Source organism: Spermophilus citellus (genome assembly GCF_964194105.1).
Source record: "Spermophilus citellus genome assembly, chromosome: 11".
Classification (NCBI taxonomy): domain Eukaryota; kingdom Metazoa; phylum Chordata; class Mammalia; order Rodentia; family Sciuridae; genus Spermophilus; species Spermophilus citellus.
In genome coordinates, this window is record NC_138192.1 from 122,548,490 (window position 1) to 122,692,668 (window position 144,179).

A 144,179-nucleotide genomic window follows, 5' to 3' on the forward strand; every position below is an offset into this window, starting at 1 on the left:
TTTTAAGCCTCAATATCTATCATCTGAATAGATAAATATAAGAAGGACTGACCAGTTTACCCTCATATAAGAGAGTCCCTATCTGTCCAAAATTCCCTCCAGAAAGGAACAACCTGTGAAACTGGAGTTAAGAATTTTTTTTTTAACAAGGGATTGAACCCAGAAACACTTAACCACCAAGCCACCACATCCCTAGCCCTTTTAAATATTTTATTAGAGAAAGGATCTTGCTGAGTTGCTTAGGGCCTTGCTAAGTTGCTGAGGCTGAGTTTGAACTCGCAATCCTCCTGCCGGTTGCAATGGTAAAAGGTGCAGTGGAGGGGGAGAAATAAAGAATAAAGCTTCTGTCTTTTTCAATACTTTACTCACTCACATCACTAAATACAATTTCACTCTATAGGTTCTTAACCAAGAAAGTGAAAATCCTTAATGCTAAGCAGTGCAATAGACATTATCAAGACACAGCAAACAATTCTAGATTAATTCTAAGCACTGCAAACACACCTAATCATGACAGGCTAATGACAGACATTCCCTCTGCATGCTAAGTTCAAGTGTCAGAGCAGAAGTCTTAAGCCTTAGGCTTGAAGTCCAGCAGATGCACGCTTAGAGCACAGTGATCAGGCTTCTCCTGGGATGGAGCTGACGGCTGGTCATAGGGAGAAGTGCAGTTCTCACCAAGGTCAAGATGATCAGACAAAGGATGATAAAGGATGGAATCTCAGTCAGATCTTCATCAGGCCCTCCAGCTTGGGTGCATCATTGTTGGCTGGTTGAATATGTGTTCATTTGCTCTATTATTTATACTAAATCTGGGAGCTTTTAACCCCCCTTTCAATCCTTATCAGCTACCACTGGATTTCTCAGTGACATCATTTACCCTGGGGTTAAAACATCTATCTGAGGGTCCCCACCCTGATCTTTTTGCCTTTCCCTCTTACCAGATGAGGACAGCCTGCCAGAGGCTTCACCCTGCCTTAGCCTCCCGAGTCGCTGGGATTACAGACATGTGCCACTGTGCCCTGTGAGAATAAATTTGAACATAAAAAAGTTTCCATTTGAATTTAACTGGAGAAACTTCTCCACAGTGCAGCTGGCCTGACTCTAAATCCCTGCCCCTGCACCTCAATGGCACTCTGGCTGCACTCCTCCAGTGACTTCCTTGCCTTGCTAAAGGACTGTCCTGCCCCTCCTCTTCTTTCCTCCCTCTCCACTGTTCACTGAGTAAACAGAAGCCATCCAAAGAGAACTTCCTCCTCCCTAAAACACCATGCCATCTCTCACCTCTCCATTTCTCCTCCCTCCTGTCCCTACGATGAATGGTCGGTCCAGGCCCTTGCTCCCAAGGGGCACAAGGTCACCCTCTTCCACACAGTCTAAGCTCTTACTTGACAGCGGTATCTCTGTCCCTGGGGTCAGTCCCTGCGATGCTGAACACGCAGTGGTGTTCTCCATCTTTTAAAAACAAAGCAAAACCTTCCTGGCTCCATACTCCCTTCTAACAGCCACGCCCCTTCTCTGCTCCCATCAACGTGTGTCTCACGTGGTCACCCAGGCCTCCCTCTTTGCAGGCTCTCATCCCACATCCTTTTGAACCCACTCCCACGAGGCTCTGCCCCCACCACTCTACTGAGCTGCTCACAGGATCACCAGGGAGCCCTCGCTGCCCACTCCAGTGGCAGCTGTCTGGGTTTCCCCTCCGTCCATCAGAATTTGACCAGACTGCTCCCAGCCCCCTCCAGGAAACACCACTCTCCCCTTCTCCTCTACTTCCTGGTTCTTGCCTCTTGTTTGATGACTCCCACTCCTTCCCCCCTCCACCCCCATCTTCCAAACCTCTAAGCATATCATACTCAGGCTCAGTCTTTGGACTAAGTTAGGATAGTGGGGATTTCAAAGTTGCTAGTGCAAGTTTGGACCAATCTTTAAAGACACTTATGCCATTCCAGTAATTGAGACAATCTACTTAAAGGTTTCAAGTCCAGATTTGGGTTGGGGGAGGGAGGGACTGGAGGGGGGGTTAGTGTGCAGCTGGAACAAAGCTGTACTTGAAGGAAGTTGATTTGAAAGAGATTTGGCTGCAGGGCACAGGGACATAATGCTAGAAGGAACTGTTTGAACAACTGTGTACCCAATTGGGCGGAACTTTAAATGTGAAATTATTAGAGAATGACTCAAAGATCTCTACGGATATTTTTGAAATTTGAAATCAATCATCTGGCAATGAGATTCAGAACAGTATGTGTGCGCTTAATTCCTAGAGACACACGTACACATGAGTGCACACACACCAACACACACACACACACACACACACTCAGATCACCCTGTCTGTAAAGATTCAGTTCAATTAGGTTATGACTTGCACACATACTGAAATCAGCAAAGGCGGAATACAAACTCTTGAACTGTTTCCATTTCTACAACAGAGTGTTTACAATGTGCTTTTCATGCTGTCTGGATGTGTAGATGGAAGGGTGCAAGCCTCAGAGCCATGTGGTAGGACCTTGACAGACCCTGGAGGAAGGTGAGAAAGCCAGAAAGTTGCATGCCCAGTTGGCGGTCACCTGGCAGGTTCTTCCAGTGGCTCCACCTAGTGGGGCTGTCCTCTGCAGAGAAAGGGCTGCTAAGCCCTGATGGTTCCTCCATAAGTTAATTTTCTCCATTATCTCTTAAGACCACAAATTTGCTTTTAAAAATGCAGCCACCTGCGTACCACTGAGAATGGTGTGTTCTACCATCCCTTCTTGACATCCTGAGGGATGCATGCAGACCGCAGACCAGTGACAATGTGAAGTCATGAAAGAATGAGGTGGCTGTCACTGCAGCTACCTTCATCTCTGCCCAGAGGCTTAATATTGTCTTAATCCTATTGCCCTAGATAGGTTAATTAATACCACCCAAACGTTATTTTATTCTATTACAAATGCTAGATTGTGTTTAGAAAGGAGAAAGGTTACATGGTTAAAGGTAGAGAGGGCATTCTTTCTGTGAAATTATGTGGAGCCCTTCCTGACGCCTATTGAAGTCTTACCAATAGTCACTGGAATCTGCAAACAGACATGACTGACTTGGTATTATCCAATGAGGTCCGTCAGGAAGGGAACAAGGCCTTTCCTTCAGAACAGTGCCCAGGCTAATGGCAATCTGGTTAAAGGCTAACTACACTGAGATAAGGGGCCTGGGATAAGGAGCAGTGCCTGAGTTAGTCTTGTTGGGTACAAGGTCCTTCAACAAACATGCTGATGGTTATCAGGGTTACGCCAGCCAGGGAGAAGAAATGGCATGCAGAGACCTTAGACAGGGCTGGAAATCACAGCCACAGTGGAGAACGCAGTGCCTGTCGGGCCCGGGCCAGGGCCAGGTGTACCGAGCATGACTTGAAGCCCGAGAAGCCTCGGAACACACCCCCTGCAAGCGCTGGCTGTCCTTTGGATGCTGTGGTCAGTATGGGGACCTGCCGTCACCACGCCGGGTCCTGGTTTGTGAGGATCAGCATCATTCCTGCTTTGGCACCCCATTCTGGTCTTTTGCTCCTGTTTCCTCCCTCCCACATCCATCCTACTTTAGAATCCAAATGCTGAAACACGTACCACTCTCCAGAAAGTTCTCATGGTGGCTGGGCAGATTGGTGGCATACACTCCAGGAGGAGTCATAGTGACAGTGACAAATCTCCCAAGATGCAGCAGTGACATTGGGCCAGGGCTAGAGCTGGGGAGGAGAAGAGAGCCTTGTACAGGAAAGGCCTTCAGCTTGGTCTGTGCCTTGATGCCATGTGAGGGTCTAGTATCGGCAGCCTCTTGTTGAATGCACCCAACTCCTTGGTTTTTACTTAATTCAACATCAACCAGAGAATTGTTGGCCCTGATGCTCCAGATAATTAGCAGGATAAGAAGCAGTTTTTAGTTCTGTAGCGTTTAGATGAACTCTGCTTGGCATCCTGGGGCTGGGTGAAGCCTAAGCATTGAGAGCAGAGACCATGGGGGAATGCAGATGGTGGGCAATGAACTTCAGGCCAGTACTTCAAAATCCAGAGCTTGGAGTGGGAAGGAGGACAGAAAACAATCAGAGTCACCTATCCCTCATGAGAGTTAGGACAGGGAGAGTACTGAGAGCCAACCCCTGCCCAGGGTACTGTGGCCTTGTAGAGCTGTGCTGATAACTGTCCTAGACTGTCTTCCTGCAGGAGAAGGAGATGTGCAGCCAGATGCTCTGAGTGCCAGCCCAGCCTCTTCTACATGGGGTGACTTTGGGCAAATTGCTTAACCTTGCTATTTCCACTTCTTCATCTGTAAAATGGTAATAATAATTCCTGTGCCTTCTAAAGATGCTGACAGAGTGAAATTGTCAGTATTCAATAATTACAGTTGTTATCCCTACCAGAAATAAGTTTCTGTTAGTCCTAACTTTATGGAGAAGCTACCTTGTCTAGTGACAAAATGCTTCCTGAAGTGGTGCCTGCTTTGAATGCTTAGACACAGTGGCCAGGAATTGAGCAGGGTGGTGTGGGATGTCACTGGCTCTGCAAGCCACACTGGAATTTCACATGACATTCACCAATAAGCAGGATAGTAGTGTGCACACACAGCCAGGATCTAGAGGTCATGTGGTCTAAGACTCTTCAGAGTAAGTGACAGGATGCAGTTTGGTGAATCTGCAAAGGCAGCTTGTTACCTGAGAAAGCATCGGCAGGCTGCTGACTCCCAGATTCCGAAACGTGAGAAAATACATTCCCTCCCATAGAAAGTGATCAGGTACTTTGCTTTCTGACGCTGTTCTTACAATATCATGTCATCCTAAGTATCTAGTTACAGGTTGGCTTTTTCTAGCAGGTATCTAAAAGCAGTGTTAGCAGGTAGGAAGGACTGGCTGTTCATCTTGCCTTTAAAACAAACATGCTGTCCTTTGGAGCTAGCCTGTTAAGACTGGGGTGAAGTAAAAGGCTGCCAGGAATTCATGGAGCAGTGGGGTGTTCTCTGCAGACCCTTCCCCTTCATCTGTTTCCTCAAACCTCACTATTTTCCTGCACCCTCCTTCCCTCTCAGCTACGCGTTTTAGAAAGTGCTGGGATTGCTTTACACGTTCTGGGTATGTTACTAACCCTCTTCTAGAATGGAGGAGGCAGACTCAGAATGGTCACACAAAGTGCCAAGATGGTCTCACTAAGAAAAGGCAGATAGTGCTAGGATTCACCCATGGGATCTCCTGGCTCCAAAGCCCATGATCTTTCCACTGTTGTTACCTTGCAGCCTCCAGCATGGTTGTTTTATTTGAACCTTGAGTTTTCCTTTATCCTTGTTCTCTTCACTCCCTGCTTTTTTGGCTGCATTTATTCTGATCAACCTGTACTAGTCAGTTATCTCACTGTAACAAAACGCCTGAGGCAATTAACTTATAAAGATAAGAGAGTTGTTTTTGCTTACTACTTTGGAGATTCCAGTCCTTGATCCAGTGATCCCATTGCTTTCAGCCTCTGCTGAGGCAGCACATTATGGTGGCAGAGCAACTCACCTTGGGTCCCAGGGGGAAAAAAAGGAAAGAGGAAGAGACTAGGATTCCCAAAATCATCTTCAAGGGTGCACCTGCCACGCCCCCAGGCCCACTACCTAAAGGTCTCACCACTTCCCAGTAGTGCCACCAGGGGGAAGAACTTTTAAGTCAACACCCAAATTACAGCACAGATCCTTGGAGTTTGTGGGGAACGTTCCTCGGTGCCTATTTTGAACACAATGTTCAGTCCTCTTCCTTCATCATGAAGTTGGGAGTTGCCACCTTGAACATGGGCCAGGGTCCCTCTGATCAGAAGAGAGAACTTGAACACCTCTGGGGAAAGTCCTGCTGAAGCTTTGGGGGAGCCAGGAGGTCTCAGTCCCCTCCCACCAGAGCCGGTGGACCCCGAGCTTGGCTGTGTGCAGAATCACTGGGGGGACATGCTGCAGCTTTGCTGCCCCTCCCTACCTGCCCAGAGGAATGCCCAGAGGATTTAGGTCTGCCCAAAGGCTTCCAGGGAGGTGCTTGTGAGCTCAGACTCCACTGCAAGGCTGCCTTAGTTCTGCCTCACCCCTTATTAGCTGTGCAACTGTTGCCTAACAGAGAACTGGGGCCAAGCTTCCTCATCTGTAAATGGAGATGCTGTTAGCATCGAACCCATAGTTTTGTTGTGAGAATTAACCACAGTAACACCTGAAAAGGGTTTAGCAGGGTGTCTGGAATCTAGCACGCACTTAGGAAAAGTTAACTGTTCTCACTGATACCAAATTTGGTGAACAACCAGGGGGAATGTAAGATCTCACTTGGGCCAGGTCTGCCTGGGACCACTGAAGGTTGCTGACCCTCCCTCTCTGCCGGTGACAGCCATGTTCAACTGGCTCCAAAGCAAGTGATTCTTCAGTTCATCTCAACTACTCCATGACTTGCTTCACATTCAGTTCTGTAAGAAGTGGAGCCCTGAAGACCGGCAGGGACAAAGCCCAAGGTCTAAGGCAGAGGATGCGCCTCCCTTTTTCTAAATGACTAGAAAACTTGCATTAACTATTGTTAATAATCAGTGAGTGATCAGAGCCTCCTGGAGCTGCTCTCCTTCTCCCACCATTTTTTAATTCCCTATTAAGCCCAAGGCAGCACTTCCATATGATGGTCCTCTGTGCTGGCCCTGTGCCAGGTATGAAGTACCAGTGCAGGAGACAGTTGACACTGCTGTCCTATGTACAGGGACAGGCAGTAAAGCAGTATGCAAACAAAAACAGTTTAATGAAACTGTGCTACGTTCTATGGTGGATAAAACCAGGGATAGTGAGAGGGAACGTACTAGGTTGGGGAACTCAGGAAGAGACTCTCCAAGGAAGGGACATTTTTCCTAAGGCCTGAAGGGACCTGCCAGGTGAAGGGGACAAGAGGGAGACAGGTGAGGACTGAAGGAAGGCAGGAGGGGCTGGAGCACAGGAGGATGCAGGTGGCAGGAGATCTGTTTCCCAGGAGAGGCAGGCCTTGGTAAAGCTGGGATTTAAATAGAAAAAGAATCTCTTTCTTTAAGTTTTTTGTGCAAAATGGAATCCAGATCTCATTAGTCCACACCATAAACGAATTCAGGAAGGGAACCCTGCTCTACCCTCTCCTACCGCTTTCTCTTTGGATTTCTTTTTAGATGATGTGGGCCTTCCCAGCCCTGGGCAGCGGGGACTTCGCTTCCTAAGCCTCCCTTTGCAACACAGGAAATCATTTCTCTGGGAAGTTGATTGCTCTTGGGTGTTTCCCATATTTTTTATATCTCCCACTTAGTAGCCACTGAATATTAACCTAGATGGTCTTCTCGTATCAAATTTGCATTTCCAGACAAAGTGGAAGTCTGAACATTAGCTCAGAGTGGAACATGTGGTAAAATGAGGCTCCCAGGGCAGTGAAGGAACATTTTCTATTTTTGTCCTGGGCTTTAAAGACTAGACGCTGCCGGTCTGTGAGGGTTAGATGCAGACAGCTTTCAAGGAAGACCAAGGTCATTTGCCAAGACGTGGCAGTGGAGACCTCCTGTGTTCATAGTGAGTAACAGCTACCAGTGAGAACCTTTTTAGGTTCCCCTCTCTGCTAAAGAAAATGAGTCGTTACCTGGGAAAATTCCTTCCTGCTCCAGGGCCACTCTTAGGAGCTTTGTTCATTCATTAACTCAGTGAGTATATTTTGCTGATTGCTGCTGTGGTGGGGACCTGAAACATTCCCCCAAAGCTCATGTGTTGAACACTTGGTCCCCAGGGCTCTGGGTTCATTAATGAATCAATCTATTGATGGTTTCATAGCTGTGGCACTGTGGGGAGGTGATGACATAGTGGAACATAGTTGGAACAAGAGGTCACTTGGAGGAGAGGGTGGAGGATTGTGCCCTGAGGGTCTGTCTCCTCTCGAGCTCTGTTTCTGGGCCACCATGAAGTGAGTGGGTTTCTCCACTGCATTCCCTCTGTCATGAGTTCTGCCTTACCCTAGGCCCAAAACAATAGAGTTGGCCATCCTTGCACTGAAACCCCTGAAATGGTAAGCCAAAATAAATATTTACTTCTTAAAGTTATTTTTCTCAGGCACTTTGTCACGGCCACAAAAATCTCACACCACACCTTTCCATATACAACTTAGGAACCAAGAAAGTCAGCATTATCACTTGTAAAATCAGTAAATTTTGGACCATGGAATATGCAGAGGTGTTTTGATTCTAGAATCCCAGGAGAGCTCCACTCTAGTCCTATCTTCGCCTTGACTGGGACCCAGATGGTCAAGTCACAGGCCCTTAACATGCCTCAGGGTCCTCAGATAGAAGTAGGGCTTGAGTGTTCTCTTGGATAATTTTGCTGTGACTCAAAATTTGTAACCTTCAAAATTTCCCCCCAACTTCATAGGCTTGAAAGAGTCACCACTGGGATGTGTCCAAGTCCATGGCACTGCAGAAGCTGGACCCTCAGACCTGGGTCACTCCCATTGTACTGTGGACTCTGTCCCCAAAAGGAGGGGCCTAAGAACAAGTGCCAAGAAGGAACCAGAGAAGACAGAGCCCTACAAGACAGGAGTGGGAACCAGGTCTGGGATCCACTCGAGGATCCACCCTCGACAGGATCCCGCCAGCCATGGAGACAGGGCCTCCGACATCTTGCAGTGACACTCATCAGATGTTAAAGTCTGATCTTCTGGTCCCTCTGGCACATAAAAATTGCTAACCTGCACCAAGCACTGTGAGCATGGCGGGCTGTGAGAACACCTGTAGGCCTCAACTCTGAACCTCACAACTCTAAATCACTTAACTCTGAAGGTGATTCTTCTCCCCGCCAGACAGACAAAGAGATCAGAGGACAAAGGTCAAACACTGGCCCAGGAGCTCACTGTGCTGCTCCTAAGGGGGATCCCACTGGAGGGAGTCAACCCGCAGCCCAATACCTTGGCACCTTCCACCCCTTCCTCCCAGGCCCATGCCTCGGACTGTGCGCTCAGTGGATGAGTACCTGTTGCATAAGCTAAACTGGAAATCACTCAAGGCCCCGCTGAGGAAAATGCCTGGGCTCCATGCCCCCCCAGCACCTCCCCTTCCTTTCTGGGCCCTGACAGTTCTCAACCCTACACCTCTATTTCCTGTCCTCGGAGGGTTTCTCCCTCGGCCTCACCAACACCCCAGCCCCACTTAGTTCCTAATAGGTTCCCTCTTTCAAAAAGCTAGGTAACAAGCACCCCAGGGGCTGGGAGAGGAGCTCTTGAGAAGCACTGCCCAGGACGGGCCTTATGGAAAAGTACCTTAATGTGTTCTTTCTAGGTCATTAACCAGGAACTCAGGATGGGACCAGGCCTCACATTTCAACCCTCCCCCACAGAGGGTTTCCCCCAGTGCTCTCTTCTCCATCTCCCTCCCCAAATCAGGCTCCAGCTCCATGTCACCCCCATCACCCCAAGTGAAGGAAGGGAGAGGAAAGGAACAGATATTTATTATCTGCTGTGGAGTCTAGACTGGCTTCTTTATATGCCTTAATCTTCAATGCATATTGCTCTACACATTTTGCAGGTAATGAAACCAGCCAGTGCACCCAGTACTTGCATAACATGCAGATGTTAACACAGCCAGTGAGAAGCAGCACTGGAATTCAAAATGTAAATTAAAATTGAAAGAATTATCCCCAGTGAAGTCTGGGGCCCAAGTCCACCTCCTCTTGTTCTCCTCTGGGATACCAGAAACTGGGCAGAGCAAGAGGATGAATTTTGCAACAAGAAAGAGTGGAATCTGATGACCACTTCTTCATCTGTAAAATGGGAATAAAAACAATTTCTACTACAGAGTGTTCTTAAAAGTATTAGATTAAATAATCTAGGTCAAAGGTGTGTGAGTCTGTGTCATCCAGACAGGCTAAAAGTATAAGCTGATAGCAAATATTTTTTGAATAGAGATTTGTTCAGCTCTCAGATTTTTAAATGAAGTGCCTAAAATCAAACAGAGAAATTGCACAGCAAAGGAGAAGCAGTAAATAGCCAGAGTATAGAGCACTAAAGACGCATGAGCCCAAGTGAAGGGCCTAACTCTTCTCAGGCCGAAATGCCGCATTAGATCAAAAGGCAAAATGCAGTAAGATATTTATTCTCTGCCTTTTTCTTCTTCTGTGCCTTTTCTCGGGATGCAGTAGTCTATTTTATGAAGGTAGACATTTTCAAGTTTACTTTTATAAAAATATGGTAAATTGGAAAGGAACATTCTTATTGAGGTTTTTGGAACATGACAGAGGGAACCAATGTGGGGGAGTTACAAATCAAAGATAAAGAGATGAAATATCATGTGCCTAGCTTCCTGCTCACAGTGTTCTATCTGTACATCTTTAATAAAGTGGTTCACACATCTGCTTCTGTGTAAATGCAGATGAATGTATATGTATGAAAATGTAAAGAACTGGAGTCTCCCAGCTGAATACAATGTAATAATCACTCATTTTCCTTCTCTTACTCCTTGGAAATTCTTCTAAAATTACAGAAGGGGGATTTAAAAAAAAATAATTAGATTTGCTGGATCGGTCGGTGGCACAGCCCTATAATTCCAGCTGCTCAGGAGGCTGAGGCAGGAGGATCACAATTTCAAAGCCAGCCTCAGCAACTTAGCGAGGCCTTAAGCAACTTCACAAGACACTGTCTCAAAATAAAATATAAAAAGGGTTGGGGATGTGGTTCAGCGGTTAAGTGCCCCTGGGTTTAATCCCCAGTACCAAAAATATATAAATAGGCTTCAATCTAAAAGTATGAAAAGGATAGTCAATTACCTCAGAAAAATTTGTTAGCCCTGGAATATCTGACTCTGTGGACCAGGGAAGGCGGAAACCTAAGCTGTTAGTGGGGGAAGACAAAGCCCACTCCATCAGCACCACAGAACCCCTCAAGGACCCGGGAATTCAAGGCATGGGTAACCCTCAAGGGAAGGTGGGGCACCGGTGAGACAAACTACAATGGCATTGATCAGGAGTATAGACAAGAAGCAGTTGGCCCCTTCCAACTCCCTCCCCTGCCTCAGGATCCTGGAAATAGTGTCATTCTACATCTTAAAAGGTGAGATGTCATCCTCCCTAACTCAGCACCCAGAAAGCTGGGTCTTATACCTCCGAGAGGGACAGGGAAACCCGAGAGTAATGACCCACCGATCATGACCACTGTGTCCCCCAGGGAGACAGCCCACTGGTATTTCCAGAGAGGCCACCTGTGCTCTCAGCCAGTGACATCATCTTTTGGTGCTTTGTTTTTAAATATGAGCAGCCTGCCAGGGATCCCCAGATAATCCAGGAAAGCTTCTGCCATGAGGGAGAGACGGAAGCAAACTGGAATAATGAATTGTAATGCATTCCACTGTCATATATAAATTTAAAAAATTAATAATTAAAAAAAACTGGAACAGGAGGCATTTCAAAAATTCAGAGAACAACACAGTGCTCTCGGAAATCATGCATCTAAGAGAAGAAAGGAAATGTAAGTTAAAATTGAAAGAATTATCCAGAAAGTAGGGGCGATGATGAAGAGATGGAAAACAGGAAAGGGTAGAAAAACTAGAGGTTTTTGCCAAAAACATCCTACATCCAAATGTCAGAAGAGCCAGGAAGAACAGAGAAGAGTTCCGGAAGTGGTTATGAAGGAAATGCTGCAGGAAAAATTCCCAGAATAGAAAGACACATGCTGTCAGATCAAAGGGGCCACTGAGCGTTCTGCCTAATGAGTACAGGACCCACGTGAGGCAGTGCATTTGGAAGCTTCGGAACACTGAGGATAAAGAGGAGATTCTGAACTCTGAGGATAAAACAAGTCAATATGTGTGTATGGGAATGGATTAAATTTCCTGTCACATGAGAACCTAGGAAGCAATGTAGAAATCCCTTCAGCATTTTGAAAAAGAAATATCCATTCTAAAATTATATACTCAACCAATCATTCAAATATCAGGAAAGAACAAAAGACACTTGAAGGGAGGCCCCTCCCAGCCTGGTTGCAGCTGAGGACTGGGGTGACTCAATCTGACCAATGTGCCCTCTTGGCAGACAGCTATTCTGACAGGGAAGGAAGAAAGGAGATGTAAAAAAAGAGGGAGGGAGGGAGGGAGGGATGGAGGGTACCCAGGAAACAGACAACCCAACCCCTGTGAGTTGGTCTCAGTATCCTTCTCCACCATGACTACTTGAGAGAGTTCCCTCCCCTTCTCTCCAGACATCTTAACCTCCTGCATAAACCACGGGGACCCTACCTCAACAGCAGCTCATTCCACCATTTTTTCGCTTGAATAACCCTTAGAACTGTGGACACAGTCCCTAGGGCCTCCTTGCCAGTCCACCTGGTTTCCACTGTCTTCACATCCTATCCAGTATTCAGGGCTCCCACGCCACCTGACGTGTGGTCATATCCGGTTAACTGAAGCTTCCCAGGAAGATGGACTTTTCCTTCCTATGGAACCCTGTGAATTGCTCAAAAGACCCCAGTATTTTTATTGAAGTCCAGATAACTGACAGTCACCAAAACTTCAGCTAATCATTTCTGTTTCATCCCTTCCCAGCATAATGCAAAAGTTCAGGAGGAACAAGGATTCATCTCTTCACTGCCATATCGCTAGCATTTTATTTAAACTAATGCCAACACCAAAGAATGCAAAAATATATATATATTTAAGTGAACAATTGAATCAGCAGTTACCCTCTTTGATACTCTATATCTTCAATGCCCTTTTGCTTTGACTTTGTTGAAATCACCAATTGGCTTTTAATAATCTATTTTCCTTCACCAGTGATGCCTATGAAGAATATGTTGAGATATATTTTATTTACTTTTTCATTCAGTTGACTCTAAACAAGGCCCCAGTGCCAGAATTAAAAAAAAAAAAAAAGAAGGAGCCAGGCTTCAAGGTTTACGTGGAGTAGGCACACTTCCGGTTATGTCCTTCAGGTTTTGATTTCTAGACATTAAATACAAACAGCAGATAAGTTTTGCAATAGTATTTTACTTTCTGGGATGTAACTTCTCCCTTGGATCATGCTTGGCTTTGAGATTTAGGCAGTAGGTGTTAATAATTCCAGAGCTCTACCCTTAATTAGAAGCCCCCACAGCATTCATTAGGATGCAGACAAAGAGATTAAAGAGCCATTGAAATGATTATCAGAGTGCAGAAACATCTTCACAACTAGGGAGGATTTTCCTAAATGTGCAATTGCATTCTCAACACAATTAGGTGCTTAATTGTTTGCTATCCTTAGTTAATGCATTTAAGCATATAAAGCGTTAGACTTTAAAGAAGAAAAAAAAATACTGCCTTTTGGAAATCTAAAAAATATATGAAATATCTTCTTATCCTCTACCCATTATGTTAGTAAAGTTTTAAATCATTCAAACTCACTTAAGTAGTAAGTAGTATAATCTGATTAATATTATTTTTATAAAAAATTATAAGTATCTACAAATTATACTTGAAATGTAGCAGAAAAAGACTTCACATAATTTAATTACAACCCTGCCACCCAGTCTGGGTTTAACGAAGACAATCTTATTTCCACTGTGGGGTTGGGACAGGCTTGTTTAAAGTCCCTCAATACTCAGATAATGGAATTCAGTCAAGAAGCAGGGCTCATTATCAATAGATAAAATCATTAATAACCTTCATAGACATGATTACCAGTAGGAAGCAAGAGCAATAGAGAAACCCCCATTTATCAACAAAGATGACAAAAAGCACTTGAGAATTCAGGAGAGGAAATTTACCATGAAATGTATAAAACTTCATTTGAGAAAAGGCATTCTACAAATTGAAGTAGATTTGAACACATGGAAACATTGTTTTTACACAGAATTGCTCAATAAGTACAAGCAAAGTTCACAAGGAAAAACAAATACATGAGAGCAGTCAGGAAACGTTTAAAAAGATAAGCTACTATAGGACTAGCCCTGCTAGAGGTTAAGACACCACAAAGGCTTCATAACTAAACAGGGCAGCACATTATGTGAGTACAAGAACCAGCAGAATGGCACACAGAGTCCAGAAATGGACCCAACACTTTTAGAACTTTATTACAAAGGTAACATCTCAAATCACTGAGGTAGAGATGTCTGTGTAATGAATGGTACTGAGGCCCTGATTTGCCCTTTGGGAAAATGCACGATTTGATCATACCTCACACCACATATGAGAATCAACTCCATATACATCTACATGTAAAAAGAAAAAAAAAAAAACAGAAGTACTAGAAGAAAACATCTAAAGCTCTCTTTAACCTGGACATTGGGGAGGTTTTCTAATAAGAGCTAGAATCAGTAAAAAGAAAACATTGACAAATTTGATCACCTAGGAACAATAGATTTCATGGCAGACAAGAAAAAAAAGGAAATTTTTTTTCAAATGAAAAACTATACAACCAGAGAAATGAAAAGTTATATTCTATTTGTGTACAATGAATCCAAGTGCCTTCTGATGTCATGTTCAACTAGTTAGAGCAAATTTTAAAAAAAGAAAAAAAATGACAGACTAAAAAAGATATTTGCAAAATATAATAATAAATGCTATATCCCTAATGTATAAAGAAAGACCTCCTCAAAGTCAAATGTTTTCTTTCCTGTGTGGAAGCAAGAGAGAGAAAGAGCAAATGGGAATTGGAAAAAAAAAAAAAAAACAGATCTCATGAAAATAGAAGGAAGACCATTAGAGTGGTGGGAGGGGATGGATGGAGAGGGAGGGAGGAAAGGATGACCTGGGAAGTACTGGGGAGTGAAATCTATCAAATCTGTGCTATGACCATATGTGACCATAGCACAATGGATTCCACTTGCATATGTAATTATAAGACACTAATTAAATACAGTAACAGAAGAGATCAATAGAGTAGAGCAAGCGGATCAAGGGAAGGAGGGGGGCAAAGCAAAGGCACTGAGAAAGGAGACTGATCAAATTATGTTATGTACATGTACAAATATGGCCTATTAATCCCACTTTATGTAGAATTATAATGCACAAATACATTTTTTAAAAAGCTTCTTTAAAATTGATGGGGAAAGAATCAAAACACCTGATAGACAAATGGGCAAAAAGGCATAGCAATCAAATTTACACATGCCTGAATGCAAGTTGGTTCAATGCTTTGCGATTTGGCAACACCTAACAAACCTACATATGCATTTACTTTTGACACAGAAATTCCATTTTTAAGAACTTACATGAAGATATACCTCTGACAATACAAAAATACACATTCAGAAGTAGAGGCCTAATCATCACAAGATTGTTGATAATTTAAAAATATTGGAAACCAGTTATATACTCTTAGCTAGGAGGCAGTTTCATTTAATATGGTGTAGGCTTCCTGTGCAGCAGTACAAACCGTCAGCAAGATCTCTGGGAACTGATGTGCAGCGATTTCCAGGATACACTGTCCAGTGAAAAATGCAAAGTGCAAAAGGGTATTTACAGTATGCTACTTGTGTGTAAGACAAAAGGGGAAACAATGCACATACATTGCTCTCTGCACAAAAAGTGCACTGTTAACCAGGAGCTGTACAATGATATAACTCTAGACAAGAGGTAGAAAAGAAGTGGAAAGGATGGAAAGAATAAGGTCGTGGCAGGTCGCTTCTCCAAGTAGAGCTTTTGGTAGTTTCAGCATTTGAATTTGAGTTGTTTCACACCTATATTAAAGTTTTCCAGGGAAACAGAACCAATAAAATGTGTGTGAGAGAGAAAACACAAAATTTTTTGGAATTGGCCATTGCAATTATAAAGACCAGCAAGGACAGAATCTGCAGGTTTGCCACCAGGCTAGAGACGCAGGCAAGAGCCATGTTACACATCTGTCTTCTGGCAGAGTTCCTTCTTACTTAGGGGAGATGAAGCTGCGTTGAGGCCTTCAAATGACTGGATGAGGCCCCCCATGCCATGGAGAGCAATTTGCTTGACTACTGTCTACTGTTTTAAATATAATTTTATTCAAAAAACACCTTCACAGAAACATCCAGAAAAATATCTGATTAACTATCTAAGCACCATGGCTCAGCCAAATTGACACAAAATTAACCATCACAATAACCTTTTAAAAAAAGGAAAAGTAAGGCTGGGGAGGTTCCTAACTTGTGATACAAATAAAGCCAACTCTATTTCACATGAATAACAAGAATCACTGAACAAGGGTTGAGGAGAGGACTAATTCTAAGCAACTGGGGACAGTGTGTGGACTACATCCTCTCAGGCTTAAATCTAAAGAACTTTTAATTAGGAAACAACTTCCTCCCTCTTCCCTACCCCTTCCTGCCCCCCCTCCTGCCCCCGCCCCCGGCACCAGTTCCTTTTTTCCATCTCCTCCTCCTTCATGTGGGTCAGTAATTCTTGAACTATGTTCTGCATGGTCTAGGATTCAACAAGTAAATAAATAAGTAACTACAGTAGGGATGCTGAACGATAAGCTTCCCACTGTTGCAGAAGGACGTGGAAATCTGGGTAAGACACTGATAGAATGGCCCCTGTGGTACTGACCTGGAATTGGAGTCATGAAGAAGACAATTAGAGGTTTAGATAGAGGTGACAGTGTGGGTAAGAATGTGGGCTTCCATGTGTGCTACGAGTGTCTACATGTGTGTGTGTGTGTGTGGGGGGGGATGTATGTCTGTTTCCAAGGCCCTCTCCCTTGAGGAGACCTAGAAGACCTTGAGCAGTGCCAAAGCAAAGCACAGCCAGCGCCCAGATCCAGTTTCCCAGTACTGTAAAAAGAATCACAGCTTTTCAAAGAAATGGCAGGTACCAGGACTGATGTAGGGCAAGTACAAGAAAAGCAGAGAAGGTCTCCTTATGCCAAGAAGTAAGGAAGTGCTCAAGGAATGAGTACAGCATATGAACAGCTCAAAGGGTTCCCACTGGCAAAAACTGGAATAATGTGAGCAACAAAATAAAAGCAATAGCAACAGAGTATAACCTAGTGAATGCAATGTAACCCCAGGAGGCTACACAGATTGATTCATTTATAAAGAGGAAGCACACAAGCAAGGAAATAGATGGAGAGAGACAAAGGTTGTTTTTTTTTTTTCCACATTTGTATTGATACATTATAATCCTACAGAATGGTGGGATTTGTTGTTACATATTCCTCCATTCACACAATGTAACAATATAATTTGGCCAATATCATTCCCGGCATTTCCTCCCTCCCTCCCTCCCTCCCCCACCTTGGTCCCTTTCCTCTATTGACCTCCCTTTGACTTTTAGGAGATTCACTCCCACCTTTCTTTTCCTTTTTCTTCCCTAGCTTCCTCAGATGAGAGAAAACATAACTACATTCTGGGTTTGACTTATTTTGCTTAATATAATAGACTCTAGTTCCATCCATTTTTCCTGAAAGACATAATTTCATTTTTTTATGGCTGAATAAAACTCCATTGTGTATGTACGTCTCATTTTCTTCTCATTCATTCATGGATGCTTGGTGGTTTCATAGTTTGGCTATTGTGAACTGTGCTGCCATAAATATAGGTATGCATATCACTATAGGATGATGACTTTAATTCTTCAGGGTAAATACCAAGAGTGGTATACTGGGTCATATGGTGGTTCCATTCCTAGCCTTCTGGGGAACCTCCATACTGATTTCCATAGTGGTTATACTAATTCACAGTCCCAGAAACAGTTAAAAAATATTCTCCACATCCTCTCCAGCATGTATTGTTTTCTTGAGGACTGCCATTCTGAATGGTGTGAGATGAAATTTCAGTGTAGTTTTGATTTGCATTTCTCTAATTGCTAATGATATTGAATTTTTTTTCATGTGTTTCTTGGCCATTTGTGTTTCTTCTTTTGAGAAGTGTCTGTTTAATTCATTTGCCCATTTATTAATTGGGTTATTTGATCTTTCTGTGTAAAGTTTTTTGAGTTCTTTATATATTCTAGTTATTAATCCTCTGCCAGAAGAATAGCTAGCAAAGAGTTTTCCCCATCTGTAGGTTTTTCACATTTCTAATTATTTCCTTTGCTGTTCTTTTTAATTTGATGGCAGCCAGATACATTCTTCTATATATGGATATCCAGTTTTTCAGCATCATTTGTCAAAAAGCTTGCTTTTTGTCCGTTGTATATTTTCTGCACCTTGAGATAAAGCTATACTTTTATTGGCGAGGGGGTGGGTACCAGGGATTGAACTCAGGGGCACTCAACCACTGAACCATATCCCCAGCCCTATTTTCTATTTTATTTAAAGACACGTTCTCACTGGGTTGCTTAGGGCCTTGCTTTTGCTGAGGCTGGCTTTGAACTCGACATCCTCCTGCCTCAGTCTCCTGAGCCACTGGGATTACAGGTGTGTGCCACCACGTCTGGCTGAGACAAAGCTTACAGCAGAAAGCAGTCAGTTAATGTTGAAGGAATCTGGAATAAGAAAATCTTTAGCTATCTTGGAGAGTACCAAGAAAACTGTCAAGCAAAAATTATCAATGGATACCAAATTAGTGGTGAAGATTTGAAGAGTAATTTACAAAGTCTCAAAGTATCAATTACATACATAAACCATAAAGGATTAATATATGGAGAATTTGGGAGGGCATGTAGGGTTTTTTGTATTATTCTTACAACTTTTTCTGAAAGTTAAGAAAAGAAACAGCTCTGTAAGTGATCATAATTGTGGACCAACAGCCATCTGCATGTCATAGATAACAGAAATTTCTAAAATGTATATTGAAAAGTTGACAAACACATTAAGAACATTTACCTTGAAAGATTTATTTCTGTGATAGATTTTGCAGTTTAAAAAATATATCTTAGTTACTTTAAAGAACCCTATTGAAATAGTTTTCATCTGGGGTGAAATCATTATCAAATTAACAAAAACTGCAACATTAGTTGATTCTTCTCTAATAATTAGCAATACTGTGTCAAACCACAAAGTTTTGTTGTTGTTGTTGTTGTTGTTGCTGGGGGTAGGGTGAAGGATAAGGAGTCAGCTTTCATATTTTGGGAAAAAGTATGTTCTTTAAAATTTTTTTAAAATTGTAGTTGGACACAATACTTTTATTTATTTATTTATTTATTTATTTATTTTTATGTGGTGCTGAGGATCGAACCCAGCCCCTCGAACGTGCTAGGTGAGCAACTTACCCCTGAGCCACAACCCAAGACCAAGTATGTTGTTTTTCTTGGAAATAAAAATAGAAGTTTGAGGCTGGGGATTTAGCTCAGTTGATAGAGTGCTTGCCTTGCATGCACAAGGCCCTGGGTTCAATCTCCAGCACAACACACACACACACACACCAAAAAAAAAAAAAAAAAAAAAAAAAAAAAAAGAAAAAGAAAGAAAAAGAAAAGAAAGAAAAAGAAAAGGCTTTAAATATTTCAGTTTAAAATTATGTTCAGGGACTGGGGATGTGGCTCAAGCAGTAGCGTGCTCGTCTGGCATGCGTGCGGCCCGGGTTCGATCCTCAGCACCACATACAAACAAAGATGTTGTGTCCGCCAAATACTAAAAAATAAATATTAAAATTCTCTCTCTCTCTCTCCCTCTCTCTCACTGTCTTTCACTCTCTCTTTAAAAAAAATAAAAATAAAATTATGTTCATATAGAAAATGATGTCATAAGAGTTGCAGGTCTTGGAGCTAAATTAAAAACCTAATTAAAATCAATATATATCCGTTCATAGTTACGACTTTGAACCATGCAAAAATATAAGATTAAAATATAAATTTAAAATGAAAAATACATCAAATATAAATTACTATTACTCATTATTATTACAAAACAATTCAAAATATGTTCTTTGAATTTCAACTTTAATGAGACCAGATCCAACTTTAAGAGTCTCTATCAGTATCTGACAGAAACTTTGAGTTTACCTAATCTTTGAAAATTCAACAAACAGGAAGAATTTAAGGATGATGATGTCTATATCTTATGAGAACTTAAAAATGGTGTTGGTGGCTGGGCAGGGTGATGCATGCCTAAGGAGGCTGAGGCAGGAGAATCACAAGTTCAAGGCCAGCCTCAGCAACTTAATGAGGCCCTGCCTCAAAATTAAAAAAAACAAAAAAATTAAAAAGGCTGGGGACATAGCTTAGTGGTAAAGCACCCCTGAGTTCAATTCCCAGTACCCTTTCCTAATGGTGTTGAAATTGAATAACCGAAATTTTACTTCCCTGAGGAGTATGCAGCCTGTCAGTTTCTAGACAGAAGAGAATGTCATTTACCAAGACTTGACAAGCTGAGTTCTGAATCTACACAGTCTATACTAGCTGAGCACACGTGCTGTGCAGGCGATACTCTAAGCACTTGTACATGAATTAACTGAGCTGTAACTCTCTCCCAATGAAGAGGCAACATCATAACCTTCTCTTTAAAGATAAGGAAACTAAGACTCAGAAAGGTTAAGGGACGAACCCAAGATCACACAGCCAAAAAGTGATGAAAATGGGTTCCAAGCCCATGCATGGCACCATCAGGGGCTGCACTCTTACCAACTATATCACCCCCTCTCCTTCCCCAAACTCAGATGATACTTTTAAAAAGGGCCTGCACCTGTCACAAAAAAAAAAAGAACTAAATTTTTAAATGTATCAATTCTGTTTATCACCACTTCCCAGGAACAAATCATGAGAATTTACTCTAGGTACGTTCGTACTTCAGCAGGGTGTTCAGGAGTTCATCAAGAACTATCTGCTTCTGCTCCTGCAGAGTGTGAATAAAGGGTTTCAACTACAGCTCAGGGAACTTGCACCGACAAGGATGACAGTAGGCCACTTTTAGGTAGACAAAAGGCTGGCAGAGAGAGTTAAAGAACTGAGTATCTTTACCCAAAGCAGAAAAAAAAAAAAAAATGGGCTCCCAATTCTTCAAAATGTTGGGCTGGTCTTTAAGGATGTCTCATGATCCTTGCAGTCTTTGTGACTCCCGCACACAGGTGATTCTACAAAGTCCAGAGGAATGTGGGGTGGATTAGAGAATCGCTGGGCATTTCTTTCATTGTGGACTCAAGCTTAGAATTAGAAGCAATGATTATTAGAAATGAAAAACTGCTTGCCTGACATCTGCTGTGCTCAACTCCAAATCTCCACTTGGGTTGGCTGTTCTTTCACTGGCTCATTCATGGGACAGTAGTTCCCTGGCACACACCATGCACCAGGCAGGTTTCCAGGCTTAGGACCAGGGCTGTGTTGTGACTTCCAGGGGTCTCAGGCCACTTTTGCCTCTTGGACACTTTTCTCTACAGCCACATTAAAACTGGATTTTATAACTAGATTGACATAAAAACAACTGAGTCCAGGCTGGATTACTATATAGTCATTCTTTCCCCTGCTGCTTCTAAGAGAAATGAAAGTTAAGCCATTTTTGAGGGCCATTTGAAGTATCATGATGTTTATGGTTTACTGGGAAAAACAAATACTAACTCAGGCATTTGTACAGAAGTGAAGGACATAGTTCGGGATGTGATAAATATTAAGCAGATCAGGGTGATACGGCGCAGGGTCAGGATTAGGAGGAGGCAACTGAGGTTCCTGGGATGGAAAATTGGGGGCGTTGAGGCCGTAGAATACTCTGTTCTATGGACTCGGCCCTTGCAAGACACAAGAGTGAGAGCCTCCTTACCTTCTGCACCATCCGATGAAGCCACAGCAGGGTTGATGGTGAGCAAGATTCCATTTAAATTAGAACTGAAATGAGGAATTCAAGATGAAAAAGGCTTCAGGCAGCCCACACACCACTTAGTGTGCTACTGACTTCCAGGACAGTAAAGGTACCAGTGGAAACCCTCTGCCTTCTAAAATGGCGTAGTTAGAATCTTACACACTGGGAGAACGAGATGTCTGCAGTCCTCTTTTTTTCTATCAGAATTATAATCATTCAGCAGAGTATTCTGGAACAGTGTCCTCCCCCTGCACACCACATTCCCACAGCTGAACACGCTGGGAGGCACAGGCATTGATAAAGTCGTAAGTAACCTGCTAGCATTTCCACATTTCATCGGTATCTTCCTTTTATTAAATGAAAGTCTATTAAATAGAATTCTAGCAAGTCCTAAAATGTAGTTTATTAGGCATTTTTATTAATAGATCATCTAGCATCCTACAAATTCAGATACCAAAAAGAAATGAAATTATTTGGCACAGCAAAAAGAAACTACAAGGCACTCATGCACAAAACTTGGAAACTATAGATATTTAAACAGCTAAAGTTTGAAATTATGTATCCACAATCAGAAAACTACACTTAGAACCAAAAGCAGTCCAGCTTCAATAATTTTGAGCAACCATGTGTTCAAGCTGTGCCAGATGATCAATGGTAAGAACAGACTATTCAACCTGAATAGATGAGGTAAACAAAATTCATTGGCACAGGAGAGGGGAAATTTAGAAGGTGGTGACATCCTTTTATCAATCATTAAGTTTGTTTAATACAATGAGCAGTTAGGTAACATTATGGGAAAGAAGCAAATAATAAGAATGCCCACTGAGAATCGAGCTTTGGGTTGAGGGGCGTGGCTAGATGTTGTATAAGACAGGATAAGTGGCTGCCAACAAGGGCTGGAGTGAAGTCCTGGCTCTTCACTAGGCCCAAGCATGCTCCTGACCTTGGTTTCCTTGTCTTTAAAATAGGGACACGTCCTCAATATATCCAGGACAGGACTCCCACCCACTCATCCCTTCTGCCACCACTACCCTTGACCACACTGCTATCATTTCTCACTTGGGTTACTCCATAGCCTCTTCAGTGGCCTCCCTGCTCTCAGACTTACTTCTAAGACTATGGACAGCAGAGCTTCCTGAGTGACCTACTGATATGCAAGTCTGATCATATCTCTCCTGTACCAAGGGCTATCAGTGGAGCCCCCTCCACATTTAGAAAGGCCAGCATCTTTGCAATGTCTCACCATTTAAATTAGAACTGAAATGAGGAATTCATGATGCAGCCCCCACTGAACTTCCACCTTTTCTGCTAAAAACACTCCCTATCATTCAGTCCACTGTGCCACTCTGGGTGTCCTTGCTCTTCCCAGAGACATCAAGCTCTCTGTGATCTCGGGAGTCCTTGTTCTAGGACATCCTTCCTTGATTTCAATATGGCTCTCTCCCCAGCCTCCTTTAAATGCTCTGTACATGTACCACTCTGATTATCAGTTTCATTTGGCAAGTTACTCTCTGGCCACTCCAACACTGGCACTTTCTTTCTCCAGAAATCAGCTCTTTTTCTCTTCTCATAGCATGTATTAATTTCTAGCATACTATATGATTCACCTATTTATTGAGTTCATTTATTGTCTGTCTCCATCTGCAAGAATATAAGCTCCACAAGAGCAGAGATTCTTTGCTTTGTTCATTGATGTTTCTTCAAGAATCTAGAATAGTACTTAAATATAGCAGGCACTATTTTTTTTAGTAAATTAATTATTTTGGGTCAATAAAATCACAATATGTAGGATGTAATACACATAATTTATAGGAAACAGTTGTTTTCATGTATGTTCTTAGAAAACTAAATTATTAATTCAGAACTGTCCTGAATTTTCCAATCATGGCACTTAATTTGCATTTGCATAATGGGCAAAAATGTATTAAAATTCAGTACCCTTAAATTTGGCCAATACAAAAATGTAAATGTGCTTATTCCATACTGGGTTAGCTCAAAACTGGATTCAATGTGGTAAAAAGGAAAACGTCAGTATCTTGAAGAAGAGCAGGCAGACATTTTGGTAGAGGGGAACATGGAAGGAATAGGAAGAAAAAATTAATGAAGACCATGATGACCCAGAAGCCTCCAGAGTGCCCTATGGAAATCCACCTCGTTTCTTAAGGAAGCTCCTCATCTGTACTTACATCACCTTGTGTCCAAATCAATTCCTTTGCTTGGAAGAGTGCTCTGCACTCTGGTCCCCAGAGGAGGACTTAGGAGAGCACTGTTCAGAATACTATTGCTGTATAACAAATCACTCCAAAACTCAATGATTTAAGACAATCACTTTATTGTATTCACAATTTGGCTGGCGAGGAATTTAGCAGAAGCTCACCTGGGTGGTCCATGTTCGGGGCATCTCAAGCCATTGCAGTCAGTTGTCGGCTGGATGTGCAACCACCTGAAAGCTCAGCTGGGCTATGTCTTCGATGGTACACTCACAAGTCTGGTTCTCCGCTGGGAATTCAACTCAGCTGTTGACCAGATACCTGGTGGTCTCAGGTGTCAACTGCATGGCATCTTCTGATCTAACCTTAGACACTGCAGTCACTTCTGCCATGTTCTATTAGTGAATCACTGATGTTCCAGTGGGGTCACTGAGTTCACTATGGTTGGCCCAGATTCAAGAGGAGGGAACACAGATCCTACTACTTAGGAGGAAGGTCTGCAATTTGCAGAAGCATTTTAAAACCATCAACGGCACTCGTGTGAACATGAAGCAATAAAGCAGAGCTCTTAAAGTCTCAGGATGATCAGACCTCCTTCGAGTTTGATGTTTTGAGGAGGACCAGAAACACTTTATGGTGCCTACCCCCAACCCTGTGTACTCATCATTTATAATCTACTGCCCTCAACCTTTGGAAAGTGTATCAACAGTTTGACACATGAGGCGAGATGGACAGGAGTGATGGTTGCAAACTGTTCCGTTACCAGCTTGTTTCCTAAGAAAATTCACAGATTTCTATTTAATTTATACACAGAGTAAACAAATGGTACAGACAGAAGCATCATTATTTGTTAGATACTTTGTGCCTGGCACTGGCTCATGATGTCATATGCTCAAATTCCCTGTGTTACTAAAGTTGGGAGGGCAGAACAAGGAGTGTGATGTAGTGAGAGAGGAGCAATCCAGAGACCACAGTAGATGTTTGGGGGGATGATAAGGAGCCATTTCAGAACCTGAACTTCTGTGACTGGGACGGGAGTTGTGCGGGGTTTGTGGAATGGCATGATTCGAGGCACACCCAAACAGTCTTGTGGAGAGTGAGCTGATGGGACAGTGGCGGGACCAGGACCAGGGAGACTGGCTGGGGGGCTAATGGAATCACTGAGAGGGAGTGGACTGGACTGCGGAAGCAGTAGCTGAATCACGTGAAGTGGCCATGACGGGGATGTGTAGCGAAGGGGTGCTTGTGCTGAGGCTTGTGTCTACAAGCTTGCCTATGCTTTCAGCACACACTTGCAACTTGTGTTCATTTGGTAGACGGCCAGCTGATAGGACTCCTGCAGCAAAAGATATTAAGATGCTCCATCTGACCATGAAATGAGATATGAAAACTTACAAGCCCCCAAATCACCTGAGTAACAAACTGTTTTTACACAAGTAGATGAAGAAACAAACACATTTCTCCTTGACCATATTTCTTCCTTTTCCCTTTCTCCCTCTTGGGTCAATGCAAGCAGATGTCCCAACTTATTAGAAGGTGCTCTCCAACTTCTCTAATTCCAATAACTTGAGGGAAAGTGCACAGCAGAACTTTCTACATGCTCAGCCTAAGGTGGCATTTTCAAAGAATGGGAAGAATATAGACACTTAGTTTTATAGACACTTAGTTTTGTTCTCCATCTGTTGAGTAATGAATGATACACACACAAAAAAAAAATCAAAAAACTTAAGGATTAGAAAATCAAAGGGTCAAAGGCTTTAAGGATGCAGTAGATCTTTTTGCTGGGCACCGAGGATCCAAAGACTGGGCCCTCCTTTCTGGAGGACATGCACACAAGCATGCACACAGCCTTACTTTAGTGGACTAAAGCAATGAAGATGCATTTCTTGCTTATGCTAATTCCATCACAGGTTCAGGGCAGCTGTGTTCCATGGGACGGCTCGGTATCACACTTCTGTCCACAAATGTCCCCATGACTTCCATGAAAGAACAGTCATGAAGAGAGCCTCTTGCCCACACTGAAAAGCTTCATCCCAGCTACTACTGCACTTGCTAAGCAGATCACAAGGCCTGACCCAACCTCAGAGAGATGAGACATCTGATCCCAGCAAGAGCCCAGAGGGCGCACAGCCAATGTACTACAGCTATGTGGCAATTAAAAATAACAGCATGTAGAACAATTTTTAAACATGGGTAAACCATCTACAATGTATCAAGTGGAAAAATAAGTATATTCCCATTAAAAATAGATCTGTGTGTATTTATTTAACATATAGCATAAGTTTAATAGTGTTTTTTCTGTGTGGTAAGATTAGAGCATTTTTAAAAACTGTTTCATATTATTTGTTACTTTACTTTTCTTATATTTTAGAGAATATTTTAATGCAGAGAAGAAACAAAGCTATATCTGTTCTTGAAAAATACAGTAACCTGACTGGCTAGGACAACTGCTCATTGCCTTAGCTAGGATTCATTCTTCCTGGGCCTGAGCTACCATGACTTAACTGCAAAACTGAGCTGCTGAGAGGCAGAGCTCACATGGAGGTGCTGTGCAGACAGCTATGTCCTGAGCCTTGATGACTCAAGCAGGCCTTCCCAAACTTCAGCAGAGATCCAGCCCACCTGCCTTACATGAAAGCTCATGACGTGCAGGCACAGTAAGGTGGGGCATCTGCAAAGGCACATGCTTTCCAGTCAGACGGATGGACAGATGGAATCTTCTTGGTTTTCTCATCTTCAAATGTAAATGGTGAGGGAAGATGATGCCTTGCATAAGGGTTACCAGGATTCAATAACATAGTGCAGGTAAAGCACCCAGAAGAGAGGGTGCTAAATAAATCACTGATACTACCATGATACTATGTCAAGAGCAAACACAACAAAAGCTAAATTAAGCAGCGTAGTAACAAGCAAGGAATATTTTATTGTATGTATATTCTCAAAAAAAAAAAAAAACAACAACACAAAAACAGAATCCACAATAGGAGCAGAGAACAAAGTTTTCTAGCCTCTCTGGGATATGCAGGGCACCATGTCTTCTAGAAACGCTAGTACAAGAACAAAGAGTACTAATTAATATCACCCTCTGCTTCCCCAGTCAAAAAAGGTTATACAGGAAAACACTTTAAATTGTACCTAATATAAATTTGCTGCACAATTAAACTTCAACTTATTCAAAGTTATTATAAACTACATAAAATAGAGGAGGCATTCGATAATCTGCTCACAATTAACAATTAAGCAATAGACACTTGAATAAACATAGCATGTATTACTTATTTGTTAAACCTCATATATCTAATGAGCAGATGTCATTAATAACTGGTTTCTTATTTTTCAGGAGAACACCAGATTCAGTAACAGAAGTAGAAAGAACTTTAATGGAAATTGATTTTAGAAAATATCTCCTGGAGTCTGAGCTGCTATAGTTTGTATTACATATTTGGGTCAATGTCAACAGTTTTAAAAAATATAGATACTAACAAACTGAATCCTTAAAAGGGAGAACAAAGTGGTATGTTCTAGAGTAATTTTTTTTGTTTATATCCTCTAGGTAGCAAGACAGAAGAAGGACATAGTAAACAGAGATTTACAAAGTAGTGAATAATAACATGTTTCTACCTAATGCTATAGAGGTATTGCTATCACTTAGACTTATTTAAAAACAGGGACAATTTCAAAATATGCTGATAACGAAGAATTGGCATTTCTTTATCACATACATTCTAGATCTAAACATAAGGATCTTGTCTAATTTTTTGTACTTCTTAGTCCCTATTTGTACAAATTAGCTTGAAGATTCAGGAATGGAAAGAACAGTAAACTGCTACATGAAGAACTATCTTAAGCGACCCGTTTAAGAGAAACACAGTCAAAATAAGGCAGTAACTATCAGCTATCTATACCTTCCCTGTGCACCTAATCAGTAACACTGAGAAAATAATCTTCTCCCCTCTATCAAAAATATTACTGCATTTGCAACCTCACAAGTGACAGAGACAAGATCAGTCTGGCAAACACATTTTTTTAATGAAAAGAGATCACAGGCTCAGGCAAAGAGTAAACCATACCTAAACACTCTAGAATTTTCTAAGGTATCTCACACTGATTCCTCCTTAAATATAATTTTCCTCCTTGATTCATATTAATGCCTTAGAAGGCCTAAAATAACTCTGTGCTATCTATGGAGCACAGGGTTGTTCATTAAGACTTTTTTAAAATAAAAAGTTGGAAAGCTATGGTGTATTCTCAGCAGCTATGATATTCTCTTCTATCTGCCACAGACATCAAAAGGTCATATTTTACAGAAGTTAAAGAAAAACACAGCCAAAGGGCAGCACTGCTCCACAGGGTAAGAGCTCCAACATGTTCGACTCTCCTTTCAGGACTTAGTACCCAGAGAAAAGCACTTCTGTTTGGGGTGAACCACTGACTGACTGAAGTTAATACATGAAGTTGAACATTCAACCTTGTGGTTAAAAAGTTACCATTGTTCAATTTGTCTTCCACAGTATGTTAGTAATATACATTTTGCAGAGTCTAAGAAGTGTTTTTCAAAGAAATACCTTTTTCAGGTGATGTAACAAAAAAATTATAAGGAGCAACAAGATCATTCTTATTTCTCAAGACAATTCAGCTTCCAATGCAGATCATTCCAGAACATGGTGCACTGCTGCCTTCACTTTCCAAAGTTATTTTTTTGTGTCACACAGCCATTAAAAAAACTTTGCTTCATTGCCTGTCTTAATTTTTTTGCCCCCATGAACCATGTTTATAAAGCAGATTTAGTCCTTTAGTTATCAAACAGAATGATGACATTGTCTGATATGATCCCATTGCAGTGATGCAGAAGTTTTTTTAATCCATATCCATTGGTAAGACTACCAGAGATATCGTTGCTCTCTATTTTTACATCAGTCTTTTCAAAAAGTAAGTCTTTCTCCACTCACTTCCATAACCCAAAACCAAAGATACACGTGCTGTTAAGGCAACACACAGAGAACTATCTGACTATTAAAAGACGGGTTCCCATTCCCTGCCTCTTCCTCATTCTAGTACTCTTGGTCAAAAGCTTTAAAAATGCATTTTAAACAATAGCTTTTGGCAGTTGTGAAAATGATCTAAAAGTTAGGGATTACTGAACAGGACCTGATGGTCACCCATTACAGCTGTGGGCCACCAACTCCCTCCTATGACAAGGATAATACCAGTTACAACTAAAAGTCAGCATCACTTACAAGCCCTGGAGTGCTTTTCTGAGGAGCATATTAAATTCCCACAATCTCGCAGGGGCTCCTCTTGGGACTACAGGTCTGAAGGAGGACTGGGCTCCATGAAGCAGACTGCTCTTTCCCATCACCACCATATGGCAGCTGGGTCTTCATTAGTCACTACTAGCTGAAATGAGAACGTGTCGGGTGTTTGTGTGACTCTCGTTAACAGCACCATAAAAAAGCTATGCCCTCAGCACATTTGAGGGAAAGGGAAAAATGTGGACTGTCTTGGTTACTAGAGAAATTTCACAACTTAATAACAACTGCAAAAGTCACCCATGGCTACTGGCTGGAAGAGAAACAACTGAAGCGAGCTAGATGCTAAGCACAGAGTACGGTGCTACCTGCAGAGAACAGACATCTGTAAGTTAATCAGCAACCGTGGACAGAGAATATTCATGTGTTGCCAGCCACAGGGAGCGACCTCTGGTTTCCTAAGTTCCTGCTGCACACCTGGAGAAAGGGAATACAGGTTGTCCTGACCCCAACACCTGCTCCAACAATAGGCTCAAGGGCCTTTGAAGGCCCGCTAGTCTGAGTGGACATGTATTTGAACTTGGGACTGCTTTCAGGAAGATTTAAGCATTAACTTTTTGTTCTATTTTTTTTTTCCCTCTAAAACTCTCATTTACAAGATTACTGTTTCCTTACCTATGAGGTCACTGTTCATGAGGAATTTCTGTTGAAGTAATTTCATTCCTCAGGGAACCACTACAGACAGAGCTTTTCCACATTAGTTCCCACAGGCAAGTTCCACAAGTGCCCAAAAACACACCTTTACATTTTTTTCTTTTAAAAAATGTTGATTTGTTTTTAGGTGGCTACTGCCCATGCTTGTGACAGTGGCTGTGGAGCTACATGGGAAGGATTTCACTTGGTGGAGGCCACTGTTCGTAAAGTGTTGATGTCACCCAGCTCCTGGATCAGTGTGGAGAAAACCCAGTTGCCAGGCTGCAGCCCACCACAGGCGTCATGTCCCATATCTACAAGGGAAATAAGACACATGGAGAAGGCAGCACTGACCATGAGGCTAGTATCAAGTCTATGCTGACAAACAAATTGCTGCTAACCTAAAAAAGTTGTCAAATAGTCAATTATCCCATTCTCCTCTCTCATTACAAAACCTCTTAAGATCTACAGAGAGATAAAACATGCAGTTTACTATGACCTGCAAGAATCTTATTTGCAGTATGAGAAAATAACATTATGGTAATGTTTTGCTATACATTTAAATTTTTTAAAAATCCCATTGGGAGTATAAAATATTTCACGGTTTCACAACTCAAGAGGGACACTAAGTACAAAACATTTGTGTTAGTGACCCAGAAATTTAATGAAGAAACATGTGGCTGTCCCTTACAATTAGGCTGCCCTCGGTCCACAGGTAAAGGAGCATTCAAAGGCCTGGAAGGCATAGGCACAGGCACCAGCAAAGGTCCAGGCCCACTGGGAGGAAGAGACCTGGGGACAGCCCAGGACCCCAGGATCTAAGGGCAGCCAGGCCTGGCTAACTCACTTTGCCGTCCTCCCACAGCAAAGGGAAACCCCAGAGATTCCCTGCCACCAGGGAAGCAATTTGTCACAAGCATGCAATTTGTCACTTGGGGTCTCAAGTGGGCAGTAGGTTGCTTATGAAAAGGGAAGGCACAATCACCAGTTGAAACAGCAACTGTCTGGAAATGTCTGAAGCTCATTCGCAGTGTGACAATGGAACAGCCCAAACTGAGAAGCTGAGACAACGCGCCAGCTTACCTTTACAACACGGTCGGTCCCACAGGTCACCATCAGTCCCCTAGCAATGTCCATGGACATGTGGGAGATGTTATGTTTGCCTTCATGAAAGGTTGCTAGAGAGGTCCGACTGACAAAGAGAAAAGAAGTCATTGAATCACCTTACCTCCAGGAGTGAGGAATAAGGGGTCTTGTCAGCAGTATAAACATTTAAAATAATACTGCTAAAATTAGATTCTAAAAATGTGACTAATTTAAATGAAGACTAATTTAGCATTAAAGGATGACAGAGAGCAAAATAAATTATAAGACTGTTTTACCAAAGGTTTTATAAGACCCTCAAAATAGCTTATTACTTTCAATTGGAAAGGCTGATGCATAAAATGCAAGCCTTTAACTTAGACTAGGAACTGTTAAGATCATATGGCACAGGCAAGGCATCCATCCGAAAGCTGTGGGATTCTCTGAAACCCGTTTGCCTTCCATAGGTGCAGTGCTTGCTTTCACAGTGAAGGCACCCACTGTGATCTACAGCCCAGCAGCCATTACTCCCACCACTAGCTCATTTTACAACACTAGCCACGACACATTGGCTTTCCAATTTGAGCCTCTGCCCAGGTTTGCCCATCTACTGCTTTAACAGTGATTGAAAGGGGGAAAAAAAGGCAATCGTGGTTTTGTCCCGGCAGAATCAGGTATGTAGACAGATGTACACTTACAACAAATAGTTACTTAAGAATAGAATGCTGGTCTTCAACAAATGGTGTTGGGAAAACTGGAAATCCATATGCAACAAAATGAAACTGAATCCCCTACTCTCGCCATGCACAAAAGTCAACTCAAAGTGGATAAAGGAGCTAGATATCAAATCAGAGACTCTCCGTCTGATAGAAGAAAAAGTTGGCTCCGATCTACAGAGGGTGGGGACGGGCTCAAAATTCCTTAACAGGACACCCATAGCACAAGAGTTAATAACAAGAATCAACAAATGGGACTTTCTTAAACTGAAAAGTTTTTTCTCAGCAAGAGAAACAATAAGAGAGGTAAATAGGGAGCCCACATCATGGGAACAAATTTTTACTCCTCACACTTCAGATAGAGCCCTAATATCCAGAGTATACAAAGAACTCAAAAAATTAGACAATAAGAAAACAAACAACCCAATCAACAAATGGGCCAAGGACATGAACAAACACTTCACAGAGGAGGACATACAATCAATCAACAAGTACATGAAAAAATGCTCACCATCTCTAGCAGTCAAGGAAATGCAAATCAAAACCACCCTAAGATACCACCTCACCCCAGTAAGATTGGCAGCCATGACGAAGTCAAACAACAACGAGTGCTGGCAAGGATGTGGGGAAAAGGGTACTCTTGTACACTGCTGGTGGGACTGCAAACGGGTGCGGCCAATTTGGAAAGCAGTTTGGAGATTCCTGGGAAAGATGGGAATGGAACCACCATTTGACCCTGCTATTGCCCTTCTCGGACTATTTCCTGAAAACCTTAAAAGAGCACACTACAGGGATACTGCCACATCGATGTTCATAGCAGCACAATTCACAATTGCTAGACTGTGGAATCAACCCAGATGCCCTTCAATAGATGAATGGATAAAAAAAAATGTGGCATTTATACACCATGGAGTATTACGCAGCACTAAAAAATGACAAAATCACGGAATTTGCAGGGAAATGGATGGCACTAGAGCAGATTATGCTTAGTGAAGCTAGCCAATCCCTAAAAAACAAATACCAAATGTCTTCTTTGATATAATGAGAGCAACTAAGAACAGAACAGGGAGGAAGAGCAGGAAGAAAAGTTTAACATTAAACAGAGACATGAGGCGGGAGGGAAAGGGAGAAAAAAAGGGAAATCACATGGAAATGGAGGGAGACCCTCATTGTTATACAAAATTATATATAAGAGGTTATGAGGGGAATGGGATAACAAACATGGAGGGAAATGAATTACAGTAGATGGGGTAGAGAGAGAAGATGGGAGGCGAGGCGAGGGGAGGGGGGATAGTAGAGGATAGGAAAGGTAGCAGAATACAACAGTCACTAATATGGCAGTATGTAAAAATGTGATGTGTAACCAATGTGATTCTGCAATCTGTATTTGGGGTAAAAATGGGAGTTCATAACCCACTTGATTCTAATGTATGAAATATGATTTGTCAAGAGCTTTGTAATGTTGTGAACAACCAATAAAAAAAAAAGTTAAAAAAAAACACAATAAAGTGTTTTAGGTAAGGACATTTTAGAGATATTCAGGGTTATAAACACAAGACTGTAAAACTGAATAAAATTTGGATTTTTAAAGAAAAAAAAAAGAATAGAATGCTGGGACTTCACAGAAGAAATTCGAATGGTCAACACATATAAGAAAAAAAGTTCAACGTCTCTAGCAATTAGAGAAATGGAAATTAAAACTACACTGAGATTCTATCTTCCTTCAGTCAGAATAGCAATTATCAAGAATACAAGTAACAATAAATGTTGGTGAGGATGTGGGGGAAGAAGGCACACTCAAACACTGCTGGTAGGACTGCTGGTACAACCACTCTAGAAAGCAGTAAGGAGATTCCTCAGAAAACCTGGAAGGGAACCACCATTTGACCCAGTTATCCCATTCCTCAGTTTATACCCAAAGGACTTAAAATCAGCACACTATAGTGACACAGCCACATCAATGTTTACAGTAGCTCAATTCACAATAGCTAAACTGTGGAACCAATTAAGGTGCCCTTCAACAGATGAATGGATAAAGAAAATGTGGTACAGACAAACAATGGATTACTCAGCCATAAAAAAGAATAAAGTTATGGCATTTGCTGGTAAATTAATCTGTAGACTATCATGCTAAGTGGAAATAAGCCAATTCCCCCAAAAGAAGGGTCAAATGTTCTCTCTGATATGCAGATATTAACACACCATAAGGAAGAGAGAATAGAAATTCATTGGATTAGACAAAGGGGAATAAAGGGAAGGGAGGGGGGATAGGAACAGGAAAGATAATAGAATGAATCAGACATAAATAAATACATGACCAGTATAATTCCACATCATGTACAACCAAAAGAATGGGAAATTATACACCATGTATGTATAATATGTCAAAATACATTGTATTGCCATGTATATCTAAAAAGAATAAATTAAAAAAATAAATTTTAAAAAAGAATAGAATATAAATATTCAGTTATTTATAGAAGAAAGTGTACTGGTCTGTAGAGTTTTCCTAGTAATTAAGTTTGTACACATATGTACACAAAGGTCCGGGTGCTGAATGTTTTTGTAGACAGCTAGATCAACTGCTGCCATCCACATGCTCTTGGACTTGTCCCTGCATGCTACCCTACATGATGCTGAGACTCAGGATTGTCCAGTTGGCTATTGGGCTGGTCCCAGCATTCCTCATGAGAAATCTGTACCACTAATGGGGCATCTTGAGATGAACAGTGGTAGTCATAAGTCATAATACTAGGCCAGAGTTTCCTCTTTAAGAAATGGTTTATGAAATTCAGAAGAGACAAATACTTGGCAGAAGAGCCTGTTCATATTTCAGGTATCCATTAGACAGAAGCAGTAAGATGCAGTAAGACAAAACATGTGAGCACTCACTCTTCATCTTTGATGGAATCATAACAGGAATCACAAACACGGACTTGGAACTCGAAACCCATGACCGGGTAGCTGGAGCGCTTGCTGCTGCACTTCCCACAGACGGCCTGCCCACACTTCCTGCAGTGATGCTGCCAGGGTCACCAGAGGAGGAGAACAGCAGTTAGCCTTGGCTATAATGCATATGGGAAGCTATGCTTTGAATTATAATCACCCAATTCAATATATCAATCAATAACTTCAACATCAGTCAAGGGTTTCCAGAGAACCTTGCTCCACTGCTCATAAACTGTTTTCTATTTCTTCATATCATTTGTTCATATTACGTTATTATTAAAACTGAGTTCAAGTTCATTTAGGAACCCAATCACTGCAGAGTCTGTGAAGGATAATCTATTCCTCCATCAAAGAAAAATTTTAAGGTTAAAATGTATTATGTCCTCATTAGGACAAAAAAAATCTTTGTTTGTTTATTTGTTTGTACCGAGGATGAAACCCCTCTGGGGTTTAACCACTGCTACCCCCCCCACCCCCACCCCCCGGCCCCTTTAACTTTTTATTTTGAGACAGGGTCTAAGTTGCTTAGAGTATTGCTATGTTGCTGAGGCTGGCCTTGAACTTGCAATCCTCTTGTCTCTCCCAAATTGCTGGGATTATAGGAGTGTGCCATCATGCCAGTGAAAAAAAATCATAATCTCTCAAATTGTGATTCAGGAAATAAGCTTAGAGAACATTCCAAAACAGTCCTAATTATTATTGCTGATTTTGTCACATTCTTTTTTTTTATTATTTGTTTTAGTTACACATGACAGTACAATGACCTTGACATATCATACATTTGAAGCACATGGGAGTCACATTCTTTTACCACTAAAATTTCATGACCAGCATCTTTTTCTGTTCTATTAGTTGTTAATGAGTAAAATTCATTCCTTCATGTTTCCTTTAGAAGTGAGGAATACTTCTCCCAACAATTACAATGCACTATCTACTGCTAGACATGCATTGCAAGAACTCTACTAATGACAGAATTCAGGGGCTATTCCAGAGCATTAGAATGTTAATGAGCACTAAGATAACTCCTGCACTGGCTGTCCATCTCAGATTAGATCTTATGGTAGGGTAGCTTTGTGAGTGAACTCAAAGGAAGTTTATTAACACATACAAACTTTAGGCTGATCCCTCACAGAGATGCAACAAGAACAAAAGGAATAAAATCATCATTCTCTTTTACATACCTGCAAAAATGCATATTCCCCCTGAGTGAGGAGCTACCTTCAAGGCTGCTGTAGAAATATATTTTCTTGTAGAACTTTATTATTATATGAATAGAAAGTGTTATTTGTACCTTGGAAATCTATAGGCTATTTGGGACATGTTTCTTTGATATAAAAAATAAAAATCAATCCTCAAGCCATATTTAACAAAAATGTTCCAGGTATGTTTGCACTGGAACAATTTAGAATAAGCTAAATTTCATAGGTCAGAGTATGCCAGTGAGGATTAAACTGCTACTTCTCACCTGACTGCAGCAGCATAAAGCATATAAGTGTGTGCTCTAATTTGTTCTAATTTATACGTGGCTGGATGAAATACTGACTTCACTAACACTCATAAACTGAAGGAGTATCAATTAAAAAAACCTCACTGTTTCTACATAGGACAACACCGAATAGTTGCGTATCAAGTCTCACTGGCCCCAGGAAAAGTGGTGCTCATCATGAGCCACATGATAGTGATATAAAAAATGTAGGAATTCACAGAATTTCCAACAAAGTGTGATTTCCCTCAAAGATCAACAGATTCATCAAACATGGAAATAACACCCACCCCCTGATGTGTCAGCATTGCCCACTCACCTGTCTCAACCCCAGCGTTTTCGTGTCCCACATCTGCTTTATGTTCCAGAAAAAGGGCTGCTCACATTTTTGACAGGAATCACTTTCCAACCACTGAGGAGCCTGGGGAGCAGAAAGTCAGAGTCAAGGTCAACACATCTGTATGTTTGCATTGCTGTTTCAGAAATTAATGCAGGAGTAACAGAATTTGCTGGTGCCAGTATTTCTTTTTCAGTTCCACAATATGTTGGAGCTGGTTGCCACAGTCAATACTGTGCTTACATTCTGAGTCACCACCATGATTTCAGCAATGTTACAGGACTGCATTTCCCCCTCAGCTTCTCATTATGACACTATTGGCCTGTTTTGATCTTCACATTCTAAAAACTGTTTCTTGCTAGAGAGAGAAGATGTGAGGGAAGGGGAGGGGGGATAGTAGGGGATAGGAAAGGTAGCAGAATACAACAATTTCTAATAGGGCATTATGTAAAATTGTGGATGTGTAACCGACGTGATTCTGCAATCTGCATTTGGGGTAAAACTGGGAGTTCATAACCCACTTCAATCTAATGTATGAAATATGATATGTTAAGAGCTTTGTAATGTTGTGAACAACCAATAAAAAAAATAAAAATAAAAAAATAAAATAAAAACTGTTTCTTGGTTCACAGCAGATTTAAGCCTGTCCTAAGAAGAACCAAAGTAGGTAGAATTGGAGGCAAGAATACAGTTACAGGAAAAACTGTTAGTCCTATAGGAAAGGGAAAGAAACTTAAAACAACAGACACAAATTTTATTACCATACAACACACAATGACTGTGGTCAGAAAGGTAAAACTGCATCATCAAGAAATGAGGAAAATATATCAAATTTATACATTTTCATCAAAAACAGAATCTCCATAATGGGTTGGCATTTGAAGAATCATGCTTCAATGACCCAGAACACTCCTTTAACATTAAAGGTCCCTCTCTCCAGCAGTGTCAGTTAAGCAACACATTCATGGATTTTCTTTCTTTTTTTTTTTAAGTTGTAAATATTCTTTTTTTTAAAATTTTTTTTATTGGTTGTTCACAACATTACAAAGCTCTTGACATATCATATTTCATACATTAGATTGAAGTGCGTTATGAACCCCCAATTTTACCCCAAATGCAGATTGCAGAATCATGTCGCTTACACATCCACAATTTTACATAATGCCCTATTAGTAACTGTTGTATTCTGCTACCTTTCCTATCCCCTACTATCCCCCCTCCGCTCCCCTCCCATCTTCTCTCTCTACCCCATCTACTGTAATTCATTTCTCTCCTTGTTTATTTTCCCATTCCCCTCACAACCTCTTATGTGTAATTTTGTATAGCAATGAGGGTCTCCCTTCATTTCCATGCAATTTCCCTTTTCTCTCCCTTTCCCTCCCATCTCATGTCTCTGTTTAATGTTAATCTTTTCTTCCTGCTCTTCCTCCCTGCTCTGTTCATAGTTGCTCTCATTATATCAAAGAAGACATTTGGTATTTGTTTTTTAGGGATTGGCTAGCTTCACTAAGCATAATCTGCTCTAGTACCATCCATTTCCCTGCAAATTCTATGATTTTGACATTTTTTATTGCTGCATAGTACTCCATTGTGTATAGATGCCACATTTTTTTTTTATCCATTCATCTATTGAAGGGCATCTGGGTTGATTCCACAGTCTAGCTATTGTGAATTTTGCTGTTATGAACATCGATGTGGCAGTATCCCTGTAGCATGCTTTTTTAAGGTCTTCAGGGAATAGTCCGAGAAGGGCAATAGCTGGGTCAAATGGTGGTTCCATTCCCATCTTTCCCAGGAATCTCCAAACTGCTTTCCAAATTGGCCGCACCAATTTGCAGTCCCACCAGCAATGTACAAGTGTACCCTTTTCCCCACATCCTCATCTTACCAAGTTTCTAAGTGACTCAATTTCAAGCAAGGGCATTTTTTAAATATATAAATAAGACACCTTTTAAATCCTCAATTCCTTTGTAATAGTCCTAGCAGGTGGTTATAATAGCTCAGACTCAGGCTCAGATTTCTTGCACTAAAATCCTGACTCTGTCATTTCCTAGCTCTGTCCTCAGGGGTATTATGTATCTTCTTTGTGCCTCAGTTTCCTCATCTCTAACATCAGAAAACAGTAGTATGTACCTCACAAGGCTGTGAGGGTTAAATGAGGTCATATCTGTTAAGTGTTCTGAATAGTGCCTAGTATGCAGTAAATGCCACCTAAGTCCAGGCAGCAGGCAAGTTTTTTATATGCTTTATGTCACTGAATTTTCATCACATGCCTAGGAAATACAGAGCAACATTATTCCCATTTTATAGACAAAGAAACTGGCTCTGAGACTGAAGCAGCTGTCCATGGCCTAGGAGACCCAGGACACCTGCCTGGGTCACTCTGCTTGTCCACCAAGCTCTTTGCTCTTTCACATGGGGTCTCCAAACATGGTTCTGGGATATGTCAAACAATAGAACTGAGGTCTTGCTTCAGGGAGCATAATTCCTTCATACTCAAAATTCGCTGTTAAATTCTGCTGTTTATTATCCAAGGAGAAACAAGCTTTGTTTTGTGTGAAGAAGAGCAAGAGAGAATATTAATCAAGCATTATGACTGCTTCACTCTCTTTCCACATCTTGTTCCATCTGCCTAATCTAAATCCATTTTACTACTACCACTAACTTCTGCATTCGTTAATACTGCATTTAATGTATGAAACATTATACTAGTTGATCTACAAGTTTGAAAATGTTCTCTTTTCAAGGGGATTCACTGCCTATAAATACTGTTCCTTGTTCACTGAGAGTTTGTACATGCTTCCAAAAAGGAACCCCTCTAATTATAACCTAGCAGGTAGGCAAATTTGCTTCAGGCCTGATGGTGCAGGGGTGGCTGGCAGCTATGATGAACTGGAAATGCTCCAGGCAGTTGTCACAGGTGACTTGGAAAGAAATTCCAGGCAAGCATGGTAGAGCTGGAGAATGTGGGTTCAAGCCTCTGTGTGCTTAGCTAAGGAAATTCTACAAAATTATATGAAGTCCTAACCAGGGTCATAACCTCAGAAATCACAGGCTATTTACCTTTCTATTACATTTATTTGGCCAGGGACAAAGACTGCTAAAAATAATGCATCTTTTTGACAGTTTGCTTTCTCACCTCTTCCATAGATGACTATAAGGAAGTAAACTTCCCACACAGGAAGCACCTTGACTGGTGGAATTATTTTTCAGTTCCGGAGATGTGCAAATACAGTCAGTCCACAATTATGTAAGCTTGAATAAAGGGTCTGCTTCTATTTTCTAAATGTTTGGTTTTTTTTTTTTTTCTAAAAGTCCTTCCTGAGGATCAGAACACTGGAAGAAATCCAATGGTGAGCCCTTAGAGAGCCACTAGTAGCACTAGTTCCATGGTCTTCTCTTAATACCTGTCTCTGAGCTTTCTGTTCTCTAAGAATAAGATTAAGAAATGATGGGGAGAATCACAGCCTTTGGGACAGCAGTCCCCTGTGTTTCTCCTTTGCCAACAAAGCAATAAACCTTCTTTTTCCTTTTTTCTCAAAAAGCGTGTCCTTATTATTGGATTGGCATCGAGGACAAGGATGAAATGTCTTACAAGGTTACTAAGAAACCAAAGAATAACGATGTCTCTGTATTATGGAGTGTATTCTATTATTTATAGGGGAGACTATTTCTTTCATTAGATTACAAGCCTCTTGTGGGGAAGAATCTTTGTGTACAGAACTTAGTAGCCATAAAGTGTAGAAATGAGTCATGCTACTTTAAAAAAATAAAAAAACAGATTGAACCCCCTTGATTATTTCTTCTGGGACATGCTGAAAATGGTTTATTCAGTGAGAACTAGACTCACAAATACCTGCAGCAACACAGAGCAGGCAGAGGTGCAGGGGTTGGTGAGAATTCTGCATTAGGCGTGGTGTCCTCTTTGAGTGTGCGCCGTACACTGAACTCTAAACTGATCAAGGGCAACCCTGGAGTGTGGATCTTCACCTAAGCTCCCAGACAGTATGGCTACCCTGTAGCAGCTTGATAAATGCTTCTGAAGTTAAACTATAATCATTAGCCTCACTTAGACTTTAAGATCTTCTCTGGAATCAGCTCTTTGGCAATTGTCATCAGAGGCTCTAATGCCACAGAAAAAAGACAGATAGTCCCAGTGCTGGCAGAGATGAGAATGGAAATCCTGCCTGGAAACCATCTGATGAAATCTGTAAAAAGGCTTTAGAGCGTACCTACTCTTGCAACAGAAGGTCTATTTTCGGAAACTTGCTTGAAATAAATTATTGAATAATCACATAATGACAAGGTCAAGCATATTCACTGCAGGTATAACTCAAAAAAAAAAAGATTGTGTAGCTCTTTAGAGTATCTATTTAAGGAAACGGAAGAAGACTTAGAAATCAACTCATTCAATGATTTCACTTTTTGGGAACAGGAATAGACACTCAAAGAAAAGAAATTAAGGTCTCAACTAGTTAGTGGCTCAACCAAGTTAAAAATCATGTTGCCCGAAAAGAACATTATGTCAATATGGACTCAGTGGAGTGGAGCTCAATGGAAAATAAGAGAAATAAGCAGAGAAACAGAAACATTTTCCCAGAAAGACAACAAGTACATAGCTACTCACTGATGATGGTCTCTGACACACCTCAGGGCTTCTGTACAGGAATGCTTCAAAGCCCTAGGGTACTTTGGAGGGTCCCCATGTAGCCCACATCGCTGGATGTGCTGAAAGGCTGGCTGTCTCGAATCCTCCCAATGGATTTATTTCTCAAGGCTAACATTAGCCTAAATGCTATGTGACTGTACACACTACTCGTCATTAGTGGAAACCCCCACATGGAGAGAAGATGCAGTGCAAATGACAAGCAGGACCCTCAAACAAAAATCCATGGGTGGAACAGGGGGCAGCCAGCATTTACACTGCAGGGAGAAAACCGAGAAGCAGGGTCCTCAGGGATCTCCGTCAGCATTGCTTCCCCTTTGCCTGTTATTACCTCTTCTCTGCTAACGTCCATGTTCCACACTGCAATCCCACCATCCGAGGAACAGGAGACAAGCTGCCTGGTTAGTTGCAGGTAACACAGCGACTGCACCCTGTCACTGCAAATACACATGACAGATCACATGTCTCAACATGGAAAACACAGAAACGTCTTCATTTAAGCTCAAATTTCTCCCCTAAGTTAGGAAGCAGCATTTTATCGCTACTGGTATATCATGGGTTGCACCATAAATTTCACTTGGCATTCTAGTACTGATTACATGGAATCACAGTTTTCTACAGAATAAACTCTACAGCTTTCAAATCTGTTGTTTACAACTGAAAGTCAGAGATGGGATAAAGACCATGATTTTCTGCACCAATTGTCATGACTTCTCCTTCTGGTACACAAAACTTAACAAAGAACAGAGGTGTATCTGTCTTATTGAAATACAGTTCATGTGAATAAGAGATCACTAGTAGCATGCACGCACACACACACACACACACACACACACACACAGAAAGGTACATGCATGCACAGATGGGTAGAAAAAATCTGGTCCCTTCTAGCAGTCCTATCAAACCACTTCTCTGGATGCCCAGGCAATCAATCTCCTGTTCTGTTAACTTTTGTACCCAATCTTTCCTTGGCTAAATTGCAACTTGATTATGACTATAGTAAACAACTATCACCTGACCAGCAATGAGAAACAAAAGGAAAAGTGGGTAAGAAGAGTGCTCCTTTTCCTTTCAAGACTAAACTGTAGGACAGCATTACAATGTCGAGCTCAGGTGAGTCTGACTATATCAGCAAGCATTGATTCTTAATGAAATATATTTTAGAAATTAAGGAAAAAAAAACAGGCACCAACTTCAAGAATAGCTTAGTACTACATCTCATGAGATGGTCAAGTCCTCATTTCCAGTCTCTAACCCATGCCTGCCCTAGGCAGACATTTCAACAGGGCCACTCCTTGGGAGAGAAAAGTGGCAAGTGCTCTTTAACTAAGAAGGAAATAAATCCTATACTCTTTTTACATTTTACTGTTTAATACCTGATGTTCCAATTGACACGCAGTTAAAAGTAGACTCAGCCCTATGAACTTGCTGTTTGGAGAAAGTCTGGATATAATGATAATGCTCCCCCAGTTCCCCATACACTCAGCCCCTTTCCCCACCCCCCACAACCAGTCACGCACTGATGGCCCTGCAGCAAGAGCGTCCGGCCTTTCCTGCCTCCAATGTCCCACATGATGATGCTGTTGTCAGATGCTCCTGAGAACAGTAACCGCTGAATAGGATCCCACCAGAGGCAAGCAACACTCCCTAGGGATTTAAGAGAGAGAGGAGGGGTTAAACATAACTCTACATCAGGATGTGCACATTTGACAGCTAGAGATGAAAGCCTCTAAGCAAAAATCTATCTTCACCATACAAAGGGTCATTCAATCACGTTCTCATGAATCACAGCAAGGACACAGCAGATCCATTATTCAAAGTTGTAAGATTAGCATTTTCAATTATGCATCACACAGCTATACACCTTTTTTTTTTGGCAGTACTGGGGATGGAACCCAAGGCCTTGCACCTGCTAAGCAAGTGACCAACCACTGAGCCACATCCCAGTCCAAAAATTTTTCAAGAAGTTTTTCTTTGTTCTATACCAATAAATTATAAAGTATCTATACATAAAATGTTAGTATAAAAGAAGCTTTGGGAGAAAAATAAATCTAATATTTATGAAAAAGACTAGTAGGGCTTATAGTGGCCATTTTCTAGAAGATAAAAATGTAGGTTATTTCAGCTCTCTGGGACCTCAGAGGCATTTTACCCTAAGATGTTTATGTTTTAAAAAAATTAAATTAAGCGCCTTAGGGGAAAAGTCTCCAGGTGTGCCAAACTATGATGTCAAGGAAATCAGGTAAAACATCTACATCTTATACTTCACATCCTGAATTGACCACCTGATCAAATTTGATAGCACTACAAATTTCTCTTTCAAGGAATCTCTTCATTTTTGATTTGTTGCTGCTTGCCTTAAAAAAATTAATCAACAGTAAAATTGAAACAATTACACAAACTGATAATAAATTTTATAGGTGTACAGAAAACTAATGAAGCCATATTTACAAACAAACAGAAACTAGTTTCTCCCCTAAACTTTTCCAAAACAAAAGTAAAGGAAAAAAGGGAACTCTGCAAAACTATCTCCAGGTCAGTTGTAACAGAATTCTGACACTCTCTACTCCTATGCCTCATATACTGGCTAGAGGCCTAAGAGGAGATACACAGTATGAAAACTATAAGTTATTACAGAATACATTCTGCCTCTTAGAAGCCTGAAGGTCACAACAGGATTAATCATAAATGGAATATGGTTTCTTCAGGGACCTATGCTTTTCTGCCCAGATCTTTTAAAACCTGCTGTTCTCTTTGCTTCCTTTTCCCCCATGAAGTCCTGGTTCTGATAGAGTCTATCTTTCCTACATGAGTTAGCTAGAAAGCAAAGGATATGATTAGCTTGTTACATTTAAAACACTGTTGTTATAAATAAAACCATCATTAATTATTTCATCAAATCTCCAATTCTTCAATTTGACCTCAAAGAAGGCCTCAAAGTTCTTAACTCTGAGACTCATATCACTCCTTGCATTATAGCTTAGCATTCAATGAAAACAATTTATTATACACATGCACATGGCAATTTACCCATTGCAGTCAAACAGTTTTAAAACCCTCCACAGAACCTTGTCAACTTACTGTTCTATAGAAAAAAGGAAAATTTACCCAGGAATTCATCTCTCCCAGTCCCTACCCAGGGTATGTGGCCAAGCCAGCCCAAACATTTCTTCTAATTGTATTAATCTAACAGTTCTTGCTGAATGTCTTAGAAACTAAGAAATTAAATAAATAATAATAATAATAATAACAATTCTTACATAGAAATAGTTCTTAATATTTATTATAAAATTTCAAGATCTAATGAAAACAAGTTAATTTAAAAAGATAAACAATGCAAAGTATTATCCGTTCAAGCAATTCAAAGGGTTCTTTGAAAATAAGAAACTGATCCTGACACCCTACCTTCCCTTAGTTTTCGGCCTAAATCCCACTGAATTGAAATCTGACAGATCATGAGGAATTGACCATGCATGAATCACAAAGCTGAGAACTGAATTCCAATACCCATATTAGGTGAAAGACCTTTGGGGGCCAGGCAGCCTACCTTCATGCCCTTTGAGGGTTGTGATAACTGAACACGTGTTCTGTTCAAGCTTCAGCAGGGTGATCTGTCCAGAGTAATCGCCAACAAAAGCGTACTGAGTATCAAAATCATATCTGAAGAGATGCAGTCAAGGACATGTAACAGAACCTGTCTCAAAATCCTCCCATAAAAGAAACATCAGCTTTAGTCAGAATTTTAAAACAACTTTGCATTTTAAAGAGATTAAGTACAAACCTAAAACTATAACAAGAAAGGAAATACTCAAGCAAAAATCACACAATATCTAAATACTGAAAGAAAAATTTAAAACAGCTAGAATTAAGAGGAGAGTTAATATTCAAACAGCCAACAAGAATTTATTGAGTTCCTATTAATCTATCAAGTAATATCCTAGGAACTGGCAACAAAAAAGATAAAACACCCTCACTAGAGCAGAATGGCTCTTATGCAATATTTCTGAAAGTAACGTCAAACTGAGTAAACACAGGACAAGAGCTTATCTTTCTTTTGGGTTAGATGATTTCCTTTAAACTACTGTGAACAGTTACTTATGATAATAGTAAATTTCAATTTAAAATGTATTCACTATTGGAAACAATTCATTACTTTCTCAGTTTGTGGCCACAGATGATTTGTGGATATACACAATAAAATATCTGCTATTTACAATAGGATAACTACTACTACTCCAAAACACCAGGTCAAAAGGAGCACCACAAGCCAAGCCATGATTGTGATTGTGTGCCATTAAGAGAGGCCTTGAACATGACAGAAATTCTAAGTTAGAACATAATATATCTGAATAATTTTACCTTGTTTGATCCTAAAGTGGATGGTAGTATTTTAAATGCTTATTTTAAATATCCCATGCTGTGCATTCATTTGTAGCAAAAATTTTTAATAAAAGCTTTCAATGGAAAGAGAGAACTTTATTATGCCACTTAACTCTGAAAGAGAAACTACCAAGGGTATTTGCCTACTGTTGATAGTCTTGATCTTGCCAGCATTTGGATACCAGCAACCACAAGTGGCCTTAAGAAGGGCAAGTTCTACAGGAAACAAATTCCACAGAGTGGAATTCTTTTTTTTTTTGGGGGGGGGGGCGGTCCTGGGGAATGAACCGAAGGGCACTCAACCACTGAGCTATATCCCCAGTCCTTTTCTGAATTTTTATTTAGAGACAGGGTTTCACAGAGTTGCTTAAGGCCTCACTAAATTGCTGAGGCTGGCTTTGAACTCACAATCCTCCTGCCTCTGCCTCCAGAGCTGCTGGTATTACAGGCATGTGCCACCGCACCAGGCCCACACTAGGAAATTTTTAAGGCAGTAATTGTTAATATTTTGGTCATTCTGAGAGTGTCATAAAGATTTGGGTCCTCTCCAGACACACACACAAAGTATTAGACACAAGTTTTGTATAAAACTCCTTGTAACCTGTTTTTGAACCTCAGAGATATGTACACATCCCTATTATCTACTATACTTCCTAGTAAAGTCTGCAAATAACTAATTACTACAAGATTAATTTTTTTTCTTCTTCATAGAATAAAAAGTCTTTCAATTTGTATTGCAAAGGAATGAAGGGAGGAGCTTATATTAATGAGGGCTTAGGGGTTCCATAATTTTGTACTAAAAACATTAGCACTTCCCAGTAGAGAACAGAAAATCCATTTAACTATTATATTAATAAACCCATTTTATATCAAAGAAAAGCAGATACAGAAATTCTTGGGTTTTAGGTGAAATGTGTAAGAATCATTCAGTCTTTGGATCTCAACTGACAATGATGATCAGATTCAAAACTAAATCCTGAGACGAAGTCCTAGGAGGGAGAGATCCAGCGCTGTGGAGGATACTGTAAACACGAAGCCCAGGAAGTGAAGAAGTGTCGCCCCAGCATGTTCCCACTCCGGGTGCACATCCAGCTGACACACTTGTCGTGGCCAGTGCTGATGACCCACTCGGCGGCCAAGCTGAAGATGATGGCAGACACCCGGTTCTGATGAGCTGCAGGAACACAAAGGGAGTCTGTGTCCTTCAGGAAGGTGGGACCTTCAGAAGCAGCTCCCCATGGGGTAAGAACTGAGGCTTTCCTTCTCTCCCTGGTGGGCCAGCATGCTCCTGTGTGTGTCTAAACAGCCACCGGGGAGCTGCCTACCCCCTGAGCAGACAAGCCGCTCCACTGCAGTGTACCAGCACCGCTCCTTCCAAGGCCCCGTCCTCTGCAGCCCCATATGAAAGGATATCAAAAGCCAGGAATTACTGAAGACAAGAGGGATTTGAATAATAGAGTTTTTCTTTTTCTTTCTTTCTTTCTTTTTTTTTTTTTTTTTTTTTGCTATGATCAAAAGAACATTTTTACTTTGTTCTAAAAAGTCTTAAATATCAGTGAGTTCCATATGGAAAACAGCAGTCTTAACACAGCAATGTTTTTTGTTTATTTGCTTGTTTTTATTGTTCATTACTTCAATGTTTTGACCCTTTAGAAAACACTGGCATTGTAAATAAGAGCAGCTACAATTTTCTGAAATTAAATGTGTTGGAACACCTGTAATCCTAGCAGCTCAGGAGGCTCAGGTAGGAGGGCAAGTTCAAAGCCAGCCTCAGCAAGTTAGTGAGACTCTAAGCAACTCTGTGAAACCCTGTCTCAAAATAGAAAATAAAAAAAAGGACTGGGGATGTAGCTCAGTGGTTAAGCGCCCTCTCCCCCAGTTCAATTCCTGGCACCAAATAAATAAATAAATAAATAACATTTTATTTCTGAAATAATTTCTTTGTGTATAACTTTTTATGTTTTATAAATACCAAGTATTTGTAAAGATCTTTATTCTAAAATAATAGTTGAGGATGAGAAAAATATTCTATTATGTAACTTTAAAAATATTTTCAGTTCAATTATAAGGCATACTAGGGCAGTGACCTGAGTTCTACTTCATGAGGTACAGGAGCTACATGAGCAGGTGTTTTATAAACGTCCAGTCTGATGAAAGAAGTCAGAGGGTAGTCAGAGGAGCCACTTTGCTCTCAGCTGTACAGACTGCTCTCGAAGAACTGAGGGACTTTCTCCAAAAGTCTGTGAGAAGGTCAGGTCCAAGAAGATTATGCTGAGCCATTAAATACTCATGAGGGCCCCTGAAACTTACAGGAGTACTCCCATAGTAATAATCTTAAATTCAACTAAACTAAGCCCCAGCTAATGAATGACTCAGTAACTGATGTGTTTTTTAATTTTTTTTTCTGTTTTAATGAAATCCCCAATTTCCCTAAACCTAATATTTTATGCCCATTTTCAGATCGAAACATTGAGAAGCAAACATGAAGCTCATTAAACACATGCCCAGTCTTATAAGTAATGGATTAACTTGCTTAGTTGACCCAAAACACATTTTCCACTTAATCTACAGTTGTCTAACTCAGGACAATAGTGGCAAGGTTTATATTTGCTTATTGCAAAGGTATTGGAGTGAATAATCATTTATCTTTTCTCAGAAAGGACTGTCCTATTTCTGAATTATATACTTTCTGCTATTTTATTTTTTAGATGCCCTTTCTTTTATGAATGATAAAATTATATGGAAATGCTTATTTTGCCTCATTTTAAAACTCCCTCACTTAACCAAAAAAAAAAAAAAAAAAAAAAGAATCTCTGATTAGTCCTCCTTGTATTTTTTAAAATGTTATTAGTCAATGAAATGTGAAGGTCCTAAAGCAGTACAAAACTATGCAGCTTTATAACTCATAAAGAACTTTGACAAACAAGATATAGATAAAATGAGATCAGTAAATAAATAATTGGATAAAGAACTTAATGGCAAATTAAATAATTTAAAAAGGAATTTGCTTTAGAGCAACAACATTGATCAGGTACAAAATATGTGGCCTCCAAACGTCTAGGCATATATTTCATAAAAAGAATTATAGATTCTTGATTTTTCTAAAGATAAATCTACCAGTGACAGCTAAAAATTCAGAGTTGTTTCTGTCACTGTAACAAAACTACAATGCTGTGCATTATTCAACATCGAAAGACTGTCCTTCATTGTCACAAAAGGCTCTACGCTGAAATGCCAAGTTCAAGAGTGCGGTCATTATTGCCTCAATTTTCTGCTATCTTAAACTTGGAACAGATGGACCAATACTCAAGAAAAAGCAATTTGGCCTTCTTAGTAAAGTTCAAAAATTTCCTTCCTGTACCCTGCTATTAAATCAAAATTCACCAAGATAGAACATATACCTAAAACATCCAGACTCCAATTTCACCTTGATCCATTAGTATGAAATTTAAAATTTGGGTTGTTATGCCTCCAGGCAAAGTCTCCAGGAACCTTTACTTGGACTGATAGTGTTATGGTTTAGATAGGAGTTGTTCCCCAAAAGCTTGTGTATGAGACAATGCAAGACAGTTAAGAGGTGCAATGATTGGTATATGAGAGTTTTAACCTAATTAGGGCATTAATCTGCTGATGGGGATTAACTAGGTGGTTAACGGTAGGCAGGTAGGGTGTGTCTGGAGGAGGGGCCGTTGGGGTATATATTTTGTCTTTGATGAGAGGAGAAGTTTCTCTCTGTTTCCTGGTTCTGGGTCCTTGGTTGCTTTCCTCTACCACACTCTTCGGTCATGATGTTATGTCACACTTTAGCCCCAGAGCAAGGGAGTCTGCTATCTATGAACTGAGACCTCTGAAACTGTGAGCCCCAAATAAAGTTTTCCTCCTTTAAAACTGTTCTTGACTGGTTTTTTGGTCACAGCAACAAAAGAGCTGACTAAAACAGATAGGAATCCACAACTTCATCAAATTGTTTTGGCTTTGCAAATTCCATCCAAAGTTGAGAATGCTGAGAACTTGCTTTTGATAAATGTAATAATGTCTAAATGTACAAGACTGAGAAAAACTGAGGAAAATGTATATGCCACATATTTTTTTAAAGTAAAGGTGCTTATAATTCAATTAGAAAATAGTACAACTCCCTGGAAATATGAGAAAAATCATGTTAAGACATTCCTGAAAGATGACATAGTCAAAACAAAATAAAGCTTAAATAATTTTCAAATTGAGAAACTTTGACTATCAAATGCAAAAAATGCTGGACACACTTAATGAGCAGACAGTCTCAGTCACTATTTATAAGATTGTAAAAATTGACACAATTGCTGGGAAGCAGTTTGCAAAACAGACCTAAACCATTACAAGACTTTCTAACGTTTGATCCTGTTATTCCACTTAAATAGATGTAGTCTGATCAGAATCTCTCTCTCTCTCTCTCTCTCTCTCTCTCTCACACACTCACACACACATAGAGTACATAGTATGTGTTATCAAAACATGAAAACAGTGCACATGTCCTTTTAGAGAAGATGGTTAAATTAAATCTCATACACACGCCCAATATATAAAATTTTACATATTAATAAGCAGAAAAAAATGGTAAATAACTGTGTCTCTCACATAATTGGAGTAAAAAACTGAAAAGTTCATGTGAAAACCTAACTTTGATCATAAGAGGTGACTGCCAGTTTTGTGTGTGTATAACATAATTACCTGGGTAGGTCTTGATAAAGTTCATTTTATTAAAATCTTCAGAAACATGAAATTCCTAAAAGTAAACATATGGAATAAGAAAACAGTTATGTTTTAAAAACAATAGGAACTTAACTTTCAAAACAAAGTAAAGTCTACTACCAGTTGTCATAAGACCTGGGACTTAAGATGAGCAATTTAGGGATGATAGGAACTGTTCCTTGGCCCACTGCCTCTCCAGGGCCTCAATGAAATGAATAAATCAAGGGCTGCCGACACACCTCGCACTTGTGTCCACTTGCTCCTCCACAGATGAGTGCCATACATAACTTCTCCCTCTAACTGCAAAATTCTCTTAATTTGCTCTCTTGGCTATACCAAAACAAAACAAAACAAAACAAAAAAAATCCCTTAGGACAATGTATAGGGAGCAAAACTACAAAACTCAGAGTTCACAATTACAGGTAAAATAAGGAAGGCACTGGGGATTCCAGCAGTTTAATGTACAAACATATCCCCCCCAAAAGTAAAAGTTAGAGATTGTGGATGATTTTCTTTGTATACTCCTGCATTTTCCAGATTTCCTATGAACTATATAACTTGGAAAAACTAAAAAATACATAACTTTTTAAATGAAAAAATAAGCTTCAACATAAAATTGAGATAATACAAAACTCTAAAGAGAATCGCTAATTAAGAAATCTATTGATCGATGCTAAATTGTAAGTTCTTAAAGGTTTAGGTAACATGGACATTATGCATTGTTGACTGAACAGGCCATGATAAAAAACCACCCAAGTCATAAAGACTTCCTGGTCTCCACCTTACTTTGCAAAGTACAAAGATGGATCAGCATTGTAGGTATTAATTGATATTGGATGAAAAACCAACAGATCAATTGCTAACTAAAGCTAAGTTGGGTTTAAATCATCCTTTCCACTGAAGAGCCTTGGAATCTCAGGTGCTGTCCTGTACATGCAGAGTCGACTCTCCAACCAAAAGCCACCAGAAGAGTTTCTGGAGAAAGAAATGCGTGGCCACTGCCACCTCTGGAAAAACTACGTGAAAGCTTGCACTTAACAGCCTCTTGTGTTACCTGTGTATGCACGTCACCATGATATGCCTATAAAATGTCCAGCAGATCTCTGCATCCACGACCACATCACGTGCTTATGGGAGCCCCTGCCACCTGCCTGCTGCAGTGTGAAATTCTTTGGAGGGAGCCCGACCTTTCTCCTGCCTCTTTCTTCTTTGCTCTTAAGTGCAATCAACGCTTCTTTTATACTTTAAAAAACAAAATGAACACAACCAACAATGAAACTCCTTTAACTATACCATACTTGTCCCAACCTTCTGAGCCAAATGCTTCTCTAAAGACCATCCTGCATTAACCACTCTCGGGCTTTCCCTCCTGGTCACTCCTCACTCCACTCTTCCCTCCTGGTCACTCCTCACTCCACTCTTCTCCAACATGGAAACACCTCTCCCTGCTATCGCCAGCTGCCTTCTGGTTTATGTCCTGATCTCAGCCTTTCTCTGCTGCCCTTGCTACTAACCTCAAATGACTGCCTATCCCTTCCACCCGGCTTCCATGGCCGGATTGTTCTGGGCCTTTTGTCCGCTTTGCCTGTTTCTGCCCCGGTCTTTCTTAAGGGCTTTTTAGTCCTCTGACTTTCCCTGATCCTTTTCCAGGATGAGACCCTCTGCTCTTCTTCATGTACCTGCTACCCCTAGTTTATGTCAGTGACTTGTGGCACACTGGGCCAACAGACATCAAAACCCAGAGCATTATCATGCCCCTGCTTAATGGATCCCTGGCTCCCCGAGGTGCTGTATTTCCCCAGCACGTTCAGTCCTTGGACTCACCTAGGGCACTTGCTAAAACACAGATGCCCAGGCCCCTCGTAATTGATTCTGAAGCTGTGGACCTAGCATAGAGCCAGGGAACAGGTATTTTTAAGGTTTCCTAAATGATTTGTGATGACTATGCAAGTTTGAAATGCTTGGTCTGTAAGATGTAGTCTAAGCTCCTTAATACCATACTCAAGGACCACCATTTCTCCTCATCCCTGGGCTCCAGGTTTGTATATCCAGTGCCAACTCTGCACTGCCATTTGGAAGAGACAACATAGGTATCTCAAACACATGGGTGACTCCTCACTCTTCCTTCTGTCTCCAACTATCCTACCCCTTCAAGCCATTCCCTTCACAGTACTGCTCAAACTAAAATTCTGATGTCACCTGACTTCTTCCTCTTCCTCCCCCAAAACCCAACTTATTACAGATGCATTTAGGATGTATCTCAAATCCATCTGCTCTGTCTGCCTTCACCACCACCATCCTCTCTCAGACTGCTGCATCAGACTGACTCCCTCTTCTATTTTGTTGACCTTCAATCTACTCTTGCCCAATAATTACAGGGACCTTTTAAAAATGTAATTACATCTTATCATTCATCTACTGAAAATCCTTTAATGGCTTCTCACTGAATTTATAAAGAAATTTAAAACTATCCAGATATATAAAGTTCTGCATGAGCTGGCCTCTGCCTACTTCTTCAATGGCGTCTGGGGTTCCTCCCTGTACCAGGACCCCCCAGCCATGGTGAACTACACAAATCTCCAGGCACACAGAGATCACTTCTACCTCAAGTCTTCACAAACCATTCACTTCTGGAAACTCTTCCCTGGTTCTCCACAGGCTTGCTGTGTGACAAGGATGTCAAGACAATTCAATGGGAAAAGAACAGTCTTTTCAACAAATGGCATTGGAATAATTGGATAATCACAAGCAAAAGAACGGATATGGAATTCTTCTGTTAACGTTTAGATATAAAGGGTTCCCCAAAAGCTCATGTGTGAAACAATGCCAAGAGGGTTTAGAGGAGAAATGATTTGGGTTATAAAGCCTTAACCTCATCAATGTATTAATCTGCTTATGTGGATTAACTGGGTGATAACTGTAGGCAGGCAGGGTGTGACTACAGGAGGGGGGTCACTGGTGGTGTGCCTTTAGGGTATATATTTTATCCCTGGTGAGCAGAGCTTAGTCTCTCTGCTTCCTGGTGCCATGTCCTGAGCTACTTTCCTCCTCTACACCCTCTATCAGGATGTTCTGCCTCATCTCGGCCCCATTGCAGTGAAGTCAATCATCTATGGACATCTGAAACTGTGAAACCCAAATAAACTTTTATTTCTCTAAAACTGTTCTTCTCAGGTCTTTTGGTCACAGAGGTTAAAAAAAAAAAAGTTGCCTAAAACACTTTCCTTACACCATATGTTAAAAAGTTAACTCACAATAAAGTAAAGATCTAAATGTAGAAACTACACTATGAAACTTTTAGGAGAAAACACAAGACTACAACATTATTCCTATGAAAATATAATGTAAATAACCTTGTATCAGGTAATGATTTCTTAGGTATTGTATCTAAAACACACAACCAATAAAGGAGAAAATAGAAAAATTGGACTTCATCAAACTTAAAAATTGAAGGAAATCCTCACTATGGGCAAAAATATTTGCAAATCATGTATCTAATAAGAATTTAGTATCTAGCACATGGGAAGAATTCTTACAATTCAATAATTTTTTTTTTAATGGGCAAAGGGCTTAAATAGATACTGCTCCAAAGAAGATACACAATGACCAACAGACATGTGAGAAGATGTTCAACATCACTAGTCAGTAGGGAAATACAAATCAAAACTACCATGACATGCCAATCTGCACCCAATACAATGACCGTAATATAAACAAAATAAAGCAAAACAAAACAAAAAACAGAAAATAATAAGTATTCACAATGATGTAAAGAAACTGGAATCCTCGTGTTTTGCTGGTGGGATGTAAAATGGTGCAGTCACTTTGGAGGAAACTTTGGTGGCTTCTTGAATGTTAAATATAGTTCCCAGCAATTCCATTCTCATATCTACCCAAAAAAAGCTGAAAAAATGTGTTCATATAGAAATTTATATACTATGTTTACAGCAGCATTATTCATATTAGCCAAAAAGTGGAAAATAACCCAAATTTCCAGTAACTAGTGAATAGATAAGCAAAACTATCTATGTAATAGAATACTGTTCCAGCACACAAAAAGGAATGAGGTAACGAATTCAAGCTCCAACATGGATGAACTTTGGAAATACCAAGTGAAGAAGACAGGCATAAAAGGTCACACATACTGTATAACTCTATTTACACAAAATATCTAGAACAGACAAATCCCTGTACTCAGAAAGTAGGTTATTGATTGCCAGGAGCTGAAGGAAAGGGAAATGATTGCTAATGAATATGGGGTTTCTTTGGGGGATATAAATAATCTATAATCAGAGTGTAATGGGTGCATAGTCTCATGAATATACTATAAAAGCATTGAACTATGCATTTTAAAGTGGTGCAATTATGGTATATGACTTATCTTTAAATTATAGAAAAAATAAACACACACAATTGGACCCATAAAAAACACCAGTCTATATAGACTGAAAATTTACACATCTGGTCCTTCATCAGGGGTAGCTTGGAAATCACTGCCTTACAGAGTTGAGTTGCTGGAGGAATAGCTGGTAGTTGGACTTGTTCCCCATCCCTTCTCTCACAGACACATGGAGACACGTAGGCTATCCACCATCATGGCCAAAAGATGGGAGATGCTACAGATCTCATGTTCACTGTATGAATACAATGCATGTTTATGGGCATCCTGAGCACCAAACCATCAATTATGACAAGCCATCTGAGCTTTGTAGAAATAGCTTAAAATTAAACATCAATTAAAATTAATGTTTTTAGACTTCACATCCATGGAAACTGATGGAAATATTTTTGTACCAAATAATCAGACATTCACTGTTGACTTTACTTAAAATATCCCACATACGTAAACACAGAAATCAATTAAAGAATGTAATGAATACTTCCTGGAAGTTACGTACCATTACAGCTCCGTTATCCTGGCCCACGAATATCCGTCTGCTATCGTGATGGTAAGCCATAGCAGAGCAAGGGGCTGCCAGAAAGACAAACACCACATTATCAGCAAAGCTAAGCCTTTTGAGTCATTGCTCAAAGTACATTATTATTAAGAAGAGCTATATGATTTAGGTTTTTAGAAAAAGAGCAAAATGTTTTATGAAAAATAATCATATAAGTTGAAAACATAAAGTTCTCTTTGTTGCTTCAGTTTTAAATTCTAATTCTGTAAATCTTCTCAATTATTCTCACAATATTGGGCAAAGTGAGCCAGCACAAAGTTCCATCTGATGGAAACTCCTATTTATAGCCTGGGAAAAGTCTGGCAACCAGTGCTTACAGTTCGTGATCTGATACATAAACGCTTCATCCCATTACCCTTCCCAAAAAAGGGTAAAAAGTTGCTGGAATCTGCAGAAAAAGGGGTTGCCAGCCCTAGAATTCTCATCCCAGAGCATATGTGAGCATGCTAGGAAAGCCATTCCGGGATAATTATTTTCTCAATGGTCAAAATGTTCCCTTTTGCAATGACACACATGACATGGTTTGCAGGAACTGTAGTTGTGAGGTATAGATAGGTTCTTTGGCCCCAGCAGTTACCCACCCGGGATAACATCAGCCTATTTTCCTGTACACCTCCTTCCCAGTGGCTATCTCTCTCTCTCCCAGAAATCATGGGCAAGAGAATGAGTTTCAGAAAGGAAAAGCTTCAAATAGTCTTATGTTAAAAATCAGAAGTGAAGTGATTTAGAAAATGGGAAATTTGGAAAAAGAAATGTTTGGGTTCATTTCTTTTCATTTCTTTGTTCAAAACAAAGAGAACTTTATGTTATCAACTTATATGATTATTTTTCATAAAACATTTTGCTCTTTTTTAAAAAAACCTAAATCATATAGCTCTTCTTAATCATTCTAGCCTAAAGAATTATAATCCCAATGGAAGAACTAAAATATAAAAAAAAAAAACTGCATGCCAGGAACAAGACAAAACAAATGAACTTGACTTTATTTTGCAATAAGACTTCTCATAAAAAAAGTAAAAGAAAAAAAATCGTCCAAATGAAGCCAACCATCTGAAATAGTTTAAGTTCTCTTGCTGCAATGACTGACAATCTACACCAAAGAAAGAAAGTAATCTATAATACGGGTCTGTACCTAAAAGCAAAGACATAGCCCTCGACATGATCAGATCATAGAAAGAGGCTGTTTTAGTTGCATTCAAGAACTATGTAGTTGAATGGTAGAAGAGCTATGTAGTTGAAAAGGTACACAGAAAACATGACCAACTTGAAGCCCTCACACCCTAATCCACCATAATGATGCTGAAGATAACAAAGAACGGTCATGTTTAAGAAGTATAACCATGAAGATACATGTGAATTCATATGATCAAAATGTTCTTCAATTACCATTTGCAAAAATCACTATGGCAAATCAAATCATGCTTTAATGATTTCAAAAGTTCATTATCATCGTTTTTACTTGCTCTTCTGTTGGTACTAGGTCTGGATGCATTAGTTTTAAGCTTCTTTTCAATGATTTTGATGCTCACCCCCACAACAAACTACATAAATATTGAAAAACATTTCTTTTGTGTAAAACTTTAATGTGCTGAGTAATTTTATGAGATTAGAGAATTTTTGTTTAAAAAAGAAAATAAAAAGCTCCCCAGTTTATTTTTCATATAATGATATCCTGGCTTTTTTCCTAGAAAGGAGTTTTCTACTGAGATAAGCAATAAATACTTTAGAAAGAAAGGAAAGGTTGGATATTCCTATAGTTTTGGAAACAAGAAAAACACAGGTCATCTTTCAAATCAGTGGACTTTAAAGAAGATATCACCGTAGTTCAAAATCAGATGCTTAAAACTCAGACATGAGCACCAGGTGCAGCCTGCTCTATGTTTTGTTAATTAGGTCTTTGGTGTTTTGGGAATAGAGCCAGGCTTTTTCATTTATGTACTGGTTATGACTGCTTTCATGCTACAATGGCAGAGCTAAGTAGCTGTCACAGACTGCTGCACAGAATCTAAATATTTACTGTCTGGCTCTTTGCATAAAAAATGTGTGGACCTACTCCATAACTGTGGTGGGCAGCATAGTCTGGGAGTAGTAAACTCACATGGATTGGAATTCTAACCACAAGTCATTGGTTTAATCTCTCTGTCCTGTTTCCTCATCTAGAAAATATAAAAAATAACATCTATCTTGCATAGCTGTGTGATGATTTCATAAAATTACATTACCAGAAAAAAAAGGCATGAGGCACATAGTAATACTGAAACTGGGAGTTACCATTTTTCCTTCAGCTATACCAGGTTCTGAAAGTGATTTGTGTTCGGTGAATGACATTATGGAACATAGTTGTACTAATGCAATGATGTACGAAGGCCTGGCTTACTGCAGGCTCCATTGGAGCACAGGCAAAAGTTTAAACTGGTGTACAACCACTAAAACATACTAAACTGCAATCAGCAGATAGTTCTTAGAACCCAAAACAGCAATGTTCTTGTATGATAAATGTAATTTTGAAATATGACAGCAGTTATTTCTCATAATTCATCCACTATGTTTTCTTCTGGTCGTGTTCTGGCAGTTTGGCCATCTCTCCTTCCAGAGCTGGAAACTACTTTGAGAAGGAATAGTCTCACCAAGTTGGGGAGGGACGGGACCAGAATGAGTCACAGCCATGTGCCCAAGGTCTAACAGACAAGAGAGAGGAGAAAGCACACACTTCTACTGCTGGGGTTTTCTAGGAGAAAATAGCTGAGGAATTAAAAACTAAACACAGAATACAATCCATGTCAATCTCTGTCTCTATTCTAATGAGCAGGAACTTCAAGGGTGAAGACTCAAGGAGATTAAGCTTTGACCAAATATGAGCTATGGAGGGATGGGAGGAGTACAGCAGCAGCTCTAACAAGACTTTCCAAGTGATGACAAGATAAGCCCCGCACTGGAATGAGTTCTTCCAGCTGCTGCTCTCTCCAGCTATCAAGTCTATGGCTGGGCCACTGGGAAGTAAGGAGTTACCTGCTAAGAGCCACAGCCAAGTAATATGATGCATGGCATTTTTGGTTGAAAGGTGACGCCAGCAAGCCATTGAGATGATATGATTATGTTAAGATCTGCATTCATATGAATATTGGACTCCTGCTGTCCACCTCGGGCCTGCTACGGGACTCCTGGAGAGTTCCCATTGGTTGGGGAGGTGCGGTAGGAGGGAATTCCGGAGGAGGGACTTCCTGTGGCCGTCCGGGAGAACACCGCGAGGGTCGGTTGGCAATCTTCCAGGGAGCGTACGGGGCATTGGCGGCAGTTTCAAAAATAAAGTTTGTTCCTGCTTGAGTGGCTCGTGATTTTGTGCCCAGCCAGACTGCGGCAGTTACCAGCTCTGTTGTTGTTGGGAACTTGGGGGCCTGAATATCGTACCACATCTCCTGTTTACTTTATCAAACAGGCTCCATATGCACCTGTATTGAACATCAGCCACTCTGTATTTCAAGGTAAGAAATCAGAGTGAGAAGCAAAGGTTAAGCACTCCAGAGGATGAGTGGACGTGGTGACAGGAGGAAGGATGGCCTGGCGCAGTAAATTCTGGTCAATTTTCAAGTAGTCTATATATTATGAGGTTTTCTCATTCCTTTAATGGCAGTTACCTTCATAAAGTATTCTAAAAAGTCTATTTCACTTTCACTTAACGATTAGAGAAGTTATCAAGCCATCCAAACTATTGGTAGAAGGTAGAACAAATGAAAATTTTGATTAATTATTAACTTTTTGTGAAAATTAACACAGGACCCAAACACTGCATACTCAATTGAATACATGTACAAATGAGAATGTGCTAACTAGGGAGGTGCTTAGATGATTAAAACTAAATATATGTAATGTGCTGAATAACTGGCTGCTCTGTGTTCCAACAAACTCCACTTCATCAGTAGCAAGCCATCGAGCTCACACCAAATCCTTTTTTTCTTTTCCTGGGAAGTCGGCTGAATATAGAAACCCTTCACAGAGGAAAAGCCTTCACTAAGCACCATAGCCTCAAAGAAACCTGAAGCTACAGATGTCTTCTGAACAGCGGGTTTCAACCCACATTTGGCCTTGGGTGACATCCAGGCATTCTCTAATGGGCTTTGTTTTCAAGAAAGTCTGAAGAAAAGAAGTGGGAGAAAAGGATGTTGCTTAGATTTGCTGTGACTTTGTGAAACAACTCTGTCTTTACAATCATTCAATGGAAATGAAACAGACATTCTGGAAGACTGTATACAGATTAACTATTGTCAAAGGATGATGAAACCTTACAATGCCTAACACACTGGAAAACCACTTGAAACCTGACCGTAATTCATCACGCCAGGCTCTCGGGCCTACGGGGCCTCTGAGTACATCACCTCGGCGTCTCACTCTGAATTCCAGGCGGTTTTAAAGTGTCCATGCAAAGTTTTATCTTCTAGATGCATTTTTAGAACATACCTGACTACTGAGAAAATTCTCTGTTTAGAAAGTGCAGCATCTTAGAGCACTTCTCTCTGTGGTATCAGAGGTGGTCAAAGGTCAGACACAGGCTGTCATAATCATGGGAGCAAGCAGACTGCTCTTTGGTGCCAGCATCAGGTACTACTGAGGACAAGCTTAACGAATGAAGTTTGGCTGAATTAAGACAAAGGAAACCGGGAAACGGGCCTTTCCCTCCACCTTATTTTCAGTTTTGCTCACGTCTCCTTTATTAGGCCAGTGGACCTTTACAAAATACAAGTTTTCCTGTAGCTCATTACAGCCTGTCAGAGGTCTTAGGCAACTAAGAAACTCATTCTGAAATCTAGTAGCCATTTTTAGTCAGACATTTTGAAAGTTAAAACATCAAGGACATTAGAGGCAATGTCCTGAAGAGGAACTGGTCTGTGACTTACAGGCCATTGTGTGGTAAATGCTGGGCCAGTACTGGCCGCTGTCTCTTTTCAGCCATACTCGGATGGTTCTGTGGAGAAAGAAAAGAGTGGTCTTTAGAAATACTGTCTTCTTTTGTATTCCATGAAAACTTATTTTTTTAAATAATGTTCAATACCATCTCCTAACTGACCTTACAAAGCTAATCAAGTAGACAACCTGGACAAATATACATATATAAACATACACCTCTACAGTAGATAGTATGTTACATATAGTACATATACTATATATACACAGTTACATATATGTGACCATGTATGTTGAGTTAACAAGAGCCTAGGAGTCAGGATTTCAAGTGACTTTAATAATGTGGAAATGTTCTTCACATAATGATATACAAAGAAAGCTGAGAACTACTAATTGTTTTTCTTGGTAAAACCAATTGTGTGAACATAGTAACTGACTGAGTAGCAGTCACCAAGGAAAGCAGCGGATCTGAAGGGGACGAAAATGTGTGTGGAGAGGTGGGAGTTGGACAGGCCGTGAAGGGCCACGCTGATTCACCAACGGTTCTCCACCTACCCATCACCCCCGCCGGGAGGAAATCATCCCACACCACACCTCTTTCATCAGAACATGCACAGACCTGAGGAAATCCTGCTTGAGTGCAGGAAGATGACAGTGACCAACACAGGCAAAGCTTAACATCCGAGTCTCCTGCAAAAGGAGAGAACACAGGGACAGTCCCGCTGCTCTGTGCTCCAGAACTTCTAAGCTCAGGCACTGGCTTGTCACCTTTTTGGGGGCTCTCATTCTGCTGGTACTTGCCAGCTCTGCCTTTGCAACCACTCACAACCTTCTCATCATCCATGGTCAACTCTGCCACAGTCACATTTATACGTATAATAGCAACAGAGACTCGCTCACAGTAGGTGCTGAATAAATGCTTCTAACTTTAAACTGAAATATATCAACACTAAGTACTGATATACATACACACACACGCACACACACACACACACAGTGTGTGTGTGTGTGTGCGTGTGTGTGTGTATTCCCTTCCCTTTTCTTTCCCTTTTTTTATGTTCAAGACAAGTAAACTTGGTTTTAGAGATGAAAACATCAGAACAGTGGTGGTTGCTTCTGGGGAGGAGGCAGATGGCAGAGATGTGAGGAAACTTTCAAGAGGAACAGCCAGGCTCCAGAGATGGGGACCATGGGTGTACACATGTGCTGGAACTTGCTCCACTATGCTTAAGATGTACGTAGACTACTGTATATGATTAAAAGGAAACTGAAACTAGAGGGTGACTTTCATTGATCCAAATAAGTAAGGTGGCGTGGCAGCACAGTGAGCTAATGCTATTTTGCATGTGAACTGGATAAAAGCCTTGTGGCAACTGTGAGCTGATCAAGGCTTTAGCTCCAGCTACCAGTTCATAAGACACGAAGAGGACAGAGGAACATGTTGAACACCACAACAGGGCTGCGTTCACCAAAGCAAGACTGCACAAAAGTCTACAGACAAATGTCACTGTTCTGTTCTAAACAAATAATAGTTCCTCAATATCACCTTGGCCTGACTCCACGGCAGCTTACTCTCATCTTCCCTCCTGGGCTCTGTCCCTGCTCTGCTCTGGTCCACTGGTATTATATCAAATGCCAGCTGCATATCTCCAGCAGCCACGATGTCACACTGCTCCTGTGTTAAGCATCCACCGGTGTTTTTTGCAAATCCAGGGTTCAACTGACAAACTTAGTTCATGTGACTTCAATCCAGGCCCTGAGTTCCAGTGAGCAGTCATCCCTGAGCTCTTCCGAAATGTCCACTCAGGCTAAGCACTCAGTCCACCTCCCTCACCACCCAACGGAGAACCTTTCTCTCCAGACTGTGCTTTTCTAGGCAGATGGCAGGATGGGTGCCAGTTCAGCACAACTCTTTCATCTAAAGAACCAATGGGAGCTTATAATGTGATCCTTAGGACTGAGCTTCCAACATGACCTTACTTATGTTGACTACACTCTGTGTTACTTCAAGCAGAATGCATATGATACATTTCAACACAGCAGATGAAGCCAAAAGAGGTGTACAGAGAGGCCAACTCCCAGCAGAGCACTAAGTCTATTCAAGGATTCCCCTCCATGTCCAAGTACATGGTAACACAGGCCAATGCACGTCAAGGTCAAGGCTTCATGCCAAACCATTTCCAGTTCACCAACTTCACTTACCAATTTGTACAAGGATCACCAAGGGTTAGACCTGACAGCTACTTGACACATTCTAAACCTCTGAATCCCAAAGGTCTTAGGTCATGAATGTGTAGGTAACCCAGATGACTGAGTAGTGCATGCTCTTCCCTCTTCCCTTGGAAAGGACAATATTCAGGTATCAGAGAACCCTGCTGTCAGAAGAAATCTTAGAGGTCACCTCTCCATCCAATCACTGAACCCTGAAAAGTCAAGTTTCATACACCTTTGGAATAATAAATAAATCAGCCCAAGGTCAAAATGGGACTTACTAGACCCCAGCATTTGGAGATAGTCTTATTTTCTTTGTAGGACAAACATCAGCATACAACTTGGTCTGCATAATCTGGATCCAGCCTAGGACCTGACTAGCAAACTGAGAAATTAGCCTTTATACACATTTCTTCAAATGTTTCTTCTGAAAACTGCTTACCACATCTAGGCTGAGAGAAGGCCACCCTAGTCTGGGAATCAGATTCCAAGTTTAGGCCTTGACTCTGGCAGCTGGCTCTACCTCTGTATCTACACCTTCCATCCCATGTTCCCTTCCAGCCTCTTCAAATCAGACTCTTCCCCCTTAGGTACTGCTAAATCTTCCACTTAAAAGATCAAATCAAATTAATGTTAAGTTTAAGCCCTAACACCCTAGTATTCTTAAGACTCTACCTATTAAACAGCGTTGCCTAATTTCTGTGAGTGATATAACAATTTGTTTTATATATGGTCAGAACATTTCTCACTGACTTAACAAATAGCTGTAAAAATAGGCTTATGTCAGGCTACTTATTAGAAAAAATTGATAAGTTCCAGACCAAAAAAATTACTGTTTAGTAAACTCAAAACAAAATCTACCATTCAATAATTTGAAAGCAACACATTAATATAGTTTAGTCACATTTTACTAAATGCAAACTTATTTCAAATTCTACAATGATATTAATAAACCATCTAATTACCAAAGTGTCAAGATCATATGGTTTTATTTTTACATAAGCCACAATATTTTGTGCCAGATGAATGTCTAAGCCACTCTCTCCACAAAGATAAAATCAAACAGCTGAATTTTTCCTTCAGTATTTTGACAACTTTACTCCCACACACCTAAACTCATTTTACATTTTTCCTGTCACTTATTCTACCCATTTTTATAGTGGCTGGATCTTCTTTGATATTCCAAGATCATGTCAATCTGAAAAGCAAATCATTCCTTAAAACCACAACTTTAGAAACATGTTCATTCTTTTCCAAGTTCTATTTTCAAGTTGTTTGAAAACAATAGCATGATGTTTTTTCCAAAAGGTACTTGGAAAGGAAATGTGCCCTTTTTTCCCCCTGAGGCTGTATAAGTGGTTTCCGAATCCCCCCATGCTGCTCTCCCTGTGGAGGGCTTCCACTGTCAGGTCCTCTGGCCTTCAGTATAACACAGGGATCTCACAGTGCTGAAGTACCTTCCTTCTACACAAGAGTTGATAACGCTGTATGCAACGTAACTGCAGTGTACGCAATGCTACCTTCCCTTCATTTGCTAACTGCAGAACTGTTCAGGTTTCACATGTTTTCCAGATAAATGAAATGACAAAGTTAGACCATATTTTGTTATTTTAAATATGTCAGACTAAAATGCTTTTATAATATATTGCTATGCAGGGATAAGTAAAAAGCAACTCAAAACAGCAATGAAATGCCACTTCTAGGGACCTCAATTTTTTGTCACTGTTAATTAACTCTTAGGCAAGAATTTTGCTCCATATGGTGAGAAAATTCATACTTTCCTGATAATAATAATGACACAAAAATAATGACAAACTTTGATTCAGGAATTTCAGGCTTAGAATTGGTTCTAAAGAAATTATTTAATAGGGAAAAAAAGAACCACACATTTAAAAAGTTCCTATATGCATTACTAAGGAGTAAAAATTAGGAGAAAAAGGTTAAATAATGAAATGGGTTAATAATATAGTCATTCATTAGTAAATATAAGATACTATATTATCCACTAATAATTTATATTATAATAATTCATAATGCCTATAGCTTAGTTATTAAAATAGGAAGACCTAGAGGCACAGGAAAAAGTTTATGAAGTGTTTGGCTTTTCTTAAAAAGAGCATATCATAATAAAATTATACAACTAAATTGTGTGTCCACACCGTGTCTACTCCGCAGGCCATGGGGATCCTGATCAAGAGCAGGAGGTAAAGAAAGGGAATGTGGTGAGACAGACAGTGGCTCTGGCTCTCATGAAGAGGCAGAAGATAGGAGAACAGCAGGGTCCTCCTGACCTCCCCAGCAGGCCAACAATCATACACTTCACAATGAGCCCAGGAGCACTGAGTGACTCCGTTCTGTCTGCTGTTCGAGTGTGGCCATTTGATTCTAGATGTAAAAAAGGTCCACTCTCTGAGTGTCTATGTCAACAATGAGAGCAATGAGGCTGAGGAAAACAGCTGGGGTCAGTCTCAAGCTCCTGTGTAGCCAGAGGCTCGGAATCAGGGGTGATTTCAAGTACACTGTAGCCACTTTCCTTCTTTAATGAGCTTCAGCAGGGCCGCTGAGGACTCTCGCTCTGTAGTCTGCGCTGGCCTTCAACGTCAACTCGTGCCCGGGCAGGCTTCGGAGTCTGGAGCACATTCTGCCAACAGTGAGTCCACCAGGAGTTCAGCCCTTTCCATAGGGGACAGGGCAGAGGGGTGAGGGAGCCCTGACCCCAACCGGGAGACATGGACCTGACACAGCTAGCGGTACGTGGGTAGGCTGCGGTTTGACAGGTTCATTCCCAAAGGAGCGAGAGCAGAGAGAGGGCCAGCAAGGCTGGGCAATGAGGTCAGATATAAAAATGCAGGGAAAGAGAAGACTACCAAAAGGCATGGGGCTCCCTGGCCTGGAAGACAGGGATAAACAAGTGTCCCTGCCGAACTTCAGAGATTCACTGCAGTGAACTGCCCTGGCACAGACAGCCTACCTCCTGCACAGACTGCATCAGGATTCAAGCAAAGTTTGTTGAGAACAAGATGCCTCATCCCCGAAGATGAGCAACACTTCTGCCTCCACTGTATATGTAAGGAGGCAGGAGCAAGGAGAGGTACAATCCTAACATCATACAAAGCAATATCAGCCCTACACTGGACTGTCCGACTCCATTTAGTAGTTCTGTCTGATTAAATACTAAATAATAAGTCCAATAATTTTTATGAACAACTTTTCAGAAAATTTCACATTTTATCCTCCTAAAAAGGCACTCCTAAACAAGAAACCTGAAATGTTCAATTATGTTTTCCTGAAATAAATCCAGAGTGTGGAAAAGTCTACTCCTAACTTCAAAATTCAAAGAAATCCTGACTTTGGTGCTAAACAGGAATGGTGATGCCAACACAATCTCTCACTAACTCGAGTTCTGGATTCAGCTCCAGCATACAATACAATACATATATGCTTGTGGCATATAAAGTGCAAAGTATGGGCTCAATGCTTTACCCTTCTCTGTACCAGTCCCTGTGTAATGTACTTTGCTGTTCTTCCCATCGTGAGGTAGAACCTATTTCCCTGACCCTTGACCATGAACTGGCTGGTGACACTTTGGCCAAGAGAGTGTGGCTAAAGTGACAGAGGCCAGTTAGTGAGCAAAGGCTTTGCCTGCTCTCCCTCCCTCTCCTGGAAGCCTGCCACCTTAGATGAGCCAGAAGGGGCAGCCTGCGGCAGGAGGAGTCATGACATGGAAGAGAGCCCCATGTCCCAGCTGAATCATCCTCAACCAGTCTGTAATCAGCTAACTTCCAAACAAGTGAAAGAGACCCAGCTGGTCACAAGCATGAGTGGGCCTTGGCTGGGTCACAAGGACTGGAGACCCAAAGGCTCATGACAGTAACATACACCTGCTTCTTTACTAACTCCATATTGGTCTGTTACATAGCAAGAGCTAACTTATACAATGTTATCTGTTTCAAAGAAATAGTAGTGTACCTTTAAGAACATTTAAGACTGACCTCAAAAAAAAAGCATTCAGCATTTACTAATGCCCAAGATTTCAAAGTGCGTAGTAAACAAATAACTGTAATTTAACTCTTCATGGAAATTTAGACTATCCATTTTGCACTGATTCTAATTTGAATCCTTGGATAGAAAAAAAGTTACAAAAAAAGCATAGATGAAGTCACTACTCTTAAATGCCGCATTATAATATTTATCATCCTGTCTACAAAGGTTTATAATTCTGTATGCTGTTTTACCTTCCTACAGATGTATAAAAAATAGACTTAGGACCACAGTTATGATTAAGCATTTCTTCCATGGAGATGCATCTTTGATCAGCTAGAAGACACACCTCATGCTCAGAATAGGAGCAGGGACTCCTTTTCATTTTTTCCAGTCCCTTTGTCAGATGCTCTCAAAGAGTTCACTAAAAGCAAGGTTACTTTAAGAAATTATCAAGCCTTTAAAGTCTCATCTATTTAAGTTATAATAAAGTAGAAACAAAACTAGATTCAAAGAATGATATTTCTTCTGAAAAGCACTGGCTCTCAAACCAGAAGGCATCTTGTAGGATTAATGATTAATATTTTAAAATCTGAAATTCCACATACATTTGGATTCAATACATATTTTTCAGTAGTCTCTGGCTGAAACCTCAAAAATCATGCCCACACTTAAGTGGTCTCAAATAGCACGCAGGTATTTTTATAAAATCACAAGGCCAAGTTCACCTCATCTAAAGCATCAGCTTTTCTAAACCTAAATATCTTTAATTTTTTTCTTTAAAACACCTTAATTACCCCAAAGTAGAAAAATTAAAGCACTGGTTATCTTTAAATTTTACACTGCCATAATACAGACACTTTTCAACTAATTAAAAACAGAATTTCAGCAAATACTATATGTTACAAATTAAGACGAAGGTCCTGATTTCTTTCAAATGCTGACTGACCAAATATTAATTCTGAGGAAAGCTGACTGGCCACTCATAAGGATGCTAACACTGTTTCACATCTTGGTATATCTCCAAACATTGCTGTCACTTACAGCATAGAACATATTTTTCCTAGTCTGACAGTACCTCCAATGGAAATAGAACAAAATGTGTAATTCTGGTACTCTCGATGGTTGCTAGAACATTAAGATGTTAGCCTGAAAGAAGAGGAAATGATATGGTCATCAGTGCGATCCACTTTTATCAAATAAATAGCAATTTCCTTCCAACCAAGTTTCCGGAACTCTGACCTCTTCATTTCTGCAGCCAGTCTCATTTGGTGACAGAGGAAAAACATAGTTACAGAGTTAATTCTCTAAACTAAAAGGCAGAGAAAACGGTCTCTTTCTGCAGAGCAGAATTAGACTAAGAAAAATTAAAATGTTCACCCTCTCCTACAATGTAGAGAAGAATACCAGACAGCCAGGGCCCGTGAGGACCAGGCAGGCCTGCTGACTCCATCTCAGGCAGAATGTTATCCTGGGAGGAGTGTCCCTGCCTGTACCCAGCATCTGCATTAGCCCACTCCACACCCACCCCAGAAGTCAGGGGGATGACTTTCCCATCTGCAGATGTTTTCGTTTTGACTAAGAAACCATTCCTGCTATAATCTTTCACTGTTAGAATCAAAGCACTGGTGGATTCCTATGCCACCAAAAAGACTAACAAATCATCCCTAGCACTGAAGAAAAGGAATAATCTAGACAGGTTGGAGTCAATAAGGTTCATGTAACACTCAGAAGACAAAAAACAAATTAAAAAGTCTCAAATTCTGACAGCCTAGAAGTTGTAAAATGTGAGGCTAAACTAACCCTGGGAAGCACAGTTTGGGGTAGTGAGAACCCGTAGCCCGTTTTAAATTCTGTCGCATGCTTCCTATTCCTAACAGGTATGTTTACTGTCTCCAACTAACACCGGAGACACTACTGTGAGCTTTACACTGTTTTAGGTACTGGAAATTTTTTTAAAGCCACCATTTAATTAGTAAACACAAACACATTAACTGGATACAGGCTATGCAGACAGACAAGATAAATAAATCCAAAGCAACAATAATAATATCTGATTAAAATTAATGAAGCATAACCAGTAAGACACTACAAGTGCTGAAGAAAGCCCAGAAAGGACAGAGGATGATGGCTGGTGGCTGGGGAACATTACTCAATGGTGGAAGTGGAACTTGAAGTGGACCAAGAAGGTGAAGTGGGGCCTGAATACCAGAGAAGGGAGGGGAGGTGCCTGGTGGGGGAGCCATGTGAGTCAAGGCATCCAGGTAGGGAAAAGTACAGATGTTACTGGGACAGAGCACATGTTGGCTTTGCAGGACATGAAAGAACCACTGAGAAAGCAAAGATAAGCGTGGAAATCAAGTTGGGCAGGGACCAGTTCTAAGCCCCCAAAGTTCTTTTGCAGGCATGATGAAATAAGGAGCTCATGAAGGTAAACAGGGAAAAGACGTGATAAACGCCACGTTAAAGACATGAGCTTGGCAGGACAGATTCAAATGGAGCCTCCCAGAAGCTAAAGAAGCCACATAAATGCTACTGTAGTGCTGGAGGTTTAAAAAGAGGGTCAAGAGGGGATGAGGACAAGCCCTTGGGGAAAGACAGCAGGTGTGCAGAAAAGGGTTCCGGGCAGCAGGCTGCTTGCAAGGTTAGCCCACAGCTTGTGTCTGGGTCCTTGGATCTCCAGAGAGTTCTCAACATTCCTCAACTAAGAAGAGTGGCTCACTGTGCTTAATGTTTGTATAAAACATATGGCTTATGCCAAACCCTGCTTTCTATGAGGAGTCTGAAGTTTTGGTAGAGGCCAGGAGGAGGGCACCTACATAACTGACCTCCAGTAAAAGCTTTGCACATCAAGTCTCTGATGAGCTATCCTGATAAACAATATTTCACATGTGTCATCATAATTTGATGCTGGAGGAGTTCAGCACATCCTGTGGGACACCAAAGGGAAAGGACACTTGGAAAGGACACTTGGAAACCTGTGCGTGTTGCCTCTTGTCTCTAGCCATGTGCTGGGTTGATTTCATGTCCCTGGACTATCATAAATCACAGGTGTGAGTACATGGTCTGAATCCTGTCAATCAATGAGCCAGCTCTTGGGGATCCCTAATAGCAGGGGAAGAAATTGATTTCTAAGGGAAATTATATGGCTGACATAACCAAAAAATTAAAATAAAGAAAAGGCATGTCAAGAATTTAGATTTATAAGTGACTCCCAAATGACACTGCCCTATTCAGGCAGGAAATTTTTTATTTTACTCACACACAGAAATACAGAGGAAGAAGAAACATCCTGAGTTTCAGATGATATCAAAGTAATAAAATGGAAAATCAATGGGAATAAAATAATGATAGTTAACATTTGAGCTAAGCACTATTTTATGCCCTTTATTCTATTAATTCGTCGACTCTTTACAAAACCCTATAAAGTAGGTACTCTTACTATTTCTATTTTGCAGATGAGAATACTATGGCACAAAGAGGTTAAGCACCTTGTCCAAGGTCACATGGCTGGGATGCAAACCCAGGCTCTGGGGCTTCAGAGTCGATGCTCTTATCTCTGCTATAAAAAGAAAATGACTGTAGCAGTGAAGGGTCACTTAACAATAGGGGAATAAATGCACTTCCACCCAGGCTTCCTGTCTTCTCACTTCAGCTTATTTTATAACACAAATTGAAGGATTTACTTTTAGGCATTACATGACAACTAAAATACAGCATTTAACACCTGATTTTCTGTATAAACTAACAACTTCCACCTATGCCAGGATTCCTCCTAAGCATAATGCTTAAAAATCAAGCTGCTTATTTAGGATTATGCCGCATTAACCATTAGTAAATGTACTGTTTTTTTCCAAAACTAACTTAATATGCTTAGAAGAGGAAACAATTACATTAAATATCTGATGTATTAAAAAAAAATAGAAAGATGCTACAAAAATATTTGAAAAGTTGGATTTTTGTAACCTTTATCATTTACCAACCTGTGTGCAACCTCATAAAACATTTGAAAACACATGAGATCTATCTTTGTTTGACTTAGGCCAAACAAAATTGAGTCTCCTGCAGAAACCAATCTTGGCCTCCAGTCCCCGAAGCAGTAGTATAAGCAGGATCATCTCCAAACTATTTTTCAAAAATGAAGAGAGCCAGCCCATAACCTTAACATGTTTATAATGATTTACAATAGAGCTTGTCCCTTTTAAAAACTCTATCATTCAACCAACTGACTGTTTAAATGTTTGTGCAGTTCCAGCAAAGAAGTCCAAGAAAGCAATCTGCCTAGGAAATTAGCTCCTGCTGCCTGGCACACGTCAGTCCTGTTCTGAAAGCACAGTCTCACTCTCTGTTTCCCCTGTCAGAATGCAACTGCTGCAGTTCAAATTCTTAAACTTACTACTGAAGCTATCTTGGTGGTGGGGGGGGGGGGGGTGTTGATTTTGTTTCTGAAGTTTCCTGAAGAGAAAGACAGTAAAGACAATAACACTTCTTTCTTGATTCAAGAGATACAACAAAATGTTGTGAATTTATCATTCTTACACTTTGCTCAAATTCAAAAGCTCAAATTTTTCTTTCCCAAGCGCAGGCAATTTAAACTACAGTTAATATATATATATAAACTGTAAAATATATGAATTTAGGTTTAAGAGAAGAGTGAAGTTTAAGCAAAAGGGCTTAAGGTATTTATCACTCTGAAAAAAAACCAAATGAATTTATGCAAGAAATTAACACCATTTTGTTAATTTTGTTCATAACATGTTACACTCAAGCCAATTTCTAACCAGCGCCCTAAATTCATTGCCCCATCCACTAATTACCTGTCCAGGTGTGATGTAATTAGCCTTAATAGTCCACACTGGCTGATACTGTTTGGAGGGTTGACTGCATTTAACTGTCATTCATAGTTTGGTTTTGGAAATAGGTGGGTATGTGAATGACCCTAGGCAAATACATCCCAGAAGCATAATTTTAAAAAGGGAAGGGGAGGGAGAGGAAAGGGACAAAATGTAAAAGAGTATTCTCCCCCAAAGCAAGTACTTGACAAATAACTCTCCTTCCTTGTGGAATAGTGGTTCTCAAAGTGTGATCCCTGGACCAATGGCATGACCATCAAAACAACATGGGAGCTAGGCACAGTGATGTACGCCTGTAATCCCAGCAGCTCAGGAGGCTGAGGCAGGAGGATCACAGGTTCAAAGCCAGCCTCCACAATTTAGCAATACCCTGTCTCAAAATATACAAAGATTTGGGGGTGTGGCTCAGTGGTTGAGCACCCCTGGTATTAAAAAATCAAACCAAAACAAAACCACATGTGAAATTGGCAGAAATACCAACTCTCAAGCCCCATCTGAGTTTCCCACTCAGAAACTCTGGGATGTGGCACAGTAACTCTATTAAGATCTCCAGGTGATTCTGACACATGCTTGAGTTTGAGAATCATCATTCCAAAGAGACCAGAAAATGCACACATTAGGCCTAGACCAATCTCAGTCTCAGCATTATTGCCATTTGGGGGCTGAATAGCCCTTGACTGGAGAACCATCCTCTGCATTCCAGGCTGTTAGGCAGCATCCCTGACCTCTCCCTACATTCTAGTAATATTCTCTCCCCAGTCATGACAACAGGAAGTATCTCCAGACATTGCCAAAGTTCCCGGGGGCCAAAATCATCCTTGGTTGTGAACCACTGACCTAGACTTTAGAAAAGTGGGCACTTATTTCAGGAAGACCATTAGATCTTTCACTTTTCTAATCAGAATACTCTTAGCTCTCATTGATGATAGCTTTTATAAAATGAACTCACTCAGCTGCACCCTAAATCTGTTAACAGCTACATTTCTAAGGATTAAAGCACAAGTTGTATATAAAGGGTACAAGTCAATTTTCCTTTAAACTCTGAAAACTAGTAGAAAAGATCATTAAATCATGGCAAAAAGCAGATGCACACATTTTACACTTGATGCTAGAGCAGTCATTGGCTGATACCACCTGAACTCAGTTTCTCCAAAAGTAGAGAAAAAATGAGTGCACGGCAAAGAGAACTGAGTTCAAATCTCAATCATGTCACTTTAGAGCTATGTGATTTAGGGCAGTGACTTCATTGTCCTTTGTGCCTTAGTTGTCTGACTTATCAAATAATCATTACACTATGTCCCACAATGCTCCCAGCAAAGCCTGGGACAGTACCCTTAGCTAAATGTGTTGCTATTTCCACAGTAAAAGAGATGAATGTTCACAGTGCAAGGGATAAAGTTCAGAGACGGTCTCATCTGTTCAGGTCAGGTTTTTGTATTAAATGAGTATTCAGGTCCAACTTACACGCACACACTTTTGACTTTTACCATGTACTGAACTTTGGAACTGCTAATATGACTTCCTAGTGGAGGGGCATGCACACTGGATACAGTAATACACATAAGGCCCAATTCTGTACTTGTGGAGAGAAGGGACACTCAAAAGACTAGCCATTGTTATTTATAAAGTACAAATTCAATCATATTATCTGATTGTTTTGAGCACTTTGATGGCTCTTTACTACCTACAAAATAAAGTCCAAATTCCTAAAAGTGGCACACAAAAAGGCCCTTCCAAAACTGGACACTGGCCTTTTCTGTTCTCTGTCCTCTCTCCTGTCCTTTCTCATGCCATGGCCACCCACACACCTCTTGTTCTGGCCACCTAGAAATAGCTATGGTCTTTTCCCCCTGCCTGGTACAGGACATGCAGACCTTTTCCACAGACACTCTTGGGAAGGAGGAAGACCACTTCTGAGGATGTCTTCTAGGAGATGCTCCTTGAACCCTGGACCCAGAACAAGGAGCCCCCTCTTCCTCTGTGTCTTCCCATCACCCTGGGAGATAGTCCACAGAACTATCTCTTCACTCCACTGTCTAGCCCTTGGGAAACAGAGATTTCTGTGGTAGCTGTCTTTCTACATCACACGTGTACCAAGGGCCCAGCACTTGGTGTGTGTCTGACACATATCTGGATGAGTCAAAGTCAGTGTTCTACTTCCTCAGGCATACATGCTAGCTTCCTCAAGTCAAGTGCCATAAATATCCATGAATCAGAGGTTACATGAGGGCAAGTACTGTGGCTTTTGATCCCTGTTGTTACCCCAAGGGCCTGGTACTCAATAAATACATTATCCCTAGATACATGAATGAATAAATGAAGAGTATATCACATATTTAAAATAATGTGAAAAACTCATCAGTGGCACCAACAACAACAACAAAAAGTTCATAACCAGGTACTTTCATTAACTCTCTTACATATTAGATGTGGCACCTTCTGAAAAGGCTTTCCTACTTCCAAGGAAGTTCCATGGGCCTGAAACACACATTAGAAACTTGAGGCACAAACCGTCACCCGGTCCAGCCATCAACCAGAGCCCTGCAGGAACAGTGGTGCCCCAGGGGAAAAAAGGAGCTGATCAGAGCAGCTTAGTGATCACTTTCTATAAAACATTTATTAGCATCGCTCCTCCCCAACAGTCTCAAATATTCAGCACTTTACCTAACATGAAGGAGTCATGAATAAACATTCTACTAAATAAAGACTGCTAACTTTTATAGTGTATCTGCATCTATGTTCATATCACGCAAATACCCTTATTCTGTCCTTTGTCTTTTCTACATTCCCATCTTCTCCTTATTTCTCATGCACCCCTTTGTGCTTACTCCCTTCCTGCTTCACACACCCACACCCAGGTCCTACTAATGGGTCCCTACCTTGTTTGTGGTCAGTTAACACATAAGCTGCAGGAAGAGGCCCCTGCCTGCAATAAACTCACTACCTAATTGAGAAAAGGGTCCTAAGCTTATCCAGAATTGAAATACAAAGGCCAAACAAGAGCTCAGGGTTTTAGGGTTTCTCTTCCCATTCAGGACAGGCCCTCCATGTCACTCATTTCAAAAGGTATAACTACAAAAAGCAGGACTCAATCTTCAACAGCAGTACCTTCCATCTTCCACAGAATCTTTTGGCTTTTGGCACATCACTACCTAAGACTGCTTATTGTATCAACAAAAAAACAGTTCACTCAATAAACACTTCCACATTCCCATGTGAAAGCCACTTACACATTTAAGGTTTTAAAGATGCTCAAGTTTTAAAACAAGTAACATTGTTTCAGTAACAGTTACGTGCCCTGAAGATCAGTGAGCAGAGGGAAGTCTTGGGTCATCTGACTTCACAGAATGTCTGTGACTCAAAGTAACTAGTTTCACCTTCTTGGCCTTAGTTTCCTCTTGGATAAAATGGGAAAAAAAAAATGGACCAAATCAATGTTTCCCAAAGTGTGGAGGGAGTCCAAACCAGGATATCTCAGTAGTACAAGACAGGTCTCTGTGTGCACACAGCTAACACGTCTTGGTTTATTCTTCATAGTGTTAATAGTTTTCCTAATGGTAGAAGTGTAAATAAATTTCCTTTGCAAATAAATGAATCTGTTCTTCTTTAAAAGGAGTCACTTTTATTTTAAAAGACTACTTAAAAACTACTTAGTAAATTAACAGTTCAAGTGGTTCTAGCAGCTGATCTTGAGGCCTGGCATGAAGCAGGGAAGTGTAAACCCCAGTTCCAGAAGGAAAAGGTGAATACCCTGGAGGTTCTTTGCTGGGAGGAATTACCAGGCACCAGAACAGCTGTACCCAACAGCCAGTCCTCCAAGCTCCCAGAGAAGGAGACTTGGAACTGACCTGGGAGGGCTAAGAAATTCCTGAGTTGAGTGCCAGGTGAAAGGAGACAGAGGAAGCTCAAAGGCCCTGGGCAGAAGTACCAGGTCCCAGCCTGGAGAGGATGGGGGTCCAGGGCCAGAGGGCGCGGCGGGGACTGGGATACCTGGGTCCCAAGATAGAAGGGAGCCTTGAGGACTAGCTCCCTGGTCGGAGGGGTGATTTGAAGACAAGAGTGCAGGGGTCCCGAAGTGGAGAGGCGCGATGGGGACTGGGGTCCCCTGGTCCAGAGCTGGAGAGGCGGGGTGGGGACCGGGTCCGGAGCTGTAGGGGCGCTGTGGGGACCAGCTCCCTGGTCAAAGGGGTGCATTAGAGACCAGAGTGCCGGGGTCCCGAAATGGAGAGGCGGGGTGGGGACCGGGGTCCGGAGATGGAGGGGTGCGGTGGGACGAACTCCCCGCCGGAAGGGCGCGGTAGGGACAGGGGTCCCAGGCCCGAAGGGCGCGGTGGGGTGGAGGCTGGAGCACCGATGGGAGTCCACTCTAATCTCAGTGGACGCGAGGTGTCCTGCCGCGCGCCAGTCCCGGGAGGGCCGGCGCCGCGGACCCCACCGCCCCACACCCCGTCGCGCCCCGCCCGCCCCACCTGTCCTCGCTGGCGGTGATCACGCCGTCCTCCTTGGGGATGAGCAGCGCGGCCGTGACGGCGTCCTGGTGGCCCTCGATCTTGCTCAGCAGCACCGGGCGGCTGCTCTGCGGCCTGGAGTGGATCTCGGCCGCCATGTTGGCGCGGCCGCGGCGTCCCGGCGGCCCAGCAGCTGACGGCGGGCGGGCGGCGGGCGGGGACGCGCCGGTTCCCTCGGCAACGCCGCCGCGTGGGCGCCGCGCCGCCGTAGCGCCGCGAGTACCGCCGCCGCGCGCCCGTAGTGCCTGGAGAAGCGGCGCGGCCGAAAAGTCCGAGGCCGGCGGGGACCGCAGAGGGCTTCGGCGGAGAAGCGGGGACAGCAGTGAAGACTCAGAAGAGCCATCACCCAGGGATGACTGAGCGGCCGGAGACCCGAGGCGCTGTCTCTCAAACCAGGGCCCTCGGAAAATAATGGGACTGCACTGCATCCGCCGTAAGAAGCCATGGTCGGAAAGACACACCTTAATTAAAATGTGAAAAAATATAGGGCATCTTAGAATCTACTGCAGACGATACTCAGATTATCTCACCTAATACCGATCACCGTGGGAGGTGGATAGATGGGCGTTCCCATGTTCCTTATTTATTTATTTATTTATTTATTTATTTTAGAGCTGAGAAAGCTGAGCCACAGAAAAGTTCATTTACCTGCTTAATGGTGCACACCTATGAGAGAGAGAAGAGCATTTCCTAACCTCCCAGAGCTGACCAGATACTGCCTGACCCGCTTTGGTGTGACTACAAGGTGGCAGGGCTCCTGTCTGTGGAACATAAATGTCGCACAGACCACTCTCTAACTGTGTTTAAATGTAGCCATATATGAACATCGCACAGACCACCAAAGTGATCAAATGATCCAACATGCTCCTGTTCTGGCTACTATGAGTGATTCCTATTTCTTTACCAATTACACCTTTAGCTTCTATCTTGCTCCAACTAGGTAAGATTTGTTAAAATGTCTAATCTTCGAATTACACCCACTTCCTGTCATCACCCAATCCAGAGGGAAACCCTCTTTTCTTAAACACCCCTCCCCCCCAATCATCTAGCCTGAACTCAAATTCGGATAGCCTCTTACCCAGATGCCCCTCATTTCCTGGTGATGCGCCTTCTTCCAGCAAGTAATCAACCTCACTTGTTCCACTGTGGCTGTACTCCTGCTGGTTTTAGCTGGAGGACCTTGACAGTGAGTTAAAGGTCATGATTGGGACCCAGGAAGTCAATGACTCCAGCCCCTCCCTGTGAGCCCCTCACCCCCTCCACTGTATTATTCTGGCACCTGAACTGAAGGATTGCTCTAGAACTGGGCTGTACATTATCCACATAACTACTGACCATTTGAAATGTGATGAATCCCAAATGAGATGTGCTATAAAGTGTAAAATTCATACCTGATTAAAAAAATATTTTTGGTTATAGGTGAACACAATGGCTTCATTTTTAATGTGGTTTGAGAATTGAAGCTGGTGCCTCACATGGGCTAGGCAAGCACTCTACCACTGAGCCACAACTCCAGCCCCACATAGCTGATTTTAAACACTCCATGTAAAACAAAAAGGATGTAAGATACTTCATGAATAATTTTCATATGGATTGTGGAAATGACACTACTTTGGATATATTGAATTGAATAAGATAGTATTAAGATTAATATGATTGAGTTTTTTCTTTTTTTTTTTTTAGTTGTTGATGGACCTTTATTTTATTTATTTATATGTGGTACTGAGAATTGAACACAGTGCCTCACACATGTGAGGCAAGCACTCTACCACTGAGCCACGACCCCAGCCCAGGTTTTTCTTTTTTTTTTTTTAACGTAAGTAATAAAAGGTTTGGACTACAGATGTGGTTCCATGGCATTTCTATTGGACAAGGATGCACCGATACTTTCCTATGTTGAAGTTAATAACCAAACATTCATAGACTCATTTATTCATCAATTCACAAGCTTGTATCACACACTTACCATGTACCTACCATATGTTGACAAGAGGCTTAAGACATGGCTTAATGCAAAGCTTACACAAGATAATGTCTAGACAGTTGACTGAAAACTTTGGCCAACAAATAACAAGTATTTCAAGTACCTATTATGAGGCAGGTGCCTTTCCAAATGCAGCAGTGGCCAAAAGAGATAGGAAAAAAAATTACCATTAGAACTTACACTCCAATGAAGGAACCATATAGTAAACTAGATAACTAAATTATATGGTATATTAGAATATGTTAAATGCAATAGAGAAAATAAAGCAAGGAAGGGTGGTAGGAAGTATAGAGGTGGTGTAGTTTTTACGTAGGATGGAGGGGTGGCTACAGAGATAAAAGGAGGGGTCAGCAGGCAGTCTCTGGTCTCAGCTCCTTCAGGGACTGCCTCAGCTGCTGAGAGGCACGGTGCCTTCACAGTGCAGCTTGCTTTCTTTAACTTAACAAGATGAGAACATGCAGGCCTGACCCTCAGGACACACTACTGGGCAGTGCTTGCTCCAGAACTTTCCTCTGGACCAGATGAGAATTTGTCAGTCTCACAGCTGATGACTCCTGCCTAATCCTGTTACCTCCCTGGGCCTTCACAGGTAGTGGCCCTTAATAAATAACCTGGTGTTTTTTTTTGTTTGTTTGTTTTTTTGTTTTTTGTTTTTTTTTTTTTTTTTTTAGAGAGAGTGAGAAAGAGGGAGAGAGAGAGAGAGAACTTTTTAATATTTATTTTTCAGTATTTGGCGGACACAGCATCTTTGTCTGTATGTGGTGCTGAGGATCGAACCCGGGCCGCACGCATGCCAGGCGAGCGCGCTACCCCTTGAGCCACATCCCCAGCCCTAACCTGGTGTGTTAACTTCTCAATTTATGCTTCTAGAAAATATAAATTGAGACAAGTGGCAGTGGAAGCCTCACTGAGAAGTGACATTCTGTGCACAAAGTGCTATCCTGGAAAAGGAAACCACATGTGCTAAGGCCCTGAGGCTGAAGCATACCCAGGGGTTTATAGGAACAGCAAGGCAGCCAGTGAGGCGGGAGCAGAGTGGGTGATGTGAAGAGAGAAGAGAGATGAGGACAGAAAAGTCACTGGACAGATCTGGTTCAACCTAAAGGACATGGTGAGGATTTTGTGTTTTACTTTTAACGTGATGGGAGGCCAGTGGAGGGTTTTGAACAGAAGACTGGCTTAATCTACCTCCAGTTTTAAAAGGCAGTAGTGGCAGCCAAGGTGTTGGTCAGATAGTCAATGATATAAGGCACTGGAGAGATGATGGTGGTGTTCTGATTGTCCTTGTGATGAGAAGAAGTCAGGTTCTAGACGCGTCTTGAAGGTGGAGCCTGGGAGATTCACTGGATATGCAATATGAAAGAGAGAGAGGAGTTGGGAATGACTCCAAGATTTGTGGACTGAGCAACTGGAAGGATTGAGCTGCCATTTACGAAGCTGGGGAAGATGTGGAAGGAGCAGATTTGAGAGAGAAGAAGAGAATAGGAAGCTTCTGACTTTTGACGGATCTCCAACAGATTATCTCCCAATACATAAAATATTGCAAAATGACACCTTCATGTGCTTCCTTCAAATCCACTTATCTGACTGATGTCCCATGAAGTTTCAATACTTTATATACATACAATGGCCTGTCATGGTAGCCTTTCACTCCTCCTCAGAGAATCTGCTTCTGCCAGAAATATATTGCCTTGTTTTGGGATAGGTGTGGAACTCCTCTTTTGTTCTTTTCCTTCCCCAGTGTGAACCTTGTATAGGCTGAGATGAAGCAATCAGATTCTCTGCCCTGAAGGGTTGAGTTAAGAAACTCAAATGAGCTGTGTGTTCTTGGCTTTGAAGATTCCTGAGTTAAGCACTAACATGCTTTGGTCTGTTTCAGGGAGATGAGTGCAGGGGACTCTGTCTATTACAGGAAGAGAGGACAAGGCCTACTTGGAGGCTATTACAATAACCAGGGCAAGAGGTAAGAGGAGCTCTCAGGTGCCTGCTGTAGAAATAAGTTGATGACTGCACAAAAGAGGGCATTTGTGAAAACAGGAACAATTAATGACAGGAATCCAATCTGCAGGGGCAGTCCAGACCACAGAAAAAGGTACCCCTTTGAGGGTCTAGATGTTCAACAGGCAAAAACAAAAAGGAATTCTGATAAGCTCTCTCGGTGACTTCATATACGGTTATTTAAAAATTCATATTGTTTGACAGAAAAGTAATAAAATGATGTAACGAAAGAGTGAAAAATGAAGAAAAAAAGTCATAATTCCACTGTGACTATTTTATTTTCCCAATGCTTATATTTTTTAAAAAATCTACTGTTACATTGTTTTTAAATACAAATCATCATTTGGGGGCAAGACTTGCCGAGTAAACAGAATATTTGCTCAATGGTGGCTGGATAGATGGTCTGCAACTTTAAAACTAAAAATGAATATAAATGTTTTCTGATAAAATCTAAGTGTTTTGTTTAAGCTGAAAGTGAAACAGTTTTTTGTCTTGGGTTAACTACCAAAGAAGTAACAAGAGAGCAACTGACTGGGTGAAGTAACTTCTCCCAACAATCTTTGGACCCAAAGTCCTCTCAAGCCACCTTGGTAGGAAAGTAACCCATCACAGGCAGAACCAGCACATGCGCACGCGCACTAAAATGCTTCGGCTGCGCATCGCCCCCTGGTGGTGTTCCCGCCTTCCGCCTCTTTCCGTCCGCCAGTTCTTGGGGATCTGTGTTCCTGTGACACTGCTCCGACTGTTTTCCTTCCGGCTCCCATTGCTTTCTGCCTTGTACCATGGCTTCTGGACTGGTGAGGCTGTTCCAGCTTGGGCCTCGGTGCCTCCTGGCGCGAGACGCCCCCACGCTCGTCTTGCCGGTTCGGGGAGTAAAGGGTTTCCGCGCCGCGTTCCGCTTCCAGAAGGAGTTAGAGCGGTGGCGCCTGCTCCGCTGCCCACCGCCACCCGTCCGCCGGTAAGAGCCTCCGGAGGCTTCTGGGTGGCCGCGGGGCAGGCGGGACCTGGGTTTTCTCCCCACGATTTCTGCCCGGCGGCGGCCGCGTGTCTATCTTGAGCGTAAAAGGTTTGAAAAACGTGGAAGAGACCTGGATGGGTGGCCTAAGGAGAGGGGTGTGTGCCCGGGCGGTGGAGCGCCGGGCGCCGGTCTTTGCAGCGCCCCTTGGGATCTTAGGAAGAGTGTGGGGAATGGGGACGGCTGCAGGGCACGCTGTCCCCGGGCCTTGGTGAGGCCTGGTAGCCTCGCTCTGAGGGCAAGAGGGAGGAAGCTCCGCAGCAGTGCCAGCTAGGTCAGGTCACATACTGACTCTGCACCCACAGGTCCGCAGCCCAGAGTAAAACAGAACCTTCACCCTAAGGATTTGGCCCCCATGGATCTTGTTGCAGCCTGGCAAAAAGAATCGCCCCAGTTGAGAGCACACTTCACACGGGGCCCTGCTGATGAACCCAGCCTAATTCCATCTTAAGATAGGGAGCCACCTCCTCATAAAGTCATGAGAAGTTAATTTCTCTTTTACTATAAATTACTACCATTTCTAAACTTGCTTGGAATGCCTGCCTGTGCCTTGAACTCACCCATGCTTGGCTTTCCCTGACCAGATAACAACCCTCTCTGAAACCTCAGTGGCCTCATAAATTCTGATGTTCGGATCTAAATTTATTCCCTACTTTGAAATGTTAAGCCATGTAGATCTTTAACCTACTATCTGCCTTTGTATTATGCTTGTCAAAATCCTGTTGTCTGTAAGTTCTTCTCAAGACCCCCCCCCCCCCCGCCCCTTTACAACCCTTTGTGCTTTAAAACCATGTTCCTAGAGAGCTGAGGGACTGTTCTCTAGCCCAGGGTTTTCAGGAGGGACAGTCCTGGCCAGAATTACAAGCTTGCTTTAATTTGATTTAAAATTGAAGTCAGTGGTCTTTTCTTTGTGTCCTGGTTTAACACCTAAGTCTTGCTTTTTTTTTCTTTTTAATAATGTTTTTGATGAGTTTTAAGACAAAGACAAAAATAAGGATGGATGCACTTCACTCTCTTTATTGGCATTTGAAAGTCACATTATTGCTAGTGTAGCCAATGAAACAGAGTGTCTTTGAAGTGATTTCAACTTTGGAAACTTATTCATGGTATAAAATTTTGGTAACAATTTAAATATTGTTCTCAAAAAATATTGACCCAGTATATACGTCTACAGTAGGAATATACTTGCCAAAGATTATTGTTCTTTTCATAATAGGCAAAAAAAAGGTAATCTCTTCCTAATTCACTTTTCTTTGCTTATTATAAAGCTAAGTATTTTAAACTTTTAAAGTAGGAAGAAAATTTGTGAATTACATTGGTCCATATATTATATACATTTTATACTTTCAAATCAGATCTTCATAATTTGTTGCCTCTTTTTTACTTAAAAGTTTTGAGTATCACTTTTCTTTAGAAGAAGATGTTTTAGTTCATTCTTGTAAATGATTATGAACTTTTTTCCTTCATGCTAGGGATTGCATGCAGGGTTTGTGTATGCTAGGCAGGCACTCTTATTACTGAGCTATATCCCTAGCCCATGATTATAAACTTTAACATATTTATAATATTCATGCCAGATTATTTAATTACTAATTTAAATGGATACCTCCCAAACTTAAATTTAGTAAATTTATAATAAATATAATGTACTTGCTGTTTATGGTCTGAATCCATGAAATTATAATTATGTCTCATACCTAGGTTCCATTGTTAGAGCAGAAATGAGCAACCTAAAGGTTATAACAGTGGCTTAGTCTCTGATGTGGAACAACCAGTTTAATGTGACAGGTCAAAAGGAAAATTAATCCTACCATATATGTGGAATATAGCAAAAGACTGCTAGCATTCATCTGAGTTAAGTTTTTATATTTAGACGATTGGAGCTTGGCATTAAAAAAGAAGCAACCTTTTTTTCATTTCCTTTATACAATTAATAAAATTATTCTGCAATGAAAAATTTTTATGTAATGGTAAGATCTTGTTCTCTTGACCATCTCTTACTGTCTTTATGTTTTCAGTTCAGAGAAGCCCAATTGGGATTACCATGCTGAAATACAAGCCTTTGGACATCGATTACAGGAAACCTTTTCCTTAGATCTTCTCAAAACTGCTTTTGTTAATAGATGCTACATTGCAAGTGAAGAGGCAAAACGGCAAAATCTTGGGGTCGAGAAAGAAGTTGCTCTTCTGAATCTCAAAGATAATCAAGAACTATCTGAACAAGGAATATCTTTTTCACAAACTTGCCTCACACAGTTTCTTGAAGATGAGTTCCCACACTTGCCCACTGAAGGCATCAGAAGTCTAGTTAACTTTCTAACTGGTGAGGAAGTTGTGTGTCATGTGGCTAGAAACTTGGCTGTCGAGCAGTTAACACTGAGTGCAGAATTTCCAGTCCCCCCACCTGTATTGCATCGGACTTTCTTTGCAGTAATTGGAGCCCTGCTACAAAGCAGCGGACCTGAGAGGACTGCACTTTTCATCAGGGTAGGTAGTTATTAATTGCACGTGTTTGGACATGCTTGAGGTAGAAAGAACAAAAAAAAAAAATTCCTTTTCTGATTCATTTCTTTAATATATCACTTTGGAAGTGACATTTTTCTTCCAACAAAAATCCATTAAAGATCTGAAGCTTTTATATAGTAGATTCTTACTTATTACAGTCGGCTTGTACTAAGGACATCATCAGAAGTGGATAATTCTGGATTGTGACTTCCAGAGGAGTGCAAATCATGTCATCTTCAGTTTAATATACATCCTAGGGCCAAGGATAATGCCTATGCCTACATGGCAGTCAGTAGGTGTTTAGTAAATGAATGAGGTCAGGGGTCACTGCAGGCATCTCAGGTAGTTGGAAACATCATGCTTGGGTACCAGCTGCTGTTTGCGTTAAAAAGTGATCCTAGATTTCTGAGTTCCTGTAAGGTAGAACTCTTTGCTATCCAGTATCTTAGCTAATTGAAATTCTTATGTAATTGGTACAACTGACTCCCACTGTCTTTGTAGAATTTATTAATGGGGAAAAGTTTTATCCTTTGCCATTAGATGAAAATATGTTTACTGTTCAGTAATAAAGAATTCACAGGGTTACTTATAAGTAACAAAAACAGGCTCTTGATTTAGAATTGGAATATCAGGTCCATAAAACTTGCTCACTTGCTTTTGAAATCTATTCAGTTAGATACCAAGTTTGGTGATTTTGTTAGAGAAAAATACCTCTCTTCACCACCATTGCAGACTTTGTTCATAGGCAAGCCCTGTCTTCCTCCTCCTCCAAGGAGGGCCTGTGATAGGTAGGATTTCTTTTTTTTATTAGTGAAGCTGAAATAAAAGTTCTTGTGCTTGAATGATTGTTGTAATGAAATTGACTTTTTATTTTGTGAACTAAGAGATCTTTTAAAATTTCTCCCCTCTTGACTACATTCATCCATCCTGTGTTATTACCAGTGTTTGTTATATGAGTTAATTGCAACGTAAAATTGCTGTGAAAATAATGCTTCCAAATTTTCTATACAATAATTTTATTGACAAAATTATTTTGCCTTGAATGTGTGTCTTTAACATGATTTTCTGACAGAAGTTATTGCCATTTATTCATCACTAAACATTTTTCTTAGTGGTAGGAATTTAAATCTAAATTATAAGATTCTATCTTCTGCATAATTTTAGTGGACCATATTGATGCTATAAAAATTATAGTTGATTTTTATGAAAGTTTATATGAAAAAAAAAAACTTGGGGAATGGAGGTGTAGCTCAGTGGTTGAGTGCTTATCTGCTATGTAGGCCCCCGAGTTCAGACCCTAGCACAGGAGGTTGGGGGTATTAGGCCTATATGGGAATGAAAAAACACAGGCTGAAAATTCCTTATCCAAAATGTTTGGGATGAGAAGTGTCTTGGATTTGGGACTTTTTTCTTTCAAATTTTGCAATATTTGCAAAACTTTACTAGTTGAGCTTCCCTAATCTGAAAATAGAAAAATTGAAATATGAAATGGTCCAAAATTTGAAAGTTTTTGAGCACCAATGTGACGCTTGAAAAGATGAGATTTTAGAGCATTTCAGATTTTGGATTTTCAGGTTAGGGATGCTCAACCAGTAAAGTTTTTCTGTTAAAAGTGTACTTAGAATTTTGGTCCTTAGGTTCTTTGTATTAATTCAAATGTATAAACTGCTGTTTTTTATGCAGGACTTCTTAATTACTCAGATGACTGGAAAAGATCTATTTGATATGTGGAAGATAATAAATCCTATGGGACTGCTGGTAGAAGAATTGAAGAAGAGAAACATTTCGGCTCCTGAATCTAGAATTACTAGGCAGTCTGGAAGCACCACAGCTCTGCCTTTGTATTTCATTGGCTTATACTGGTTAGTAAAATTTCAGTCTTCATAATTTCATTGGAAGCTATAAAAACACAACTCTTCACAGTTTTTGTTGTTGTTTTTGTTGTTGTAGATGGACACAGTATCTTTATTTATTTTTGTGTGATTCTGAGGATTGAACCCAGTGCCTCACACATGCGAGGCAAGTGCTCTGCCACTTTAATGCTATTAAAGGTCAATCCCATGACCTTTAATAGCATTAAAGTTTTTAAAAAATCTCATCCCCATGGCTATTTACTACTTCCTTTTGATCATTCATTAAGGCAGGCAAGGAATCTATGTTTTGCTGATGGTAGTTTTCATTGACCAACTATTTACTATAGAATCACATAGGATATATGTTTGGCTAAATTTTTCTGTGTAAAAATAAATTTTGACTTGTTTTTTTATAAATTGAACCTGAATCTACTCCTGTCAGCAGCTTCAGCTGAGCCTAGAAGTGGAAAATGTGTAAAACAACCAATGTTGAAAGCTTTTTAGTTGTTAGTAAGAAATTGATCTGCTCCACATTGATTTCAGGTATTAAGATTAAAGTGTTTGGGGCTGGAAGTGTAGTTCCATGGTGAAATGCTTGCCTGTCATGCACAAGACCCTGATCTCCAGCACTACCAAAAAAAAAGTTAAATCATTGAATATCTAAGAGAGCTATATTAAGATTTAGGTCAGTATTTTTGGAAATTTTGTGTGATGGAAGGATTTTATGACTATAGAATTATATATTATAAAAGTTTCATCTTCAGTTTCATGTGAAGTATAAAGCAAAAACAATGAGATGAGCTCTTTTTGCTTATTAGATTCATAAATCTTAAACACAACCTTTATCAGTACTTACCTTTATCAGCAATTCATACTCTGCTAGTAGAGAAAGAAAATGTATAATATTGCTATAAGAAATTGTCCCAAGAATCTCAAAATTTTCATGCCCTTTGATTTGATATTTCTACTTTTAGTTGTCTTTGAAATATCACAGAAATTTGTAGGGAAAAAATATTCGTTTGTTGTTTTCACGTCTTTATATACTACGTAGAATAGTTCCTGGAACTTGATAGTCAGTAAATTGTTATTGAATTAATAAAATATTACAGATAAGTTTGGCATCCAACAAGGGAGTGAGAGTATATATACCCAACCAAATATAGTAATAGCTACTGCAGGTGAGTTTTAAAGAATTTTTAATGACATTGGGAAATGATTTTTCAACTAAAAAATAATATAAGAAGCAAGTTGCCATATTGCTAACAGTGATTGTCATTGGATCATAGTTTTTTTCCAGAATTTTACATAGTGAATTTTTAAAGATGATTGGTAATATAGACATCATTGGATTAAAGCATGATGATAAAGCTTCTGGGTTTCAACTTCATTTAGATGATTTTCTTCATTCCTCACTTTATGCAATATGTACATGTATAATTATTATAAAGTTTAACTTACATGATTAATGTTTGTTTCATTTTAACTTTTTGAAGTAGCAAGTGTTTTCTTAGCAAATTTATTCTGTGTTGTTGTAATTTTACCTATATAGCTTCATTTGTTTTTCATTAATTTGGTTCTGCACTTTCTTAACTTTAAGTCACCTTACTTTGAATCCAAGTAATTTGATGGCATTGATATGTATGAATCTTTCAGAGAGATCCTTCTTTTAAAAGGTGAAATTGTAGATCAGGAAATTTCCAGGAAGTAGATAAACAAAATTAAGAAATAGCAAAACAGGATTATAGTTATTTAATGTGCACATTCTTTGTTTCCTTATAGGAACATTTAAAATTTTTAAAGATGACCAGTAATAATAATAATAATAGAAATATCAGCAGGGGAACTTATTTTTTTCTTACTAGATATGCATGACAGTAGGGTGTAATTTGACATATAATACATACATAGAATAGATATAATTTGTTTCAATTAGGACCCCATTATTTTGGTTGTATATAATGTAGAGTTACATTGGTCATGTATTCACATATAAGAATATGAAAGATGTGTGATTCATTTTACTATCTATTCTATTCCTATCCTCCCTCCCTTCTCTTTATTCCCTTCATTCCCCTTTGTCTAGTCCAATGAATTTCTAATCTTCCCCTCCCTTATTGTGGGCTAATATCCACATATCAGGGAGAACATTCTGCCTTTGGTTTTTGGAGACTAGCTTATTTTACTTAGCATGATATTCTCTAGTTTCATTCATTTACTGGCAAGTGCCATAATTTCATTCTTCAAGGCTAAGTAATATTCCACTGTATATATACACCACATTTTCTTTATCCATTCCTCTATGGTAGGGCACCTGGATTAGTTTCATAGTTTGACTATTGTAAATTGAGCTACTATAAACATTGAAGTGGCTAGGTCACTGTAGTATGTTGATTTTAAGTCCTTTGGGTATAAAACAAGGGGTGGGATAATGGGTCAAATAAGTGGTTCCATTCCAAGTTTTCTAAGGAATCTCCATACTGCTTTCCAGAGTAGTTGCACCAATTTGCAGTCCCACCAGCAATGTACAAGTGTACATTTTCCCCCACATTCTTGCCAATATTTATTGTTACTTGTATTCTGACTAGGGTGAGATGGAGTCTCAGTTTTGATTTGCATTTCTATAATTGCTAGAGATGTTGAACATTTTTTCATATATATATATATATATATATATATTTTAGTTGTAGATGGACACAATACCTTTTTTTATTTATGTGGTGCCGAGGATTGAACCTAGTACCCAATGCATGCACGGCAAATGCTCTACCAGTGAGCCACAACCCCAGTCCCTTATATTTTTTTGACCATTGGAATTTCTTCTTTGAAGTGCTTGTTCAGTTCCTTAGACCATTTCTTGATTGGGTTTTTTTCCTTTTTTTTTTTTTTTTTTTTAGTGTTAAGTTTTTTTGAGTTCTTTGTATATCCTGGAGATTAATGCTTTGGGGCACTGGTGGTAAAGATTTTCTCCCCTTCTGTAGACTTTCTGTTCACATTCTTAATTGTTTCTTTTGCAGTGAAGAAACTTTTTAGTTTGATACTGTCCCATTTATTGGTTCTTGATTTTACTTCTTGCACTTTTGGAGTCTTATTGAAGATTAGTTTATTAGAACATTAATTGTCAATATCTAGTGCTTACTTGCTTTGGGGGAATAAGTTAGAGTGCATGATAAATATAAAATGTTTTAAAAATCCAAGTAAGTTTTAGATATCTAAAGTTTGTAATTTAAAATATAGAGCTGATATATCCTCTATGATAAAGTTTAGGTGGTAAATTCGAAAAAGACTGTTTTTCAACCATTTTTCTTCAAATAACATTTCTTTATTCAGATAATTCACTCAAAATGATTTAAAAACCATCTAATAATGATTCCCAGGAATATTTTTAATATTTCAGGTTTTTACAAGAAGATATATATTCCACTTCTCCTACTTAAAAAATCAAGCCTATACGTATATGTGCATGCCTTGCTTTTTTGACTTGAAAAATACTGGGCCTAGTAAGTTGTTCATATTTTTATAGGAATGAAAATTCTTTTTGTCTAACTCCTATATAAAATGAACTTGCAACAAAACTAGTTAAACACCAAGAGGTACATCTAAAGCTGTCATGTTACTTCTGGGGACATTATTAAAGTGAGGGTCAGAAGACGTGACTGCTTTGTGTGCTGTCCTGTGAGGCACCTTGTCATTGAAGACCACTGTGTGTTTTCTCTCCAGTGATAAAAAGTTGATTGCAGAAGGACCTGGGGAAACCATTCTGGTTGCAGAAGAGGAAGCTGCTCGAGTGGCCCTTAGAAAACTTTATGGATTCACAGAAAACAGAAGGCCCTGGGACTATTCCAAACCCAAAGAGAACTTAAGAGCAGAGAAGACCAGCTCTGCCAGCTAGCCAGCCAGCAAAACCATGGGGAAAATGTCAGAGATGTTCCCAGCTAAACATTAAGATTATAAAGACATATGTCTTCATATTGAATTCCTAAAATTATATAAGCATTCAAGCAGGTCACAGGGATTTTGATTTTAATCTCTGTTTTCCAAGAAATTTTGATTAAAGTCCTTGGTTTTATTGCTGTGTATAATTTGCACAGCTAGGTATATTTTATTCCCTTCTAACTTTGAGTTATTATAATTTAAATATGTTTGGTGTGGAAACTCTGCTGTAATACCAATAAAAATGTTACTCTTTCAGTGTTACATTACAGTTTAATTTGATATATTTAGAAGTGTAGGAGGTTGATGTACTTTGCTTCTCTAATGTAAATTTAAGTAAGATAGTAATAGCTTAAAATTTCCAGAAATGCAAACTACAGACCATAACTAACTTGTATTTACATGATCTCTAGAGTCTAGGTTTAAAATTTTGTGTATTCCTAATATATTTCTGTTGGGGGGATGTGGTACCAGGGATTAAACTCAGGGGCACTCGACCACCGAACCACATCCCCAGCCCTGTTTTGTATTTTCTTTAGAGACAGGTCTCACTGAGTTGCTTAGGGCCTCACTGTTGCTGAGGCTGGCTTTGAACTCGTGATCCTCCTGTCCAGCCTCTAGAGCCGCTGGGATTATAGGTGTGTACCACCGCACTCAGCTCTAATGTATTTCTGACTCAGTTTCTATAAAGCAAGTAAATGGCAGATAAATTTTATACTTTTAAGAAGTTGCCTTTTCTAAGAAAATGAAACTCAAGCATCTTACAATGTTGTTGCTAATGAGAAAATAAAATATAAAATAAATTGACCGGTTCAATTTAATATTCCATAATTGTAACAATAGTTACTGTATACCAAGCACTGTCCTAAGTATTAGAACACAGTTAATTCAGTAGAGGGCAAATTTTAAGAGTGTCTTTCTGGTTCTTTAATCCTTTGTATTCAGTTCAGTAATCCTCCAACTACAAATTCCCTTTGATTTCTTTTTACCATTTTAGCAATAGTAGTAATTTTTAGATTAGGCTGCTGGTAATCACTCTCACAGTTTAACAAGAAAAGCAGGACTGGAATTGAGAACCGTAAAAATGTTAAAACTAAGTGTTCTTTTGCCATGAACTCTTTCTACAGAGGAAGATGAAGGACCTTTAAAACTCCTTTTCTGGCATGTTGGTTGACTGTTTTCTTTTCAGGCTGGAGGGCTGAAGCAGATCTAGGGAGAGGAGCTCCTGGTCAGGGGGGTTGTTAGGCTTCCTGACTTGTACTAGTCAGGGTCCTGGCAGGAAAGAGGAAGGCCGGCATGTAGCACAGGACTGTTCCAGGGAACCCAGAAACTGATAATCCAGTGCTCTCGGGATGGCACATAAAGCAGTTGGCTCAGGCCTGCAAAGGCAAGGGCTGAGCCACCTGACAGGATTTGACATCTTCTAAAGAGGCAAACAAATCAATGATTGGGCAAGGAGAGGGACTGGGAGAATTAAAACCCTGAAATTGGCCCAAACCAATTTCAAGCCCAAAAGCAAAGAAGCCATGAAAGTCTGCCTGCTGAAATAGCCATAAAGAAAAAGGGCAGGAGGATCCATCTGAAGCAGCCTAGGAAAAAATCCAGCCCACACCCAACAGCTTGCAGATGAGCGTGACTTCCTTGGAGCTGCTGCAGAAGCACTGGTTCAGAAAGGCCTCCACAGGTCTGTCCTGTGGAAGTAAGACCAAGGACCCACGTCCAGGACCAAATCGTCTGTGTTCTTGAAGCTGCAAAGAAGTGCTTCTCAAGCAAGCGTTTCCGAGGTGGGAGATGCTGTGTTTTCAGCTCTGGGTTTATGTTGGGAGTAAGGAAGTCTTTCCCCTCGAGAGGGTGACCATGGGGGCAGCTGACTGAGTGGTCCTGCCCACAGCCCAGGCACAGCTCAACCCAGCTGAGAAGCAAATTCCCTTCCTGAGATTGGCTCGAAAAGTAGAACTTGAGTCATGTTTACGAGGATTTTTTTTTTTTTAAAGAGAGGTGAGAGAGAGAATTTTTAATATTTATTTTTTAGTTTTCGGCTGACACAACATCTTTGTTTGTATGTGGTGCTGAGGATCGAACCCGGGCCGCACGCATGCCAGGCGAGCGCGCTACCACTTGAGCCACATCCCCAGCCCTGTTTATGAGGATTTACAGCTATCACAGGTAGTTAAGGGACTATTTCTATCCAGGGAAAATTGGAGGAATATCTAGTTGGCTGATTGATCGGTTTAAATAGAAATTCACCTTTTTTTTTTTTTTTTTTTGAGTGTTAACTCCAACTCCATAATTGAACACAAGGAGAAAGGACCAAACCCAGTAGTATAAGCATCACTAATGTTTGTCACCCCAAACAAGTAAATGTAATTTGATAGGTCTCTAATTGACACTGTGGGGAAAGACATAGTAATGAAAGTTTCTGAAAAGCAAGAGACTGTAAGCCAGCATCTTCCACAGCTTCCTCATCCAGAGTATGTGAAGGGCCAGTTCCTAGCTAGAATACTACTCTAAGGTTTTTTTTAGGTGGGTTTTTTGAAGTTTTTAGAGAATTTGTTTATTGCAAACTCAGAAATCCCTTTCCCCTCTACTAGTAAGTGCAGAAAATGTAATCCCAAATTTTTGCAGCTCAGGGCAGTTTGCCTACAATGTTGGAAGGGAACTCTCCTTACCTTAGGTTTTCAAGGAAATCCTGATTTTTCTAGATTTCTATGTGGAACAAATCTAGCTTTAGTTCATAAAAGTATTTTGCAAGTAAAGAGATCTGTATCCCTTAATTAAAAAAAATAATTGTGATTTAACATATTACTAACCAAAATCTTTAAACTTAAATTGTTCTTCCTTCCTTCCTCCCTTCCTCCCTCCCTCCCCCACTTCCTTCCCCCCTACCTTGCAATCCTTCCATGGATTGAAGCCAGGGGCACTTCACCACTGAGCCACATTCCCAATCCTTTTTATTTTTTATTTTAAGATGGGTCTCACTAAGTTGCTGAGGCTCACTCTGAACTTGCATTCCTCCTGTCTCAGTGTCTCAGGCCACTGTGATTACAGGCATGAGCAACTGCTCCTGACTGAATTGTACATTTTTAAATCACTCACATATATGTAATGGGTTGGAATGTAGAAAAATTAACATACTGTTACAGTTTCATGTGAAATAGCTGGAAACTTGGAACCAATCTCTGGATAACTCTGTCCTTTGAGAATAAACAGTGCAGAAGTTTGATGTGTGGGTAATAGGGAAATGGGTGCAAGGGTGTCTTCATATGGAATTGGTGTCCAAGTGCATCAGTGATCATCTTGAATACTGGTATTTGATCTGTGTTGTAAAGGCAATCAAAACCATAAGAAAGTTGTTGTGATATAAAAGTACTGATGCTTGAACTTGGGTTGGCCCCAGAGAAAGATATTAGTTGATACTTTGAAGTGAGACCTCCTTTCCCACCTCTTCCTATTTTCTAGTTTGTTAAGCCCGAAGAATAAATTTACCCAAAAAGGTCCCTTAGTCAAAATTTAAAAAGTTTATTATCCATTGACTCAATTACATAAAGCCTGTTCTTCTTAATTTATATAATATTTTATTTATGCCATATAGAATGGGGAATATTATTCTCTGATTATTTTATGTGGCCATGAGAAGGTGAATTAGGAATATTCTATGAATGGAACAAATTGGGGCTGCTCTTTGTGTTTGGAGTTATATTGATTTTGGCCACAAGGTGGTGCTCTAATCCAACAGCAGAGTTCAGGATGAACTGGTGCCTTGTTGGGGGAAATACTAAAACAAGATAGCATACATCTGCATATGGCACAGGAGTACAGTGCACCATAACTTTTTCAGGCCCCTAGAGCTCTACTGCTCTATATGAATCATGCCTACGGGCGGTAGCCCACCTTCCTCCTCTCCTCAGGAGGCTGTAAGTTAGGAATTAACTACATGAACATTCATTTCTGATGCCAAGATATGGATGTTTGGACTCTTTCTTCCAAGGTATTCTGGGAAAAGGGGAAATTGCAGGGCTGCTAAAGATAACATTTTTAATTTAAGACTTTTAAAACTTTTTTTGGCCCCATATTGCTATTCCTTTCTCCCTATTTTCTTTTTATGAAGAGTAAGTGCACTACTAGGGGATCCTAGAATCCATCTTGACACTTCTTAAAACCAGATGTATACAGTCATTCTTGCCACCAAAAGGCCCTCTCATAACGTTCCCCACATGAGGAATGCCCACATGAGGTTAGATAGCTGTCAGAATGATGCCCAAGGTCTGTATTCTTAAGCTTTTTTATTTCCCTCAGTTGATCCCTGTATCATCTCTCCAGAACTCAAAAGGACCCTCAGCCATTATCCTCTAAGACCTAGAGCTGTGGCTCTTGACTCACTTGTGCATCAGAGCATTTGAAATTCATGTTTCTCTCTGTAGAAGACCTAGAGTAACTGCTTGATTAAATCCTACCTTGCAAATTAAAAACTGATTTTTTTCAGGTGGAAATGCATGCAATTACACTATAATCACAAGTATATGTGCTGGAAAAACTGTAGAACTAGTAGTGTCTGTGATTCCTACTAATAAACACCTATTCTTGTTCATTCATCTGACTACCTGATGGTACTCACTCAGAACAAAGGACTAATGGGTTAAGAAAAATTTTTTTAGGGGAAAAACAATTAAGAAACAGATATTAACTTACTCTCTTCCATTAAATTCTTATTTGATTATTCATAGAATATCTTTTTACCAGAGCTGATGAAAATTAAGTTTCAAAATGAACTACTGATTTATCCTAATCCAATCCTTCTCCTTCAGAAGAAATGAGTCATGAGGCCACTGCCAGCTAGAGAAGGATATTTCTAAGTCAGAGAGGGTTTGTCAGACTCACTGATGATGCTTCCTTTACATATTGATGTCAGGACCTTTAAGCCATGTTTTAGTCAGTTTTTTCACTGCTGTGATGAAAAGACCCACCCAACAGAACAGACAATTATTTGAGGGCTCACAGTTTCAGAGATCTCAGTCCATAGAAGGCTGGCTCCATTCCTTGGGGCTTGAGGTGAGGAGGTGACACCGAACATGGCGGAAGGGTGTGGCAGAAGGAAGCAGCTCACATGGTGATCAGAAAGCAGAGAGAGAGACTCCACTCTCCAGATACAAAATATATACCCCAAAGCCACGCCCCAATGCCCACCTCTTCCAGCCACACCCTACCACTCCAGTTATTACTCAATTAATCCCTATCAGGGGTTTAATTCACTGATTGAATTAAGACTTATAACCCAATCATTTCTCTTCTGATCCACCTTGTATTTTCTTATTCATGAGCTTTTGGAGTACACCACATCTAAATAATAACAACCAGCAATGTCAGTCAGGGCCAGCAGACACTTAACATAGATCTCAGACAAAATAATGAAAACTAGCAGATTAACTCATTGGATGTTCATGGGGCTCCCAACAGTCTGCCACTAGGACTTAGTTCTTGGCCTTAGAATATGACTAGGAAGGTCAGACACAAAGACCTTCCATGCTTCATTTACCCTTATATAAATGGGGTTATAAATTTCAGAAGGAGAAGCTTGGAGCACTAACAAAAAGTTCATTTCCGTTATGCTACTTAATATTCAATAATTTAATTTGTAAACACTAACTAACAATATGTATGGTATGATAGTGATTTCTCATTTAGAAAATTTCTCAGTGAAATTACATTTCTATCTCCTTTTCTGCCAGATTTGAGAAAGGCACTAAAATGTGAAGTTCAAGAATCTCGAAAGAAATGGGGCTTTAAAGCCAGTGGTGCTTTTTACTCTTTGGCCTCTCAGTGGACTCTTGGTTGGTAGAGGACACTGCATTCCAGTCAATAGTCATAGGAGGCTGAGGACTCAGTTATCACCCACCAGCTTCCTCAGGCCTCGCAACTCCCAGCTGTCCCCACTGACCAGCACTAAGAAGGGGGCATTTACAACTCTGCTGGCTCAGAGTGAATTGCTTCAAAACCTCATGTCACATGTCTTGTTTGTCAGTTTTTCATTTTCAGAAAAACAGAGTAAAGTGTACAAAGGACTCTCCCTTGTTCCTTTTTGTAGTGTTCCTTATGATTGGAATTTTTTCCAGGTCATCTGTCATTATCTCCAAATTTAGTACAAAGCTTTAAAAGGCCACCAAGACACAGAGCTTCCAAGGTATTCGGGTCAGTGCTTGCTCTCCTTTCCCACTGCGTCTCAGGCAGAATTACAAGTACTCATCTTGTTAAGTGTCAGAAGAGTGACTTCCATGGTGGTTGACTCTGTGTTTTCTATAGGTCCGCCATTTTGTTATTTTAGGAAAATTGCAGCCTGTCTCCTGCTCAAACTTGGTGTGGCATCTAATCTATATGATATGAATTGTTTTCTCAAACATGTCCATGGCACAAAAGAAAAAAAAATCATCTATCACAGACCTGTGATTTTTGTGGCAGTCTCCATATCTCAAATTTATTCTAGTTTCCCTCAAGGAAAGAAGTTTTCAGAAATGTGATATTTCCAAAGTGAGACAAGTCCTGTAGTCTCTACTGAAGTATATCAAAAAGTAAAAGTTAAATTAAATATAGAAAACAATTGAGAGAAATTTCCCCGAGTCCACAGATTATAAACAATTTCCAAAAGCAAACCAGGCTCAGAATCTAGGTGTTGATTAGAAAGAAAATGATGAGTAAGTAGGGATGGCCAAGCGAAGATGGAAGGATAGACAGTCTAGGAACCTTGAATTATTATTTTTCCAAGTTCCATACATCATTCATGTTTGAAACTTTACTAATAAGGAAAGAGGTACTCAGAAATAGGACCACATAATTCAAAGTTTAATGTGACCAGTATATTATAGATGGAAAGCAGCCCATCTATATCACATACCAGGGTTGCCCTGACTTATGTAAGAATTGCCAATTCTCTGGTCCTTTCTGGAATGAGCACTGTTGAGAGTTAGTTAGGAGCCCAGGGATCTTTGGCTGTGCCACCACTAGTACATTCTTTCTTGGACTCACATCCAGTTGGTCCTACTCCAAACACTTGAAACAGTGAGATACTTGCTGTGCCAGGATTCTCTCTGACTCCCAATACCAAATTATTACACAGGGAAAGGACGTATTGATCTCTGCAGCTTCTAGTACTTGGTACCTACCTGGTAGACTCTTGTGATATTTAATTTCAGGTGTCAACTTGGCTGGAGTAAAGGATGAACTCTCAAATAGCTGGTATTGTTATTTCTAGGTGTGTCTGTCAGGGTGTTTCCAAAGAGATTGGCATTTGAATCAGTGTTCTGAGGAAGACCTTCCCTCGCTCAATGTGGATGGGTATCATTCAACCAGCTGAAGGTGATAAAATTGATCAAATTATGTGCTTTTGTATATGAATATATCATAATCAAACCCACCATTGTGTATAATTAATATGCACCAATAAAAAGGAAAAAAAAAGGCAGAGGAAAGGCAAATTCACTCTCTTTGGAGCTAGGAGATCTTCTGTCACTGCACATCAGCACCCCAAGTTCTTGGGTCTTCAGAATTTCACCATGGCTTCTCTGGTTCTCCTGTCTGCAGACTTGGACTATACTATACCCCCAACTTTCTTGGTTCTCTAGCTTACAAATGGTAGATCACAGGACTCTCCAATTTCCACAATAAATCACTCATGTACCTATCCTTATTGGTTCAGTTTCTTTGAAGAACCCTGTACAATATAGCATTTGAATAAGTAATGAATACGGGAATGGAGTATGTAGTTATTCTACTGCTAACACTATTACTATTCTAAACAATTCAAAAATAATATTACGAAATGGGAGACACTGGAAAATCTAGTAAGACTGGCTCTAAAAGGCGTTAGTTACAGTTTGAATGTTTGCTAGAATATATGTGGCTTGAAGGAACCATCCAAAATAGCTTTTTGGCTTTTGTTTCTCAATAAGGAGAAATAAAACGTCTGGTTTGCTGAAATATACATACTTCAATAGGTGCAGACAGAAACATTCAGTCCACTTTACCAATAAGAATTACAAATGGCAAAGAGGGGGGAGTACTGAATGTGATGTTTTAATGTTTAGCTAGAATAAAAAGTGGAACTCACCCTCTAAGAAGAGAAATAGAATAATATTTGTAAGTTTTGATAAGAAATGTTTCAAGCCATTTTGACGGAGATATGACTACACAAATCTTTAGGAAATTCATAAAAATGCCCACACAAATGGTAACAATTCTGACGTTTGAGTTAAACTTGGAAAAATCATCTCCAAAAAAACAAACAAAACTTATCATTTCAAAAAGCACACACTGCAGCTTATCACCCAAAACAAAACACTCATTGCTGCCTCAGATTTCCAAAAGATATTAGTCCTCAGCCGTCTCTTTCCACACTCTACAAAATCCCTGCCTTTGCTGAGGATGCTCGGCCAGAGCCCGAGCACACTGCATGGTTAAGCTCAGAACTGGGATTATCCAAAGGTGACTCTAGTGATCTAGTGCCGAAGCAAGAACAGTGTTTCTTCTCAGGTTTAGAAGAAAAAGAAAAAAAGTCCAGGGGCTCTGAATCTCCTGTTGTGTGCCTAATGCAAAGGCTTAGAAGAAGAAGCTGATGTGTGTTTTAAATGTGGTTTATTCTGCCATATTTTCAAATAGCAAAGAAATGTCAATTTTTTTAACTACCCATAACACTTTATTTCTACTTTGTACAAAATACAAAAATGCAAATCTCAAGAGTACAGACTGTGGGGACAGGCACACTGCATGACAGCAAACCTTGCTGAGCAAGACATTAGTTTTTAAACTTTAGTGAATACATGCATTATATAAAACAATAACAGCAACGACAACAAAAACACACAGAAGGCTAGAGATTCTGCTATTTCCACCCCCAAAATAATGCTTGCTATCAAGACTTTGGATGGAGGTGGGCTAAAAAGAATTAAAGAGGCAAATAATATTTTTTCCATAAAAAAGTAAAAGCTACCATAAAATCTTCTTTTTTTCTTCTGTCACACTGATTAAATTTCTCCTGAAAAGTCACACATAAACAAAACAAAACAAAACAAAAAACCTTAAACCAGACAGACAGCAAATACTCAAGAGGGTTGTTAGCCTAGATAACCAATCAGTAGTTTAAAGAATCTTCCAGACATTCTGAAGCCTTTCTATTCATTCCTCAGTACAGTGTTGTAGCCATCCTGCCCTTTCATCTCCACAACACCTCCCAAAACAGAAATGCTTGCTTGCATCATGGAGTCTGTGGCTAAGAACTAGTTTTGAAAAAGAAAGCAATGTACAAAAATATTTAACAGAACTATGACGACGTAGGAAAGGAGTCTTTTCTTCATAGCAAAGTAGTCTTTGCTCGCCTGGTTTCTTTTGCATTATTCTTCAGGGTTTGTTTATCTGTCCCATGAATAAGATAGCACCTAGGGAATTCAAAAGAAACAATCTATGAGTCTTATTTAAAAGAACAATCCTTAAAGTAGGATGGAAAGTGTGACTTTGAGGGAAGGGAAGGAGCAACAACTAGCCTATTGCTCGACTTCGACTGCGCTGTTAACAAAACTGTGTGAAGAGAGAGATGGCCTACACCTTTGCTGTCCAATGTGGTGGCCACTAGTCACGCATGGTGATTGAGTGCTGCAAGTGTCACCAGTGTGACCAAGAAGTTGAGGTTCTAATTATATTAATTTAATTAGAGTTAAGGTTAGTAGACACACATGGCTCCAGGCCCCTGCACCTGACTGCTCAGCTCTGCAGCATGCTAATCGGGATGTTGAAGATGCAGAGGGAAAAAACGCTAAAGGCCAGAGTCAGGTTTGAACCCATGACTTGTGGGGCTAAGAGCTACTGGATGAACAATTCCCAGGTCATAACAGCAGGGCAGGCTTAAAGATTGAAAACACAAAGGTTCTGGCAAAATTTAACTAATGCATTTATAAAAATATAGAAAAAAATCACTAGATGTCAAAAATGTCCCAATGGGATGTGGAGCCTCTTTGTAGGTTACACATCACCACAATAATCACTGCACCCAAACCTAAAATCCTATGGGTATTTTAAGAACTCTGTCATACTCTGCAACCGCGGCCTTGACTTTCCTACCTCGTTAATGTAGGTGGTTCTATTTTTCCAAGTATTTGTGGTTGTGACACAGGAGAAACAGACGAAGGGCAATATTGCTGGACACAGCTATGGCTGAATTCTAACAGAGAACAACGGAAGAGGAGGCTCATTTACCTGTAGGATTATGTCGGATGAAAAACAGGAAAGGTCTGTCTACTATGAACCAGGGAGGCGATGACCTTGCAATCAAGATAGCAGCTATGGGAAGAAAAAGGGAATGTGTTATCGCAGGAGGCCACAAGGCAGAGGGCTCAATGGACCATCAGACTCTGGGGTCTGAAGACACACTTATCTCCTACCCCACAGGCTGGCCGTGTTGTCACCGCCTCCACGGTCACCATTTATTGAACGTCTACCCTGGGTCAGGCCCTTTACATTTACCGTCTCATTTGTTCTATAAAAGCATCCTCTTCTCTAATAAACCATCCTTGCTCCTCATGGAGTTTATGAAAATTAAATGACATAAAACACATACAGCTCTTAGGACACTGACAGCCACTACATGAACACCATTCACTGTTACTATTAGTTACTTTTCATTTATACCACCTGCCACCTGCTGGTGCCCCCTGGGCCTTTTTAACCTAGTTACCTCTCTTCTGTACATGAAGGCCCAGCTCAACTCTCAACAGTTTTGTCCGTTGGCCCCTCATTTAGGTTTCCTCGCCTCAGGAATACAGGCCACCCATCTAGACCTCCTACCTCACACTGCTGCTCAACTCCTCAGGTGAACATCTGACTTCGGGCTCACGGCTCTCAGACCTGCTTACTCTGCCATGCTCACCAATGGTGGCTCTCACATCGCAAGCCCATGACAAGGCCATGGGGAAGGTGGTTGAGGCAGAACCACCCCATGCCTGCTACAATGACTCAGTCCCCTTCCTTGGACTCCTGGAAAGCACTATGGCTTTGCCTTAATGTTATAAAGGACACCTAGAGTTATTTGGGGGCAAACCATTCCATCCATGGTTATGAAAATTAATAGTTAGCAGTTGTTATGAACTGAATTGTGTCCTCTTCAAATTCACACATGGAAGCCCCAACCCCCATCCCCCCATGACTGTATGTGGAGACAGGGTCTTAAAGGAGATAATTAAGGACAAGCAGAGATCATCAGGGTCAGGCCCTAATTCAACAAGAATGGTATCCTTTCTAGAAAGGCGAGCAGGCCATGTTTGTGTGCATACAGAGAAGACCAGGTGAGCACGGTGACGAGGCACCATCCACAGGCCAAGGAGAGAGGCTCTGGGAGAAGCCCAACCTGCTAACACCTTGCTCCTGGACTTCCACCCTCCAGAGCTGTGAGAAAATAAATTTCTGTAGTATAAGCCCCTAGCCTGAGGCATGTGTTAGGGTAGCCTGAGCTGCCTGGTACAGCAGGATCTGGGAGGTGACACAGGATCCCATAGTTGGCTTAATACCCTGCTGTTGCAGTCTTGAAATTCTTAAGATAGTTTGAAAAGGGGCTCCATATTTTCATTTTCCCCAGGATCCCACAAATTGCATAACTGGTCCCAAAAGTTACACTAGTTGGCAAAATTGGTAATAATTTTGGTGAAATTTAGATATCACAATCACCTAGAAAAGACAAAGATCATCTTAAAAATCTCAAGCCTCTTATTCAAGGTCTTCATTTGAAATGTTATTTTAAAAGAATAAAAAAAAAAAAGTGTTTGAGAAAGGCAATGTGTTGTCTATTGTGAGTATAAATGGTACCAGAAATACTACCAGAAATATTCAGCCAGCATCAAGTGTAGCTCACTTTATGCGCTCACAGGTTTTGGCCAGATTTCTTTATCCAGTCTCATATGGACAACTGCAGGGGTGGAGGGTCAAGACTGTTCAGTCTTTTTCCGCATTACGTAAGCCACCGAGCAGAGCAGATGAGGGTGCTCTACTTATCAAGAAGGCTGCACACAATCCTGATGCCATTCAACAGATGCTCTCTGACTGTCCTGGGGGAAGCTTACAGCATATTTTCCTACATGTACTTGCTGTTATTTATGTCTCAATCTGAAGACTGATCTTCTCAGCCAATAAGAAGCCAGAGTGTGCTTTATCCTCCTGAGACTGTCCTCAGGCCAAGTCTACAGGGCCAGATACTATAAGAAGCTGTGGGGACATGGTCGTGACCATTCACTTGCATCATCTATGGCTGCCTACATGCTACATTGGCAGGCTCCGGAATTGTGATGGGGACCGTGTGGCTCACAGAGCAGAATGCATAATATGTCCTATCTGGCTCTTCACAGAGCTTGATGACGCCCATCCTAGAGGGATGCCTCTCACTTCCGTGAAACACTGGTCTGTCCATCGGGTCTGCTATCTCTGCAGGTTGCCCCCCCGCCCAAGGCCCAGCTGGACAGATGGCTGCCTAGGAGACTGCTGAGGTGAGGACTGTGCTGGGCCTCCTGGGACTGGCCCTCTCGGGGCACCCAGCACTCACTCGTGGTTGCCGAAGCTTTGGTTCCATCTTCACTGACTTCAATTTTTGCTTTTTGTAAGATGTGGGAGACGTAAAGTTTTTCTGACCCTGTTTCCAGAAAATAAAATGGAATCAGCAACTGTTTGGTATGCAGGCCATCTATTTCATGGGAAACGTAACCTCAAAGTCATGGCAAATTCCAGTTCTTAAAAACTGTCAGCAGTGACCTCAGGCAGTGCCAGAGACTGAGGGACTGTCAGTGGCTGTGACTGGTCCTGAATTTCAATCTCTGCTGAGGGAACACACTTGGAAGAGAGGCCCAGCCCCCACGTGTTTTAGAGCCTTTAGTCAATTCAACTCCAATCACAAAGAATTTCATTTTAAAAAATGAAAACAACAGGGCTTTAAAAAGGAAGCCTAGTAAGAAGCAAGACAATATTTTATCAGCATGTCACACCCAGAAAGAATTTCAGGTGGTATATACAGATGGGGAAACTGAGGCCCAGAATGCTTCACCAGGGGAGTTCCACAGTCTCCAGAACAGGTATGCGGTGCTCAATAGCCTGCAACTGGGGTTGGTAACAAACTGATTTCTCACCAGTCAATGGGAAAAATACCTAACCTGGCATACAGATAATGTCTCAGCCAAGGCTTTTCTTTGGAAGGGTTGCTATGTTCTAAATTTTAAAAGCAGAGAACAGACTGGCAAATGAACCAAGCATGGCTTAGCTGCTGTGGCAAAGCAAGACCTATTTGAATTTATGTTATTAAAGATTCATGGGCAATAAAAGGCCAAAATACCTAATTGATATCTAATCAGAAGCCATATTTTTAGGTAATAGAGGCAATGCACAAAGTGCTTCCTCAGCTGTACAGAGACTGGAACTTGCCATGCACATGTGAAATGAGAGGAGAATGACACGCACCCATTTAAGTGATGAAGGTAAATAGCGTGATTTGGTGATATCAAAACAGTTTTAAGGTAACACATTTCTAATTCTAGACTGCTTCTCTCTGAACAAATCAAACCCAGTCTGTAACATTTTATTCAATTTAAGAGTAGATTCTAAATTGTACGTACTTGTTATTTTTGCAAAATTTGACTTTGATGGATCAAACATGTCAGTAATGCCAAGAACTTTCAGTGGTTCCTTCAAATCTGTTTGTGCCATAGCTGTGAACCTACATGAAAGCAGAAAATAGGAGGGGGAAATCACAAGGCTTTAAATGATACAAAATGATGGAATTGGTGCACATTTATAAACCAGATTCTATTGACTGATTGTGGTACTGGGATTGTCCCGAGGGTCTCTCCCACTGAACTACAGCCCAGACTGTTTTATTTTGAGACAGAGTCTCCCTAAGTTGCCCAGGTTGGCCTCAAACTTGTGATCCTCCTGCCTCGGCCTCCCAAGTTGCTGGGATTACAGGTGTGTGTCACTGTGCCTGGCTATGGAGTCTTTTAAAGTAGGATCTAAACACCAATCTGAATTGTATCTTAACTTTTAATTCTAAATTTAAATACCGGGTAAGTATTGAAATTTAGCTGCTCTTTCACTCAGCTGACAAGTGAGCAGGACACACGAACAGCAAGTGTGGGTGACTCGCACTCATGTGCAGCAGGCTCCCTGCTGACGCTCAGGAAGCCCTTTCTCTTAAACCAAGGCAAGGGTTCAGCGTGATGACAAGTCTCTGGTACTCTAGATTATCTACAGTTCTTCCCCACATCCAACTAAAGAGCCACACCCTGGCGCTGTAGGTACCACCTTCCTTACTGGGACTGGAGATGATGAAGAGAGGAGACAGATTCCCGATAAGGCATGCTGGGATTCTGAAAACATCTCACTGTGGAAACAGGAGTAAGCCTTACGAGTAGGTGGCATCATACTGGTGTGAGCTTCCTGGATACTTGTGGCCAGTCTGGCTTGGGGACCCTGCACATGTGAATTCCAGCTATTAAACCCATCACTAGGAATGCTTTCCCACACCTGATCTCACCCTGAAAGAGCAGCAAGGGAAAGTGAGCAGATTCCCAACACAGAGGGCCATGAAGGCAGCTCTAAGGCTCACAATGCACCATCGGATTCACTTGTATCAAGCTCTGCCTACTTGAAGGCTTACTTTGCAAAAGTAATAACAACAAAAAATTTGGGGAGGAATTCTAATAACTATTGTATATTTATTACTCCTATTACTTAGCTGGTAACAGAAGAATCAAAAGCTGCTACTCTCCACTACCACCAAGGATGGGTAGTCAGACAATCTGGATAGTGGGAGAATGGTAATGTCGAAAAACTCATGGGAAGGACAGACATTCACCCCCTCCTTCACAGGTATGGACAAGGCATTGTCTGAACTGTCAGAAATTAGGATTCATATAGAATTTGGATCACTTTTCCCCTCAAGTCACAACAGCTCAAATCCCATATATATTTTACTTTTAAGGTATAAGAGAAAAATTGCCTTGATGCTAATATAAGAATTCTGCCTGTGTAGATTCTAAAACATTTTATTTACCAGCTAGTGTGTGGGCTGTGGTCATTAGTAACTTCTAGCTAAAACTTAAGAAACAACTAAAATGAGGCTCCTTATAAAAATCCATGGAACTCTCTTAACTGATTAAGTTCTAAGTCTTCAATTTTGTGACTATTTCAACAAAGTTGACACGGGTGCATTAAGACAGCTGTAAATCATAATCAAGAGCCTTTATATAGCCTTTGTATTTTCATACCTACATTTTCCCAATGCTCTAATAATTAGCCTATTACTCTTCCCAAAAGAATAGAACCCTAAAAACATATTCACTACAAAAGTTGCATAAATGGTATTATTTATTGCTCTTAAGTTTTTATAGATGTCTCATACCTGGGACGATGGGGCTTAATAGGTTAAATGTCATTGTATTTTCATCTATATTATGATAACATGCATATGTTTCTCAATTTTTTCCACCCAAATGAAACATGAAAAGTTGTTACAGAGTCATGAAGAACTTTTGCTCCTATGGAGGAGGTTCGGAGACCAAGGCTGCCATCTCTCCTTTCTTATTATCTTTATCCTACCAAAACTGAAAGAAAGCTTTCAGAAAAGCTCAGCCTTGTATTCCCACCATGCAGTTTCTGCAAAATGAAATGGGCTCCATGATGTGCCATATTTTAGCCTCATGCTGCCTGGTATCTGACGTTAATAGGTACTGATGGGACAATCCCAAGTTTTCCTTTAGGGAAGGGCCACTTACTTGGGCAGGACCACCTGGACCCTCTTGGGCACCATCATGCTCATCCAGCTGTTTACGGTCTTGGTGCTGATGTGGGGGATGATGGCCGACAGTGGGGTGGAACTCTCGGTTGGCAGGGCAATCAGCATGCTGATGCTTTCCCCGTGGTAGGGCAGTTCTATGAAGTTGTACCATAAGTCACCAGGGGTGCTTGTAGACCCTAAATAAATCAGAGGCAGGTTCAGTGTATCTTCAATGACTTCTGAAGGGGCATGAGTGATTGCTGGTCACCAGGGGAGCCCTGGAGGGAAGATAGCAATTCCCCTGGAGAATCTCCCTTTACCAGAAGTAGCTTCCTCAGAAGGACAAAGATAAGGTCAATGATTTCTTCCTTCCCTGGTGCAGAATCCTTTTCTTCAGTCTAGACAGAACGCCATTGGGCACCACTGACCTTACTTCAATTCTGTTGAGTAGACTTTAACTAGATCATTAGGCACTCAGAATACAGTGCTTTACAAGAAGTTGACCTTTACATGAATAAAATAATGGATCTGTCTACCTTAGAGTCAGTTTTTTTTTCATTCAGTTTTTTAAAACAAATTGCATTGTGTATAATTAAGGTATACAACATGATGTTATGGGATACATATGGAGGGCAAAATAATTACAATAGTGACACAAATGAACATACCATCTCACATTTGCTTTTTTTTTTTTAAAAGAGAGAGGAGGTATTATGTATTTTTGTGACAAGAACAGCTAAAATCTATTCATTTAGCAAGAATCCCATATACGTACAATTGTATTATCTATGCTCCTTACTTTGGGTAAATGTTTGTGTATGTATGAAAAGAAGAGAGAGGAGAAACAGCTTCTATCATTTAGGGCCCACTCTACCTGGCGCACACCGACCACTTGGACAGACATAGAGCCTGCAGCCTCCAGGAGGTAGGCACAGTTGGCCCTATTTTACTGGAGGAGGTCACAATGAGAGAAGTTTAACAGTCTGCCTTATTTTGCTACCATGACTCCCTTCTCACTACACACCTCTCCAGGAACTACCACCAGGGTTTTTAGATATTTTAGGGTACTTACACCTCCTAAGAAAATCTCAAGAATGATTTAAACCAGCATTTCTCAAAATATTGTCTAGAGCATACACTATCTGCAAGCTGCTCACATTGATATTCCACATTGTAGTAAGTTTGGGAAGTACACAAGCAAGTCTTCTTATAAATTCAGAATCTATACCAGTACTGTGAAGGCTGAGGCATTTCACAGCTGAGAAAAGCATCTAACCCTATCTATCCCCATATTTCCCAGTCTAATTTGACCCTATGACCTCTTAATTCCAAGTAAAACGTTAAAAATATTTAGCAAGTAATATGGTTTCACTGTTTCCCCTGAAAGTCACGTTAGAAACTTAATCTGCAAACTCGTATGTATATGGTATTAGGAGGAGGGGCCTGAGGGAGGTAATTGGGATTAGATGAGCTCCAGTGAGTGGGGTCCCCATACTGGTATAAGGGCTTTATAAGAAAAGGAAAAGTGACCTGAGCTAGCATGCTTGCTTGTCTCACCCTGTGATGCCTGTCGCCATGTTATGATGCAGCAAGAAGGCCCTCACTAGATTCTGACAGATGCCAGCACCATGCTGCTGGACTTTCCAGGTTGCAGAACATCAAGCCAAACAAACCTCTATTCTTCATCAATTACCCAGTCTTAGATAGTTTGTTATAGCAACAATAAGAACAAAAGGCTAAGATGGCTACTAAGCAGCAAAACTGAGCACTGGTGGAAAAGAGCCACGCCATTCTGTGATCTTGCAGTTGCAGAAGTTCCAAATAGGTAATTTTTTATTTAGACATAGTGATTACTCTCTAAATCAGGTACCACCTCCTTCGGGACATATGAGACCGTATTAAATTGTATTTATTATCTAATTTATTTTTTAGCCAGTTATGTAAAAGAAACTTACATGCTATTTTTTCCTCCTCTGATTTTTGCCATTAAGCCTTTGAATTCTAAACCAATTGTAATGCATCCATTTAGGAGTCAGAATTGAATGTGCTATGGGTATGAATATCAATAGAAAGTCCGTGTGTTTCAAGCCTCTCCACAAAATATGAAAAGTGCTCTTAGCATTCTGTGCTAAAACTGCATTGTTAAATACATGTGTACAATAAAAAAAAAGGAAAAAAAAAAAGAAAACATAATCACAGAGGGTGCCAGCACGCCACCCAGCTCATGGCAAGAGGCCCAGGAAGGCTACTAACCAACCCTCAGAGAAAGTTTTCCATAGAGCATGCCAGAGAATTCAATTAAATATTTAAATCAGTCATGTATTGAAAAGAGTTACACAAACTTAACCACATGAATGGGACACTAGTGTTTCCAGATTTATGGTGGATTTCTGAAGTGTTTTATTAGGCACATCAAGCTTTTAAGAACTCTGGTCTTGGTGCCGTTATCGGAACTGCCTCCTTGTGTACAGAATGGAGATGTCAGGATGCTACAGTCTGTGCCTCCCAAAGGGCATGATGATTAAATAAGAAAAGAGCTGAGGCCCTGGGCAGGCCTGGCCCAGGGTCTGTGCCCAGTGAATTTTGGCTCCTGCTCTTCCAAATGATCTTGAGGGACAACACAATTATGAAAGAATAAAAAGGTGGGTTTTCCTTCACTAGTTTCTCTGGACTTTCCTCTGGAGAAGCCCCCTGCCATCACTGCACTGGAGATGGGGGCCTTCAGCAGCCAGGTCTGAGAGGGACCAGTCCAGGGAGAGAGAAAAAGGCACAAGGAGAGAAAGAGAGTGATCTTTGTTACAGAACAAATGCTTTTAGCCATAAAATATGATAAAACAGTGAAGCTACTAGAATATTGATGCTCTAAGGTGACATTACAGCTGCTCCTCTGGGAAGAAGACGTGGGCTGTCAGCAGGGTTGCCTGGTCTCTCATGGTCCTACGAGCTGTGTAGTCTGTGGGCCGTCCAGGAACCCAGCACCACCCACCTCAGCTCAGGATGCTGTCAAGTCACCCCAGCCTGGCTACCCGAGATCAAAGTTAGTACTCTTCATCTTCATTTTCAGTCTGTGCAATAAAATGGTCTCAGTAGAAACTGCGAAGTCAAGAAAAATGAGGGGAAAAAAAAAAGATCACTTCCTAACAAACCTCTTAATCCTAGAAGAAAAGTTCTATTTTGGCAGAGCTAATTTTTAGAAACTGTGAAATCTGATAAGTAGTTAATACATTATTGTTCCAGGGCATAACATAAGGACTTGGAGGCATTAATTGTTTTTAGAAATATTTACTGCTCTGCTAAGAAGGATGGAGGCTATGAATAATGAAAGAGCATGGCGTGCCTGAGGTGGGGAGGTGGCACACCTGTCCACAGACTAAGCCATCCTTGACTGGCTAGCCACTACTGATAAGCAATACTGACAACTGTTCTGCACCCAGCGCTCACATCTGCGTGATGACTGATCTCCTCCAGGTCCTACTTCTGCTTCTGACCACAGTATCCGACCAACATCAGGTGTTCCCACCCACATCCATGCTTGGCTTCAGGTGGCAGCTTGAGGAGTTGAGAGAGAAATCAATACCTCTCCTCTCCTTCTGTCTGGTCACCACAGCAGCCTTTACAGCAGATCCTGGAACCCAGATTCAGGACTCCCTCCACAGCACACCAGCTCTGAGACTTTGGCAAGCTCCTCAGCTCCAGTCTTAGTTTATTTATCTGTAAAATGCTGTGATAATGCCTTACATGAAAATGGAATGAGATAATATGTATAGAGTGCTCAGCGCAGGCTGGCACATGACCAAAACTTCCAGGAGAAGTTTGCTCACTTCTTCGATGTTAGGTCACTGCTCATTCTGACCACAGAATCAATGATAGAGGGTTATTACACCTGCTACCCTGGAACCCGACTCCAGAGCAGGAAGGTGCCTGGGAGCTGGGATCTGGGTGTGGATCTGCTTGTGGTCCCAGAGCTTCTTTCTCTAAAGTGCCCACTCCTGCTCCCTGCGCCTCAACACTTGGTAACTACACCAGGGGTTCTTCAATGACAGTCTGCAGTGTATACAATGGGAAGCAGGTTCACTCACTCTGAAAAGAACAGACAAGTCTTTTCTTTTAGTTGAATGGTGATCAACCAAACTTTTTATGGGAAACATAATAAGTAAACTAGTCAAGTACTGCAAGTATGTGGAGATTTGGGAATTCCAGTTCTCCTGGAAAGCCCTCTATAATACTCTTATTCCCACTTTAAGTCCTAACAAGGGAAGATATGACTAAACTCATTGAAATGTTAAGAACTCTTCTTAGCCTTAAAATCAAAGAGACTATTTTAAATATTCACTAGTAGGAAAGCTTTATAAATGAAAGTCCTTCTAATTTCCTTATACCAAAAGTAACTATGGATTTTCTGAGCTCTTAAAAAACTTTGGTAGAAATGAAATTAAAAGCAAAACAAAACAAAATAGATTGACTACATATGGCTATGGACATTGTGGACTGGAGTCCAAGAGGAGTTTGGAGAAATGAGGGGGTGGGGAGGGCGGTGTGTGCGCTTCAGCAACTGGGTGAACACTAGAGCCATTTGCTGCTGAGGAACCTCAGAGGGAAACCAGATGGGCAAGAAGGGGAATATCATCAGTAGGGGGCAAGCAGAGAAGTAAGATGTCAGACAGGTGTGAGCTGCAAACATGGAAGAGAAAGACAAGCTGCAAATGAACGTCTGATTTTTTTGTGTGTGTGTGGTCTTTTGCAGAATAAAGTTCCTAGTGTCTAAATCATAACCATAAAGACAAAAAAAATAACAACTTTGACTCAGCAACCTTCATTCGAGCAAATTACCTTTAGAAGTACTGAAAGTACTAGTAAGTATCTAGAAACTGATGTATAAGAATATTTATTGCAGTGCTGTCCATTATAGGAAAAAAAGTAAATGGCCATCCATAGGACATTAAGGCAAGCTAATGATGGAATACTACCCAGCTGGTAAAGTCACCTAAAGCCTCAAGAAAAAGTTTTCCAAAACATACTTGCCAAGGAAAAAAGCAGATTATGGAATAGAAATCACATTTTAATCTTATATATGCACAAAAGCTTCATAAATACTTTATATATCTATAGAAAAAATCTCAAATGATATACCTAGCATTTAGTAGGGGTCTTATCCTAGGAAATGTGACTATAGGGGAATTTTTCCTTTCTGCTTTCCATACTGTTTATTTGATCTTGCAGTGAATGTGAAATACACTTCTATTAAAAAAGATTTTAAAGTTTCCATTTTAAAATATCCTTGAAGTGCTTACACTTTACGGGGCATTAAGTCAGAAGGACTTCTGTCCTCTTTAATTTTGCACCTCTCTCCTTAATGTTAGCCAGTGACTCCTCTCAGATGTCTTGATGACAATGGAAGGAAGGAACTTAAGGTAAACTGGATGGCCACACTTCAGCAAAGTGATCAAGGACAGCAAGGATTCCCTGAGGCCCAGGAACACCTGGCAGGTGGCACCGCAGGCCAGGTGAGCATGGGCACAGAGCCCACTGCTGACGATGGCAGAGGGAGGAGATGGCAGAGGGGCTGGTGTGAGTGGCCTGCAGTCGAGGAACCACAGGCTGCATGGGCACACCACAGCCTCTGTGCTCCCCCTGCCCGGTCGGGACAAGCCTGCCCGTCATGGCGAAAGTCCCTCTGGTGGCAGGGCGAGAGACCAGGCCACACAGGACACCCTGGTACCCTGCAGCATGGCCCATGAAAGCAGCTGGGTCTAGTTCCACACTACTCAGTAAACTCCCGACGGCACAGAGAGGCTGGGGAGGAGGACACGGGAGGCGCTTTCCTGTGTGTGTGTGTGTGTGTGTGTGTGTGTGTGTGTGTGTGTGTGAGAGAGAGAGAGAGAGAGAGAGAGAGAGAGAGAGAGCGCGTGCGCGCGCAAGCAAGCACACGAGTGTGTGTGTGTGTGTGTGTGTGTGTGAAGGAGCAAGGAGGAGAGGCTCAGGCTCAGTTCTGGCTCAGAGCAGACCAGTCAGGGACAGGAAACAGAAAGACACCAGACAGGGTCATTTCAGCAGACTTTAAAGACAGCATTACTTACAAAGCAGGGGCAGGATAGAGAAGCTATTAGAGATGGCACCCTACACAGCACACAGTGGGCACCACTGCCAGCCTTAGGGCAGTGACCCAGAAAGACTGCCTGGGCACCCCCTCGTCAGGACAGATCTTCAGTGGAGCAAGGTGTAGTACTGCAGGAACAGGGCTGGGAAGTCAAGGCCCCAAACCCTCTCCTTCCTTCACCCCATCGAGCCAGCAGCTCCCCACTAGCCAACGCCACAGGAAGCCAGAGGGCAAAGGAGTCCACCGAAGCACACTTGTGGGGGCAGAGAAGGGAGGGCATGCATCCGGGAGGTGGAGGGAAGACATGAGCACTGTGGTTCTGTCGAGTGTCATAACTGATGATAAGAATACATTTATTTATCATTTTCTTTAATACACACACATTTTCTTGAACAAATCAGTTCTTAATTGAAAAGCTACCCTGAGGTGTTCCTCTCTAGGTGCAGTCCATCTACTAAAAAAAGTTATATTTCTATAAAAGCAAACATTTGAATCTTGCACACATATGCCTAAAAATCCTTGCATATTAATCTTGGAATACTGGCTTGTTTTTCCTTGTTTTTCAGCAACAACAATATCCAAAAAAACATACAATGAGAACACCTCACTTTTAATCTTTAATAGAATGCAAAGTATGTACAAAAGATGACCTAAAATAAAACCGCTGAGGGGTCGCATCAGTGTTTCAATGAAGTCTTCTCAGGCAGCACAACCCTGGTCTGGGAGCTCAATGTGACCAGAAAGTGGAAATCATTTTCAAGCAAAAGGAACCACTTACAGTACAGAGAGTCAAAAGACTAGGTATGGAGCCAGCTATCTCTGGGTATTATCCTAAAGAATGAAGTCATCACTCATCTGATAGGAAAAGACATCCACAGACCGAAGGTGAAATGTTAGGAAAGATCACACCACTCACATGGACTACGGAAGCAAGCAGGAATTTCCATCCTCAAATCAAAAAAAAGTAGAATTCAAGCCAAAGTTAATTAAAAGGAATAAATAAGGACATTTCATACTGCTCAAGGGAACCATACACCAACAAAACATAACAACTATAAATATATATGCCCCAAACAATGGAGCATCTGTGTTCATCAAACAAATTCTTCTCAAGGTCAATAGTCAAATTGACTACAAAACAATAATCTTGGGTAATTTTAATACAACTCTCTCACCATTGGATATATCTTCCAAAACAAAAACTGAACAAAGAAACTATAGAACTCAATAATACAATCAATAACTTATATTTAACTGACATATATAGAATATTTCATCCTTCAAAAACAAGCAAATATACTTTCTTCTCAGCAGCACATGGATCCTTCTCTAAAACAGACCATATAATATGCCACAAAGTAACTCTCAGCAAATACAAAAAAGTAGGGATACTACCCTGCATTTTATCAGATCATAATGGAATGAAATTAGAAATCAATGACAAAATAAAAAATAAAAATTACTCCAACACCCGGAGGCTAAATAATGTGTTACTGAATAAACAGTGGGTTGCAAAAGACATCAAGGAGGAGATTAAAAAATTCTTAAAGGTAAATAAGAACACTGACACAACATATAGAAATCTCTGGGATACTATGAAGGCAGTACTAAGAGGAAAGTTCATTGCATAGAGTTCATTCCTTAAAAAAGAAAAAGACTCAACAAATAAATGAACTCAAAAAGCTAAAAAAAAAAAAACCCAAACACACAAATAAACAAACAAACAAATAACCCAGTCAATAAATAGGCCAAGGACCTGAACAGATACTTCTCAGAAGATGATATACTATCAATCAACAAATATATGAAAAAATGTTCATCATTTCTAGCAATTAGATAAATGCAAATTAAAACTACTCTAAGATTTCATATCACTCCAGTTAGAATAGCAGCTATTAAGAATACAAACAACAATAAGTGTTGGCGAGGAAGTGGGGAAAAGGCACACTCATACATTGCTGGTGGCACTGCAAATTGGTGCAGCCAATATGGAAAGCAGTATGGAGATTCCTTGGAAAACTGGGAATGGAACCACCATTTGACCCAGCTATCCCTCTCCTTGATCTATACCCAAAGGACTTAAAAATAGCACACTACAGGGACACAGGCACATTAATGTTTGCAGCAGTACAATTCACAATAGCTAAATTGTGGAACCAATCTAGATGCCCTTCAGTAGATGAATGGATTGAAAAAAAAATGTGGTATATACACACAATGGAATGTTACTCAGCAATAAAAGAGAATAAAATCATGGCATTTGCAGGTAAATGGATGGAGATGGAGAAGATAATGCTAAGTGAAATTATCCATTCACCCCCGCCAAATGCCAAATGTTTTCTCTGATATAAGGAGGCTGATTCATAGTGAGGTTGGGAGAGGGAGCATGGGAGGGAGGAATAGACAGATTCTAGATAGGACAAAGGGGTGGAAGGGAAAGGGAGGGGGCATGGGGTTAGAAATAATGGTGGAATGAGACGGCCATCATTATCCAAAGTACATGTATAAAGACACCAATGGTGTGAATACACTTTGTACATAGAGATATAAAAAATTGTGCTCTCTCTCTGAGTTGCAATGTATTCCACTGTCATATATAACAAATAAGAATAAAAAATTAAAAAAAGAATTAAGTCATCATACTACAGTATTATGTTTACAGTAGCACAATTCACAATAGCCAAACTATGAAACCAGCCTAGGTGTCCATCAACGGATGAATGGATAAACAGAATGTGGTATATATACATAATAGAGTTTTATTAAGCCACAAGGAAGAATGAAATTATGTGGCTTTCAGGGAAATAAATGAAACTTGAGACCATTATGTTAACTGAAATAAGCCAAACTCAGAAGGTCAAGGGTCATGTGTTTTCTCTCATATGTGGAAGCTACAGAGAAAAAAGGACATAAAGGGGAGGGATTACATGAAAATAGGAGACTAGTAGAGTAGAGAGGGCAAACCAGGGGGAGGAATAAGGGAGGTACTGGGGAACAAAACTGGCCAAATTATGTGGTGTGCATGTATGAATATGTGACAATGAATCCCTCTAATATCTATAATTATAATGCATCAATAATTTTTTTAAAAGGAGGCATTTATTATGCTCAGCTGCTTAGTACAATACTTTCCCATGGGGGTTTTAAGAACACATTGTACTTAAAACACACATTTTAAAAAAACATTTGTTGACTAAAACAATTTGGCATTTTTTTTCCCTAGAAGCTTAACTGATAATGAACGATCAATAGGAAAAGTAAAGTAGACTGTGGCCCCATGAACCACTCCTTAACTTCAATCTTAATCAGGCAGCTGGCAAAACGTCTGGCTGTTTGGAGCTGATGCATCCTGAACATGAGAAAGTACCACTTAGGACCCCCATATCAGGTGTACCCTACAGCTACAATGTCTACCTTGCAAAAGAAAAACAAAGATCTTATCAGATCAAGAGTGCTTCAGTGAATGAGAAGTAGAAACCACGACCCTTGGGTACCTACGTCTGACTTGGGTACAATGGAAGACATCAGTGATTATATTTTCCCCTGTTAAACTGAAAACTGCACATTAAAAGAAATTTCAAATTCAAATAAAAAAATTATTTGAAATCCTACCACTGTGAACATCCTTCAAGACATCTTTCTACAGACATGAAGATTTGCAAAGTAGTTTAAATAAGGTTCATCAGCATTTGCTGCTTCATAGCTTGTTTTCTGAAATCAAACATATATTGTACAATCTTTTTTATTTATGTAAATCTAAATCTAACTATCACAATACTCCATTATCCTCAGAGCATCAGTTCTGGGATTCCCAGGGACAACAAAATCCACAAATGCTCAAGTCCTTTATATAAATCCATGAAGTACTTCACACATCTTCCTATCCACTTCAAATCATTTCTAGCTTATAATGCTTAATATGATGAAAAGGCTATATAAATAGTTGTGATACTTCCTGTTTTGTTCAGGGAATAATCACAAGTAAAAATATCAACAATGCAATTTTTAAAAATATTTTCAATGTGAGACTGATAGAACCTGAAGATACGGAATGTCAGATATGAGGGTTGACTCTATGTTGACAGCTGACTTCTACTTATTTGCTAGAGGGTGATTATCTTCCCTGGAGTGGGGAGCTAGGACAAGCACCAACCCCAAACACCATACAAGCTCAGGAGGCCCTCTTCCCCCAACCCCAGAGCATCCCTAGGTTTTACCAATCCTAATTTTTATTGATATGTTAAGTGAAAAATAAACTTAATTTTTACCTTCACTTTTAACTTAGAAATATAAGACTACCAACGACTTGATAATCCTTGCATGTGTTTAGTGCCCATTTATCCCTATTTCATGAATTATCCTTTCATCTTTTTCAGTCAAAAACCCTACACATTATGTATTAATACAAAATCTTTGTGCATAGTACAATGATTTACCATGCACTTTTAAAAATCCCAAGTTTTAGTACCCTACGCTGCCCCTTTACTTTAAAAAGTAAAACTTAAGATTTGCTCCTGAATAAGTTAAAGCCCTCCAGAGCTTCCTGCCACTAGCATGTTCTAGGACAGGTGTCACCCAGCAAGAACTTACCAGTCCGGAACACGGAGAGCTGGGCCAGCATTGGCACTTGGTGGGATTTCCCGTCTGCTGTCACGAATGTTCGCTTCTTGGTGTTCTCAGGTTGAAACCGCGATTTCCACAAACCCTTAAAATATACTGCGTTGACGAGGACCATTTTGGTGAGCATGCCATCAATAAGATCTGGGGACAGCAGGCTGTCGATCATGCCTGTGAAGTCCAAGAGCAAACAAGCAGAAACCTCAGGACTGGTGGCCATGGTGAGGGCAAATGGCTGTTGATCAGGTGGAACTACAAGCCAATGGATTTTTAAAGGACTTTAAAAGACAATTGTTCAAACACCCTTTTATACGTTCTAATTTTTTTCTCACCCAATTTACCATGTTCAAGGAGAGTTTAAAACAAGTTAAAAATCCAAGACTGGAAAAGAATGTAGAGATCCCTTAGTTAAAAGAATCCAAACTTTAAATTGAGAAATTACAGCTAATTTCCTCTAACCTCCCTGGTTTAGAATAGTTTACTCATTCAAATAAACTCTATTTGGTTAATCTTCCCCATTTTTACTGATTTTTAACAGACACAGTGACTACTGGTGAGAGTCCTTGGTCCTCACAAGAGAAGTGGTTTTGTGTTGCTTTGTTTTTTTTCCTCATTGGGTTGATTCAACACCTGAAAAATAAATACTTCAGCCCTTGCAGAGTTACGAGGAGAAGCACTTGATTTCTGTCAAGATTTCTGAAATGTTTAGAATCCCTGGTTATCATAGGCCTCATAATTACTTAAAAAAAAAAGAGCTTAAATTGATTGGCATTTGCAGGTAAATGGTTGGAGCTAGAGAACATAATGCAAAGGGAAGTAAGCCAATCTAAAAAACCAAATGCCAAATGTCTTCTGTGATATAAGGAGGCTGATTCATAGTGGGGTTGGGAGGGGGAGCATGGGAAAATTAGATGAACTTTAGATAGGGTAAAGGGGAGGACGGGGAAGGGAGGGGGCAAGGGGGTAAAAACAATTGTGGAATGAGATGGACATAATTACCCAAAGTATATGTAGAAGACACTAATGGTGTGAATATACTTTGTATACAACCAGAGATATGAAAAAATTGTGCTCTATATGTGTAATATGAATTGTAATGCATCCTGCTGCCATATATAACAAATTAGAATAAAAGTTAAAAAAAAAAACTCTAACCTTAAAAAAAAAAGAGCTAAAATTGAACAGTAGTTTCTCCATGTATACGTCAGGCATTGAACTAGGTCCCGACTAGTCATCGAGCCAGTCTCGATGACCTCCTCACTTTGAAAGACGATGCTGTGCATGAGATGTCAGGGATGGTCTGTCTTATTTGCATCAGGAGTGAAAACAGCTTCCCAACAATGCTCACAAGGCTCTTCTCGAGGGAGATTGTGGCTGAAGCTTGTCTTTTGTTTTCTTTTCCTTTTTATTCTGGTATTAGGGACCAAACATGCTAGGCAAATGTTCTACTTTCTATCTCTGAGTTCCAAGCCTTTTTATTTTGAGACAGGATCTTACTGACTTGCTGAGGCTGTCCTTGAACTTGCAATCCTCCTGCCTCAGTCTCCTGAATAGCTGGGATTACAGGTATGTGCCACCACACCTGGCTGGGTTTTCAATTAGGTTCTTTTGGCTTGGTCTTTGAATATTTGAATATTCAGTCCTCTCTCTCTCTCTCTCTCTCTCTCTCTCTCTCTCTCTGTGTGTGTGTGTGTATACATGTGCACACTATTAAAATTAGTTCATTGAAATTTTTTGCTCAATAAAGCAATGCATGACACAGATGTGAGACATAATTCTTCTAGTGGTGACAATAAAATAAACAGATTCTAAAGAAGCCATGCCACCTAACTCAGCAGACAGCATTAAACCCTTTTAACTGAAGCTTAAGGGGATCCTGGGCACAAGAAGCAAACATTTCAATGAGCCATGGCAAATGGCACAGGTGACATTTCTATTCTACAACAGCCTCATTGCAGCTCCTAACTGCCACAAGGGGGCGGCAATGCCACCTTCACTTGGGACCAGAAAGGAACAGTAAGCTATCAACAGGCATCATTCAATTCAGGACAAGGCTGGGCAGGCACTGTGGGGGAGCGGGGGGAGAGGCATCAAGGGTGGAGGTCTGCTCCTCCAACAGTGAGCTCCTCAGACTTCGTTCCCAGTATAGTGATGTTGTTTCTTGCCTTTGATGGGAACATCACCCTGTATAGTCCCTACTACACTTAAAGATGTAGCCCCAGGGTCCTCTCTGTTTACAAGCCTCCCATGACTCTCCTCCCTACTTCCTGTGAGATGCCTCTTCCCTCAACCTTCCATAAAGCCCGAGGCTTAGCACCATGACACCATTTCAACTGCCTCCCTCCCCAGCTAAAGTGAACCGCACTAGACAGAGCACGCTGCCACTCATTCCACCAGCCCTGCGAGCAGCACGCACGCAGCGCTCCAAAGTGTCTGAGGAAGCCTTCTCAGCCTTTTTTTTTTTTTTTTGCAGAAATAAATAATGCCTACAATTTCCACTTTTAGGATCATTATATAATAAGGAGGCAGAAAGCAATAGATGGGAAAAGAAAGGCTAAGGGGAAAAAAGGTAAGAGAAGCACAGTATGGAGGCAAGAAGGCACCTGGGACCTTCCATCAGTAACTGCCACAAATGTGTGTCCATCATCCACCTGGCCATCATCCTGGGATACCCACCCAACTACCGGGTGCCAGGGCACTCTTTTTTTTTTTTTTTTTTTTTTTTTTTTTAAAGAGAGAAGTGAGAGAGAGACAGGGAGAAATTTTAATATTTATTTTTTAGTTTTTGGTGGACACAACATCTTTGTTGGTATGTGGTGCTGAGGATCGAACCCGGGCCGCACGCATGCCAGGCGAGTGCGCTACTGCTTGAGCCACATCCCCAGCCCCCAGGGCACTCTTATATAAGAGACCAAAATATGAGCCCTGCTCTCAAAGAGCTGTGGCTGAGACAGAGGTGGGCTGGCATAAAGACTTGGTAAAGCACAAGCTGCTATTTTACAAACACCTTAGAGTAGTGATTCTGAGGACTGTGAGGGTAAACGCAAGGGATTCTGAACCAATCAGCAGGGACAAGGACGGATGGGGTCCTTGAGGAAGCACTACTTGAAATAACAAACAGCTCACACATACTGGACAATTCCTAAGTACTGGGCCTCTGCCAAATGCTTCATATGTATTACTCATGGCCTCATGACAATCTTTATGCCATATTATTACTCTCATAGGTATCACTATTGCATTTCCATTTTACAGAGGTGAATGCTGAGGCACAGGGAGGTCAAGTCACTTGCCCAAGGTTACATAGCTAGTAAGTGGCAGAACTGAGCTTCAAACTCAGAACCTGCTTTTTTAACTATTATGCACTCACATGAAGGCAGAATTGAGCTGTTATTGATGTAGGGAAGCAGGATAGAAAACATCCCAGGCTGCTGGATGCATGTGTGGGTCTGAGAAGGGACACAGGGTGAGAAGCAAGGGGACCAAGAGGAGCCCACGTGGCTGGCACACGGGTTACCTGGAGAAACTGAGACTGCAGGGTCCGACAGGTCAGACCCAACACGAGTACAGCCAAGTGCCTGCGTGTTTGACTCTCCCTCTCTGCAAGGAAGAAACTAGCATCTCCTTGGGATGAACTCCTCAATCTTCCAGTTTTGGAAACTTGTGGGAGCATCTTTGGTTGTGTGGCTAGTAGCCAGAGAAGCTGCACGCTCTGCAGTGTTCAAGAGTCTCACATGATGAAGAACTGCCCTGCTCCTTGCATGATTTTCAAGTACCCACCCAGTATCTGTGTTAGTCAGAAGCCTTCTTAGAATCATTTGAGCCCAGAACCTCACTCTTTTTACATGTAAACCCAAGTTACTCATCCACAGAAATAGATTTGTATGTGTGTATTCTGTAGACTTTTAACACACACTGAGTTTGCCAGAAATGTGACTTCGAGGCAAATAAAAATCAAATGGAGCCTATGCTTTGTTTTGTTTTGAAATTTATCAAGCATTTTGCATAATTATAGAAAAAATTGCATCAGCAATGGTAATAACAGGGCTCAGGGCTTTTGAGTCACCAGTACAGCACAGCCATCTCGGCTTGCAGCTGACACTTCACATTTACTTTAAGAATCTGGTATTTTGTTATGTCTTCAGGTATAGTTACACCCAAGAGTTTATCTATGAACACACATATTAATTACTTTTATTTTCCCTTGCTTTTATGGTTTGACATTGTCTTCTTTTTTTCTTTTTTTAATTGGTATATGTGGGCAGAGGGTATATTTTCCTATGAAATTCATTTTAGGATATTAAACAGAATATTAAAAATACTTGAAAACCACCAGGTGGCACACTAACATAATTTAATACTGCCATCCTGCAGATAAAGAGGAGGGCCAGGTTGGCGTAATGACATCACACAATCATTAGCCAGAGTCAGGGTCAGGGACCAGTTCTGAGAGCGCCTGCTGCTGGCTGGCTATCTTTCCAGGTCCACAAACTCCATGGCCCAGAAACACCACTGAGCACGTATTGCCGCTCTCCTGAGCCAGTCATGGTTTCAGGAAAACAGAATGGTCTGCACAGTGACTGAGGAGGGATCTACCAAAACCACCAGGGCTTACTTGCCCTGAGCCTTCTTCTTCACTGTTCACCAGCTCCTCCAAGGGTTCGCCCACCTCCCATAGGTAAGCAGGTGATGGGCTGCTAGTGCCTCCCTCAGAGATTCTGACTCGGTCAGCCGGGTCCAGGGTTCTGCATTCTAAACATGCACCAGGTCATTCTGATGCACAGGCCCCAGGACTGTGCTTTGAGAAACATGAAGGCTGTGCTTTCCCTCGGTTTTGACCTTGGGCTTCTCCCTGGGGAGTCTCTTAGCTACCACTCTTATGACTGCCTGTTCTGTGACCACAGGTGCCCAAATCTGCACTCCTAGCATTAGGGAAGCTGACATCCTCTGTTGTTCTAGCCCACAGCTCCTCCTAAACATTTCCACATGCACCTCCAGTTTACGGACCGATAGGTTTAAAACACAGGTGGTGGCATCTCCTCCCTCTAATGAAGTAGAGACTCCTAAATAAGTGATCATCGTGAGAGATGGAAAGGCTGTAATGGGGAGTTTGTTGACATATAATCATAGGCCAGGAGAACCTGAGGGGGCATCCAGGGTCAGGGGATGGAACAAGCGGGCAGCTAGAAGTGAAGTGGCAAACCACGCCAAGGACGAACGGGATGTCCCAGACAAGGGGACAACAGCAGCAAAAGCAGGAAGGACAAGTCAGAAAACCTTTGAAACAGACAAGTGCCTGTGGGCAAGGACTGCAGAGGAGACACAGCCACAGGGAGAGGTGAAGGGCCGAGCGCTGCCCCTGCCCCGACTCCAGGCAGGTAGCCCCCAGGGGCTTCCCAGCCGGGCATTTCTCTACAAATTGGAGTCCACCTCACCCCTCCACTCGGAGTGCAAAGTCACACCAGACACTGTGGCCACTCACCCCTGGTCTCGTTTTTAACCCACATGTTGATGGAATCGCTGGTGGACACTGGGTCCGCAAAGTTCATACTCTGCACTTCACACTGAAACACGTCTCTGTTCCTTGTAACAAAGGGCAGTTCCATTTTAAAGCCATTCTTGACAAACATGGCATTTGCCACTGTCACAATGTCTTTATTCTTCTTGGACACGATGGCCTTGTTGATCTTCTTTAGCATTTTACCAACTCCTAAAGGAAAAAAAAACGTAAAGCAGAAATATTTACGAAAGCATTAAGACAAGCTTTTGTATTACAGCGAACAAGTATAGGCGAGAAGGAGCAGCAAGTCTCCTGTTTTCTCAGGGGACTGTTTCTTAAGGGGGCTGGAGTTCAATGACAAAGCTTCTTAAAAATCAGCTGCGCTCCTGTATCAAAGCGGACGTGCTCAGCTACTCTCAGCACCTTCCCTGGGTGGACCTACGCTCTCTTGGTGGCCGCTGAGGGCACCAGGTCCTTATGAATGCTGGCATGCTCCTCTATAGCCACGTGGGGATCCAAAAAGGGAACTTCCAATTCACTCTCTCTCTTGTCTACACATTGTAAGTGCTACTTCCTTTCTTGCCAAGGATTTAACAATGTGACTTTTTTTTTTCTTTTTGGGGAAAAAAAAAGATGAATAAAATAAACATTAGAAAGACTATTAAAAATTGCCATGTGCCACCAACCAGAACAATGTGATTTTTCCCTGATATCAAGCTCAAAAAGTAAAGACATTAATTTTATGGCAACATAAGCTTTATTTTACATGAGCCATTCATACATGCTCCGTTTAGTTTTAGAGCACAAAAAAGAAAAAAATAAGTCATAAGGATGAGATGTTTTGTTTCTACAGAGAGCTTGAATTTCAGATTCTTCTTCAACACCTGGTGTCTTTTCAAAATAACCTGCCAGTCACCTTGACAGTCTTTCAAAGGGCTGACTTGTCACTCTAAATGGATGTGTCCTTCAGACCCCTTCAACAAGGGCAGGGCATGGTTGTCCCATGGTCCACAAAGGGTCTTTCTGACTCCCCCCCCCCCACCATCCTGTGGGCTAGGCCCATTTTACAAGCGAGGGAGCAATGGGCTGCAGTGGCTGAAGTCACTTCCAAGGCCAAGTGCCAGCTTGCTTTGACGCAGGCCCCTTCCGCAAGTCCTGACGTATCCCATGAAGAAAAGACCAGGGCAGATCTTCCGCCACTGTCCCGACCTGCCTCCTTCCCCAATGGGAGTATTACCACTGAGCACCCAGGGACCAGGTCTCCAGGACCAAAATGACCTGCATTCTGAAGTCACCATCCTCATGTGACTGGTAGCAATTCTGGAGGAAGAATGGGTGTAGATGGATTTGGTGGCCAACAGGACAATATTATGAAAACCTCAGAAATAATGACTTCAAATTCATGTGGCTGAGCATTAAAACAAAACAAAACAAAAAAGAACCTATTGCCGTTCTGGAGTTGTCCTGGCTGGCAGGGCCTGGATCACAGTAGGAAAAGCCATAAATCTTCGCAGCGATTCACAATGAAGTTATAAATCATCCAGTTTCTGAACATCCAAGCAGCGGGTGGAACAGTGTGTTCTAAGAATTCATCCCTTCCTTGTTTCCAACAGGTGAACAAACTGCAACTCAAGACAGAAGTTTCACGCTGTGACAATGGAGCAGGGCAGCTAAACCTTTGGTCCTGGAGGCCCTGGAGGCCACACTGAGAACCAGGCCAGTGGGCGCCTAGAGTGAGGCACTCAGAAACACAGATCCCTGCCCCTCTCCTCTTACTCTCCCTGCAAAAAGCATCAAGGTGGGGATGATTCTTAGAACTGAGTGGCTTGCAGGGGTAGGAAATGGCTTTCAGGTAGGAAGATTTCCTTGATTTCCAATGAAACAACTAAGGCCCAGACGTGAAATGTGACTTGTAGGTAGGTGTAGGATGACTTCGAAGAACACCTAAACTAAAGGAAACATCATGCCAGGGACACAAGCTGGCCTGGTGCAATTAAACAGGTAATTAAAAATGTTTTTTTTTTTTCTCTTGATAAAACTAAACCTCGTTCGTGGATCCTTAATTTGAAAAAAAATATTTTTAGGTTTTAGAGTTAAGTAGTTTTAAAACAATAGAAAGGGACATCCCATGTACCCTTCACCCAGTTTTCCCAATGGTCATATCAAAAAATTGCCCACGGTCCAGTCCACCGAGCTCATTCTGATGTCACTCATTATTCATGCATGCACGTGTATGGCTCCGGGTAACTTTATCACCTGGGCAGGTTCCTGGAATGTTCCCACAGTTGACACATAGGAGAGCTCCAGACCTGGAGGCTCCTGGTGCTGCCCTCTGCCACCTCCCCTCTTGTCATGCTTTACAAGAACGTTTAGGACTCAACGCACTTTAGCTGTGTCCACCATGCAAGTGGCAGAGACTGGAGGTGGGAACTGAGAGATGTAGTGGCTGACACAAAGCCACACCAAAAGAGGCTAGTCCCCCTGACCCCCAGCTCCCGAGCACCTTCTCTGCAGAAGAGGCTGACCCTGGGCCCCAGCTGGCAGCAGCATAACCTCCGGATGCTCTGCTTCTCAGGGCTATAGCAAAGACCCCACAGTGTCCCTCCTAATGCAGGTCTCCTGCAGGCCCCGCTGGGGAGCACAGAAGGCACACGCACCATTCACGCCGTATCTCATCATCATGGTGAGCTGCTTCTTCGTCTTGCCATCAGCTCCCAGCTGCAGCATCCCCAGCACAGATGCGATCCCATGGGGGGAGATGATGATATTGTCATGAGGCCGTGATTTGATGATCTGATTGAAAACTTGGATCCCTATGTTTGAGCTTAGTTCCTCGAGAGGCAGAGGGTTGAACAGGGAGCACACAAAGGGCAAAGTCACTGTGGTCAAGAGGAAGAAGGAAAAATGCCAATTCATGGTTCCTTCCAGCAAGGACGGCCTGAAAAATCAGATAAAAAATATTTACATCATACTCAAATGAACACAAAGGGAGGACTACTTTGTAGATAAGGAGGTATGATTTACTGTACTCAGTGTAATTAAATGCCACGCAAGACAGAACAGTTCAGATTAATTAAATCAGCCTTAAATACACAGAGCTTAGGCAGATGGGCAGAGACAGTTGGCAAACTTCTATTTGCTGGATTCCCATCAGGTACCAGGCACTGTCATCATATCATTATGTAATTCTTGCAACCACCCTTTATTCCCTGAGGGTGTACCATGGGCCACGCCATTTCTAAGTGCTGGGCATACAACTATAAATAAATGGGCAAGACCCCTGCCCTCATGGCACCTCCAACCCAGAGGGGAGACAGAAAATGAACCAGCAACAATAAAGTAAATGCAGAGAGGAATAAGGACAAGATAATAAGGCCAAGTGACATGAGTGAAGGAGGGGTTAGGGTGGGGGAGTGAACAATACTAGAGAGGGTGGCCAAGGGGTACCTCTACAGTGGGAACACAGTGATGAGATCTGAATGGTGAGAAACATCCGTGGATGTGGGAAGAGTGTGCCAGACAGAGGGACGGCAGGACCAAGGACTGTGGAGTGAACACAAAGTAAGAACTCCATTCTAAGGTCAGCACAGGGAGCCAGTCCCTTGGGCTGCCCTGGTCATCTTATAACCACACGAACTTGATTCTTTAACTGTAAGCATGTTACTTTTTAAATTAAATATTTGTTAGTTAAAATAAATTTCAACAACTTTAAAGCAGCACCGGGGCAGAAAAATTGGTAAATTCATAAAGCGTGAGACGGTGCTGCTGACAATAATATTTTCAATTACATTGACTTGTTTTAAATCAGCTTCATCCCTTGATTACCACTTAAAGAGTTTTCTTTGCTATGACAAGAGGTACGAAATTTACTTGTATTTGCAGAAAAGCAAATACTTTCTTTAAATAAGAACCCCACAGTAGCAGCTGCTACAAACAAAAGCAGAATTTGCAATATTGCTAATTTAGTCTCCCTTGGAGGCCCAAACCTTTGCTAGGCACAGGTCTCCTGTGGGGCCAATTTGTGCCCCTGTCATGTGCATTTATATGTGGAAGGCTGGGAACATGTGCTGAGAGTAAAATAGAAGCATTTTAAGAGACAAGGGACCAGAGTCCCCATGGGAGAAGAAAGGGCACAAGGGTCAACAGGGTTTGGTCTCCCTGCTTCCTATCAATACTTCCTGAACTTCCCATGCAACGCCATGGCAGATGTTCAATAAATACTGTGAAATTAAATTCTACTGCTAAGAGCACTATGTTCTACTTTTATTAATCATTTCATTCCCTGAAAATAGTATTTATTGAGTGTAGCTAAGAAAATGCTTGTTTAGTCCTGAGCCACTCCGTCACCTAAACACTCTCCAAGACAAATGCCAGCTCTGTGTTGGGCAAGGACCGGCAGCATAAACAGCACTTCCTGCCTGGCTCCTCCACACACAGCCAGCCACTGGGGCCATCATTCAAGTGGATGTTGCAATTTTCTTATGTATTGTGAAACAAGCACCTTTTTAAAAATTCAGAACCTTCAGTGTTTCTCCAGAGCCTAATTGTAAAATAATTGTGTAAACTTGACCTGTCTAAATTCAAAGCATGTAAGTGACCTACATACACTCCCACTTGGGCCTTTACTATGGCCAGGGTGGCCTATTTTGACTCTGGCACCTCTGACTGGCTCTAATACCATGACAATCCCCTGAGTTTCCTGGAGCCTGCTGGACACTGGAGAGTTTCCAAAGCCTGACTATGGAAGCTCTACTTGTTTCATCTAAAAATTAAGAATTTTGCTCTTCCTTCTTCCCTCTCCCCTCTCTTTCTTTCAAGCCATAAACTTCCCCTTTAAAACACTGGAATGTACCATAAAGTGGCCATAAGTAGAAAACAATTCATACAATGTTTGTTCCAAATTGTCAAATCCAATGTGCAACATCAATTTTAATTGGTAACTCTTGCCTCAGTCTATTCTGGCATCTACCTTCAGCATGCCTTAATCTGTCCTCCCCAAAGAAATACTTCCGGATTAGTGCATATTTGAATAAATATTAGAATTTGCACACTCACAAAGCATAAAGGATATCAAATTGATTTTGCCTCTAGTAGCTTAAGGTTGCTTACCTCAAACACCATCTCTATTTCTTTCTCTATCTATTGTCATAGAACAGGGAGAAAGGGTCACCGACAGTAAGAAATCCCAAGCTCCAGTGTCTTGAAAGACAGCCAGAAGAATCTCTCAAATAAAATAGCTATCTGATTTAGCAAAATTCTGCTTGGTTATGAATTTTCACTCAAAGAATCATTTCATTATGATGCAGAGAAAAGCTGCCATGGGTGTTTTTATTGGATTCTTGGACTTGGAAGTTTTTGAGAGATGTCTATGTATAATTTATAAAAGAGTCCTGGGACAGTGTGAGAGCTGTGCAGAACTTGGAATCAGAGATATTTTTGATTGATTTTCTGGACAAAACTTATCCTTGGTTTCAACTTCCTGGGCCAAATGCTCATCATCTCAGCTTACTTGGCTTGTGCACATGTCTAAACATAAGCTTCCACGTCTCTCCAAAGTTCAGTAGCCAGGAGAGTATAGATTTTAATCTATAAACTACTTTATGTTTGTGGAAGTCTTAATAAATAAAGATACTCATGTCCTACTAGAGAATCCTTTACTTGAAAAAACTCTTGGGTTTTTGGACTTGGAAACGTTTCATCTGTACAACAGATTCCCATAATGGAAGAACACACTAACCTGTTCATTTTCAAGAGAAATTACACTTTATATTTTCATATAAGAGAGAAAGAATAAAAAGTATTGGCCAAATGTCTTGTGTAGTATCAATATGTAGAATCATAAATCTGTTTAAGTGTTTCTACTTCTTAATAATGTTTTCACTACAGTATTTTAAAAAAAATCGTATGGTTTAGGCCATCATTGAGAGAGACCATAAACCTACCAATAAAGCTAATGCCACAGGCACATCCTTCCGAATGTCAGTTTTTCTTTCACCCTCTACTTCTAGTTTTTCTTACTCTAAACTTTCACTTTCCCGCATGGAGAGTGTCTCTGAAGTTACAGGCACTGCTCTGAGCAAATGCCAGGTTCAAAATGCATCCCTAAATTTACAAAAGTGCCACTTGCCAAGGGTAGACAATGAAGTGCACTCTGCAGACACAATGGCTTCAGCCGTCACCTCCTCGCAGGTGAAGTGCAGTGCTGCCCTTCTCACAGTTCACTGCTTACTTCCACCTCACCATTCAGAACTCTATGGTGGCCCGAAGAACCCTGCACGGGTGGGCTGTGGAGGGCCGATCGCCTCTGACACTCCTTTTAAACAGCTCTATTTTCTGTTGACGGCCTTGGACTTTCCTCTCCTTCTCTCCCTCATCCTCTTCCTGGTGACTTGCAGTGCTCCAGTGCTCCCCCAGCTCCTTCTGTGGCCTGTGTGAGGCTCTTCAGGGGCCTTTCACCTCCTCCACCAAGTTCCTACAGCATTCCTCCCTGCACCTCTCATACTGTTTTCTTTCCTTCCAACAAGAAACTTACAGAAAGCAGGGCCATGGGGCTTCAGAGTCCTGGTGTCCACAGGTCTATGTAGAGGCTTACCACCAGTAGACACCACACCAGAGGCTGAGCTGTGGGGCTAATCCAGGGGCTCAAGGGCTTGGTCTGTTGGAATGAGGACATAGTGACTGTGACTCCTTTTTGTGATTTTGCAACTACTCATGATCATTCCCTAAGTGGGATCATTCCCCAACTTTTAGGGTTTCCCAAATGGTAGGTGCTATTATAATTCTAATTTTCTTCTTCATTCATGGGTGCAATAATTCTATTTAAAAACAAGTTCCACCCCAACTGTCTGGTCACCCTGAGGTTCAGTGGTGTGGAAAGAGCAGGATAAAAACCTTGATTTACTCGCCAAGTCTAACAGCTTTCAGTTCAAGATGAGTTAGTTATTTGACATTCTTAGCTAATGAGGGACATCTGGCAAGATAGTGGAATGGGGCCGGACACTTTCCTGGCTGCTCCATGGTGTGAAACTCAGAAAGCAGATGGGTAACTTCTCTGCAAGTTAGGTACTAGAAACCTTCAGGGACGCTACAAGTCCACAGGTAGAAAATCTACTGCCTCAAATCCATACTTTTAATCGGGTAGACACACAAACAACATGAAAAACCAAGGGAACAAAATTGCCCCCAAACCAGCCAAGATACTCCAGCAACAGAATCCATTGATTTTGTAGAAGATATGTCAAAGAAGAAGTTTAGAAGGTACACTGTTAAACTAATCTGTGAGGTAAAGGATGATATAAGAAGTGATATCAGAGAGCAAATATAGAAGTGAAACATCACTTCAATAAAGAGATTTTTAGAAAAAATCAAGCAGAAATCCTCAAAATGAAGGAATTAATAAATCAAATTAAAAATTCAAAGGAAAGCATCACCAACAGACTAGAACACTTGGAAGACAGCATCTCAATGAAGACAAAATATATAATCTTGAAAATAAAGTCCACCATGGAGAAAAGATGTCAAGAGATCATGAACAGAATTTCCAAGAAATATGGAATAATATGAAAAGACCAAACTTAAGATTTATTGGGATGGATGAAGGCTCGGAGACACAAACCAAAGGAATACACAATCTTTTCAATGAGATAATATCAGAAAATTTCCCAAACCTATAAAATGAAATGGAAAATCAGATACAGGAGGCTTACAGGACACCAAATATACAAAATTACAACAGACCCACACCAAGGCACATTATTAGGAAAATTCCTAACATACAATTTTAGGATAGAATTTTAAAGACTGACAGACAAAAACAAAAAGTCGTGTTTAGAGGAAAACCAATCTGAATCAGCTGATTTCTCAATCCAGACCCTCAAAGCTAGGAGGTCTAGGAATAATATGAAAGCTCTGAAAGAAAATGGGCACCATCCAAGAATACTATACCCAGAAAAATTAAGCTTCAGAATTGATGATGAAATACAGTCTTCCATGATAAACAAAAGTTAAAAGAACTCATAACTAGAAAACCTACTCTAAAAAACATATTCAATAAAATATTTCATAAAGAAGAAATGAAAAACAAAAGTGAAAACCAGCAAAGGGAGGAACTACACTAGAATAGTCAGTCAAAGGAGAAACTAATCAAATTAAAAATCAGAAATAAGGGGTTGTGGCTCAGTGGTAGAGTGCTTGCCTAGCATGGGTGAGGCACTGGGTTAAATCCCTAGCACTCCATACAAATAAAATAAAGGTATGTGTCCATCTACAACTAAAATATATTTTTAAAAAACAGAAATAGATCAAAATGACAGAGAATAATAAAAATCATATAATAGCTTAGTAACAACATTGAATGTAAATGGCCTAAACTCATCAATCAAAAGACACAGACTGGCAGACAAGGTTAAAAAAACAAGACCCAATAATATGCTGTCTCCAAGAAACTCACCTTATGCAAAGACATTCAAAGACTGGATATAAAAGAATAGGAAAAAACATATCATTCACATGGATCTTGTAAACAAGCAGGAGTTTCTATCCTCATAGAGGGTAAAGTAGACTTCAAGTCAAAGTCACTCAGAAGGAACAAAGAAGGACATGTCACACTGCTTAAGAAAATTATATATCAACAAAACATAACAATCATAAATATTTATAACACAAACAATGGAGCATCTATGTACATCAAACAAACCCTTCAACTTCAAGAATCAAATAGACCACAACACAGTAATACTGGATGACTTAGCCGATGAGAGGGCTTTGCTTTGTATCTGTAGCTTTATGAACTCATGTTTCTCAACACAGTTTTAGGGGCTGACCCAGTATAAATGTAATTCTTACTGAAGTTGGAAACAAGTCTCTTCAGGCTGTTCCCGAACCTTTCAATATGAGCCTTTAGCCTTGTCAGTTTCCTTGTTTCCTGGTTTGACAAAATGTTCCAGGCTCGCTAGTACATTTCCTGTCCCAGGTAGAAGCAGCTCCAGTTCCTTTTAGGTGGAAACAGAATTTAAATAAGGCAGCCTGAGAACCCTTACCTAAAAAACTCAACACATGGAAATAATGAGAAAAAAGTCATATGGAAAAGCCAAAATCCATTTATATCACTCTCTGGACTACATTGAAATCCTGAAATTCAAATTTTGAAAGATGGGCTGTTTACACACGTATCATATTGTGTCCTTTGCCATACGGGCCAGAGGAGGCCAGCTGGATGGTGACAAGATAAGGGAGTCAGCCGGCATTCAAAGTTGGGAGAGGATAATCAAAACAAAACCTCTAGAATCCATCCTAAAAGTGGGATCTTAACAGTGCTGGCACCTGAATGAGCAACTGCCACTCAAGATGACCTGGGGAGTCCGATTCTCTCAGTCCCCTCCTCTCAATGAAAGCTAGGAGTTTCCCTGAAGCCTCAAGTATTGAGATCCTCTGGTCGGCTTCCAGGATCTTGGTTCTTGTAACCTAAGGTCCCTTATTAATCTTCTCTGGACACACTGTTTCTTCTAGAAGGACTACAGTAAGTAGGAAAAGACTGTTGAGAATGATGACATTGCTACACAGTTTTTCTTGACAGGGCTTCTAAAGCACCAAGATTCTGCCAACATGCAAGGGTCTAATCTGTGAGAGTGTTGGTAGGAGGCACTCTAGGCATTCTTCGAGAGCTGACCCATGAAGACTCACGGCTGCAAAGTGACAGTAACCATTAAAGTGCAAGTCATTAGGGTTACCCTTCAAATATGATCCCCTACGAGGACCAGAAGAGGACTCTAATCTCTGAAATCTGTACAAATTTGACTGAAATTTGTCCTTCAAGACCTGTCTTCGTTTTCCAAATACTCCCAAATTTTCTTAAGATAACCAAATCAGATGAACAAGCAAACCAAAGTGTATCTTGATACCCCTGGGAAGCAGACAGTGTTGTCAAAGTGAGTCAGCATCTTTACAACCTGGAGAATATCAAACAGGAAATGCCAAGGGCACAGCAGCTCAGTGGTTTTAAATGTGCTTGAAAGAGGTTTCTGGAGACTTGGAGGCCTCTGAATTTTTCTATTAAAATTTTATCTAACTCTAAAATGTACACTCACTCTATTACACTATTTGGCCAGAAAATAATCTAAAAATGCTTGGGAAAGAAATGTCAACCACTGAAATACATGACCACAACAGTATCTTAAAAGGTTTTTTTCAATAAAGAAACACATAATTTACTGGTAAAATATGCTCTGACATTCGAGGGCCTTTTACCCACATATTGTGTATTGTGGAAATCTCTGTTAGGGAGGTAGGGAGAGGCTAGAGAGGGAGGAGGGAGGTATTTATTGCTTTTTTTTTTTTTTAATGTTTTGGTTAAAACCCCAGTTCTATTGTCCACTAATAGATCCATGGCAAGTCACCATCTTTATCATATTTGCTTTCTCCTCTACCATTTCTGAAGACACATCTTAATTAAGGGTGGTCATAGAAACTAAGTAAGTACAGAAAAGACAGTAACCACCCAGTTACCACAGCATCGGGATCCAAGCAGATGTTCAACAGTGTGGGTTCCATTCTGCTGCTCTTCCTCCAGGCCCAGGACTTGAAATATGCTGATTGTATTTCAACAACTATCTAGAAAGTCTCTAAGATCAAGCTAAGAAAATGGGCCAAGCACAACATTTCCACCTTGATAAGGCCCTATCTTTTTCTTCTTAGTTTCCTTAGACTATCTAAGATATAGAGATAGAATAAGAGAATACTGGTAAATCTCGGTGTTTCTGTAAGAGAAGACAGTGGCTGGTAATGGTGGTGGTGGAAATAGATGAATACATGCCAAAATATCATTGGTAGTTCTAAGATGTGTTTTTCATGGGCTGACTTAGGTCATTACATTTATTTTACTTATTGTACAAAGTCCTACCGACTTTTATTATTGTCCAATCTTTAATAGGTAATGCCTCAAACATTGATTTCCAAATCCAATAACCAAGAGGTAATCCAAAACATTATAATGATACTGACCAGTAGCTCTCAATCTTTGAAAATAATAAAGTTCCATTTTTTTTGCATGTAAAAAAATATCATATTGTTTTTACTAATGAGGCATTAATACTTTTGGAAATACATAATAATGACTATGAATTAATAAAGACTTCAATAAAATTCAAATTCATATATATATCTTAAAAATACAAGTTTAAGATACTATCTATTCAGTCTATACCCAAAGATGGACCATGAATATGACAATTCCAGTCCTTTGGAATAATAATGATGTTGTCTATGGGTCTTTGAGTCATAAATGGGAAGTCAATGCTATCTAGATCATTGCCAGTAAAAGGTGAGCAGCAAGTGTTAGAAGCATAAATCAATAAAAAAAAAAACCTTTCTGAAAAGCAATCCTTGGTATGCAGAATTAATTTCTAAAATGTATATGCCCATACAAATAGTAATATGCCTTTTATCAATCAACTATAAAATATCAAGATCTGAGTCAAAAATGTTCAAAGCAGCAATATCACTGCAATATTCTTTGCAATAAATAATTGGACTAGCAATTTTAATTGCAACCTAAATCACCACTGGAGGGGACACTGGGTGACCTTTTACCAGCTTTGTGTAATTTATCCTGTAGCTTTTGTGTGCTCTGTTGCTAATGGTTTGCACCTGTTGCCTTTGGACAATTGCTAGTGGGAGTCCGAGTCCAGTTTCTCAGTGGGCCTTGAAGTGGCTGAGAGTTCCATACACCATTCCCACTGGGAGGCCAACAGCCACTGACCCTTGGTCTTTGTGACCAACTCTTGAGTTCTCTCTGAGCTCTGCATGTGGGACTTCACCTGATACGGTATCTTGCTGAGCTTCTTCCTGTTCTAATTCCCACTTTTCCCATTCCCTCACTGTTCGTGCCTGGAAGTAATTCCTTCTCAAATCACTTGTGTTTTAACCTTGGCTGGTGGGCTGCTTCAGGCAGAACACAGGTCATGACATCCAACAGTAAGGACAGGGCAATGACATCCAGCTGACACAGTATCACTCATATGCTAGGAGGTAGCTCTGAAGAAAATACAGAGAGAGATATTCTGGCTATGTCTTCATTGAAAAAAGAAAACTACGATATAATCAAGTATGTAAAAATTACACATAGGCACAGGAAAAAAACTAAAAGGGCAGATATTGAAATACTACCCACATAATAATTTTTGATAGTTACAGCTTATTATTCTGTATACTGTTTGGTATTTTTCAAAACTTTGGTAATAGAACACATCACTTAAAACAAGCATCTCTTTTCTGTTTTTGAAAACATTAGCAGCAGAAACTTAGATTTTGGATTAGCTGAAAGCTGCTAAATCAGAGTATAACAAAACTTGAAGAAAGCAAGCATGGACTGGAAAAGGAGAAAGAGTTGAAAAACACTACAGTGAGGTCCCTTTGCCCAGACTGGGATGAATGTTATGCCCTGTTTAACCCGTAGGCCATTTCATGTTTTTATTTTTTTTCAGTATACAGTGGCTCTATTTTGATATACATAACTTGACCTATTTATTACTCTAAATCTATATACTACATATTTAATGTCAGTTAGTATAGTGTATTGATTCTTTGTATTTTTGTATAGCATAGTACCAACAATATAGTAGAAACTCAATATATGCTTATGAAATAAATTGTAATTCACTAGAAATTAACTGTTCCATTACCATTTTAGGTGGGAGCAACACTGTTTTGTTTTTTTCAAATCCAATATGCTTAACACTTGTAAAATGTATCGTTAAGTACTAAAACAATAGCCATCATTTACTGACTGACTACTGAAAGGCAATATTTGGTATTTAGAATTAATTTTAAAAATGTATATACCAGACCAAATGGTCTGAATGTTTGTATCCTCTCCAAATTCGTATGTTGAAATCCTAACCCTTAAGGTGATATTATTAGAAGTTAGGCCTTAGCAAATGATTATCTCACAAGGGTGGAGCCTCACGAATGGGATTAGTGCCTTTATAAATGAGACCCCACAAGGAAGCAGCTAGAAGGTACAATCTCTGAACCAGAAAGAGGGCCTTCACTAGGAACTGAGTCTATGAGTGCCCCAATTTTGGACTTCTCAGTCTGTAAAACTGAGCAATAAATTTCTTTTATTCATAGGCTTATCAGTCTATGGTGTTTTGCTATAGCAAACAGAATGGATTAAGAGATTTACTATATGAAAAACACTGTACCCAAAGTTCTATATTCAACATGTAGTAGAAATCGGCATTAGCCAGGTGTGGGTGCATGCCTGTAATCCCAGCAACTCAGGAGGCCAAGGCAGGAGGATTGCTAGTTCAAAATCAGCCTCAACAACTCAGCAAGGCCCTAGGTGAGACCCTGTTTCAAAACATAAAACATAAAAAGGGCCCAGGATATTACTCAGTGGCTAAGTACCCCTGGAGGAGGAGGAGGAGGAGGAGGAGAAGGAGGAGAAGGAAGAGAAGGAGGAGGAAGAAGAAGAAGGGGAGGGGGGGAGGGGGGAGGGAGAGGATGATATTAGTATTTCTATTTCATAGATGAAGGAAGCTAAGGCCCAGGAAAATTAAATAGCCTATGTAGATTATATAGCTCATACAAGGCAGAGAGTTCTGGAGCTGACAGCTGGCACTCTTCACCTGTGTGTCCAGTCAAGGAGAAGGTGGAGAAACACGTCGCCTTCACCTCTCTGTCCTGGGCTTACATCACCACATGCCTGGCATAAACAACTGACCACAGCCTACAAGGCAGGAGAAGGGAACATAATGTTTGTTAGGCTCATTCTGTTTTTTGTCCATGTGTGAGGACGACACTGCCCCCCAGGGGCATTTGGCAATGCATGGGGACATTTTTGGTTGACATGCTTGGGTGGAGTGCTGGGGCATCTAGAGGGTGGAGGCCAGGACGCTGCCACATGTGGGTGTGAGCCCCTGCGATGCACAGGCAGCCCCCATGTCCCACGAAGCTGGCCGAGGATGAGTGCTCTAGATGTAAACAAAAGAGGCTCTGCTCTCACTCTCCCCATGGGTCATGCACTGACTTCCTTCATGGAGAATCGAGGTCTCAAGTCCTACCCCGCTTCCAGTCAAAGCAACAACTGTATTGACACCAAATTACATAGTGGCTCTCCCTGGAATTTCAACCTGAGGTTTCTCCATGTGGAAGAGGAAGGAACCCAGCTAAACACTTCTGCGAATCCTAGAAGGGAAGGCTTGTGTGACCAGGAATTAAAGTGGGGGGCTGCCAGCCCACTTATCAAATTTATCACTCCAAGTTCGCCTATGGTCCATGGAGAAGTTTTGAAGCTAGAGCAGGGATGCAGGCATTAAGGAGGGGGGGATGCAGCATTATGGCGGTGGGGGGTGATGTAGGCATTATGCTGCACTTCCTCTTCCTGTAAGAAGCTCATGGAAGGCCTTCACACAGGCTGAGTCACTGGGCAGTTGTTTCCCATGGAGGACAAGCCCCACCTTCCTGAAGCTGTCCACCTCCTGAAACCCTTCCCACAGAGCAGCAGCTGGGAGCCCGGCTGGCTGCAGCCCATCTCCACCCACCATCCTGTCCTCCTGCCCCTGCATGGTCTCTCCCCACTGGACACCTTTTTTTTTTTTTTTTTTTTTTTTGCTGAACCAAAGCAGCTCCATCATTCAGGTTCAGGGAGTAGAACTGCCAGGCACAGAGAAAACCTAAAATGTTCACACACACCCTAAATTACTCTTCAACCACTGTACTTATGCCCTGCAACTTTCTGTGCCAATTATACCCAGGTGCCTGCTTAGCTATGGAGAACTGCCCCAAACCTCTACTTTTCTCCCTTCCCTCATACAAGGGACGGGGCCTGCCAGAGAGGAAGGGCGGTTTAGCAGGTGAGTGTCATATCAGGTATCCAGGACTTCCCTAGGCCAGAGTTCCCTCAAAAGGCCATCTCTGGAAGTTCCCACCTGTCTGCGGGATGTCCTCTTTTCCTCAGAAGGAGAGACCAGAGTGGGAGACCTCTGAGCCCAGCAAAGAACAGTGATCTTCTGAGCTGTGGGGTACCTCACAGCCCTAAGAGCGGATATGGGCTTTAATCAGGCAGGAACTCCAAAGCTCGTGTGTTCCTATTTTAGTCAGCTGCGTTCAAGGAAAGGAAACCCACATTCAGCTGTGTGGCCAGGGACTCAGAGGTCTAGGGTTTGAATTCACAATTAAACCCACTTGGCTCTTCGGAAGGCAGGGTGCGATTTCCAAGGCTGCCAAGTAAAGAAGGCCTGATAGAAGTACAGCTTGTCCATTTGTTTATCCCACAAGTGTCAATGCAGCACGTGTGTGCCAGGAGCTGCATATCTGATAAAGGACCAGGGAGGGAACAATGGCAACATGACTTGGTGCTACTCTCCTGGATTTTTTTTTTTTTCATTCTTAAATTTTTTCAATTAACATGTAATAAATGTACATATTAATGAGGCACAGTTTCTATTTTAACACATGCACATAGCATGCACTGATCAAATCAGGGTCCTAAGTATTTCTCCTCCCCCATCTGGCTGATTTTGTCCCCCAGGGAACATGTGGGCCATGTCTGAAGACATTTTTGGATTTCACAACTGAGTAGGAGTGGGGAGGGAAGTGCTACGACATGCAGTAGGTAGAAGCTGTTAAATATTTTCCCAGGCCCTGGGTAGCCCCCACATCCAGGAACAGTGCAGTAAAAATGCTTGTAGTGCTGAGGTTGAGAGAGCCTGGTCCAGAGGGGAAACAGACTTCCATCAAATCATCTTGTTACTGAATTGAAATTTGTGGTCATTTTTACATATTTACCATACGAATGCTCTGATAACCAGTGCAATGCACAGTAAGAAAGCTGAGGCACACATGGGCAAGGGGGTGGAAAGGGTACTCTGGGGGAAGGCCACCTGGGTGGACACTGCAGCATGAGCTGGATATGACTGACTAAGCAGGAAGAGGGAAAGGGAAAGGACAGTGCTCCAGTAAGAGGGTCTGAAATGCAAGAATGCCTCCTGTGAGGAAGTACCATGGATGATTCTGGAAATAAGTTCTTCTCACCCCATCATCATCTCACAGCCTGTGCAAGACACAGTCAACCTTGGGGCCATTACCCCAACAAACAGTTCCCTGCAACAAACACCAGAGCCCCAAACAGAGAAGCTAGAAGAACTGCTCATACTTTAATGCCACTATGTCCTACTGCCTTTTCTCAACCCTCAGTCACTGCACATTATAAGAGGCAGGAATTAAAATGCTACCTTTTCTTAGATTTAACACTACAAGCATGAATATCAAAAAAGGGGGGAAAATGAACTAAAACACTGAAGAACCGGACCTTGTCAAAATTAAAAATTTTGCTCTGCAAAAGATCCAGTAAAGATAATGAAAAGAATAACAGGGGGAAAAAAAAATCTGTGAACTGCATATCTGATAAAGGACTAGTATCTAGAATACATAAAGAACTCTTAAGACCCAGTCATTTAAAAACGAGAATCTACTTAGGAAATGGGCAAAAGACAGAGAGACAGTCCACTGAAGAGAATGTAAAGATGGCAAATAAGCCCATGAAAAGGCGTTCCATGTCATAAGCCATTAGGGAAAGCAAATTAAAACCAGGTATCATTATAAAATAGCTGAAATAAAAACCAGCAAAAACAGCAACTGCTGGGGAAGATGCACAGAAACGGTGTGACTCATCACACACTGATGAGAAAAATGCAAAATGGCACGACTTCTTCAGCAGTTTCTTACAAAACTAAACATACACTTAACCACCTGATCCAGCATTCCTGAACATTTACTCCACAGACAGGAAAACTCATGTTTCACACCAAAACCTCTACACCCACTTTTGTAACAGCCTTATTTCTAGAAGCCCTAAACTGGACACAACCCAGATGCTCCTTGTTGAGCCAACATCTAAAGAGAACGCAGAGCACCATGCAGAGCACAGAACACCACTCGGCAAGCAAAAGGAATGAACCACTGATCCACAGAACGACTTGGGTGCAGCTGGAGGGGATTATGCTCAGTGAAAAAGATAATCCCCAAATACGACATGGTGTGTGATTCTGTTCATGTGACATTCTTGAAATGCAAAATGATAAGACAGATAAGAGAGTAGTGCTTGTCAGAGGCAGGGAGAAAGGGAGGGGCCAAGGTGGGTGTGACTGTAACAGGAGCACAAGAGGTTCTGGTGAGGGAACTCTTCTGTGTCCTGAATGTGGTGTGGACACATGAAACTGCATGTGATAAAACTGCACAGAAGTCAACACACATACACAGAGATGAGGACACCAACTGTGGTATGTGCATTAGGATGGACTGCATCTGTGCCAACCTCCCCTGGCAGCACTGCACGATGTCATGCCAGCTATTACCTCTGCAGGAGACCAGGGGAAGGATTATGGGATCATCCTGGATTGTTTTTTTACGACTGTGTATGAATCCACAACTATCTCAAAAGAAAATGAAAAAGAAACTACTTTAAGATTTTAGTTAGCCACCAGATGCCACTGTATCTTAAGACAAATCCTTCTATTACTTTCTTTTCCAATACTACAAGCACACTAAAACTGAAGATATTCTTTTAAAAGATATCCAAATATGTGTTTCATAATCGTACATTCTCATAATTATTTGGTTTGTGACAACATCAATTCCATCAATTCTTGGTCTTAAAGAAAGAAACAAAAGTAATTAGGACACTACACTTGGCCTCTGCAGGCTCCTGAGACAAACCACTCCAGTTCAAATCTCAGCTCCAAGAACAATTGCCTGCATGACTTGACAAGTCCACTGTGCCTCAGTTCCTCCATCTGTGACAAGGGTAAACAGGCATCCCAACCTCAGGAATTGTGGGATTCTGCCTCGCAGGACAGTTCCTGAGGCCTCTGTCCAAGCTGGCTTCTGTCATTATCGTCTCCTCACAAAGGGCTGAGACCTCTCTTCTGCCTCTGAAGGTCTACACCACATTCCATCTTAACCTTTACTCCTACTGCAAAATATTTAGGAGATCTAATTTCCAAAAATCAAAGGAATTTAAAACTGCCTTTTAAATTTACTCATGGTCTTTTTTTTAAAATTGCAGGCCATTTCTTTGATTTCTTTGCTGCAGAAGGGACTCAAAAGGCTTCTAGGTGACGTTGCCAGTTTCACATCTGGTCACGTGTCCTCAGGGAAGCAGACCTGAGGGTTCTTGCCTTCCCCAGGGCAGCAGCACAGCCTGGATCAGAACAGGGTCAGGAAATCACTGGCGGGCACTGGGGGGCTGGGGAATCAGGCACAGGCCCTGGCCACCTTCCTTGTGTCCTTTCCAAGGCTGCTGAGCTCAAGAATAAGAAGTGTTTTCCTGCTGGCCTGAAACTGAAATAGGGTGAGACTAGCCTTCAGTAATTTTTAAATAGTTTTAGTGTGGCACAGCCAAGATAAGCCCCGTCCCAGGGGTCAACAGATTCCAGGGTAGAAGTCTGCATTTCAAGCCACTCTCAGTACTGTTGTGAGTTTAGATGGATAAAAGAGCACCCAACAAGAAAGGCATGATGATCGCAGAGACCCCCTGGAAGTCATTCTGCACTGCACTGGAAGGCCAAGCATGATGGCACTGGAATGAGGGGTGACTCAGTAGAAAAATCTCAAAGGCTCGCAAGTAGACCCTAAATCAGTGTTGGAAGGAAGGAGGGAAGTAATGTAGAAGTTCTTGTGGAAATTCAAAGATAGGAGGAAAAACTACTCTTTACTCCTAAACTTGCTGTTCTCCCTGGCCCCCACATCCATTAAGTGATATCACCAGCCATCCATTGAAGAATCTAAGCCCAGAATCTGGGAGTTACCCTTTCCCTAGCTCATCTAGACCATCAACAGGTTCCATCATTCTACCTGTTGGGTATTTCCTGAATGGTCTTTCTCTCTCCATCTCCTTGGTCCCTGGTCCAAGCCACCATTTCTCTGGACCAGAACATGGGTCTCCTGCATCAACTCACTGCCTGCCCTGCTCCTCTGACTGTGCTTTCAGCATAACCACGGCGGCCCATCAGACCCGAGTCAAACCCTCCTATGGCCTCCTTCACCTCTTACTAGGAAATGCCCCCCCTGCCCCCCCCCCACCACCCCCACTCCATGGCCCAGGAGGTGGCTGTCTGGTCTGGACTTGGCTTCCTTCTCTACGCTAAGCCTGCAGGCTCTTTTCAGGTTCAAGATCCAAGCTTAAATTCCCTCTGATTGGGACATTTATCATTTTCCCTACTCTTTGTGCTTGTGGGCCTGGCAGGGACCCTGTCTGTCCTGTTCACCTCTGTACCCAGTACCAAATAGGGCCCACGGACATGAAGGTGCTCAATATACAGCCAATACAGAGAGGCCTTCAAAGACCAACTTAATTCACACAGCAAGCTATGGTTGACGACAGTAACCACCATCTCATACCAGGTTATGGTCTAAAGTATCTGGGGAAGTTCATTTGTTCTTTCTTGAATATACACTTAAATATGGGAAAGTTCTTTCTTTCTTGAACATAGACATATTCTAGAGAAGTTTTTCTTTTTTTAATAATTAATTCCTGACATGTTGGGCTAGATAATTCCCTGCTGTAGAGGGCTCTGTGTTATAGAAGACCTAGCAGTATCTCTGGTCTTTATATAGGAGAAACCAGTAGCAGCCTCCATCCAGTTGTGACAGCCAAATATCTGGAGACACTGACAATGGTACTGGAGGAGAGAGGAAGGACTGCCCCTAGACGAGAACCTCTCAAAGAGAGAAAGGTTAGAAATTGATGGTTAACTCCTCATTCTGCCTCCAAAAGCCTAGTTAACCTCTACTTTTTCTGAATCACAAGAGCAATAATAGACTTTAGTATGGTATTACCTGACCCCCACTGCAACATCATTTCAGTAGGAACATTCATTCCAAATCCCTAGTAAAGTATTTAACAGCCACGGAGGAGTGGGTTGGCCTATCCTGAGAGATGCAGCTTTCTTTTTTCTCTCCTTATCAGCATTCCAGGCGGTATCTGAAGTGCAAAGGTGCAAAGAATAGGGGATGGGGGAGGAACAAAGAGCCAGAGGAGAATTGGGGGAAGCACAGAACTCCTCATACCTGATCCGACCCTTGTCTGTGTCTGGCACATTAAAAGAAGCTAGATGACACCTTGGTGTCTGAGATCCTTCCTGACAGCACTACCCCACAGTTCAACATTCTCTTCTTTTCCATGGTGGGGCAAAACCCAGGAATGAAATGTGAAGGACTGCATATCTTCTGATCGAACTCCCTGTCTGCCTGTCTCTAATCTGCTACCGAGTTCACAGTACCTATTCAGGAATGCAAAACGACTTCCTAGATTTACCTGCCACACTGCAACAATATTTTCAATTATTGGTTAAACTGCAAATGCCCCACGAGTCATTTAAATAAATCTCACATGTATGAAATAGTCAATTGTGTTCTCTGAGCAATTCCCAGCTGTAAAAATAGAGCCATACCGAACTCATTTTTTTCCTTCAGCTAATTGAAAATAGTGCACATATAATGCATGATTTAAAGCACCCAGGAGAAATTTCAATTTGCATTCCCTATTTTAAATGTACAATCAAATGCTGTCTTAAAGTGCTCTACACATTTAATTCAATACTACTTGCCTGAAGCCCCATCCACTCCTAAATTTCAACTCTGTGAATTGATGATTCAAGGTTTTAATGCTCCAAGTGACTTTTGAAACAATGGCTTGGATAGGGTTGCTTTTCCTGAGAAAACAAACACTCCCAAACTTGACCGATTCAAACCTTGGAGGCCCAGAGGAAAATTTCCAAAACAGCAGCAAGACACCTGCCTGGAGGATGGTACCGTGTATAAATAAGAACATCCTTCTCCAAGGAGCCAGAACGGTGACTTCGTACGTGCCCAGAGCTGCAGCCCTGCAGTGAGGCCACCTCCACACTCCTCATGGTTGATCAAGATGGTCCATCAAGGGTAGCAGAGAGCAGAGTCTGGGGATGAAGACAGGCTGGAGCAGTAACAGGTGCTAAATAACGAGGATCACTGTCTGCTTCTAAAAGGGCCTCAGAGGCTACACAAGCAGCTCATGTGCTTCCCAGTTCACAAGTCACAGAGGCCCTACGCCAGGAGGAAGGCACTGAGGCAGAAATGACAAGGAGGAAGGGAAGGCAGAGCCAGACTTCACAGCTTACACTGGCAGAAGACAGAGCCCTGGAAGGACCCAGAACCCCAGGCAGAAAGTGAGATAATACCAGGATGAGGAGCCCCAGGCAACTGGAAGGCAGCTGCTTGCCTCACCTCTGCCCCCAACACTGCTGGATCGTCAGTGTCCCACTCCAGGGCAAATCAGCATGAGGAGTGAGCACCCAAAAGGCAGCCCCAAGTGCCCCAGATGAGCAGCTACCCGTGGTGGCGAGTGACCAAGGGTAACTGAAGGATGACAAAGAATGGAAAGCATTAGAGCTTAAGCCATGGGACATGAGGGACAACAAACACATCTAGAAGCTAGTGGAAGGACGAGTCACAACTTAGGTGGTTCCTGACACATGCAAACCTTCAACCCTTAACTTTTATTCTACAACTTGTGAGACAGAATTAGAAATAATAAAAGGACACAGAAACTAGCCATTTTAATAACCTGCCACCCAGGACTATTCTCTCATAGTATCTATGTAAGATGTTCCCAACATTTGGGAAGGAAGGGAAGGAACCTAGTACGGGTAACTGTTGACACATTAGCCTCCTGTGCCCTGCTGACAAGAAAATTCTTTACAGGCCACGTGGAACTAGCCCAGGTTTTAGTTCTATGACTTGGGCCAACTATATGCTTTCATACGGTGCTTACCAGTCAATGCACCAACATATCCTAACAATCAAGCTTCTCATCGAGTCCAAAGGATCCTTTCATTGTCCATCCAGCTCTTATGAGTTTGTTAGGTTTTAGTCAGTCTCTGCTCTGCAACAGCCCTAGTGCGCTGACAAACTTGAGAGTTCTTCCATGCTCCATGCTGTGGATCCCAATAGGTGACATCATTTAAGCCACCACTTTCTCTGACATCATACAAATAAAATGCAGCTCTTTATATCAGCCATTCTATGTTTTTCTTCTTCCTTTGGCACCCAAATAACATTCACTATCTCTTTTCCCAGGGAAAAGAGAAGGAAAGCAAGAGAATGTTGAGCTTGTGTTATGCAAGCTGAGAAGGAGAGAAAAGGGAGAGCTCAGAACAGACAGAACAGCTTCCGAGCACACCTGAGCCCCCAAGTGGTTCACTTCAGCAGTTCAAATACTGAAAAGGAGACTTAGAGAAAATAGACAGTATTTTTCCTCCAAATCCATCAAAGACGTTATATTAAAAATATAGATTCCGGGCTGGGGATATAGCTCAGTTGGTAGAGTGCTTACCTCACATGCACAAGGCCCTGGGTTCAATCCTCAGCAACACAAGAAAAAAAAATGGATTCCACTGGTAGTCAAGGAGCCGTTACTTTGCATTTTTATTAGATGACTGTAGTGCTGCTTTGAGACAAGCATTGGCATCCGCAGAAGTGATCTTGTGATACCTGAATCGTTGTCTTCTGTTTTTCACTCTGGTTCTTGTAACAAAATCCCCTCTCTACCCAGGATCCACAAAAGAGACCCACTCGGTTGGTCCATCCAAATCCTTCAGCCTACCTTTGGGCATGGATGACAAGTCACAGAGTTACCTAGAAAGTTTGGACCATATAAGAGGAAGATGGTCCCTAATTCCCTCATTTTAACTTGTGGGAGAAAACTGTAAGAGCTACCTTCAGAACTAAACTAAACACATAAATCAAAATATGTATGTCCACAGGCACAGGTTCTGGAAATACTTCTAAAGTAAGGACAGGAAATGAGGCTTGGGGAAGATCAGAGGAGACGGTTAACAGCTTCCGTTTTAAGAAGCTTTCATCTCCAATTCTTTGCTCTTTTTATTCTCTTCTTTCAGTACAAAGTCTGTAAACAAATAAATCTCCATGGAATAAAATAAAGATGACACTCCATATTTATAGACTCCCCTCCACTAAAACTCCAGCAAGCCATCACTAACCCAAAGCTGAGAAACCCTCTGGGGTGATGGGAAGGAAGCATAGTCCCTAACTTGGCTTTGGTTAGCAAATCCTGAGGCTCTTCCATCAGCCTGCCCCAACCTTGCTTGTAGCAGCTGATGCCAAAACCTTCTGAAGGTATCTTGGGGCAACCACAGGGACACTGAGCTGTTTCCTAGAAGAAACCCGAGTTCACTCTATTATGACTGTGGAATAGCCCTGTCTCATCCTAGGCCTACCTGTACTGGATAAGCTGCTCTGGGACTCGGTTTCCCATCTATGACCAGTGATAACCCTCCTCCTCCTCCCTGTATCTCAGAGAGCTGCCATGAGGACCACACAAGAT

At 41.2% G+C, this 144,179-nt stretch overlaps 3 protein-coding genes across 5 annotated transcripts in view; 1 reads left to right on the forward strand and 2 right to left on the reverse strand.

Moving 5' to 3' along the window:
- Positions 1-29,966: 29,966 nt before the first annotated feature.
- On the reverse strand, positions 29,967-75,660 carry WDFY1 (WD repeat and FYVE domain containing 1). The gene is made up of 12 exons (XM_081261874.1): positions 75,475-75,660; positions 59,954-60,021; positions 55,002-55,075; positions 50,083-50,137; positions 46,399-46,549; positions 44,543-44,655; positions 42,516-42,642; positions 41,327-41,432; positions 36,312-36,413; positions 34,453-34,583; positions 30,845-30,953; positions 29,967-30,075 (listed from the first exon to the last, which is right to left on the reverse strand). Exons 1-12 carry the CDS (start codon positions 75,609-75,611, stop codon positions 30,016-30,018), a joined length of 1,233 nt encoding a protein of 410 aa, XP_081118000.1. The 5' UTR covers positions 75,612-75,660; the 3' UTR covers positions 29,967-30,015.
- Positions 75,661-80,234: 4,574 nt separating this feature from the next.
- On the forward strand, positions 80,235-89,062 carry MRPL44 (mitochondrial ribosomal protein L44). The gene is made up of 4 exons (XM_081261693.1): positions 80,235-80,453; positions 82,529-82,997; positions 84,699-84,877; positions 88,586-89,062. Exons 1-4 carry the CDS (start codon positions 80,278-80,280, stop codon positions 88,755-88,757), a joined length of 996 nt encoding a protein of 331 aa, XP_081117819.1. The 5' UTR covers positions 80,235-80,277; the 3' UTR covers positions 88,758-89,062.
- An 8,367-nt stretch (positions 89,063-97,429) lies between these two features.
- SERPINE2 (serpin family E member 2) overlaps positions 97,430-144,179 on the reverse strand; it is a 60,944-nt gene continuing 14,194 nt past the window's right edge. For 2 of the 3 annotated variants that reach the window (XM_081261683.1, XM_081261684.1), the window contains 8 exons: positions 123,457-123,737; positions 120,782-121,009; positions 115,273-115,470; positions 104,584-104,782; positions 102,427-102,527; positions 101,367-101,453; positions 99,035-99,118; positions 97,430-98,220 (listed from right to left, as the gene is read on the reverse strand). In XM_081261683.1, coding sequence (XP_081117809.1) covers positions 98,183-98,220; positions 99,035-99,118; positions 101,367-101,453; positions 102,427-102,527; positions 104,584-104,782; positions 115,273-115,470; positions 120,782-121,009; positions 123,457-123,737 — 1,216 coding nt within the window. In that variant the 3' untranslated portion in view covers positions 97,430-98,182. Of the gene's footprint in view, positions 98,221-99,034; positions 99,119-101,366; positions 101,454-102,426; positions 102,528-104,583; positions 104,783-115,272; positions 115,471-120,781; positions 121,010-123,456; positions 123,738-127,331; positions 127,445-144,179 lie in introns of those variants that run through there. The other variant, XM_081261685.1, reaches the window with a different exon arrangement.

Coding starts and splice junctions, on each gene's coding strand:
- WDFY1 (XM_081261874.1), bottom strand. CDS start 75,611: ATGGCGGCCGAGATCCACTCCAGGCCGCAGAGCAGCCGCCCGGTGCTG. Junction 42,643..44,542: donor AACCCTCAAAGGGCATGAAG/GTAGGCTGCCTG, acceptor TTAAATCCCTAG/GGAGTGTTGCTTGCCTCTGG. Junction 36,414..41,326: donor TGGACGTTAGCAGAGAAGAG/GTAATAACAGGC, acceptor TCTGCTCCCCAG/GCTCCTCAGTGGTTGGAAAG.
- MRPL44 (XM_081261693.1), top strand. CDS start 80,278: ATGGCTTCTGGACTGGTGAGGCTGTTCCAGCTTGGGCCTCGGTGCCTC. Junction 80,454..82,528: donor CCACCGCCACCCGTCCGCCG/GTAAGAGCCTCC, acceptor TTATGTTTTCAG/TTCAGAGAAGCCCAATTGGG. Junction 84,878..88,585: donor TATTTCATTGGCTTATACTG/GTTAGTAAAATT, acceptor TTTTCTCTCCAG/TGATAAAAAGTTGATTGCAG.